The sequence below is a fragment of the Acipenser ruthenus genome, chromosome 3 (assembly GCF_902713425.1).
Source record: "Acipenser ruthenus chromosome 3, fAciRut3.2 maternal haplotype, whole genome shotgun sequence".
Lineage (NCBI taxonomy): Eukaryota > Metazoa > Chordata > Actinopteri > Acipenseriformes > Acipenseridae > Acipenser > Acipenser ruthenus.
This window is the reverse complement of record NC_081191.1, coordinates 55,357,233-55,498,022: the sequence shown is the minus strand read 5'-3', so window position 1 is coordinate 55,498,022 and position 140,790 is coordinate 55,357,233. Positions and strand designations below refer to the sequence as shown.

Here is a 140,790-nt window from a genome sequence, read left to right as displayed (position 1 = left end):
GACAAACCCAGTATCTGTAGCAAACGGGGGTAACAGCCTGTGACAGGAGTGAAAGGAGTCCCTCTTGTAATTTGCTCTCCCGACTACTGGCAGCGCTGTGCAGGAAGGACCGAGACACAGGAGAATGGCTGAGTCATGGTTGGGGCAGAAGCCACAGTGGGGGCGGCCATCTTAACTTGGGGCAGGACCTCATGGTTGATCCCCATTATTGCAATCAGCTGTGCTGCGCTCGACGATTGGCTGAGGTGGGGCAGTGCACTGATTGTAGGGGCAGGGCTCGGCACTATTTAGGCTGTGGGGTTCTGCCATTTGGTCTCCCTATCCTGGATTGAGACAGTTGTGCTGCGTGAGCTCTGTGAGTTTTGTTCTTTTGTTTGTTTTACGTATATTCAGACTGAGGATTCCCAGACCGGCTGCCTTCGAGTCTGGATTTTCCCTGAGATCCTGGGAAGCTGCAGGAATTACTCGTCCTGTTGTGTTGAAGAGGGAGCCCGAGCCACCTGCTTGTTGTGGATCATTGGAAAACCCTGTGGCAGTGTTTCTCTTTTGTTTGGACTATTTGTTTTTCATTTCAAGCCTCTGCTTACCATAGCTGGTAACAGAGGCAGTTTCTTGTGGGAGTTATAAATAAAAAAACCAACCCCAACTACGTGATTCCTGTCTCCATCACTTCTGTATCACATCACTTCTTCCCATAACCCACCACACGTGGTGTCAGAAGAGGGGTAAAAAGGATGGATCCAAACGTGGTGGCCACCCTGCTGGAGGCTCAGGACCGGCGCAGGGATGGTGAGGAGCGGAGACGTGAGGAGCGGGATGCTCAGCGGGATGCTGAGCGAACAGCCCACATGGCTGCCATGATGCAGCAACTGACAGCCATGTGTACCGCGGTCCAGGGGCTGGTCACGGCGCCGACGATGGTGGGAGCTGGGCCAGCAGTACAGCCCACTCCGAAGATCAGGCTGCAGAAAATGACACCGGAGGACGACCCGGAGGCGTTCTTGACCACCTTTGAGCGCGTGGCCACGGTCTCGGGGTGGCCTAAGACGTGGTGGGCAGCACAACTGGCCCCGTGTCTGTGTGGTGAAGCCCAGGCTGCCTACCGTGCGCTTTCCAATGAGGCTGCCCTGGACTATGAGCAGGTCAAACAGGCCATTCTCCGGCGTCTCAATATAACCCCAGAGACCCACTGCCGCCGGTTCCGGCAATACCAGCGGCCAGAAGGAGTGAGACCCCGGATCGTTGCCCAGCAGCTCTGGGACCACATGACGAGATGGCTACGGCCTGCCGAGAGAGGTGCCGAGGCTGTGGCGGAGTCTGCGGCCATTAACCAGTTCTTGGCAGTGGTTGGAGCTGACACCCAGGCCTGGGTCGCCAGACACAGCCCGGAGACCATGGAGAAGGCCGTTGAGCTCGCAGAGGCCTACGAGGACTCCCTTCTGCGGGCCAGCCCAGAATCCTCCACAGTGACCCCCTCCAAACCGCGGATGACGACTCCGGCCGTGGAGGTGGTAGTAGAACAGGAACCCTCACAACTGCTAGGAAGCAGAGCACCTCTTCTGCCTCCTTCTCCACCACAGCCTTGCCACCCCTGATCTGCTTCCGGTGCCACGAGGCTGGGCATATTGCCAGGTACTGCCCGGCTGCTATGGAGTGTGACGTGGCCTCCCGTTTTACCTCAGCGGAAGCAGGTGAGTATCAGGGGAAGGGACGGGAGGGACCTTGTATTATTAATGTAAAGGTAGGCAAGATGAGCACCCATGCTTTAGTGGACTCCGGGTGTGAGCAAACTATAATTCGGCCTGCTCTCTTGGAGGGTGTGTCTTGGCGGCCACAGGGTGCTGTGGCTATCTCCTGTGTCCATGGAGAAACCAGGACATACCCGACCACTAGAATTCAGATGACTGTTGGCAGTCGAACGTGCTGCGTAGCCGTGGCCGTTGCTGGAAAGTTGCCATACCCTGTTATAGTCGGTCGGGACTGGCCTTACTATGGCGAGCTGAAGGTCATCCCGACCAAACCTCTGACCGTAAAGGGAGTGGTTGCAACGGGAGACACAATTGGACAGGTCTTCCCGTGGCACACTACTTTGTTTCCCTCCAGATTCCGGCCCCGGAAAACGAAGCGAGAGCGTAGGGCTGAGAAACTGGAGGGAACATTAATGAGACAAGGTTGGGACCTGGTGGGAGAGTCTGTGGTATCGGTCAAGCGCACGCAGAAGGGGGTGGGGGTTCAGTGTGACCAGCCGGAGCGGGTTACTGAGGTGCCTAGAGCTGAGGCTACGGAACCTCCGCTCAGCTTACCGCAATTCTGGGACCGGGATGTGGATCTAGAGTGGGAACAAGATAATCACCCTACTCTGGTGCACATCCGGGGGCGGGTTCGGTCTGTTGAGGGGAAGGAAGTTGATGGCTGTGGGCCGCTCACATTTCCCCACTTCATCGTGTCTGGGCACTTACTGTATAGGGTATCCCAAGCCCCGGGCACCGGACAGCCGGTAACACAATTATTAGTTCCAAAGTCTTTCCGCCAGGAGGTCCTGCGGCTGGCGCATGACATCCCCTTTTCTGGCCACCTGGGGCGGGAAAAGACTTTGGAACGGATTTTGGCCCGGTTTTATTGGATGGGACTGCATGATGATGTGAAGAAATATGTAGCGGAGTGCCCTGACTGCCAAAGAGTAGCGCCTGCACGAGTTTGCCCGGCCCCGCTGGTCCCACTGCCCCTGGTTTGTACCCCTTTCGAACGTATGGCAATGGATATAGTGGGTCCAGTGCTGCCTTCCGACTCCGGATATACGCACATCCTAGTGATGGTGGACTATGCGACGCGATATCCGGAGGCGGTGCCTCTGCGATCCACTAGTGCCAGTGCCATAGCCAAAGAATTAGTGCAGGTTATTGCGAGAGTAGGAATTCCCAAGGAGATTCTGACGGATCAGGGAACTAGTTTTATGTCTGACACTCTGAAGGAGGTGTATAAAATCTTGAAAATTCGCTCTATTCGAACCTCTGTGTACCATCCGCAGACAGACCATCCGCAGACAGACGGAGCGCTTCAATCAGACACTGAAGCAGATGCTGAGACGCTTTGTCGATCAAGAGCAGAAACATTGGGCTAAACTCCTCCCTTTCCTCATGTTCGCAGTGAGAGAGGTGCCGCAGAGCTCAACTGGGTTCTCTCCGTTTGAGCTTCTGTATGGCAGACAACCCCGGGGCATTCTCGATCTGGTGCGAGAGGGTTGGGAGGGACAAAATAATTCCAAAAATGTAGTCAAATATGTACTACTCTTGAGAGACCGCTTAGAATTAGTTGGTCGATTGGCACAAGAGAACTTGCGCAACACCCAGCAGCGGCAACAGCAGCAGTACAATAAAAATGCACGAATTCGGACCTTTCGACCTGGTGACAAAGTACTGCTGCTCCTTCCCTCCTCGGATTCTAAGTTGTTTGCCAAGTGGCAAGGCCCCTATGAGGTGGTTCGGGCGGTAGGGAGGGTCAATTATGAAATCAGGCAGCCTGACCACCGAAAACCACTCCAAATTTATCATGTAAATTTGTTGAAACCCTGGAGAGAAAGAGAGGCCCTGTTTGTTACTAGTGAGAGCCCCGAGGAGGATTTTGGTCCTGAGGCAGGGTCACCTGAGCAAACAACAGAGATTTCGATGGGGGAACAACTACTTCCCCGTCAGAAAAAGGAGCTGAGACAGCTAATTGAGGAGTTCAGGGATGTTTTTTCGAAGGTGCCCGGTAGAACGAATATCATTGAACATGCTATTATTACTCCGCCAGGTGTTCGAGTGAGACAAAGGCCTTACCGGATCCCAGAAAGTCGGAGGAGTGTGATGCGCCAGGAGGTAGAGGACATGCTCAAGCTTGGAGTCATTCAACCGTCCCAGAGCGAGTGGTGCAGTCCGGTGGTAATGGTTCCTAAGAAGGACGGTACCACCCGCTTCTGTGTGGATTTCCGCCGGGTGAACGCCATCTCCAAGTTTGATGCGTATCCAATGCCCCGGGTCGACGAGCTCCTCGACAGGCTGGGTAAGGCGAGGTACTTGTCGACTTTGGACCTGACGAAGGGATATTGGCAGATCCCGTTGGAGTCCAGTTCTCGTGAGAAAACCGCATTCGCTACCCCGGATGGTCTGTTTCATTTCCAGACCATGCCTTTCGGTTTGCATGGAGCTCCGGCCACTTTCCAGAGATTGATGGACAGGGTATTATCTCCCCATCATCAGTATGCATCTGCATATATTGATGACGTGGTTATTTTCAGCTCCACCTGGGAGGAGCATCTTGTTAGACTAGCGTCCGTCCTACAATCTCTGAGAGAGGCAGGTCTAACGGCCAACCTGGGTAAGTGCGCGTTTGGCCACCAAGAGACCCAATATCTCGGTTTTATTATGGGTAATGGACGTGTGAGGCCGGTGACCACCAAGGTCCAGGCCTTGGTGGATGCGCCGGTCCCACGAACCAAGGCTCAGGTGAGGTCGCTCTTGGGGCTGGCAGGCTATTATCGCCGCTTTATCCCCGAGTTTGCCACCATTGTCAGCCCCTTGACTGACCTCACCAAGAAGAGCGCCCCAAATTTGGTAAAGTGGACAGGTCAGTGTCAGGGGGCGTTTGACTTGATTAAACAGCTTCTTTCCCAGGCCCCGGCGCTGGTATCACCGGATTTCAACAGGGAATTCATCCTCCAGACTGATGCTTCCGATGTTGGTCTGGGGGCTGTCTTGTCTCAGGAGGTAGATGGCGTGGAACACCCAGTGCTGTACCTTAGTAGGAAGTTGCTCCCTAGGGAGCGGAACTACGCGGTCATAGAGAAGGAGTGCTTAGCCATTAAATGGGCTGTGGACTCTCTTCGTTATTACCTCCTGGGTCGGCCTTTCACTCTTGTCACGGACCATGCTCCTCTGAAGTGGTTGCACACGATGAGGGACACAAACGCGCGGATCACTCGGTGGAGTCTGGCGCTGCAACCCTTCAACTTTGTTGTGAAACATCGTGCGGGTAAGGAACATCTAAACGCTGATTTTTTCTCTAGGGAGGGGGGTCAATTAGGGAACTTAGGGTTGGCCGAGTGTGCCTACGGCTCCACTCTTAGGGGGGGGATGTGTGACAGGAGTGAAAGGAGTCCCTCTTGTAATTTGCCCTCCCGACTACTGGCAGCGCTGTGCAGGAAGGACCGAGACACAGGAGAATGGCTGAGTCATGGTTGGGGCAGAAGCCACAGTGGGGGCGGCCATCTTAACTTGGGGCAGGACCTCATGGTTGATCCCCATTATTGCAATCAGCTGTGCTGCGCTCGACGATTGGCTGAGGTGGGGCAGTGCACTGATTGTAGGGGCAGGGCTCGGCACTATTTAGGCTGTGGGGTTCTGCCATTTGGTCTCCCTATCCTGGATTGAGACAGTTGTGCTGCGTGAGCTCTGTGAGTTTTGTTCTTTTGTTTGTTTTACGTATATTCAGACTGAGGATTCCCAGACCGGCTGCCTTCGAGTCTGGATTTTCCCTGAGATCCTGGGAAGCTGCAGGAATTACTCGTCCTGTTGTGTTGAAGAGGGAGCCCGAGCCACCTGCTTGTTGTGGATCATTGGAAAACCCTGTGGCAGTGTTTCTCTTTTGTTTGGACTATTTGTTTTTCATTTCAAGCCTCTGCTTACCATAGCTGGTAACAGAGGCAGTTTCTTGTGGGAGTTATAAATAAAAAAACCAACCCCAACTACGTGATTCCTGTCTCCATCACTTCTGTATCACATCACTTCTTCCCATAACCCACCACACAGCCCATGTTTATTTAGAATAATGATAGTGGGGGGAAAGAGCACAGGGTAGGCAGAAGAATGAGGGGAGGGATTGAACACACACACGCACACACACACTGCTCTCCTGATGCAGCTCCTCTGGCTCGTCACTCGGACTCCTGTCTGGCTTCAATTCTCCTTCTCCCAGTCGCTCCGTTGGCTCGACTGGTTGTCCATCCTCTATCTCTCGCCCTCTTCCTTCCTTCCTTCCACAAGGTTCCCCGCGGCTGGCCGTATTAACGGTAGATCGTGGTGGTCTCTTTTTCTCTATTCTTACTTGTCAGTTCGCTTGTCATCTCCTTTTCCCCCGTTGTATCAAGCCCGCTGCCCTTTTATACTGCCCCACCGCATTCCTGAGAATCAGTTTGGAGGAAACCTCCTGGTAGTCTCCGCCTCCCGTCCAATCAGCACTCCTGTCACCTGTACATCACACAGGTCCTCCAAGGATCTTAAAGGGGGACCCCAGCTCTTGTGGTTGATACACTGCCCCCTCTAAACAGTGAGCCGTCCCGGTCACTGCCACACCTTCTCCAAGAACCTCCGGGGGGGGGTTGGCACGCCCTTGTACCTCTCCGGGGATCCCTCACTGGATCCATTGCAGACGATGGCTGCCCAGACAGCAGACTGGTTACCCTGCCTGGTATGATTGGCCTCCCGGCCCCTTCTTTCGTGGAGTCCTCCTACAGTGGGACCTAGCCACCGTGGCGGGGCCCTGTGTCTGTATCTGTTCAGTGCCCCTAGGTGGCTCAGTGCGTCCCCGTGACTCTCCTTCGTGGGGCTCCCCTAACCCAGTCCCTCCTTCTTCTGGACCCGTGGTTACCCCTAGTCGATAGGGCGCCCGCCGCCCTTTGTGTCGCACCTGGACCTGGTACACCACGTCAGAGAACCGTACCAACACCTTACATGGTCCCCCACAGTGGCTATCCAGTTTGGGGCTCCTCCTTTTCTTCCTCGTACGGGAGTGCACCCGCCTCAAGGACAGGCCATCAAGCGACCCCAGAACGAGCCAACATCGTCATTGTAGTCCAGGTGCCACTACAGGAAGTACCAGCCAATGAACTGCGACAGCTGCAAGCAGCTGACCCAGAACTGGGCACCGTCATGGCTAGACTGATTGAGGGCTGTCGACTGACATGGGAGGAGGTGGCATCCCTTTCCAAGGAGGTAAAGGGCCTTGTAGGAAAGTGGGACAAACTAAGCCTGCATGGCAGGACCCTCTGCCGTCTGTGGCGCCAACCGGCCTCATCTGCGGACCACTGGCAGGTGGTGGTCCCCACAGTCCTGAGGGAGCGGGTGTTACAGGCCGTGCATGGAGCACCAGCACACTTCGTGGTGACCAAGACCTTGCAGAAGCTGAGGGCTTTCTGCTATTGGGGCCACTGCCGCAGGGACGTACATCCGTAGGTGTGATGCCTGCACTGCCCGGAAAGACCCGTCCGAACAGTCACCAGCCTCCCTCCAGCGCTATTAAGTGTGTGCGCCACTGGAGCAGGTGGCTATCCACGTGTTGGGCCCCTTTCCCAAGTCCACTCTACCTCTCGTCCTCTTCCTTCCTTCGACAAGGTTCCCAAGTGGGGGGGGTGGGGGTAATGGCACAACAGTGGTCGGGGTCCGTCTCGCGCTGGCTGTATTACAGGTGGAAGTTCTCTCTCTTTCTTTCTATTCTTACTTGTCAGTTTGCTTGCCGTCTCCTCCTCCCCATTGTATCAAGCCCGCTGCCCTTTTATACTGCCACACCCCCTCTCGTTCCTCAGAATCCGTTTGAAGGAAACCTCCTGGTAGCCTCCGTCACCTGTCCATCGCACAGGTCATTCAATGAACTTAAAGGGGGACCCCAGCTCTCTTGAGGTTATTATTATTATTATTATTATTTTACAAAAGGATTTCATAGTTTAGTCGCAAGTTCATACAAAACGTTATTCTGTTACTCCTATGTGAAAGGCCAGAGAAAAACAATTAGGACCTTGCTTGTACTCCCTGTGTTGCAGATCCTGAAATATGTCATTCTAATTATATATGGAAATACACATGTTTTTTGTACATGGTTGTTGCAAACTGGTTAACAGTGTGCAGGTGCAGGTGTTCAATAAACAGACAGATGATTATAATCCAGGTGCAATGTTGTTTAATGGTTTGTAATCCAATTGTCTGATAGAGTAACAGCAGTAAATAATACACAATGTTAACAGGCAATACTGTGGCGTGTATTGCTCTGTTTAAATTCATGGTTGTTTCCCAAATAATAAATAGCCCCGTTTTATTCACCCACACACCTTTAAAAAATTCTCTTAGCAACAATATCAACATGTATTACAATGCACTTCGCCTTATTCATGAACTGAATGCTGATGTTTATGATTTTATGAAGATTACCAAAAGCAAGAAATGGTCTTTACTGAAAAATGTAAAGCAACATACACTTTCTAACTCTGATCAGAACATCACAACTAAAACACAACTAAATAAAGTAGTTACTATTCCTGAAAACTTGCCACTCACCAGTGCTGAACAATCAGTTTTGTCCAAGGGACTATGATTTGTACCAACAAAAAAAGTAGCTGATGAATTCACAACCATTAATGACATGCAATTCCCCCCCCCCCCGACATCTGCATCTACATGTCCATTTCACAGAAACTGATCCTAATACCTCATCTACTTCCCTTACTAGTTCCATGCATCCCGATATTTTTCATCAATACAAACAAACTAAATCAACCTGGACACCCCCTTCAGGTGAATTTCAAGCACTAGATGCTGAAATGACTGAAACAGCATAACTTATCTAAAGAGGAAAACATTGCACTGCGGAACATACAAAACCGTGATGACATTGTAATAAAACCTGCTGACAAAGGAGGAGCAGTCGTTGCCTGGAGTAAAGACCTCTATATGAAAGAAGTAATCTAACAGTGGAAAACCCCTGTTGCAGTTGTTTTTACTTACTTCCGAAAATCCACAAACCAAACAATCCAGGCCCAATTTTATCAGCCTGTTCCTGTCCAAAGAAATGATCTCCAAATTTCTTGACGAAATCTTCAAACCCCTGCCCTTCCATGTTAAAGACTACACATTTTCTAAAACAACTGGATAATTTCAAAGAACAGCACCCTTGTGATAATATTATTCTTTTTACAATGGACATTAAAAGCCTCTACACTGTTATACCAAATAACGAAGGAATAAAACAGTTTCTTCATGAACAGACAGTGAAAGAACCTCCAATAGATATCCTTCTGAGACTGGCTGAACTTGTGCTCACTTGAATTTTTTTTTCTTTGATGGTAATTTTTACATTCAAGTAAGGGGTGTTAGCATGGGAACTAAAATGGGACCATCCTATGCTTGCCTTTTTGTGGAATCAGTTGAAAACACATTTTTACAACAATACAATGGAAACACATCTAAACTAGATATCTTAGGTACACTGACGACATCTTTGGAATTTCTAACAACTCCAGTGAGTCAGTAGCACATTTCCACCCAGCCCTGGATTTCACATGGAACACATCAGAAATGGGCAATAGTATATCTTTCTTAGACATTTCCATCACTGTTTTGAATTCCACCATTAACACCACTGTCTACTACAAACCAACTGATTCTCATTCATATCTGCAGTATGACTCCTCACACCCTAAGGCTTGCTGTGACTCGATTCCCTATTCTCAACTGGTAAGACTCAAACGTATTTGCAGCGACAATCAAGACTTCTTTGCCAAAAGTGAGAAAATGATCATCACTAAAGCTAAATCCCGCATTTCAAATATAAGTAGAAGAATGCTGTATATAATAACAATATACAACATACAGATGATAGAATCCCTCTGGTCCTCACTTACCACCCTACCAACAGAAAGATACAGACTGTGCAAAGAAACTTTACAATTTTACAACAAGACCCATCTACAGCACCTATTTTCAAGACTCCCCCTTGATGTCATATAGAAGAGACAAGAATATAAGAGAATAGGTACACAGTGATATTCGTCCTTCTGGGGAACCTTTGAAAGGCACATATCCATGTAATAGACCACAATGTAATACCTGTAAATACATTCATTCTGAAACAGAGATTAGAGGCATTAAATCTTCATTCAACATTCATGAACATTTTACATGTACCTCTAAAGGAATAGTCTACTGTATTATCTGTAAGAAATGCAACAAATTGTATATTGGGGAGATTAGACAATAGCAAGTTCTATAGAAAACTAGAGAGTGATCCAATGATACTCTTTAAAAAAAAAAGTACTTATTTGGAAACCGCTAAAGAAAATCTTTGGATTACCAAGGCAGAGTTTGAATATTTATGCTGTGTATACCCCTTTTGACACGTATTTTATACTCTTCCTAAAATACATAAAAGAGGATGCCTGATCCACCTGGGAGACCAATTGTGGCATGCATAGGCTCTCTTCTATATCTAATTTTGCAGATTTTTTGATAAAACCGTTTGTCCAGACTATGTCTTCATACATCAGAGATTACAGATAATTAAAATATGCTATATGATATACTACTGTGACAGGATGGCGCAAGGGATGAGGCCCAGAGACAGACTGCAGTTCAAACCAAAGACTTTTAATAAATAAAAAACACAAAATAAACAGGCACGAGGTCCAAACAAATGTTTTTAAAACACAAACAGTAAAACTTACAAAAATAGAAACAGACATAAGGCTTCCAGGCTGAGCTTTGCCTTCACTGCACTGCAAAATTACAAAAAAAAAACAGCGCACAAATAAAAACAGTGCAGTGTGCAGGGATTTTTCTATTACTTCTATATTGGGGAAACTAAAAGGTGTTTAGCAGAGCGATTTGTAGAACACTTAAGAAGCATTCGCATTAACACCACTGCATTTCCATTAGCCCGTCACTTCAACAGTGATGATCACACTGGTGAAGACATCAGAGTCTGTGTGATCAATCAGTGCTATGGAACAAATGTTGCTCTTAAACAAAAGGAATGGGAGTTTATCTTCAAACTGGAACCTCTGCGAATGAACATTCTATTCTAATAATCATTACATCATCCACAGATTTTTTGTATAATTACAAATCTTGAATAACAACAAGTTTACTGCACTGTGTTTACTTTTCTTTTTAAACAGTTGAAGAAGGGCTTTTGCCCGAAATGTCTTGAAAGTAAAAGATTTTTTAATCTTTTAAACCTTTTGTGTACATTTTTTAAAAAACTTCTCTTTCATATGCCTATATATATATATATATATATATATATATATATATATATATATATATATATATATATACACACACACATACACATACACTACCGGTCAAAAGTTTTAGAACACCTCAATTTTTCCAGTTTTTATTGAAATTTATGCAGTTTAATGTCTCAATATACTCTGAAATTAAAGCATAGAACAAATAAAAGAAATCATGGAATCGTTTTGTTTAACAAAATTTAATCTAAATTTTTGACTCATCAAAGTAGCCACCTTTTGCAGATATAACAGCCGAACACACTCGTGGCATTCTTTCTACAATGGAAATCAAATATTGTTCAGAAAGTTCTTCCCAACACTGTTGCAGAAGTTCCCACAAATGTGTTGCACTTGTAGGTTGCTTTGCTTTCACCCTTCTGTCCAGTTCATCCCAAACCAGCTCGATGGGGTTTAAGTCTGGAGACTGTGCTGGCCATTCCATGATTTGAAGCCTACCGTCTTGTTCTTTTCTTCTAAGGTAGTTCTGACATAGCCTGGAGGTATGTTTTGGGTCATTATCTTGCTGTAGGATGAACCCCTGACCAACTAGGCGTGTACCAGAGAGTATTGCATGGTGCTGAAAAATGCTGTGGTAGCAGTTTTGGTTCAGGGTGCCACTCACTCTGTGCAAGTCCAGCAAAAGAGCCCCAGACCATCACGCTTCCTCCTCCATGTTTGACAGTTGGTGTCACACACCGAGGAACCATCCTTTCACCTACTCGACGGCGTACAAAAACCCTGCGTGATGAACCGAAGATTTCAAATTTTGATTCATCAGTCCATAAGACCTTCTTCCAGTCTTCAGTAGTCCACTGGCGGTGCTTCATGGCTCAGGCAAGCCTCTTTTTCTTATTTTGCCACCTTAGCAATGGCTATCTTACTGCCACTCGACCTGTCAAACCTGCAGCTCGAAGTCTTCTCTTCACAATTGAAACTGAGACTTGCTTACTTCGACCAGTGTTAAGCTGTGCTTGAAGCTGTTGTCCTGTGAGCCGCCTATCACGCAAGCTGTTGACTCTCAGAAACTTGTCTTCTGATTCTGTTGTGGCTTTGGGTCTGCCAGACCTCTTCTTGTCAGAGTTTCCTCCAGTTTCCAAGTGCCTTTTGATGGTGTAGGAAACTGTACTCATTGACACCTTGGCTTTCTTTGCAATTTCTCTAAAGGAAAGAATTACACTTTTAAGGGTTATAATGGTCTCTCTGTCTTCCTTTGTTAATTGCCTTTTTCTCGCCATTATGAGAGCAATATACTACTTCCTGCAGTACAATACTGTCCAAATAATGCTTAAGAGGGTGTAGTAACACAGTCTGTTCCAACACTGCTTTTATACAGACAGAGGGTTTGTAAGTAATCAACAAAAGTTGGGACACCTGTAGGAATTGTTAGCATCAACTTTCAAGGCTTAATTTACTTCCATTGCTGCAGAACAGCTGTAAGTTGTTAACCCATTACTTGTTCCCTGAAAAAGGTATTTTTGTATAACTCTGAAATGTACATTATTTTTCAGTTTTTGGTAACCTAAACTATTTTTTTTAACCTCTGGCAGTTTATCGCTTACCTTTGTACCATTTCAGGTTATTCACTGGACTTGAACTGCTTAGATTTCAATAAAAACTGGAAAAATGGGGGTGTTCTAAAACTTTTGACCGGTAGTGTGTGTGTGTATATATATATATATATATATATATATATATATATATATATATATATATATATATATATATATATATATATATTAGGCTTGTAACGATAACGATAATAATCAAATTATTTATCGATTGGGACCCCACGATAAGAAATTGATAATATTTTAATGAAATCAAATATTTCATGAAATTAAAAACGTGTCTTGTATATATTAACTTACTGTCAAGAACATAATCTGTGTTGTTGCTTTTAAAAGTTACTGAAAATATGTGTCTGTGAATAAATACAGGATTGTGATGCAGAGATCAACAGTAACCTGCTTTGTTAATGTATTTTATACATATTATTTTGTTTTAAATCAGTCCGAACTGTATCCGTCTGTCTTGAGCGAACCTAATAATATTTAACATTAGCGCGTTGTCACGTGCCGCTGTTTCAGATTTTTTTTTTTTACCTTTTCGTTTTGACGCATGCACTATCCAGAACCTTTTTCGTTTTTGATTGCTGTCCGAGTCTAAATGGTGCTGGATCGTAGCTCGACGTATGTGATCCAATGAAACATTGCAGGTTGTACAAAATAGTATGCCACCAGTAGAATGCAAAATTATTGTACACGATCTGCTGCAGTAAATATTTTAGTTTTTTATTTATTTATTTATTTTGAACACACGCAAAATGTTCACTCGCTTAACAATATCAGTTGAGATCTACTAGGATACTAAACCCGCCCCGGATGCCTATATCTACCAATCAGTGAGTGGAGCCCAGAGTGGTTATTGGTTGCTGTTAAGTGTCAATCAGTAAATCCTGTCCAGTTTTCTTTTTGAAATTGAAACAAGCTTATAATCACATCAGGAACCTGGACCGATACACATAACTTAATTGGATTTAAGTGCAGGGCAAAAGCACGCAAAATAGACAGTTTTCACGGTGAAGAATGAATTTCACGCTTCGTGTCACGTTTTTCACGGCTGTGAAATAGGTATGGCCTTAGTAATGTACTGTGTAAGTGTAAGCGAATCTACGTGGGTGAAACACTTCTCTGAGCACTCCAGTATGTGACGCAACATGGTATGTAGTTTGATTAGACCTATACATGTATAAAACAGATATTCTACATATTCAAGTATGGAGAATGTATTATTTGTAGTGTGTGTATATATGTATGTGTGTGTGTGTATATATATATATATATATATATATATATATATATATATATATATATATATATATATATATATAATGTATGTATATATATATGTATGTATATACTGCAGTTAGCAAATACATGGAACTCCAGGGTTGTGTCTGTGGCTGGAGCAAGGTGACAACGGTCAGGGGTTTGAAGATTCATCAAGGGAGAATGAAATGCTTGAGGGAGAAGGGACAAGGGCCTCGCATTGATCAGTACTTCTTACGAAGTCAGTCAAGTTAGTCGAATGAAATCCAGCAACAGGAAGCAAACTACAGTTCGCAGGATATCAGCACCCCTGTCATAGACGTGAGGAGACAGCTGAGGAAGCAATGCAGAAGAGCAGAACAAAGTCAGAAGGAGGGACTCAATCTCTTACAAAGGGTCATAAAAGACAAGCTTGCAACATTGCGCAGAGATGAGCGCCTACGGAAAAAGGACAAAAAGAAGGAGCGTGCAAGAAGTAACTTTTATAAAGACCCATTCAAATGTGTAAAGAAGTTATTAACCAGTGAGAAGAATGGCACACTAAAAGCATCTAAGTTTGAGCTGGAGAGATATTTGGAAGAAACACATACAGATTCAAAAAGGCAGGAGCCTATGTCAGTTCCTTCAGACATCCCACCTATCAATCCACCAGAATGCCAAATTGTTGACTGTGCACTTAAGTGGAAAGAAGTAGAGCAAGCTGTGAAAAAAGCAAGGGCTTCATCATCTCCTGGGCCTAATGGAGTTCCGTATAGAGTGTACAAGAGTGCTTCAGGAGTTCTACGAATCCTGTGGAAATTGATGAAAGTGGCATGGGAAAAACAGGTTGTACCAAGAGCATGGCGCCGAGCAGGTGGAGTCTTTATACCTAAAGAAAAAGATTCTACAAGCATCAGTCAGTTTCTCCCTATTTCCCTGTTAAACTTAGAAGGCAAGGTTTTCTTCAGCATTATTGCTCAGAGATTGTCAACTTACCTATTAAAGAACTGCTTCATTGACACTTCAGTACAAAAAGCGGGCATTCCAGGTTTCCCAGGATGCGTAGAACACATCAATGTGATCTGGCAACAAATTCAATCAGCTAGAAAGGAGAGGAAGGAGCTCCATGTGACATTCCTGGATTTGACTAATGCATATGGTTCAGTGCCACATGAACTTCTTTGGGCAGCATTTGATTTTTTCAGTGTACCGATGACAATAACAAATTTATTGAAAGCCTATTTTGGAGATTCGCAATTTAGTTTTTCAACTTCAGAATTCAGCACTACATGGCAATGCCTAGAGGTTGGAATAATGGCAGGATGCACCATTTCTCCACTGACTTTTACCATGGCAATGGAAGTAATCATTAGGGCATCAAAATGGGTAGTAGGAGGAGAGTGATTGGCTACTGGAATGCGACTACCACCAATTTGAGCGTACATGGATGACATGACAACCATGACTACAACAGTAACTTGCACTAATCGGTTATTGGGCAAATTAACCAATAACATTGAATGGGCACGAATGCAATTCAAGCCCACTAAATCAAGGAGCATCTCTATAATTAAAGGTAAAGTAGTCGATAAAATGTTCTACATTAATGGTGAGGCAATACCAACAGTGTCTGAGAAGCCAGTGAAAAGTGAGATGGTACGACGGGGATCTAAAGGACACAGTTCGTGTGGGAGAAGTTAGACAACAAGCAGTGGAAGGGTTGAAGAGCATAGACAGCAGCGCTTTACCAGGCAAACTAAAACTCTGGCGCTATCAGTTTGGTCTACTGCCGAGGTTGCTGTGGCCACTGACTGTGTACGAGGTTTCTTTGACAACAGTAGAGAAGCTGGAAGCTTTAATCAGTTCATACATCAGGAAATTGTTGGGAGTTCCACGCTGCCTCAGCAGAGTGGGACTTTATGGTAAAGGAATACTGCAGCTACCAGTCTCTGCTCTAACCGAGGAGTTTAAGTGTGCCAAGGTCAGACTGGAAATGACATTAGTAGAGTCACGCGATAAATGCGTAAGGGAGGCAGCACCTGTGTTGAAAACTGGAAGAAAGTGGGCGGCAAAGAAAGCTGTGGAAGATGCAAAGGCTGCCCTTCGAATTGGTGATATCATGGGGCAAGTTCAGCATGGAAGAGGGGGTCTTGGTCTCAGTTCAGCTCCTCCTACATGGCACAAGGCAGCCCCAGCTCAAAGGAGGAAGCTGGTAGTCAACGAGGTGCAAAAGCAGGAGGAGAGGATGAGGTGTATAAAGGCCATTTCCCAGGCCAAGCAGGGAGAATGGATGAGATGGGAGAGTGTGGAACAACGCAAGATTGGCTGGCAAGACCTATGGTCAATGGAACAGAGCAGGATCAGTTTCCTCATCAGGTCAACATATGATGTTCTCCCATCACCACAGAACCTAAACCTCTGGGTAGGAGAGGATCCCTCATGTCCTTTGTGTTCATCACCTGCAACGTTAAGGCACATTTTGACAGGATGTAAGGTGGCTCTTAGCCAAGGACGGTTTACTTGGCGCCATGACCAGGTGCTGCGATGTTTGGAAATTGGCATTGGAAGACAAGCGTAACATGACCAATAAGTTGTCACCTGTTCCATCAAAACATTACACACAAAAGACAACATTCCTCCGCCCAGGAGAGCAACCACCAAGAAAAGGTGTTAAAACCAATCCTCGCCCAGGACAACTGGAAGCTGCTAGAGACTGGAAAATGCTGGCAGATGTTGGTCAACGGCTTATTTTTCCACCTGAGATTGCCACCACTAACCTTCGACCAGATATTGTCTTGTGGTCTGGATCAGCACGCCTTGTTCACCTGGTAGAGTTAACAGTGCCATGGGAGGATGCTGTAGATGAGGCGTATGAGAGGAACAAACTCTGGTATGCTCAACTAGCCGCTGAAGCGGAACAGCGAGGATGGAGAGTCCGGGTTTACCCAGTGGATGTGGGTTGTCGATTTGTGGCACACTCTACAACCCGGTTTCTCAGAGACGTCGGATTCAGTGGCCAAGAGTTGCATCGCACAGTGAAGAACTTATCTGAAGCAGCAGAGAGGAGCAGCAACTGGCTGTGGTTGAGACGGAAAGATTCTGGCTGGGGATCTCAAGCACAATAGAAAGAAAGAAACGCTGATGTACAGGTAAGTAAGCTGGGCTGAGTTGAGTGGGGGACGGAGGGGGGTGATGTTGGGACACCAGAATCACCGTCGAGCCCTCTTGAGGTGTCGTGGGCTAGTCGATGAAACACTGAGGATGGAACGTGCCCACATGAAGACCCCAGAGATGTACCCTACTTAGCTCAATCCAGACGGTTTTTTTCTTGAACTGCAACTTGAGAGAGACCATAGGCACCTAACCCATAGGGCATAGGGGAGACAAATTATACATTTTGCCCATCTACTTTCTTTTACCAACATCAGCGAAATTTAGTCCTGTGCAAACTGTCCATTTCTTTTTATCCCAGATAATTTTTTCAGAGGTGCTCCCATGTTTTTTACAGGACACCAGGACCTTCTATAAAATTTCAAACTCAGGCGTCCTGTGTCTTTTTACTCCCATGCGTATTGACCATGTCAGAATTGTCTTAGATTGGATACAGCATTTCCAGGGTATAGCATCTCAAAACAACACCAGCCTTTACAATAATCCTTACTATATATTAAAATTAGTACGATATGTCCTGAGATTCTACAGTTCAGTAAAACGCAACGATTAGGCATTACCAAACTTGGGATCGAGCAAAAACACAAAACATAATTGGCGACTGTGGCAAAGTGGTTGCTGATTATGTACAGGTGCAGAGGTGATGCAGTGCAGGAATAAACAGACAGATTTGTAATCCGTTATGAAAAATATGGTGACCAAATAATAAACTCCAGTTATACACAGCGCTGCGTAAAACACTTAGAACAGTAACAGGGATTGCAGCCCTAAACAATAAACACAGTATCTCTCCCACAATATGCAACCACGGTCACCAGTCCTGGGTGCGTGCTGTAGTGCTCATGGTGGGTGATACAGTTTAAAGAGTGACAAATAGTGCAGTGCTGTTCCGGGTTCAGTACTGGCTCTTAACGACAGCTCCAAAACGTGTTAGCCATCTATAAACATACAAGTAACAATTATAGACAAGACAAACAAAACAAACACTCACGATACTTTTACTACACAGTGCACAGGTATTTCCAAACCAAAAGCAAAGGAAAAGATTTACAATTCTCCGGCCACTTTTATGCGATTATGCATGACCCCTTGGTAAACGATTTCAGCTGACTCTATTGCCTGCAGCTGCTACCTCGTTTACCTTCCAGGTCAATACGTTCCCGCACCGGAGTCTCACCTTCTTCCAGGCTGACTGACTTCCTGACCCAGGGAATGAACTGTCAGGCCAACCTGTCCAAAGCCTTTCCCTTTCACTACTTAGTACCCTCACAGGTCGAGAGGGAGATTTACAACCAGAACTCATTATATTTCCTTCACAGCGACTCTTAAAAAATGGATGTTTAAATGGTAACATTTCAAAAACTATGTTTGTTAAGCCTCATGTTTGATTTATTGGGTTAATCCATCTGGTAAAATGACAAGTTGTAAGAAGATTTCTGGATTTCTTTTTCTACAAAGTCAAGTTGAAATTTGCTTCTGAAAGTAGTTCAAAATGGCTCAGAATGCATCTGAGAGCATATACAACCCCAGAGCTTCAGGGGGGCCTAGGCGGCCCCCAGACCCCCAGCCAAAAGAATGGTTTTGCACCAGGAGTTTCAGTCAAAATTATCATTGGCCACTTTCACCCATGTTGCTCCACATCAGTGGTTCCCAGCCCTGGTCCTGGAAGACCACATTTATCTGTTGGTTTTTGTTCCAACTGAATTGTCAGTTACTTAACCGAACACTTATCTGAACGATCTCCATCTATTTTAGAGTTGGAAACCATTGAAAAGGTCTAAATAAGCCAATTATTAGTTCAATTTAGGGTTCAATTAAGTAATCGTGGTATTTCTATTTGCATTACATTTCCAATACTTCAGCTGTAAGGTGTCTGCGCAAAAAAAGCCATAAACAATAAAAGAGCATCATATAACTCATAGTACATGCTATTCAGTGAGAAGATGGAATGCATTACTTCTTAAATAAAGTATGATGAAATAATATAACCTGAGATAATTACACTTGTTACAGAGTGATTCTGACTTACCTGGCAGAGTAGGAAAAGACCAGCGGCACAACAAAATTGATATTCTCAAACTGAGAATGAAAGAGTAAAGAAAGAAAACATTCATCTGAAAACAAAAGTGGAAAGTCTGACCAACTCAATTGCCCTGATGGAGAGTAAGTGTACATATTCTTTAAACATTTGCTTTATGTATCACATGAAAAAAGTTTCAAGTTTCAATTTATATTTCTTACGTATTTATTATTTACACTCCCCCCCCCCTAAAAAATACACTATATATATATATATATATATATATATATATATATATAGTAATGATTCCACCTCGCTTGGGTTCGTTGCCCCTTTAAAAATAGACCCAACACGACAAAAATTGATTTTTTTAAGCGCTGGTGCGCTATGTTTAATAAACAAAAAAAAATAAACAAAATACAAAACAAACGCCTAGCTCTGTACGAGCATTAACTAACACACAGGAACTCCCTGACTAACACGGGACAGCTACGCTGTTTCCCCGTCCTCACAAAAACACACTGGTTTGAAACAGCACTTTACCTCACGACTGCCAGGAAGCAGAGCACCCCTTTCTGCCTCCTTCTCCTCAGCAGCCTCGAGCAGACTGCCTGCTCTCCTTTTAAACCCCACACCTGGGTCTAATTCCCCAATAACGCCCAGGTGCGGATGATCATTAATAAAACAATTAAACAATTAAATTTAAACAATAAACCAAAAAGTGCATTCTCACATGTTTCTTTTGCAGGGAGGTTTTAACCCCCTCCCTGCTGTCTCACTCAACCTGCTTCCTTACAATATATATATATAGCTCTGGAAAAAATTAAGAGACCACTGCAAAATTATCAGTTTCTCTGGTTTTACTATTTATAGGTATGTGTTTGGGTAAAATGAACATTTTTGTTTTATTCTATAAACTACTGACAACATTTCTCCCAAATTCCAAATAAAAATATTGTCATTTAGAGCATTTATTTGCAAAAAATGACAACTGGGTCAATCAAGGTGTGGATGGAGGACCACCAGATCAAGACCCTGTCATGGCCAGCCCAATCTCCAGACCTGAACCCCATTGAAAACCTCTGGAATGTGATCAAGAGGAAGATGGATGGTCACAAGCCATCAAACAAAGCCGAGCTGCTTGAATTTTTGCGCCAGGAGTGGCATAAAGTCACCCAACATCAATGTGAAAGACTGGTGGAGAGCATGCCAAGACGCATGAAAGCTGTGATTGAAAATCAGGGTTATTCCACCAAATATTGATTTCTGAACTCTTCCTAAGTTAAAACATTAGTATTGTGTTGTTTAAAAATGAATATGAACTTATTTTTTTTGCATTATTCGAGGTCTGACAACACTGCATCTTTTTTGTTATTTTGACCAGTTGTCATTTTCTGCAAATAAATGCTCTAAATGACAATATTTTTATTTGGAATTTGGGAGAAATGTTGTCAGTAGTTTATAGAATAAAACAAAAATGTTCATTTTACCCAAACACATACCTATAAATAGTAAAACCAGAGAAACTGATAATTTTGCAGTGGTCTCTTAATTTTTTCCAGAGCTGTATATTAAGGGTTAATGCGTTTCTCACTGATAATTTACCCTTTCTCAGTCAATGCAGCAAGTTTCTCAGTATCTGAAAAGCTTATTTATTATTTATTTCTTAGCAGACACCCTTATCCAGCTTAGAGGGAATGCTGGTTGGAACGGTCTCCCTGGGCACTGGTGAGCTGGGGCTCCACGTCCAGCGTTTCCCAGTCCTTGCTGACGGCCCCATGCCACAGAGGCCTGGAGGCGGTGCCTCAGGTCGCCCCATGGCGCCATAGGGATTAGAATAGTGGAAGGTTACCGTAGTAACTGCCGGGCGCCATCGCCTCCCCCTTCCCCGTGCCGGGGCATGGGAGGGGAGCATTACAGCCACCTGTCGGGACGCCTCTCATCCTCTGTGAGAACATTGTAGGATCTCCTCTACCGCTGGTCCAAAAGTATGGCCAGGGGAGATAGGCGCATCCAGTAAAGCGGACTTGTCTGCATCTGGGACCCTCGCCTGAGACAGACACAGCTGTCTGCGCGCCACCACTAAGCCTGCTAGGCTTCTGCCCAGGGCTTGCTCTTGGAAACCTGAAATCTGTAACAAAGTGCCCGAGACCGTGTGTATCTCTGATGCTAGTGGCTCGAGAAGGGTAACAGAGTGCAGCATGTCGTCCAGGTAGGCCGTCAAGAGGTCTCCTGTGTTGGCAAGGCACGTCACCTGCGCTTCAGCCGCGTAAGCCTTTTTCAGGTGGGCTACCGTGATCCTGCATTGGCTGTTAGGCCATATAGGATCCTTGGATAGACCTCCTACCTGAGTCCACCGGAGGGAACTGTGCTAGCCCTACTGCCTCTGCACCTTCCATGCAGGCAAGTGTGGCTGTGCTCTTGGAAACACTGGGTGCTAAGGCCAGGTGTTGTCAGGAGGATTTGACCTCCTCCAGAAAGTCTGGGAACACCGGAAAAGGCTGGGGGGTCGAAGTCTGCGCTGGTCTGAATAGACCTACGCTGTTCAGAGACAGGGAACCTGGAGGAAGTTGGCGGGTCTTTCCATAAGTGCCCGAACCGAGCTCGAGGGCGCTGGAACCTCAGGCTGTGAGGCAAGCTCAGAGCTGGGGACCGTTACTTGGGTCAGGTCTGGATCTTGAGTCTGTCCTCGTAGGAAGGACTCCTCATCCCAGGAAGCCGCTATAGAAAGCATGTCCTGCTCTGAAATGTCTGGAGCGACCACCTGCTCTTGGGCAGGCGCTGGTGGTAGAGCTGGGGCAAGCTCGGGGGGGTGGGGGGGTGGGGGAGCCTGCTGTCTGGTCAAGTGCTCGAGTATTTGGGCCATCTGGCCCGTTTCCTTGGATCTGGCGCAAATAGTGCAGAACATCCTATCTGCCAAAGCAGCAAAGGTGTGCTCTATGCCCAGGTACTTGACACACGAAGTGTGTTTGTCCTGTGGGGGCAGATTTCACCTGCAGGACATGCACAGGTGAAAGTCTGACATTGAGGCCGATAAATGCCGAAGCGTTGACGCTCTGGAGTGTCGATGGAGCCGAAGCACCAAGGGTTCGAGGCTATGAGCACGAGGCACCGAAAACCTTGAGGGGATCGAGTGCGCTGGCGCAACAAGTGATTTAGGACCAAGGGTGTCGATGCACCGAGGCGTCGAGGTCCTGGAACACTGAGGGTGTTGAAGCACCAAGGCTCCACGGTACTGGAGGTCGAGGGTACTGAAAGGACAAAGGACACCGCTGCAGGGAGCTGTGAAGCACCGCAGGTGTCACAGTGCTGAGGCGACGAGTCCTCGAGGCACTGAGGGTGTCAAAACACTGAGGCACCGAGGCTATGGAGCACCAGGGGCCCGAGAATCTTGAAGGTACTGGCACACAAAGCTTATAGGCCTTGAAGCATCGAAGCACTGAGGCGTATAGTCCTTGAGGCTGATGGTGTCAAAGCACCGAGGTACTGAGGCTATGGGGCTTTGGGGCACCGAGGGCACAGATGCGCAGAGCTTACAAGCCTCGAAGACGTTGAAGCGCTGAGGTGTTAAGTCCTCAAGGCACCAAGGGTGTCGAAGCACCAAGGTACCGAGGCTCTGGGGCAGCGTGGCATATTTTTTTTTTTTTACTGTAAGCAGTAATGAAAAAACAATAGTATGTAACAACCTATAGGGGTACTAGGCCGTGAACAGCAAGTGGGCGTGCTGAGGTCGCCCAAAGTCCTCGAGTCTACAGCGGCGCAGAGCGGAGCTGGTCTTGCTGGAGGATCACGTTCTCTTTTCTCAATTTTTTTTTTTTTTTTTAACAGCTGCAAAAAGCAGAGAAAAATTATAGAAAACACATGCAGCAAGCTGCAAGGTTAGTAAAGCAGACTATGATCGCTATATTTTATATATATTTTAACAGGAAATGTAGTTGGGATTTTGAACGCAGTAGGGATTCAAGGAAATGCATGCACATGGATTAGGGAGAGGTTAACATGTAGAAAACAGAAAGTACTGATTAGAGGAGAAACCTCAAAATGGAGCGAGGTAACCAGTGGTGTACCACAGGGATCAGTATTAGGTCCTCTGCTATTCCTAATCTACATTAATGATTTAGATTCTGGTATAGTAAGCAAACTTGTTAAATTTGCGGACGACACAAAAATAGGAGGAGTGGCAAACACTGTTGTAGCAGCAAAGGTCAGTCAAAATGATCTAGACAGCATTCAGAACTGGGCAGACGCATGGCAAATGACATTTAATATAGAAAAGTGTAAAGTACTGCACGCAGGCAATAAAAATGTGCATTATAAATATCATATGGGAGATACTGAAATTGAAGAAGGAATCTATGAAAAATATCTAGGAGTTTATGTTGACTCAGAAATGTCTTCATCTTGACAATGAGGGGAAGCTATAAAAAAGGCCAACAAGATGCTTGGATATATTGTGAAAAGTGTTGAATTTAAATCAAGGGAAGTAATTTTAAAACTTTACAATGCATTGGTAAGACCTCATCTAGACTATTGTGTTCAGTTCTGGTCACCTCGTTACAGAAAGGATATTGCTGATCTAGAAAGAGTGCAAAGAAGAGCAACCAGAATTATCCCGGGTTTAAAAGGCATGTCGTATGCAGACAGGCTAAAATAATTGAATCTATTCAGTCTTGAACAAAGAAGACTACGCTGTGATCTGATTCAAACATTCAAAATCCTAAAAGGTATAGACAATGTCGACCCAGGGGACTTTTTTGACCTGAAAAAAAGACCAGGACCAGGGGTCACAAATGGAGATTAGATAAAGGGGCATTCAGAACAGAAAATAGGAGGCACTTTTTTACACAGAGAATTGTGAGGGTCTGGAACCAACTCCCCAGTAATGTTGTTGAAGCCGACACCCTGGGATCCTTCAAGAAGCTGCTTGATGAGATTCTGGGATCAATAAGCTACTAACAACCAAACGAGCAAGATGGGCTGAATGGCCTCCTCTCGTTTGTAAACTTTCTTATGTTCTTGTGTTGTTATGTTCTTAAGCTCAGCCTTCAGCTGCCGAGTTTCTGATTCCGGGGAAGTGGCAAGCCGACTTCCAGCAAAAAACTTGCACGGTAACAACAGAAGAACTCGAGAGAAAGAGCACTTAAGAGTCAATCACACAACTGGAAGAGGTTAGTTTTTATACTCACCCTACCTACCTGTTCGTGAAAGGCAAAAGAGACCGAGGTCTCCGTGCAGTGACTATTTATTACCTCAGCTCGGCAGCTTTGATATAAAATGCTCAGTAAATACCTGACAAGCTGGCATATCCCAAAAGTATTGTTTTGGCGGTCATCTTCGAATTCAAGGGGAACTATCTTGCTGGCCCTGTTTACTTTTCAGTAAATGTGGTAGGTCACAAACATGGATAAAATATGGCTTTAATGATTTTAAAAATCTAGATACAAATCTATAAAACGTCACAGCATATCTAGCTCAGCAGGAGCACTCCGAAGTCACAACGAAATGCTAGATTAATTTAACAGGGGAAATTACATGGAAATAATTGCTCGCTATGACAAATTACTTGCTACTCACATTGAACAAGCAATCATATTTACTATTCTATACAGAATGACTTGATTGGGGTAAAACGTTAAGAAGATTCTACTGCTGCTGGGGGCTTAAGTGGCCCACCATATATATATATATATATATGTGTGTGACATGCGGGTGTTTTGTCTTTGACATATTTACTTTCCAATTAAGTATTGACACAACACAAGAACAATATTGTTGGTGAATAAAATAAGAAGTAGACTACAGTAAAAAAGAAAATTTTGCACAACAGCCCTCATTTCATAAACTCCTTTCGTGTGGAATCATTAACAGTGGCAATATATAACCACCAGCCCTGTAGAGGGCGGTCTTCTTTTCCCCGTCTGGGTGTACAGTAGTCGCTTTGGTGGTGTTAGTTCACAGAGGAGGAGGCTTGTAGTATAAACTGGAAAGATGGCGACGAAACGGCGTGGTGGACTTGGTGCAAGAAGGAAAGGGAATATGGAAGTGAAGGCAGTTGTGGACTTGGGAGCTGATTCCAGCGACGATGATGTTCCCGAAGAAGTTACTTTTGAAAAAGCTAAAGCGGATGCTGTACGGAGCATGAGGAACGCCCTGGAGACGGTTAAGAGGTAGTGAATCAGTCAAATCTGTGGAAAATGCTCTCTGATACAAATCATTATACAATACTTTATTAATGTACATGTTGTGTTAATTTGCCGGTATCACAACAAAGTAGACTGGGAAACAATTGGCGAGTATTGACTATCATTTTTTTTTCTGTGGTAACGGTACATTATTTACAGGATAAGTGAGGTAACTTACAACAGGAAAAGGGGGAAAAAAAACAAACAAAACCTGACTAGTCGAATGTCTCTTACTAAAATATAAACTACTTAAAACACTTGGACTTTCTTAACGTAATTTACACGAAAATCATATATTTCAACTACACTTACGATCTATAGTGTAATTTAATATATATATATATATATGAATATATATGAATATATATATATATATATATATATATATATATATATATATATATATATATGAATAGGCTTTTCTGGAATTGATATTGAATGATCGTTTGTGGTATACTGTTTTTGTTCGTCGCAGGAGGATATCCCAGTAAATATACTGTATATTATAAAATAAATAGAAATAAAATGTAACTTTTTATAATAAATAAATTAAGAGATTACTTTAGTGGGGGACCTTTTATTTTCAGCAGACACTAATTTCGAACCCTGTTTATATCCTTTGCATCCGTCTTTTTTAGATAGAAGCTTTTGAAGAGCTGAGTCTACATGAAGTGTACATGAAGGGGTTACACGTGTCTTATCCGAACAGAATGTATGCAGGTCAGTAACTGCATACCCTTCAACATTTGAGGGATGAAAATAGGTACACTTGTGTGGTGTGGCATTAATGGAGCACGCGGCTCATAGTGAGCTACTGAGTGACCTGCTTCCACGGGGGTCTAAATGTTCACTTTAAAATATTTCCTGCAACCTAGAATCCACATTTTTACATTTGGATACAACAAAAATCTGTATGTTTCATTGTCTCTCAAAATGTTATTAACAAATTCCATTGTGCTGATGAGCCTGCCCTGTCTTAACCCTGTGGTCAGTTTCCTGTCCTGAAATCCTATCGTGCTGAAGAGCCATTCCTGTCTTCTTAACCCTGTGCTCAGTTTCCTGTCCTGAAATCCCATCGTGCTGAAGAGCCTGCCCTGTCTTCTTAACCCTGTGCTCAGTGCCCTGTCCTGGCCCACACTTGATTTGTTTTTAAAGCAGGTGGTAAGCTGACTTGCTCCAAAAGTATCCTTTTTTAATTAAGAACTTCTCTTACCCAAGTGCACAAATACTACAGAAGGAATATACATTTATGTGCCTGCATGATATACTATATAAATATTTGTATATTCATATAAAAATACATATTCAATAGAGAGAAGAAATGACAGATACCATTGGTATTTTTGTTGTTGTTGGGATACATAGTATGAGATGTGAATTGTGGTAGGACTACAGCAGTACTGAAAATGGGTAGCCTGCTGAGTAGGTTACCAATTTGTAATATAGCTCCTTAATCTGTAGAGTTGGCATGTGATGTGACTTTCACTTAGTATAACCAGAGAATAGGTACACTTTGTTTTAATGTTGGGTCATTGCATTCCTCTTTATTACCAGTAGTGATTTGCCAGCTGCCATTACATTTTCCAATAAGCATATTTGTTCTGTAACACAAACACTGTCATTTGGCTACAGTTAAATAACTGAACTTCATTTTAGTATGTAAATGTATGTATCGGTATACAGCAATTTTTTAAAATTAGTTCTATGATGTGTAATGCATCAAAGAAAAGCCTAAAACAACTTAGAAACCTATTATAAATCATTAAGCATTGCATGAATTGAAAATCTGTGGTCTTAAAAAAAATTAATTAATGGGGAATTTTCCTGGCTGATCAGTCATAGGGTGCAGGAATTAAATGTCATTACTTTAAAACTAACTCGGGGATAATTATGGATCTAAATGAGTGAGGAAGACAATGACTGGCTAAACTGCCTTAATATAAATAAAGGTGAATTAAAATTAGTATTATTACAATCAGGTGTAGGGGTAAGGGATAAATTAGCTGGGTTATGAAATCTAAAAGTGGATTAAGAAATCTAGAAGTTTCAATACCGGGTGCAAGCAAGAGTTTCAGCCTCACAAAAACACCCTACAAATATTTTTATTAATCTGTTCAGTTTTTAATCTCCAGCACTCAACCCTCTGTGTAATAATGTTAGGAATTCTTACCTTGCATATTCTTCCGAGCAGTAGTGGAACGAGCCATGAACATGGTTCTGACTGCTACTGCTCCTACTCGGAAATGAACCAAACAAATTATATAATTACAGAATATCTTTGAATGTACTGTAACGATCTGTCTAGCAGGCAGCACTATGGGGATGTGATGCTTGCACCTGCAGGCTTCTAGTGGCCTGGCAGGGCTGTGCAGGGAAAAAAGTTTCAGATTAAGCTTGTTCAAGGAAATTGGGGTCCCAAATCAAAACAATAGGAATCTGGTATTTCAGACATTTAATTTTTTTTTTTTTTTTTAATTAATTAATTTATTTTTTAAAACAAAAGTGCAGCTCCTTCCTGAATTTCAGAAGTACACCACTTGATTGGTATGAAAGCAAAGACATATTCAAAAGCTTATTATCCCATGAATGTTATTCCATTTGTTATCCCACTTAAGTGGAATAACAAACATGTATACCACATTTTAACAGAATATTAATACAAATCAACACGAATATTGAACATATTAAGTTTCTCATGCTTTGGCTGCATAGTTTTCTCATATGCAACTGTTGAGTAATTTAATATTTATGAACTATGGTTCTTTCATATGATTTACCAAAAACATTTATTAGGTTTTCATTATTCTGTCTTACATTTGGGTTACAGAGACAAGGAGCTGTTGAAGGAAAAGAGAAGAAAGAGACAGGAGCTATTTCAACAGCAAAAGGTACAGTAAGGGTTTTGGTCCCTTATTAGAAAAGTGTCACTGAAATTCTGACCAGGATAATTGTCATCCAAATGTTATCACTTGATGATTTATTATATACGGTTAGTTTTATTGCATTTGGTTATCCAACTGTGGTAGTAAAATGTTTTTATATAATTATATTTATAAATTGGGTTCCTTTTCATTTTAGTTAATCACAATACTTGTAGTGCTCATTAACAATTGGTAAGGTGCATAGTTAAAAAACGGATACATTAACAAAATAAAGGTTGCGCGCACTTATACAAAGTCCAGAAATGTGTTTAATCATTTCAACTTTTACCATAGTAAAATGTGCCGCAACCGGATACTGAATATATTTGCCATATTATGCTTTTATGCTTGCTAATTCTTTGTTTTAGCTGTCATAATGTTTTTATTAAGCAAGTCTACATGGGCATTTTATCATGTATTTATCAACTAGCCACACCTGCGTGAAGGTTTTATTCTGTTTAGCCTTATTTTTGTTGATTTGAGAAACCATGAGCCAGATTGCAGCAGGGATGAAGAAACATTTGGTCTAATCAACATTTGGGCAGACGGTTCAATCCAGGAAAGCTTGGATGGAAGCGTCAGTAACAAGCTGCTTCCGGGGCACTGATACGCGGCATTCTGTACTTACGTCTGTCACCCAGGTCAACCCTGCTTTATCAAAAGAAGTGTGAAATCGTGTAGCCAACCCGCATGACACAGGGTCCCGACCGAGGTAGGTTTTGACCCGGGTAGAGCATGGCAGTGTGAAAGGGGCTTAAGTAACACATACTAATTGTTTATAAAAGGTCATCCTTTCTTAACCCTTTAAGGACTGGGATTGTGTTAACATGATCAGGACCGTGATCATGTAAACACGATAAAAAAACACTTTGTTTTGATGACTTAAAGGGCAACTGTACTTTGCAGTACAGGCTTGAAACACATATCCGTGGATAGGGGAGGGACTGACATTCACTTTCTGATCATTTTTGTGACGTCACTGAGAGGGGCATTTAGTGTCTGAAGGGCGGAGACAGCTTACAACAGCTGTCAGACAAAAGCAGAAACAAAACATCACAGTAACTTGTTTAGAGCTAATAAAAAAAAGGGGGAAACGCTGTAAATCTGATGTATTTGACTTAATTAGAACACGTATTGTTGTGTGTGTATATGTGTGTGTGTATATATATATATATATATATATATATATATATATATATATATATATATATATATATATATATATATATATATATATATATATATATATAACCATATATATATGGTTTAAAAACAAGAACCTGAATGTCTTAGAATGGCCCAGTAAAAGCCCAGACCTCAATCCGATTGAGAATCTGTGGCAAGACTTGAAAATTGCAGTTCACCAACGGACCCCATCCAGCTTGACAGAGCTTGAGCAATTTTGCCAAAAAGAATGGGCAAAAATTGCAGGATCCAGATGTGCAAAGCTGGTAGAGACTTACCTCACAGCTGTAATTGCTGCCAAAGGTGCAGTTACCAAGTATTGACTCAGGGGGGTGAATACTTATGCAACCAACAAATGTCTTTTTTTTGTTTAATTAACTTTTGTGTCACAATAAAAAATATTTTGCACCTTCAAAGTGTTAATATGTTGTGTAAATCAAATGGTAAAAATCCCAATTAAATCCATTTTAATTCCAGGTTGTAACACTACAAAATGTGGAAAAGTCCAAGGGGGGTGAATACTTATGCAAGCACTGTATATAAGAATCTTGATTGGTACCATGAATGTTTTAAACTTTAGAATTGGTCTTGTTTTTTTGTTTTCTTTGTATAAAATGCAAAAGAAAAAATGGAATACATGAAAATATTAAAAACAAAACAGAGCTTATGGCTTACCTTTTCTGTATTCAAATTTACTACCAATTATTTCTGTCTTTTAATTTAGAAATTGCTTCACATTTCTCTTCTAGCTCACTTGGCGGTGTCTCTGACATTTGTTTGTTTTTGTGCCTGAAATATAATTTCTCTGTTTTATTGGTGTCTAGTTCTGTCTTTCTTTCACCACTTTTTTTCTGCGTAACAAATTACTGCAAAGCTGAACAGTTTGCTTAAATATGTGGAATTTTACTGTGTGTTAAGACAAATTGCATTTTAAAACATAATTTTGTAATTTACTTTTCATAGACACAAGTAGCATTTACTTTTAAATCTCTTAAATGTGGATGCCTAAAATCATAAGAAATTAAGTTATACACTTGTATTATACACTTATTATGAATTTTGGGTCCCCTGTTAGGCACATATTTAGGCCCAGGGTATGCAGTTTTAGATCCCTGCAAAACCCTGAAGTTCGTATTCGGTGGGGGGCATTGCCCCCTGCACCCACGCTGGGGGAGGACCCCCATATGCCTCTGCCTTTTATACTTAGGATTTCTAGCCTCCTACTTTTAATGAAAATGAAAAGACTGTATTGTATGTAAACTGCTGACGTGCTGAGGCGCTTTTGCTACTTGTAATGCAACGTGGCCGAGGGCAATGTAAATGATCAGGCTGGGGTCTTGATTTACAGTTTTAAACCGGTGTTGGTTTTATTTTTCTTAGTGTGGTGGGGAAACAACTGCTAGTAAAACAAACAAACAAAGTAAAACTAGCTTTCAGTTGGCACTAACTAAACAAGTGCATACATGTGGGAACACATGACATCTAGTGGTCAACCCATTACACTGCATTACAATCATTCTCAAACCAACCTACTAATTCTAAAGCACTTCAACCACAGTAATCATATCGGTCCGCTTTTAGAATCAACCGTTTATAAGAATCAAATTGTGTGTGTGTGTATGTATGTATGTATCTACCTATCTATCTGTATGTATCTATGTATCTTGGGCAACAGTGTGGAGTAGTGGTTAGGGCTCTGGACTCTTGACCGGAGGGTCGTGGGTTCAATCCCTGGTAGGGGACACTGCTGCTGTACCCTTGAGCAAGGTACTTTACCTAGATTGCTCCAGTAAAAACCCAACTGTATAAATGGGTAATTGTATGTAAAAAATAATGTGATATGTTGTAACAATTGTAAGTCGCCCTGGATAAGGGTGTCTGCTAAGAAATAAATAATAATAATAATAATATGAGTAGATACAAGCAGATACTATTTCATGAAGTAAATGTATTGTATGTTTTTTTTTCCCCTTATTACTGATGATAATGGAATGAATAACTATTTTATAAATGTTTATTTTGATAAGATAATCGAGAGTAGTGTTCATATTGTAAGGTCCCTCAAGTCATAGAATAACGTGTGTTTATACATGTATCTCAAAGCAGAATACATAATAAAAAATACTTAACTTGAAAAATGAAAAGTTTGTATGGTTTCTGACATACTTTATAATGTTTCCCAGAGTGTTCAGAAAAAACGACACCATTTCCAAGATGCTACTGTAAATGATTTTTAGTGAATTTATAGGAAGTCAACTACAGCCAAAAAATGCCTGGTCCTGGGGGAGCATCCCACGGAAATGCTTGGTCTTGAAAGGGTTAAAGCTCGATCAAATGACCCGATTAACCCGTTTTTGAGTTATCCTCTTTCCAAAAGTTGTATAGTTAGCTTGTCCCAAAAAATCGTCATCTGTTTGACATATCCTATGTAATTTAAGAAGTTGACCAGATGGTATTTGCTGAAAGCAAATTACTGTTTCCTTACAATACAGTACACAATTTTTTTTTTACCAACCTTGGATATTGTTGCGACCAAAAACATCTGCTTTGGATTACGAAGCTTTGAATTTAAGAAAGGGTATAAAACCATTTAAATATTAAATTGAAATTGCTTTAATTAAATTTCAGTACCCATTCAAATCATATACGTTATCATTGTATGTCTTCCATAAATGTTCTTGATAATCATTGCATGTTTCATTGTAAGTGAAGTAAAATTCAAATTTACCAACAAATAGGCTACATTTAATTAATTTGAGGGGAAAATAAAGATATTTATTTAAAGAATCAAGTTAGATTTTGGGGCCAGTTACCTTTTATTAAAGGTGAGGAAGTTCATGTTTATGGCCGTAGTATCTGTTTTTTGCTCCATGGGGGTAGCAAAGCATGTACTTGAATCACTATAATGGTGAAAATACAGCAACTACAATAGTCCTAGTGCCGCTCAAATGACATTTTGCATTGGATTGGTCGACATTCATAATTTTGTGTTTTAACTCTGTAAATCTGTTTACAGAAAAGAAAGCTACTCTCTGAAGATATGCTGGTAGAGATTGAATCGGCATATACCAAGTAAGTGATTTAACATTTGCCATTATATATATGTATGGAGGCTGTGTGGTCCAGTGGTTAAAGAAAAGGGCTTGTTCAAATCCCACATCAGCCACTGACTCATTGTGTGACCCTGAGCAAGTCACTTAACCTCCTTGTGTTCCGTCTTTCGGGTGAGACGTAATTGTAAGTGACTCTGCAGCTGATGCATAGTTCATACACCCTAGTCTGTAAGTCGTCTTGGATAAAGGCGTCTGCTAAATAAACAAATAATAATAAGATAGATGGATAGAAAAATTATGATACCAAAATCCTACGATACCTAATATCAGGGTAAAAGAAACATCGAAGTATTGCAATTTTTTTTTTTTTTTTTTTTTTTTTTTTTAGCTTTTAAAACAAAACTCTGTAATTATGTGACTTTAAAAACAATATGAACTAAGCTTACTCATTTCCGGTTAGCAGAAGTGACCAACTACCCTGCGTGCTCTGGGAATATTAAACTACTGCAGCAGTCATGGCGAATGCCGTAGAGAAGCTTGGTGTGGAACTATTTTGGTTTTCAGGCAGATGACAACGGCAATCTGGTTGAACGCGGACAGCCAAAATGTCAAAAGTGTTTTAAAGAAGTGAAAAGCGAGAGGAAACGCCACTAATTTATTGAAACAGCTTTCAGATCGCCACCCTGATCTCTTTGCCAAAGTTCACTTAACTTTTTTCTTTGACTGTAGTTTATTCAGTTCTTTTAGTTTTAAGTATTACTTATAAAAAAGGCACAGCAAAGATAACAAATAAAACAGGAGTGCATTAGAAAGATTATCAAAAGGCAGTTTAAAATGTGCAAAAATACTTGTCATTAAAACTACTGCATGTCAAAAATGTTAGCGATGTTTTTATTTGGATTTTGTGGTAATCTGTATATAATGTGATAGCTGTTTTTTTTTTCTTTCTTATATTTTTATATGCATGAGTGGTGGAAAGACAGATGCATACAGACTTAATTGCTAGCATATCAGCTTCCCTACAGATAATAGGATCCATATGAAGCTTCACCTGCAGAGTAAAGCACAGGACCTTTAGAAGCTTTCGAGTCACAATGCAGACGGCTGCAAGTTCAGCATGAAAGCAATAAAAAACACTTAGTTTATTATAGTAGCCAGAGTGGTTGTCTTTTGTCTAATTTACTTTATTTGCAAGATTAACAACCAAACGAGTATGATTGGCCAAATGTCCTCCTGTCGCTAGTAAATGTCTTATGTTCTTATTTAAGGTGCACTGGGACAGAGTTCTCGTTTTATATGCAAGTGTGGCAAAGTGGTTAATAGTATGCAGGTGATCAAAGAACAGACAGACAATTGTAATCCAGGTGCAAAGGTTTGTCTTTATTTCTTATGTCCAGTGCCTGACGGCAAAACAAACAGTAAATAATAATGCTGGTAAGTAATACAGTAGCGTGTATTACTTCCGTTATAATCCCCTGGTTTGTCCCGAAATAGTCCCGTTGTTGTATCCCCACGTTAACCCTTAGCGGTCAATTTATTCAGTGCCTCTCAGGCGGGTCATGTCCAATTTATTTTCACACATGCTGTTTATTTTACACGTGCTGTTTTAAGTTTTTTTTTTTTTTCCCCCACAGTAAAACAGGTTTAAAAGGCACTGCATATCAACAGGACACTGTATCAGTACTGCATCTCCAGCCCCGCCCCACCCCTTGTTCGCTGTATTTTTCACATGCCTCTTCATAGTCGTGCATACTGATAAATCATCTCCTGATCACTCGTTTTATCACCAAACTCCTCAATAATGCGATCTAAGTAATTATTGTATTACTAGAACATCTCAAAAAGCTTTGCAAATCCCAGCTATCTTGTTTATGTCCGTGTTATCTCTGTGGTGCCGGGGCTATCTGTATTGCTCAGATACGCCTTTTTTTTTCCCCCGGCTCCTATCGGTCACACTCGGCCATTGAATGGTTTTCTCTGCTTTTTCCGGCAAAAAAACGACTAGAGACCTGTGTTTTTTTGATGTTGGACAGGGTCCGACATCGGACCGGAAAGAGAAAATTGTAATGTCGGACCTGGTCCAACATAGGACCGCAAAGGGTTAAACACAAAACATACACAAGTCCGTTTAGTGCGTGAATTAGTGATTGTGGTACAAATACAGTTTATTGTAATACGACTGAAGTGCTGTTCCTGGTTTGTGCTGGCCTCTGGTGACAGCTACGGAACGTGTTCGCTATCTAGTGATTACAAGCAACAAATAGACAAAACAAACACTCACGATACTGATTCACAAAAACCCAGGTCGTTCTGGGTCACTTTTCATTAACCAAAATGAAGGAACAGATTACGTCGCTTCAACCCCTATTTATACCATCACTCATGACTCCTTGGTAAATGATTCCAGCCGCTCCTCCAATCTGCGACCCATTGACATCACCAAACTCTTGGTATCGTCCTTTGAGATGCTTTGCCAAGCCTTTACTGCAGCCATTTTTTAGCTGTTGCTTGTTTTGGGGAGTTTCTGACTTCAGTCTCCTCTTCAGCAAGTGAAATGCATGTTCAATCAGATTTAAATCAGGAGATTGGCTTGGCCAGTCTAAAATTTCCCAGTTTTTTCCCCTGATTAACTCCGTGGTTGCTTTGGCAGTGTGTTTTGGGTCATTGTCCTGTTGCATTGTGAAGCGCCGCCCAATGAGTCTGGTGGCATCTTCTTGTACATTGGTAGCCAAGATGCTTCTGTACACTTCTGAAGTCATTCTGCTGCTGCCATCAGATGAGTGAGCCTGTTCCAGAGGCAGTCGTGCATACCCATGCGATGACACTACCTCCACCATGCTTCACAGATGAGGTGGTATGCTTTAGATCATCTGCAGTTCCTTTTTTTCTCCACACTTTTGCCTTCCCATCACTTTGATAAAAGTTACTCTTCATCTCACCTGTCCATAAAACTCTACTGGCTCATCTCTGTACTTTTTAGCAAATTCGAATCTGGCCTTTCTGTTTTTGGTGCTGATCAGAGGTTTGCATCTTGCAGTGTAGCCTTTGTAATTCTGCTGCCGAAGTCTTCTGCGAACAGTAGATTGTGACACTTTCACCCCAGCATTCTGGAGGTTGTTGGTGATTTCACCGACGCTTATTTTAGGGTTGTTATTCACAGCTCTGGTCATTTTTCTGTCATCATCAGGTGTTGTTTTCCTTGGCCGACCTGGTCATTGCCGATTTGCTGAAGACACCAGTGGTTTCTTTCTTTTTCAGGACATTCCAAACTGTTGATTTGGCTATGCCCAACTTTTGTGCTATGGTTCTAATTGAGTTCCTCTTTTCTTTTAGCATCCAAATCGCTTGCTTTTCTTTCATAGACAGCTCCCTAGTCTTCATGTTGGATTATACCTACTGACACCACACGAAGACTCCAAAGGCCAAAGCAAAGGATAGAACTGAGACTACACATTCACAGCTCTTTTATGTGTGAACAATCAATGCAACAGGAAACACCTGATCAATTAGAAACACCTGTGAGCCAAATGCCCCAATACTTATGCTCACATAAAATGGGGGGATGGAACTCTGAAAGTGCTGTTATTCTTAGTTGGTAAAACATATATGTGTTGAAACAACCAGAAATAAAAGATGACATTCTGTACTTTTGCCTCATTCATCTTTTAATCGTATTTTCATATCGCTTGAGTGTACAGCAAAAATAGCAATTTTGACTTCTGTCCCAATACTAATGGAGGGCACTGTGCGTGCGTGCGTACACACACACAGATTATATATATATATATATATATATATATATATATATATATATATATATATATATATATATATGTATATATATATGTATATATATATATATATGTATGTATATATATATATATATGTATATATATATATATATGTATGTATATATATATATATATGTATGTATATATATATATGTATGTATGTATATATATATATATATATATGTATATATATATATGTATATTGTTACACATATGTATATGTATATATACACATATATATATATACATATATATATGTGTGTGTGTGTGTGTGTATATATATATATATGTATATATATATATATGTATATATATGTATGTGTATATATATATATATATATATATATATATATATATATATATATAAACACGAGTTGCAAGCAACTTTACGGCTTCCAAGCAGTTATCGTGAAATTTAAGCGCATTGGTTATTATAAATGAAGCGTTATCACACTGTGCTAACTGTGTCGATTTTGACACACATAATGGAATTATTGCTTAGTAGGCAATTTAAATTTTATTTGGATGCACACAAAATTCTAAATAGTATGCAGTCCTATAGACTTTGAAAATAATGCATATAAGAGACTAACATGGTTCTAAATTCTAGATGACTTTGTTTGAGTTTGTGCGTGTGTGTGTCTGGCTGAATCAAAAACATCATATTGCACACTTGATAAACTCATTATAGTTTGCACATAAATAGTAATTATTGCACATCAATAGTAGCCCAGTTATATTGCACACCTTAATCATGTATATTACACATAAGCTAGTTATATTGCACACCTTGGTTAATCGTGTATATTGTGATCACTGAAAACAAAAAACAAACAAACAACTCATACGTCTTTTAAATACACTGGCTGCTTCGTTGCCACCTATTGAGGATTTGCAATTGTGGTTTTTATCAGTTTAGGTCTTAATTATAACTATGAAATGTAGTTATGAAATAGACAACAGATGCCATATCAGTATTTTTGTCAGTACAGTATACCCATTCACTTGAATTCCGTATGTAGATACTACTGAATCAGAGCCGATTTATCTGTAAACACAGCCCTATTAATACACCTTAATATAATTAAAATAAACGGTAGAACGTAACTGACATCTGTCACGTATTAACAATGTGCTGAAATTATAATCATGGTAGCTTTAATAAAACAAATTTGTTAAGTTTTACAAACTGCATATAACTTCTCGAGACTTTGAATTTTCCCATTGATTTGTCAACACATTGTGGTGGTAGGTTTATTCTAGAAACACATACAAAAAAAACAAACAGGCAGTATTGCAGGCAAAAGACGCGGCGTGCTAGTTTTTTAAATAATAAAATAAAAGGTTAAACAAACACTTTGCTCACAGAACGAAAATCAAATATAAACAAAACAAATCACGAACACAATACACCACAGGTCCCTTAAGATCAGGCTGGGCAGTAGCTTTGACGGTTCCTTTTTAAGTTTAGTTTTTGTTGTCTTTCTTTTATTTCTACTCTCCATTGTCGCTGTCGTTCCTTCTCTGAACACCCCAGCACAAACTGGATGTACTGGAGGTTATTATACAGGTGACCATTTCCCGATTAGCAACAATGTAAACAATTAACTAACTCGGGAGATGGCCACCTTCTGCACAAGGTTTTTAAGTACTCCTGGCAGCGGAATTCGTGTGACTTGTAAAGCTCATGTATTATTTATACATGTTATTGGTTCGATTGGTTGTGGTTTAAAATAGTGCCGTTTTATTTCTGTTGTTGAAGTGCAGTAGCATTGAAATATAAATAAATAAATAAATTGGTTTACAGTACATTTGTGTACAATCCGAGAAGTCATTTTTTCTAATACTGTGTGTGTGTGTGTCTCTCTGAATAACCGTGCAATTTTTTTTTTTGGCTTCTGTTGTTTAGGTACAGCAGCAATTAAAAATAAATAAATAAATCGGTTTACAGTTCATTCACGCATGTTTCCCTCTGGTTGCCTGGCTATACTTGCATGTCCATGAGGTTATTTTAGTAAACAAACAACATTACAGCAGAACAAGCTGATCAGCTCCTATTATACTAAAATGTCCGCTGTTTTGGGGAGGGATTCTCTGTGAATAACCACGCGATCTTCATCCTTACAATTGTATTTAATAGAGCAAGCGATTCTGAACAGTTCTGTCTATACCACTCTTTACCTAACATAACTAGTTAATGAAAGATACGCTTGCAAATTTGCCCCCCCCCCCCAATTGTGTTCTGTTTTAAAAATAGTGCCGTTTTTTTTTTGCCTTCTGTTCAGTTACACAGCATTTAAAAAAAAAAAAAAAAAATCTAATTACAAAACATTCCAATACAGCACGAGATCACAGCATTTTTTTTCAAATAATTAGTGTGTTTCGGTATGTCTACAGTTCTGTATATGCCTGCATGTCCACAAGGTTATTTTAAATAAACAAACAACATTAGCGCAGAGATTAGTCATTTTTCTAATATTTTGTGTGTGTGTGTGTGTGTGTTCGTGTGCGTGTGGTGCATTTTTTTTCCCAGCGTTGATGCAGCTGCAGCAGTTCTTCAAAAAATGTTTTCTTAGTTTACAATATGTGTCTTTTTATACTGTAGTGTGTGTAAAATATCAGGCCAGTGTATTTACTGTGATTTAAGTTACACCAGTTAGTGAAACTGATCTGCTAGACACCAGGAAAACATGGCTGCTTTTAAAACTATTTTTTCCAAGACTGTACTCACGTTTCCATGTTAATAGCTGCCCCTAGTGGTGTGAATGTGTCATTTCAGGGCAAAATCTGGGCAAATTGGCATATCACCCATATTGATTGGCTCATGGTGGTCATGTTTGTTGATGTAGGAACTTTTCCTGACTCATTTTTTTTAGAGGACAATACAAAGATAACGTATAACCAAGATTCACATCAGTCGGCGTTGTTTAAGTGTTTCACGCAAAATCCAACGTAGCTGCCACACCATGTGACCGTTCCATTTTTCCTTAAGTAGAATCAATCGTGGACATGAGCGCACTATGTACAAAATGTCACAGCTGTACTATTTACCGTTCATGAGAAGACTTTTGAATATTGTCCAAACTTTTCATTAAATCCAAGATGGCTGCCACACCATGTGACCAAAGGCCGCCATATTGACCACGACACAACATCACATAGTCCTCAACATTCGTTTCAATTTTTGTGAGTTTTGGTGCAGCTGATAAGAAGTTATAGGCAGTTTTATAGCCAGTTGCGTATGTTGATGATGTCATGCAGCGTGGACGCCATGATTTTCACAGTAGCAACTTCCCTTGAACAAGCATAACAGATGACCATACTGAGATGTTTTATTTCAAATTTTGTTTCAATCGGATAAGCGGTTTCAGAGAAGATGATGTTTGAATTTTGATGATTTTACATTTTTATGGTAATGTTATGACATTAATCAATGTGGTTGCCAAACCACAGAACCAATCAGCTTCATATTAACAACAGTTAATCATGGACTATCCCTCAACATTGCATAGCAATTTTCAGAACTCTGCAGTAAGCGGTTTCCGATACATAGGCGTTTTAACAAATTCCGCAAAATCCAATATGGCTGCCGAACCATGTGACTTGCGCAAATTTGCTGAATATCACCGACTATCATCCATAGGCATCTACCAGTGTGCCGAATTTCGTGAGTTTTTGAGAATGTTTTGGCAGAAAAATAATAATAATAATCCTAACAAAAACAATAGGCTTCCCCAGCCTACGACTTGGAAGCCTAATTAATTCCATACATATACACACACACCAGAGGATCAACACAGCGGCTCTTGTGCCTTTTAAGTTTTAAACAGCAAAAAGTAAACAAACCAGGTTATGCGCATGTAAGCATAGTACTCTTTATAGAAAGCTATCTGGATCAAAAAAGCATGCTGCTTTAGCTCAAAAATCTCATGACAGAAAAAAGGCAAGCAAGTCATTCTGAAATGCCTTGCTTACAATGCCCAACTTACTTTAAATGTTGCATAGTGATTTTTATATAGATTGTATATTATATATTTTTTGTTGCGTATGTAAAACGAGAACCAAAATGGGGAGTCTTTTTCCCCTTCATTTTACAACGCCGTTTCCACGTTTTGCTAAGTGTTTAAAGTTACATTTCAGTTTGTTTGGTTTTGTTCAGCTACAATAATGCACAAGTAAACCATGGTATTACTTTATAAAATGTGTCCATGGCCACTGTTTACTGTGAAGAAATGGCAATGGCAAGGAACAAAAATAATGAAAAAGCGGCACAGGTCGCGCTAGCCTTTTAAAATGTGCAGAATTCCACCATGCTGTATCATTCTTCACGGTGTATTAGCCTCTTGTGCACTTGCAAAAAAAGGAATTTGACAGCCATGTAATGGACATAAGATCCAAAGTATCATGATACTGTGCATGTTATCATATCGAGGCTTCCTAAATGAGGTATCAGTTGGTGCTTTTTGTCTTGTGTTTGTGTTAAGACGCATTACTGTGAAATCACTATGTTAACATTATTATGGCCTTTTAAGCAGTTCAGTGGTTGATAGTTCCAATAATATCACCCGGTCATCTGTCTTGAGATGATTCGTATAATCTTTGAACCTTCACAGTCTATAATGAAAGCTTGTATCCTTAATGTTCTCAATGGCCAATTATAAACAGGTGATGCTTCCACTTGTGTTGAATTCACATTGAATGGCCCGCTTGGAACCAGATTGGTCTTTTAGTAGCCCCACTTTGGCGTAATGCTGGATGTAAAATTCAGTTTCTTTTGAATGAGGTGCAAGGAGGTGGCATGAGCGTCGTGTCCGGTTTATACTTGCCGTAACACATACATTTTGTTAATAACAAATGTATGATTGTGGTTGGGTTAAATAGCCAAGATAGTTTAATTCATGTAAGCTCAAGTTATGGTATGTCCATTTTATTTTTTAAATCGCTGCACCCCCACCCTTCAAATTTCCAGAAGTTTTAGAGTCTGTGCCCTGAAGATTTTGGATGTTCTGCTACCCTGTCTTGAATCATCTGGTCACTTAGATATGGACAAACTTGCATGGTGTGGCTGACCAGTTTGGTAACTGCTATTGTGTAGTTTTAGTAGCCTTTGTTATACTGAACTGTACCACTGTTTTCTTCTCATTTGCAGTGCTAACTTTGTTTTTGTTTGTCTTTGCCCTTAGAAAAGGCAAGCCTTTGGATTCAGAAGAACAAGGTATGAATAGTGTCCAAGGTTTTGTATTGCATTGGATGCCGGCTAACTTTGTGGAAGGGTGATGTTGGTTCATGTGCAACTTTTCTACACACAATCCATAGTGGACAAAGTACTACTCACTTAACAAGATGGTGTGAAATTAATAGGGCAGTGTGTTAAAAGAACCTTATGCAGCAGCTTCACATGACAGATTTTCCTCTGTGGAAAGAAGTTGCCTTTTTCTGTAGATCGGTCAAAGAATTTTAGACATTACTCAATTTATATAATTCATGAGAAATAAAAGAATAAACCAGATTTCCAAAGTCATTCTTGAAGGAATTGCTTTTAATGTTTGGGACAGCAATGTGGTTGAGGTAACTTCTTGTGATGTGTTACATACAGAAAAAGAAGAGAGTGAAGAGGACTCAGAAGAGGAGGTGGTTAATGCCAGGTAATGAAGTGTGTGTGTATGTGAGAGAGAGAGTAATACCAGGTACCAGGTTAGGGATGAAATTGACTGGGTGTGATTTCTTTTAACACAATGTTTTTTTTGGTAATGACAACTTCCGAGACTTAACATGATCACATTTATACACACGCACAAATGTTTTAATTTCTACAATTGTCCTTGTACTACAGGCTAAAGGAAAGCTATAAGGCTGTAAGACTCAAGGATCAAATTGATGCAAATACCAGACAAGAAAGCGCAAGTGATTTTATAAGATCTCGTCTCTATGGACCAGGAACCAACAGAACCACAAGTAAATAAAAATAATGATAATGAAGTTGAAGTTTCTTTCATTTTGAAAACTCATTTTAAATCACACGCCTTTTTTTTTCTTTCAGCAAACCAAATGCTCTCACTTAAAAACAAAACCGGGAACAACAAAACAGCAGCTGTACAGTTTGTCAACAAAAATTGGGGTAAGCAGATTCTTTGTATTTAAGATCAACATCTATCAAGGGTGAAATGTATAAGCTGAAACATGCAGTCCATAATTTTAATGTATTTCTTAAGTTAATTTTAACTTGCATTTACCTGAAAATATGAAAGCTTGGTCTTATCTCAGAAGCCAAGCAAGGCTGGGTCTGGTACATACTTGATGGGTGATTTGCTTAGAAAATCTGAAGAAAGCGATGGCATTTTAAAATAGTTTTTATGTACAGTATTTAGTAATGTTGTCATCAGCACAACAAAATCGTAGACGCTTACAGCTGCAGGACTTAAATTTCAGCGTGGGATTGCGGGAATCGCGCATTTTCCAAGTTTCTCCCGCATATCTGCAACTTTCAGTGCGGGAAAATCCCACAGAGAGATTAAGACACCAAGCTACTGTATTTTTCACCCAATTTAGAATGCCTGAAACGCTACAACAACCTCTAAGGAAGTGGGTGTCAGTGACGAAAGCACTATGAGCCGCATTCTGAGTAGTTCTGGTTAAAATAAATAAATAAAAGTAGTGCTGGATATTTTAAGTGCCGCAAGTCTTTAATAATTTACATGCAGTGTATGTACCTTAAAAATGGTCCTGGTTTGTCAGCTGTTTGTTTTTAACTTGCCTACATGTTAAACAATCAAACTATTGTTTTTTTTTAAATACATATTTCAGTTCGTTGTGTAGATTTCAATAGACCCTAACTTACTCTATTTAGTACAACGTCTTTAAATGTATTAGTGAATGTAAAATAATTTGACATCTGGTTGCCAACGTGTTGTTGCTAATCGTGCTGTTTGTTCAGTTTTCATTGTGTTCATAAAGTTTATTCAAAGTCTGCTGTTGTATAATGAACTACTGAAATCAAGTTGCTCAATATCAGCTTCCATTTGTTTTATTTTTACGACTTGTTATTAAAACCAGAGTAGCTGCTATTGCTGCTGATTGCAAACACTTAGATTCTTTTTGTTTCATATTTCACATTGACAGCGTTCATAGGATGTGTGCAAAACAGAGATTTACTTTCACATAACAGAAAGGTAAATTACACAAGCATATTCATGTTGTATTTAATTATTTTTTTTGTAACAGTGATTAAACAAGAATATATTCGGGCTGGCTTTACAGTGGATTAAGGCACACATATTGCCCAAGGGGGGTGTCAAACAGTGACGCATTTTAAAAGCTAGGAGCCAGATGCCCATAACGATTTTGGCCAACTTTGAGCCCTGTCGATGTGTGAGCAGAAGTTCCGAGAATATTGTACAATCTATGAAATCGGCCTGTATAATTAGTTCAAATAAACAATAATCTCCAATTTGCACAGTAACAGTTTTATTACAACAGCAAAAGCCATTGTGTGCTTGTATATGAACCTTGTTAATTGCAAATTTCACAAAGTTTACAATTAACCACATGGTATGTGCAAACAGGTCAGTGTATGTTTGTAATACAACCCCATCGGCTTGGGGTTAAATTACTTTTTTAGATGGCTGAAATCGTGTGGTGTTCGTTGTCTTGCGTTTTCATCACTTCATGTAAAAGTGAGACTGAATTATTCTCCAGTGAAATACATAAAAAAAATTAAAACCCCCGTTTGCTGTAAAAAATATTTTGAGGACCTTTTTTTCCCCCCAAGTGTGAATGTGTCAATTATGGTTATCAAATGTATTTGACAGAAATGAATGTTTTAATAATCAGTTTTACTAAAAACATAATAGTACACGCTGCAACCGGATCCCTGATATTTGTATCCAGTTCGTCGGTTCCAAAGCAGGAAATGGGTCCCGATTTTCAAAGGAACCAGTTTGCATGTCTCTATTGCTATGCAAGCAGAGAAGATATGTTGGCAATATTCCATAATAGTAAACATTTTATGAATGGATCTACATGTTGAGTATACCAGTGACTGGGGTTTAATTTTTTTTGTTTTATGAATTCTCTGTAATTCTCGTAACTAGTGGAATTAAATAGAGGACTATATATATAGTATATACAGACGTGCTCAAATTTGTTGGTACCCCTCCACAAAAAATGAAGAATGCACAATTTTCTCTGAAATAACTTGAAACTGACAAAAGTAATTGGCATCCACCATTGTTTATTCCATATTTAATAGAAATCAGACTTTGCTTTTGATTTTTTTATTCAACATAATATTGTAAATAATAAAACAAATGAAAATGGCATGGACAAAAATGATGGGACCGCTAACCTAATATTTTGTTGCACAACCTTTAGAGGCAATCCCTGCAATCAAACGTTTTCTGTAGCTCACAATGAGACTTCTGCACCTGTTAACAGGTAGTTTGGCCCACTCTTCCTGAGCAAACTGCTCCAGCTGTCTCAGGTTTGATGGGTGCCTTCTCCAGACTGCAAGTTTCAGCTCTTTCCATAGATGTTCGATAGGATTCAGATCAGGACTCATAGAAGGCCACTTCAGAATAGTCCAATGTTTTGTTCTTATCCATTCTTGGGTGCTTTTAGCTGTGTGTTTTGGGTCATTATCCTGTTGGAGGACCCATGACCTGCGACTGAGACAGAGCTTTCTGACACTGGGCAGTACGTTTCGCTCCAGAATGCCTTGATAGTCTTGTTTTCGTTGTGCCCTGCACAGATTCAAGGCACTCTGTGCCAGGCGCAGCAAAGCAGCCCCAAAACATAACCGAGCCTCCTCCATGTTTCACTGTAGGTATGATGTTCTTTTCTTTGAAAGCTTCATTTTTTCATCTGTGAACATAGAGCTGATGTGACTTGCCAAAAAGCTCCAGTTTTGACTCATCTGTCCAAAGGACATTCTCCCAGAAGGATTGTGGCTTGTCAATATGCATTTTAGCAAATTCCAGTCTGGCTTTTTTATGTTTTTCTTTCAAAAGTGGAGTCCTCCTGGGTCTTCTTCCATGGAGCCCACTTTCGCTCAAAAAGCGATGGATGGTGCGATCAGAAACTGACGTACCTTCATCTTGGAGCTTGTATCTCTTTGGCAGTTATCCTTGGTTCTTTTTCTACCATTCGCACTATCCTTCTGTTCACTCTGGGGTCGATTTTCCTCTTGCGGCCGCGCCCAGGGAGGTTGGCTACAGTTCCATGGACCTTAAACTTCTTAATAATATTTGCAACTGTTGTCACAGGAACATCAAGCTGCTTGGAGATGGTCTTGTAGCCTTTACCTTTACCATGCTTGTCTATTATTTTCTTTCTGATCTCCTCAGACAACTCTCTCCTTTGCTTTCTCTGGTCCATGTTCAGTGTGGTGCACACAATGATACCAAACAGCACAGTGACTACTTTTCTCCATTTAAATAGGCTGAATGACTGATTACAAGATTGGAGACATGTATAAGAAACTAATTAGTTTGAAATATCACTATAATCCAATTATTTATTATCTTTTCTAAGGGGTACCAACAAATGTGTCCAGGCCATTTTAGAATATCTTTGTAGAATAAGCAATAATTCATCTCTTTTCACAGCTTCTTTGCTTTATTCTATGACATACCAAAGGCATGCAAATATACATGATAAAATAGCTTTTAATTTCATCACTTTTCAGGAGGAATGAAGCATTATTTCAATGAGCTGTAAGGGTACCAACAAATTTGAGCACGTCTGTATATATCGATTATTGCGACTTTTATGTGGAATGTAAAAAGAGAACCAAAATGGTGAGTTTTTTTCCCCCTTTGTATTACAATGCCATTTCCACATTGTTTTATTTGAAGTGTTTAAAGTTACATTTGTGTGTTCTTGTTCAGCTATAAAAAGGCACAAGTAAGCCTCATGTTACTTAATGAAAACATGTCTGACCACTGTTTACTGTGAAGAAACGGCAATGGCAAGGAATGTAAAGTACAAAATAAATAAAAGTGGTTTCAACTTTATGTACTATGTTTTGGAAATAAACAAAACGTTTAACCCTTTGCGGTCCATGTATTCAGTGCCTATCAGGCATGTCGGGTCTAATTTATTTTCACATGAGCTGTTTATTTTACATGCGCTGTTTAAAAGTAATTTTTATTCACAGTAAAACAGGTTTAAAGCAATGTGTATCAAAAGGACACTCAGTACTGCATCTCCAGCCCTGCCCCACAACTTGTTCGCTGTATTTATCACATCTCTTCATACTAGTGTATACTGATAAATTATCATCAAACTCCTCAGTAATGGTATCCAAGTCATTATTTTTTTACTATAACATCTCAAAAAGCTTGGCAAATGTCCGACTTTTCTTTGAGCGCTGGAGGCGGAAGCAGCTATCTTGTTTGTTTATGTCTGTGGTGAAGTGACTATACATATTGCTCAGATCTGCCTCATTTTTTTTTCGGCTTCTATCTGCCTCTCTCGGAACATTGAAAGCTTTTCCTGCTTTTTCCAGAGAAAAACGACTAGGGACCTGTGTGTGATGCCTTTTTGATGATGTCAGACAGGGTCCAATATTGGACCGGACTGGAAAGGAAAAATTGTAATGTTGGATCTGGTCCGACATAGGACTGCAAAGGGTTAAATTGAACTGCTGTTTGGCATCCTTTTGTTCTGTTGTTAATTCAGTGGGGTAAAATAAGGCCTACACAACTTATTATTTACCTCTGGGATATTCCTCTACTTTAACATGTTATATATTGTAAAATTTTGCCTCTCTCTCTCTCTCTCTCTCTCTCTCTCTCTCTCTCTCTCTCTCTCTCTCTCTCTCTCTCTCTCTCTCTCTCTCTCTCTCTCTCTCTCTCTCTCTCTCTCTCTCTCTCTCTCTCTCTCTCTCTCTCTCTCTCTCTCTCTCTCTCTCTCTCTCTCTCTCTCTTACCTTGTTTTTTTCCTTCCATAACTGACAAACCAAACACTATCTGACAACTTGATGAAACTGCACACAACAGACACTGCCTTCCTCATCGATCCTGCGTTCCTAGCAAGATCTTTCAATTTGCTGAACATTTGAGCTTATAATACAAAGCAAAAGTTGTTTTAATATCCTATCAGTGTTTACATACATACATATTGTCATTTTTATTTGTGATCTGCTATTTTGTCATGTATTTTTTCCTTTTTTTAATTGTATGCATTTTATTGCTTGTTTCTTATTTATGTGATGTCTGTTTTCTTTATTGTAAAATAACTTTGGGATACTTTATTGTATGTAATAAGGGCACAAGTGTTAGGCTAATTGACTTTTTTATGCTTTTGTCTTTATTTGCACCCTACAGTTTCATGGTAGTGTGTGTTTTTTTTTTGTTTTTTTACAGCTTAACTATTAGTGTGTAGGCTATATTTTGTGGTAATTTTGAGGACTTGTCTTATTTGAATGAACATAAGAAAGTTTACAAACGAGAGGAGGCCATTTGGCCCATCTTGCTCCTTTGGTTATTAGTAGCTTATTGATCCCAAAATCTCATCAAGCAGCTTCTTGAAGGATCCCAGGGTGTCAGCTTCAACAGCATTACTGGGGACTTGGTTCTAGACCCTCAATTCTGTGTAAAAAAAAGTGCCTTCTTTTTTCTGTTCTGAATACCCCTTTATCTAATCTCCATTTGTGACCCTAGTCCTTGTTTATTTTTTCAGGGCGAAAAAGTCCTCTGGGTCGACATTGTCAATACCTTTTAGAATTTTAAGTGCTTGAATCAGATCACCGTGTAGTCGTCTTTGTTCAAGACTGAACAGATTCAGTTCTTTGAGCCTGTCTGCATACTATATGCCTTTTAAACCCGGGATAATTCTGGTCATCTTTGCACTCTTTCTAGAACAGCAATATCCTTTTTGTAACGACGTGACCTGAACTGAACACAATATTCTAGATGAGGTCTTACTAATGCATTGTAAAGTTTTAACATTACTTCCCTTGATTTAAATTCAACACTTTTCACAATATATCCAAGCATCTTGTTGGCCTTTTTTTTAAGCTTCCCCACATTTGTCTAGTTGAAGACATTTCTGAGTCAACATAAAAGCCTAGGTCTTTTTCATAGATTCCTTCTTCAATTTCAGTACTTCCCATATGATATTTATAGTGCACATTTTTTAGTACCTTACACTTTTCTCTATTAAATGTCATTTGCCATGTGTCTGCCCAGTTTTGAATGCTGTCTAGATCATTTTGAATGACCTTTGCTGCTGCAACAGTGTTTGCCACTCCTCCTATTTTTGTGTTGTCTGCAAATTTAACAAGTTTGCTTACTATACAGAATCTAAATCATTAATGTAGATTAGGAATAGCAGAGGACCTAATACTGGTCCCTGTGGTACACCACTGGTTACCTCGCTCCATTTAGAGGTTTCCGCTCTAATCAGTACTTTCTGTTTTCTACATGTTAACCACTCCCTAATCCATGTGCATGCATTTCCTTGAATCCCTACTGCGTTCAGTTTGAGAATTAATCTTTTATTCTGGACTTTGTCAAAAGCTTTTTGGAAATCTAAATAAACCATGTCGTATGCTTTGCAATTATCCATTGTCGATGATCTCTACTTTTCCTAAAACTATGCTGACTGACTGTCTCCCAGGATACTGTTACCATATAGGTAATTTTCCATTTTGGATCGTATTATAGTTTCCATATAATAGAAATCAGGCTTGTTGGTCTGTAGATACCTGGTTCGGTTTTGTTTCTCTTTTTGTGGCTCGTATTACGTTTGCAATTCTCTAGTCTGTCGGTACAACCCCTGTGTCAAGAGACTGTTGCATCATCTTGGTTAGCGGTTTGTAAATAACTTTAATTTCTTTGAGTACTATTGGGACGATGTCACCTGGTCCAGGGGATTTGTTTATTTTAAGAGCTCCTAGTCCCTTTAACACTTCTGCCTCTGTTATGCTAAAGTTATTTAAAACTGGATAGGAACAGGTTGACATGTGGTACATGTTGTCCGTATCCTCCTTTTGTGAAAAGTAGTAATTTAATATTTGCTATTTTTTTTTGTCTATGATTTTGCCATTTTTATCTCTTAGACTTTTAACCTCCTCTTTGAATGTTCTCTTGCTGTTATATTGGAAAAACATTTTGGAATTGGTTTTAGCCCCCTTAACAATCTTCATTTCTATCTCTCTTAGCGTTTCTAACTTCCTTTTTCACTTGTGTTTGCAGTTCCAAGTACTCTTTCTGTGTACTTTTGTTTTTGGTCCCTTTTAAACGCTCTGTAAAGTGCCTTTTTTTTTTGCTGAAATATTTTTTTTTTTTAAATTGATCTATTAAACCATTATGGTCATTTTGTTTTAGATTTAGATTGGTCTACTTTTGGGATGTAATTGTTTGAATGAACAGAGTTCCTTTGCTATATTGTATTGTGACTGACTGTGCTGTGTCAAAGGATAGTGTGTCATTTTGATAGATGTCTTGCAGTGTTGACAACAAGCTTTTTCTATTTGTGCACCGAATATCCTCCAGTTTTAAATAATCATCTAATCCTAAACATTATATCGGACATTTAGTGTATGTGTAAAATCTTTTTTTTTTTTTTTTTAAAAGGCTTAAACATTTTTTTGGGACCAGTTTAGGAGTGAATAGTTGCTTTCCAATTGGTTTCATGTGGGTACATCCGGCATTAACATTTTTGAAAATCCAGTATTGCACCGAATATAGCCTTGCAGCCAAATAGTATTTCTCAAGAACAGGCATGGATAGCCCTCCTAATTTAGACAGCAAGTCTCATTTTCTTTATTCTGAGCTGGGAACCTTCCAGAGAAAATCTACCCAACAGAGATTGGCCGCATTTTCCAGTTCAGCATCTACTATTATGCTTCCAAGCCATAGGCTAGAGAAGCCTATTGGTTTTTGTTAGGATTATTTTATTTATTTTTTTTCTGCCAACATGTATTTTAAATACTGAACACAGCAAAACATCGCAATCCAAACGTCTAGGGGAGCAGTGTCTTCGAAAACAGGAAGAGTTTAAGTTTATTAAATACCAGCAACAAAAGTTAGTTCAGCCTGCAACAGATGTGTTTTGCAGAATGCTTTAATTCAGCTTGGCAGGCAGTATTCTGCAGCACCCAGTACTGTGCTGGGAAATATCGGGGGTATCAACTTATTGATTTTCAGATTTGCAATGTTTTACTGCATATGAATACTAGTTCAGTTTGACCTGGTTAATCCGACGTTTTTCATTTGTCAGAATTGAAATATAACAGATTTGAGAAATTAATGTTACTTGCAAACGCAACATTGCAAAACATGTTTGTATAACATGAACAAGGGTGCACTCTTTAAACAAAAACTGTTTAGTGTCTAATAATAATAATAATAATCCGGGGTTAATAACAGAAAACTGGTACAGATGTTAAGACATGCAGTTTAATGTTAATTTTGAAAATGCACAAAACTACTTGCGTAGTTTTAAAGCTAAAACTCTGACTTGTGACAATGAAATAACAAAGTGAAACATCTGTTAAGTTATTTTCTATATTCCATCAAGATTAAAATTATTGCAGATATTTCTTTTTTCCCTCTACTACAAAAATGACATTTACAGCATAAATATAAATATCTACCCTATTTATTTTTGTAATCAAAAAACAACATACAATGAGTTTTAACACGTTTTGGCTTTTTTTTGTTTGTTTCAGGATCAGAGAACAAAGGAAAAGCTGAGAAGTTTAAAAAGAGGTGGGTTCACAGCCTGACTGTGGTTGCCAATTGAGTGAAGATGGAAGAATGAGAACCGCCCTGGGGAGACTTACTTTACCACTGTGCATATACTGCTGCACTGAACATTTTTTTGTTAATTTGCTTATTGGTTCACAAGCTTTTTCAACAAGTGATTTTTTAATTTTATAGGATTTTTTCTTCTTTGTTCTATTCTTTTCATGCTACAAAATAAAGCAAAACATTACAACAGCTGATGAAAGCACTAGCTGAAATGTTTGTCTACCTGACTGCTCAAGTTTTACCTTGGATGTTTAATGACTTCTGCAACAAGGATCATCTCAGCATTTTCTTATTTTATTTATTTATATTTTGACATGTAACACATCACAGACAGCTGTTACAACTATTGTAGAAAACCTCCCACTTTTGAGTTGGTTAATTTCTGTCACTGGCAGTATCCCTATAATCATTGCATGCTTTGAAGGAGTAGAGTGTTATGTGATTACTTTCTGCAGTTTCCTATTGAGTGCTGCACTAAGCCAGATTTGTCCTATGCATCTTCCCCCCACAAACCAACCTTCTATTCAACTATTTATGGAAAAACATGGTAGCTCACAAAAGTAAGTTTTCATTAAAAAAAAAAAATGTAATGGAAAAAATAACTTCTTGTGTGTACCATATGAAACAAAGAAATGTAAATGTACAAATACACCTCTGATGTATACTAAACACTGGTACTGTTATCCAGAGGGCCGTTTACTGATAACAGTAATACATACTACTTTATTCTATATTAAGGTGCAGGTGATTCCCAAAACTCTTAGATTTGAGCTTAAGTACCCTTAAAGGTGTGATTTGTATTTCCCCAATGTAGTCTTGGCTATCTAAGGGGCAATGTGTCACTTTTTATATTAGTGTGATATTGATGAAGATTCAAGTAGACTATTAATTGTAAAGCAGCCATGCATGAACATTGGGACAACATACACCCAGAGAATTGGAGTGTACTCCAGGGTAGTTCAAATCAGGTTGCCAAATGCGATCTTTAATTTTAATATGGCCACTAGATTTTAACAAAGTCACCATGTTGGCAACTAAGCATTTACAGTATAGACAACTGAAGTTCGGTTGTGTAATAAAGGCTTTCTGCTTAACTGTCAGAATCTGCACCACCCTGTTGATCTTGCAGAGCCAATCCTTTCATGGAACCAGCCCCCATTTTCTTGTTTCCATAGTAATGTGTACCAGCCAGTCAAATTATGACAGAACAGCAGAAATTATCATTCCGAATTCATTCTGCGTTGTCTGCAGTTTGGAAGAGACAGTTATTGCCAACTTAAAGAAACTAAAAAACTTTAAAAGCAAGTTTACTTTTACTTTAAAAGCAAGTAGATTCCCCTCACTCCAACAACAACAAGGTACGAAAGGAGTGTTGAGGTGTCTGTGGTTTAAAATAACTACACAGCTTTTAAAAAATTCTCGGTGTTTCAGAAGTGCTGCAGCGCTACAGGCCATTGAGTTTCCTTGTCCACTTGGTTGATCAGCATAGCGGGCAGGGGAAATAAAAATAAATAAAATAAAAAAAGTTCTCTCAAAATCTCTTACTTACCCTAACTAAAACGTTAAAGAAACTGAAGCAACAGTCAAGTCTATTGCATTTGGTTTTGGAAAGTATACATCTGGCCAACGCCATAAAAATGAAAATGTAACTAAAAATGAGGAGGAGGAGGAGGAGCTAACAGTGTTGGTATTTTAGCAAGTAACTGAAAAATAAAGAAATGTGTTTATTTCCCTGAATCTTTTTGTATAGTTGTCTTCCCTGACATTTGATTCATCTAGTTCTATTGCCTGGCATTTATTGTATACAGTTCCCTGGAATTTTATGGAGTTAGTTCTCTGGCACATTGCTTTTATATACAATTCCCCCTCCCACAATTTAAAAGACAATAAAAAACACCCATTACATGAAAACAAAGCATGCAAAAGCAACGTGTGTGCAACATGTACATGTCTCCTCATATTGTCCCCATTTGAAAATGTTGGCCACCAGGTTTCAAAAGCTAGTGGCCAAATGGCCACCAGCGTACAAAATGATTAGTCCCATCCTGACTCTATAAGCGGAGCATTTACAATAGGAAAAATCAGTTTCACCACAAGGGTGTTCTCTTAGGAGGTGTTCCTATACACGGAGACTACTGTACCAGTGTGGATGCTTTTCCTGATCATGGGCTACTTCATTCCTCAAGAGATGAAGTGATTTACCAGGTTGTTCCTAGGTGAGACAGGAATCTTCATTTTAACCCAACCATTTCACTCAATCATAGCACACATTTTGCCTGCTATATGTCACAACACATCACAAAGAAACCCCATTCATGACATCCACTGTACCATATTAAGTTTCTACTGATGTAATCTGCTTTTAATTCTTTTTTACCTAAGACACCCCAGTTAAAAAAGGGTGACAATCAGCCACCTACCTCAATCACTTAAATGTATTCTCTTCATCAGTGTTTCCCTCTTTTCAATTAAAGTAACAGTGGACAAAATCAAGTTGGTCATGCGTAGAAAACATGTATCTGGATTTTTTTAAACCTGCAAGGCCTATTCAACTCACCACACCATGACACACATACACAAAAAAAACTAATTTTGATACGAACCATTCACACTGCCCGTGAAGTGACGGGGCAACACTGAAATGAAAAAAATAGGATTGGTGTCTTTTTGCAATTTTGTCATGTGCGCCTTTTTTCCGTAAACGATAGTGGAAGAAAAGTTCATTCTTACAGTATCAAAATACCTGGAACTGTATAACAAAGGACACAACAATTACAAAAACTTGACGATGAGGGAACATCTGGGAGTTTATTTCCAGTGAACTGGATATAGCTGCTTTACTGAAACAAGTATTCTGCAAAAAGTAGTGATGGTAAAAGTGAAGCCTCGTGAATCACTGAGCCCTTTGAACCATTGCTTCGCCAAAAGGTTCACTGATCCGAATCGCATGCAGCGCTTCTGGCTCTTTAGTGCCATCAAATGTAGATCTGCACAACCCACTGTCTTTAAAGTCAAGGCAGTTGTAAAATGTAACGGAACTATCTAAACTAAAGTTTACAGAAAAGGCAATGACTTAATATATTCATGATACACACTATCAAGCAATTGTGATTGTTCAAGTTATACCGATATGTAGATTTTCAGTTTGTATATTTCAGTGCAGTAATGTCACCATAATAAATTGAGAAATGCATAATTCATGTATTTCCCATAGGAATCACCTGAAGCCCAAGTCAAACACCGAACCATTTGAATTGCCTACAGCTTTATCTATCACTGAACCAGTTGAATCGCAAGCATTTCATTTCATACCCTCAGATGCTTGCCATTCTTTAACCCCATGCTAAAAACACTGACGCTATTTATGCCTTCATTTCAGCTCCGATTTTAATTTTACATTCATTATACCTAACCTGCCACCAAATCCTCTAAGACTGTTTAAGAAACTGACCATTTATATAGATCCAAATTATGAATGTTTGTTTAAATTGTATATTTTAATAGCGGATTAATGTTTCATACTTTTATTGCAGTATAGAACTCATTCAAGTACTTTTAAAAATGCAGGGTGTACTAAAGTTTAAATTAAGACACTATAGATGTTCATTTCCTGACTAAATATTTGGTTTTAATATAAATAAGTTCATTACCACACAGTGTTAACAAATACTTAATACTGTTATTTTACAACAGCAAGTGTACAATGTAACGGTCTGCAGGTTTGAATCAGGTGGAAAAAATAAAGCTACTGGGATAACAGGCATGGCAAAAGAGCAGTGGTGATGGATGTTTGCAATCAGCTCCTGAGTAATTCAAGTTTACAGGACAAGCTTTGGGGAAGAAAAAAAAAACACTGTCAATCAAAGCCATATTTCAAACTTGTATCAGGTGCTTGAGCTTATTGTATGAAATAATGCAAGATGGAAATTGTCCAATTTTATAAACTGATGTCACCCACATGCTAGCAAAACATAGAACACATATACAGATTGTTTTTCCACAAAAGAAACATGTTTTTATAGTAAAAAGGAGGTTCTCTTTTTTTTGGTTTTCTTCATTTTGGTAGCTAAATATGACTTGCTATTTTTATAATTAGTTTGATTTTTTTTTTATATATATATATATATAAATATATATAAAATATATATAAATTGTTCTCAGAGACTTTTATTCCTAACAGGGATGTCAATGCTGGGTTTAAATATTTTAGTATATATTATACTGCTATATTTCCAAATGGGAACAAATGGGAACAAATCAAGTTTGCATATAAGTTAGGGGGGAAAAATAAATGATTTGCACCATGCCTTGTAAAACTAGGAAGCAGCACCTGTCCCCAGTAGGTTACTAATTAGAAAAAATACATTTCTTCTCATATAGAGAGATTTTTCTCTCTCTTTTTAAATGTTCCGAATGTTGGATCACCCATGATAACGGAGCGTGCCAGTGAGGTGGTCCAGGATGCATAGCTAGTGCAAATAGTCTTCTACTGCAGCAAAAGCACATGAGCCACTCCCTGATCGAGCCATCAGCCCCAAACACTGTGTGGCCTGTCCCATTGCCTGAGCCAGAGGAGGTTGCTTTGGCAGGTTGTGAATCTCTGAAAGCACAACACAATAACACTCATTAGTACCTAGTATGCCTCTCTATGCAGCGTTTCTGCTAGGAAAAACTGCTGCCAGTCAGTGACTAGTCACTAAATATTTTACCAGTCATAACACAAAATGTCATCGTCATTCACCTGACACTTGTCCACTCAAAGTGATACACATAGTTATGGAGAAAGAATAGGCCTGTGTGAAAAATGAAAACTTTCTTCTTTTTTTTATAACAATCTGTTTTCAAAAGATGTTGAAATACTTTTTGAAATACTATTTTTCAACATTCACATTTCACTTCAGAATTTCAAATTGAAATATTTTACAAAATAGTTCTTGGTGTAACTTAAAACTACAGGTATAATATCAGCACGAATGAAAGCATTTTGTACTGAAGATAGGAGGGTAAGCAAATTTACAGAAGACTAGACTGTAGAAGTAAAGCTTCATGCATCACGGTATGCAACCCGTCAAAGCAGAGCAAGAACCTGTTGACTTTCTTAATAATCACACCCACTGAAAGTCTTGACACTTTTGGGCTGATATAAGTGGTTCACTCAGCTTTATGGCTGTAAATCCCATGGTATATAAAAACAAGCAATGCAATCAAAGTAATACAAATCCCATAGAGGCCTACCTAATATTGCACTATTGAGTGCTGAGCAGACTGGTTCTCTCTGTATTGAGTCAAGCTGATATCCAACTGGGCTGTTCCAAGGGTCTGAGTAGGCGAGTAAACTAAAAGCGTCCTGCAAAAAGAGCCAAAGTAATAAATACTTCATACTTGCATCTCTCCAAACCCTACAAGGAGAGCTTAAAAGTTAGAATAAATATTTTTTTTCAAGTTACATGGGGGTAGATGGGAGTCTTCCTCAGAAAAGAGATCTGGATCTTAACCATTTTGTAAAACAGACAGAACCTTTGTTCTACGTCACAGCAGAAGTACAGGGCTAGCATAAAGTCGCTTGGGGCATATCCACACATGCGGTGGCTTATCTTGAAGACAGAGTGCTGAATAGGGTGCTGGTACTGACAGAACAAGCCATGAAAAACACAATGACAATAAGGAAATGCACAAATGGATGCTGTTGAAGCCCACATAACAGAGTTAATTAAACTAGTGATATGTACAAAACCAGCACCCCCGATGTGCATTTTTATTGCATCACTATGTTCCCCATGGCTTGTTCTGTGCCAGTACTCAAATTCAGCATTCCACATTGGCTAGACAAGCCACAGCATGTTTGGATATACCCCAAGCCAACTTCTATATAATAAATAAATAAAAAGATCACAAATACAACTTGCAATTTGCAGGATTAGAACCAGAAACTGAATGTCGGTCTCCTTTTCTTTTTCCGAGAGAGAGAAAGACGGGGCGAGGGGATGTCAAATACTTAAAGAACCATATTAGAAGGTAATAGAGTGTTTGCCCGACAGCTGCACCAGCATGCATCAAATAAATTCCATGTTGGTGCAGTCACCAAGTGCCAACCTTCAACATCTTTTTATTGGTGGAGTTTTTGCCGCATTCTCTCCTCAGCTGCTCGCTCATGGCCTGCAGCTCTCGTCCAAAGTGGATCATTCTCTCGATGGCAGCCTGGCTGCCTCCGCACAGCTGGCGACGCAACTGAGTGGAATCTATTTCTGTGGGCAACAAAACAGCAAGCAATTAGCTTCACTTGTGTAAATGAATGTTTCAAAATACCATGTAATTGCAATGACATGAATTGTAGCATGGAAACCCCTGGCCACACAACAATTTATATTTGAAATCTCTGAGTGAAGGTTCTCTAATGTACAATAATTTAAAGAAGAAAATAAATAAAGTCCATATTTGGTATGTTCTGAACACCATTAACCACTTCAACACCATGACGTACGCACGTACATCAAAGGAAAACAAGCTTACAGTACCATGCCGTACCTGCGTACGTCAAGTTTCCCAAGATTCTATGATCGGTTTTTCAGTCTAGCGTTTCAGGTTTCATTCTCTAAGGCAGTGCTAGTACTGTGGAATGTGCAATGAAAGTCAGGGGAGCGTCAGGTGACATTTGTATCCAATTGTGTGTCATGTAGCAATTTCAATCTAGCTGTGGGCGTTTAGAAGATATATTGCAGGAAGACATTCAACTTTTACAAATATATATATATATATATATATATATATATATATATATATATATATATATATATATATATATATATATAGGGTTTTAAATTATTTTTTTTGTTTTATTATTAGTTTTACTTGTTTAGTTGTAGTTTATATAGTTTTTAGCGAAAGCTAAACATGGCAACGTACGCGGTCTTTCTATGTTGAGCAACGGGAGTAAAGTTGGTTCAGAGGATTTCGATACGCGCGACAGTGATGCTAACTTATCTATCACTCAGCGATGATGATGATGAAGAGGATGTGGAGCCAAGAACAGTACAAACTGTACAAATAAAAGAGCATGCAGCTATTTTGCAGGTAAGCCAGCTGCAAACGGGAAGCTGTTTGGTTTGAAATGGCAGTGCTGTTACGAAATACTATCAAAACACAGCACTGGGTACAGGCAATGCGGCAGCCAAATCCATCACAATGCTGTGTACACGCATTTGTGACTATCCCTCCAACACAAGGGCAGCAAACACCATAAAAAAGGTACAGGGTCTGCTACGAAAATGAAATGTGCAGTGGTTGCGAAGGCAATCCCGGGTTCTGTTGTATTGAACATTTCAATAAATGGCACAGAGCAAGTGGATAATGGCACACGTTTTGATATTGTTTGATTTTTATTTGATACTTACTGTTTACTGATTATTATTAGCTTTTTGAGTTTTTGTTTTCATTGTTTAAAAAATATATATATTGAATATGGGTATGCAGTACACCGGAGCATAAAGGGTTAATGAAAAACACAGTTTAGGTCATTTATTTGTGTTTTATTCATCATTTGTTAACATTTTATAACAATTACAGGTTTGAAAACATTATTATTATTATTTTCAATAATCTGGTACCTGGGAAGGGGTTTCATTTTTACATCTGGAGTTGAAGTGGTTAAGAATAACAGCAAATTGGAAGGGCGGTTATGGTCTTTATTTAATTCAGGCTTTGGTCTATAGTGGCCACATGCAAAGAGACCATTAGATAAGCAGTTCTTGAGATACATGGAAAAATGTAAGTGTGACATACTGATGGATCCCCATATAACCCTAGGATCTAATACTCTCAACACCTCATGCTAAATGGTGTTAATACCAAGCTTCATGACAATTGGAGAAGCAGCTCCAGATGCATGGACATAAAGTTGGCACGACCGCCTCCACTATATCCCGGTGGGGAATAAAAATGCCAGTGTGCTGACCGAAATATCAGTTCTTGTTTTAGGTCTTTGTTTATTTCTTCCAAGCATACCGATTAAAAACAAACAAACAAACAAACAGACAAATCTGGTTTCAAGAGACACCTCCAATCACGCTTTGTCAAGAGAGTAAAAAAAACATCCAATATGTCATGAACTGTTTCATAATGTCAAAACAATAAGGAGTCAGGTTCAACTCTCACTCATTGCCAGTGTTTGTATATATTTCTTTTTTCAATACAACGAATCTCTTCGTACCCATTTCAGCTTCACATTCCTCCATTTCATGATCATGCTTGGAGCTGCCATTCAAGAAGCCATTGGATGATAATTCTGACACTCCGTTGCTACACCGATCTGTCTCCATGTCAACATCATTGCTAGAACTAATAAAAAGATCAGACTTGAGAAAGAGACTTAGGTTTCGGTCATCATTTCAATGGCCAAGGTTAATTAAAAAACAAACAAACAAATAAATAAATAAATAAATAAATAAATAAATAAAAAACCACAAAAAAAATGAACATGCTACATGTTACAATTTCCAACATTAGGGAACAGAGGACGTTCTCAAAATGTCTGTTAATCTAAAACAAATGTTATTTTCAAGTATTTCAAGTGTATTGTATAAAAGGTCTGCATCTTCAACATAAGGAATAATAAGACAATAAACAAGCCAGGAGAGCTGTGTTTAACTGTTAAAATGAGCAGTAGCCAGGAGCCTTGTTTACAATTTCAAATTGTGTTTGGCTGTCCAGTCAGGTCGTAACTGTGATGTCCATACCTTCGACATTCTACTGTACTAAAACCTCCTCCTGAAGCTGCACCGCTTGGGTCATGACTTAAATGAGGTCCTTAATTTATTTACTTCAACAGTTAACATCCTTGGTTACCATCTCATTATCTAATTTCAGCACAAGTGTAGCATCAGGCAGAAGGAAAAAAAAAAAAAAAACATTCAAAAGGTCATCTCTTCAAACGCAATGCAATAACCATATCGCACTCTTTGTATAATCAAAGTGAACAGACAGCTAGCCAGAGACAAGGCTAGGTATAAGGTTTCAAATTCTGGAATGTTAGATGCTCCTCCTATCATTTAAAACCAAGCTCTATTTAAAAGTCATAGACAACACCCTGTCTCCTGCCATTTGTAATTCTATACTGCTTTGGAGCGAGATCTCTTTAGGTTTGATGGCATCCATCTCATACTATCCTCTTGCATAGCTTACCTGGTGTAGCTGTTGGGTTGCTGGGATCTTGTATTGTTTATGCTGTTTAGGTCTGGTGTTGTTAAGCTGGAGGGCTGGTGTTTGTGACAGTGCGACTGATGTGGTGCATTGTTGGACATCACTCCATTACTGCAGTTGCTGTCAAAACCTGGCAAAGGCAAGAGAAGAAATGCATCACTAAACAGCACAGCTGATGGTGTGTTTAAAAGTAGTACAGCTCAAAGTTAAGGACAGACTATTAGAAAAGGGTTTTCACATAAGTTTCCTTGAAGCTGGTTACTTTATTCATTAGAAATTCTGGTTTCCCTGGGGTAAATAACATCTCGGATTGAATAGTAGCAAAATAAATGTATTATATGGCCACAAGTCATAACAGGGTTTTTTTTTTTTTTGAACTGGAACTGCAAATATCATAGAATACAATTGTACTAAATATCAAGGCAGGGCAAGAAACTAACACAATTGTGGTATTAGTCCTAAGGACTAGTACCTTTTGAAACTTACACGTCCTTATGTGATGTTCCTGAGTCTAAATCAACAACAGCTGTTTGGGGTCCCTAAAATATTAAGCTTCAATTTTATTTTCCTAAAAAAATGAACACTTATAATTATTGTATTAAAAAAAACCAAAAAAAAAACCAGATACCACAAACACTAATGCTCATTCCCAGATACATTGATTGGGTTTCTGTATCTGCCTTCCCTCACATTCCGTCTGTGTGGACAACACCGTTGACAGCATACTTCACGTAGCATATCACTGCCTCAGTAATGGAACGATCTGTAGAACCGTCTGAGATACCCGACAAATACTTAGCAGTTGCCATTCTGGTTAACTGGGCTGGACGCTGGGTCCTCGCAATAGCGTGTATACACTCCAGTGCCTGTTTAGAATTGCTATAGGTTTACCCCACATTTAATCCTTTTGCCTCATCCAGGTCACACATCCATTCAAAATCTGAATACGGTCGTGCATGCTTTGCAAGGGCGTGAGCTGTCTTAAAAGCACTTTTAGCTTAATTTATTATATTACTTTTAGAAAAAAAAAAAATCGGTTTTACAGGTTTGTATGTACCAGTTTACACAATAGTGTTCAATGGAACTGCGTCTGTGTTTACAACACAGCTCCTGGATGCAGGCACAGTCAGCTGGCAGACGCGTACGCTCCTCCATAGAGTACAATGCAGCCGCCATAGCGGAAGTAGTGTTATATTTTCTTTTTATGTAGTATTAGAAACAATGATTTCGGTTTTATAGTTTTGTATGTACATATATATGTACACACCCGTTTCTTTTGAAATGTATATTTTATTTTTTCACTGTTTGTAGTCGTGCTGTATATGTGCTCATTTTGAAAATAAAGCCTTTTAGTTTAATTTTCCATTTAAATAGTGTTTCTGCAATGCAAATGTTAGAGATGATGTTCATGAATAAAACTTTTGAGCTCTTTCTGATAGTATGTCTTTCATTTTCATAACGAAGCAGTTTCAAAATGTACGGGTCAAAATGACCCATGTGGCGCTTTGAAAATCCGGCAGTTCTAGTGTTAAATACTTTGATATTTTACACTGACTAAAGATTGACCTACCAAATAAGTGTGCCGTGTTAAAGCAATTAGGCTTTAAAAAGAAAAAAACATAATGAAAAAAGAAACGTAATGTGAGGAAATGTCCGTTTTTATACTGTTCTGTATAAAAAGTACATTTTGTTTATACCGAAAGTTCACAGTTAAACCACGGCGATGGATAAATGAATAGCGTAAGTAAATCACATGGACAAAATTCAATGAACCGCTGACCATTTGCATAATGCAAAATTCGGCATTACATGGGGAGATGAAGGGAGGTTTCAGTTCTGAGTGACTGTTTGGTAAGCATTATGAATGTTTGTTCACCACTGCTATACTCCGTTAGAAAATTGGCTTTTCTTGCATTTTTTTTTTTTTTTTTTTTTTTAAATGCAAGCCTGTGAACGTGGAAGTATATCTGTATACTTTCTTTTTAGGCATTCGCCCACAGCATTACTAAGACACACACATCAACTAGTCCTCATCAGTTTTAATTTGCATCAGAGGAACGGCTGAGGTTTAGTTTCTAACCCTGATCAAGGTCACAAACATCTTTAGTAAGTTTATATTTGCATGGATATACAAAACAATTAATGTTATTCTATTTCAAATGGTCACATATCAAGTTATCTATGGATTTAATAAGCTTTCTTCCTGGGTACACTTAAAAGTAAATACGAAATACAAAACCATTTACACACATTGAGCAGCCAGTTACTTTTGGAATAAAAATGTCTTCTCAGGGGAACGTTGGATGGGTTTAAGTTAAAAAAGCATAAATGGAAATGTTGGTATCCCTACACATGAAGCAAAACACATTGGATACAAATGTTTTAGTTTAAATAGGAAATGCCATGACTTCTGAAGTCATCAATTTGCTATACATTTCATGGGAGGAATTGCACAGTACTGGAGTGTTTCAGGTTATCTTCAGGGCATAAGAGCCACATCTAATTCATGTATAAATGCAAAATGAACATGAAGCACTGTTTCTGAATTCAAAGAATGTTACCAATGAAATGCCATAAGATTTGTGGACAAGAAACCTCTAGTATCAGGGAACAAACACAGTGTAACCTTTAACAGCCAGACCATGATACAGTACACTGTCATAACATGCTTTTGCATGCCAGGCTTCTTATTCCAGCAGTTTTGAAGGAACTCTGTAAACATTTCTACCATTTATAGAATCAAATTCTTGTTCCAATGTACAGCCTTGTATAATCTTTTCATATAAAAATAAATAAATAAATAAATAAATAAATAATGACAGCGACCAAGCATTTGTTAATAGCTTGAAAACAAAACTTCTTCACAACTGCTTCACAACCTAGAAAATTACCATGCTTGCATGTGCAAAATTTGAAACGTGAATGTTCACAATTCTGAGGTAAAACCCACTAGTTTGTCAACTTGACATATACACTTCACTGACCGATACACTTATCTATAATTTTAGTTTAATCAATCCGCTTAGGTCATGTAACCTGTTTTTAATTAACTGAAATGTCAAGAAGAAAAACAGTGCTGTAACATTGCTGATGTCAGACCCCATACCATTCACTAATGGAGGAAGCTGTTGAAACTCAGTTAAGTAAAAGGCAGTGGACCATTTAGGCATAACAACACAGCTAGTCTCTTCTCTGAGTAATGGTGTAATCCTTTTATAACATTTATCCAATAATAAAACAGTCAAAATAATAAGAGTCAAAATGATATACCCCCATTATGAAGTACCAGCTTTTGGTTACCTGCTAGGTGACCATGTGAGCCGCTGGACTTGACCAAGGTCAGGCTGTGGATGTTTGCACTGTGACTAGGGCTCATACTGGGGCTGCTGAATGTCCGTGGGCTGCCCGGGTAGCTGTCTTGGGATTTAGGACTATGGCCCCCTAGGCACCGCACTTCACTATCAGTCCCATTCACCATTTCTATAAACTGACGCACCCTGTTTGAAAAAGAAAAAAGTTTCTGGTAATATCTGATGCCAGAGTATGTTCTATTAAAACTGCTCATTCAAGCAGAATACTTGTTAGAAATTAAAGTAAAATCATTATAAATCAGTAATCAAAAAAAGCTAAACATCTAGCTCTTGATGCAAGAGTCTGTTCAACTGCTCAAAAGAAGAACACTGGATTAAATTCTGGCACACCGTAATTAATAAGTCACTAAAACGAATGACCTCAGTTGCTGAGATAAACTGTCTAAGAAGCTAAGGTGAAGCAGACAAATGTTTCAGCCAACGCCAACACTGACTTTAAGGCTACAAAGCAGTGGACATCGCCAATCAACATTTTGTTTAAACATTTAACTGCCAGAAAATACTGTATTTACTAGAATTTAAGTCGCACTTTTGGATTCAAGGTTTTTAGTTAGGGTACCAATTTAAATTTGTGCATGTCAATTATTCTGGTGCACTTGAACAAGACCAACTGTACACAGTACTGCACACTACAGATATTACTCTCGGTATAGTACCGGTATAGCATTTTAAAATGGCTGAACAGTGAAGTTCATGAACATTTTTTTGATGCAGCTTTTAAAAGAAAAGTCATTTTGTTTGCTGAAGAAAAGAGAAACTGTGGTATCCGAGATGTGTCAGAAGATGGAGACGCAATCAAAAGGCTATGCAATACTATAATATTACCAGTATAGTACTTGTTGAAATGATCAACGTGGGTCCGGCTTCAAAATGAACAATCATTTATTTATATATCTTTCTTTCTCTATCTGGAGGAGCACAAGAAACAGGAACACTAAGGTATATACTGCTTCATGGCGGATTCTCCATCGCTCTCCGATTCTCTAATTTACACACTGTTATTGTGGTCTGTGCCTGGTTTAACTACGGGAACCCCACTAGTGTAAATTCTAGTCCTAACTCAAACCTAAAATGAACAACACATTTCTGTCTTGCACTAATTTTGCTTGCAAACATGACAGTGTCACGTTGGCCAAATTAAACAAACGAGGACAATAAAGCAGACTGAAATAAAGTTCAAGGTAATTTACCCTTTCCCAGCTACCATAAACTGCAATGGACTGTCATTCAATACTGAAAGTACTCTACTGTACATATTTTCTTTTTCCATTTGCATTTGTAATATAGTAGGTGACGTACTCTGATGCTTTAATGTACAGTAATAGTGTTCCCTGCTGGCACCTATAAATTAAAGTAATTTAACTGTCAATTTTTTTTTTTCATTAAGAATTAAATGTGACTTGCATTCAGGGTCTTTTTTTTTTTTTTGGTGTCCGTATTTGGGGGTGCGACTTGAATTCAGGGGCAACTTAAATTCGAGTAAACACGGTAGAATTCACCTTAAAATCTAACAGAACAAAAGACCATGTTCTAACAGAAATCAATCCCACAAAAGAAATGGCGCTCCAAGAATGAACTTACTTTAACATGAATACAAGGTTTGGATTTCTTTCTACTAAACTTGGATACAGTTGCTGTGTTGTTTCGATTGCTTCACCCATCCTTCCTGCCAACACCAACTTCTGTATTTCTGTTAAATAATAAAAAAGGAGAATAACTCAGTGGCAAAACCCTTGAATGTTTATTAGGCATTGCATAACTGTTTATTGTCTTCATGAACACATTTGTACATTTTTTGACGAGCCCTTATATTCTAGACAGCTTACTTTGTCTGTTTTTGATGGAGGCTAGTTCCTCATGTACTGCCTGGTCTGTTGATTTGGCGAATGCTTCTGCTGTAGCACAGTAACCATGATGAACTAGGTAGGATGAAACCATTCTGGAAAACAAAGAAGAGAATAAGTGGTGTTAATTATAATTCCACATGCTGACTATTAAACGTGTAGGTGTTAAGTTTTGTTCATATGAGAAGAACATTTTAAAAGATTATGTTATTACCATAACCCTGGTTCCCTGAAATAGAAATGTAAACATTAACGAATGGGTATTTACCTCCTAAAGACCCAAATCCTGAATAATTTATACCAAAGCTGCTCTTTGAGATCTCAGCGTCATTTTCCCTTCAAGCCTGCTGCAAATAATGGATGCAGCGACCTTGAAGGGTAATGGTTACATTTCTATTTCAGGGAACCAGGGTTATGATAATAACCTAACGTTCCATTTAAGTATGAAATGTAACCATTACCGAATGGGTGAGTATACCCAAGATGTCACAAGAGTATGATTGCAGAACAAATAGAATGCTACAAGGCTGCCGAGAGGCTGCCTTGTGCGTTACCATTCAGTACCCCAGTAACAAGTAACTAGGATGAAAACACTGAGGGAGAATTTCACCTCTATGCCTGTGTTGAAAGGGTTGACTGGGAAGCCACCCTTAACACTAGTTCCAAAACCAGGGTTTTGAGGATCAATCAGATTTAGCCTGTAGAACCTAGTGAAGGTATGGGGAGTAGCCCACACTAGTCCTGCATCAGGTCGGGTTCGGGTCGGGATATCAATGTTTTCGGGGTTTGCGGTTTGGGTCAGAAAATGTCATGCTTCTTGTCTGTCCTTTCAGCGTACTCGTCTGTAACCCATTCCCAAATAACGTATTAGAAAGTAAATTTATTTTCTGCACCAAAGCAGGAGGCGATTAGGGAGGAGTCAGCTGTGTTCTCAGTTTGTTTTGCTGCTTGTTTGATACGTCGCAAGATCCTTTTATCACGCCTGCTTGGTGATATTAAAAATGCCTGTGGATGAGGTGAAACAAAAGACAACGCAGGGTTTAGATCAAGTAGTGGATAACAGTTCGAGATGTAAATCAGAAGTATGGAATTCTTTCATAATCACGGCTTGTAAAACCTGTCATCATGTTTTTGTGTACGACAGCCACAAAACTGGTACATCATCTCTGCGAAAGCACAGGTGTAGCTCCCTTTCAGCTGGTGGCACGAAAGAAAAAGACATGTATTTTATAATAAAGTAAGTAGAGATAGTTAATATGTTACTATGTTAAAATGTATCTAGACTACTACAGGGAGCTACCACACTGTATAGCCTATTGTATAAACGCAACCTGGTAGAGATATCTCTGTGTGAATGTGAGTGTGAGAGTCAGTCGACACAGGCAGTAGGGAAAGGACAAACACTTGCGGGTTGGGGTCGGGTTGCAGGTTTTATTAAAACGGGTTGGGTCACGTGTAAGAGGATGGTGTTGCAGCAGGTTGCAACACCATCGTATTGCATAGGTCCATGACAGATGCACCCTGGAATAAAGCCCACAAAGTTGCAAATTTTCTGGTGGAATAGGCAGTGAGCTTTTCTGGTGGTGGCAAGTTGGCCAGCTCATAGGTAGTCCGTGTCTGCTATCCACTTGGATAGCCGCTGTTTAGACAGTGCTTGGCCACAGGACTTTACCCCATAGCAGAAAAAAAATTGTTCAGACTGCCTCCAACTTTTTGTACAATTAACATAATACTACAGGGCCTCAACTGGGCAGAGCGTATGGAGCTGTCGTTCCGTCAGACTGGAAAGGAGGTGGATGGAAAGCCAAGAGAGTCTTCGGCAAGGCAGGATTGGTACGAAGCGTGACCTTTCTCCTGGCCTCTGTATATAAAAAAAAAGGGAAAGCAGGCTTTCATAGAGAATGCCTGAATCACACTCACCCAACTTTGCGGAGGTGATAGCAAGCAAGAAAGCCGCTTTAAACGACAGCAATTGGTGTTTCATGAGTGCATTTAGCCTCCAGTGAGGGATAATGTCCTTCGTAGGCAGACTAAGCCATTGAACCCTTTTCAAAAATTGCCCTGACAGATAGACCTAACGTGGAGAGGCAAAAAAGTCCTGCAAAAATTGCAGTATAACTGCCATAGGACAAGTCGTGGGGTCGAACCCACGAGGCAGACGGCCCACTTGTACCCGTACTGGGAACGTGTGGCATGCTGTAGGGTGTCAATTTCCCTGTTGGAAAGTCCCAGATGGCTCAAATGCAGCTGTCAGGGGCCAGACCCAGAGCTGCAGGCTCGATTGATTGGGATGCCATAAGGTCCACTCCAAGCTGCTGGGGACTCCCCTTGAGAGGACGTCTGCCGCCTTGTTCGTCACTCCAGGCAGATGAAATACACACAGTGAGAGGAGGTTCTCGTGCGCCCACAGCAAAAGTTTGTGGGCCACATTATGGAGACTGGGCAACCGCAGGCCACCCTGGTGGATGATGTAGGCCACCACTGTTGTTTTGTCTGTACGTATAAGCACATGTCTCCCTTGAACCTTGTGTAAAAAAATCTGCAAGGCCAGGTAAACTGCCTGCAGCTCTAAAACGTTGATGCGACGACCCCTCCATGGGGGGGGGGTTCCACACACTTTGCACACCACGGCCATTCCACACAGTACCCCAGCTCATGTTGGACACGTCCGTGGTGATGACCTCCCTTCTGGTGGGCCTGATAGATAGGCCGGCTGTTTCCACCAAGAGAGTGGGACACTGTCAATAGGAAGTCACGGTTCAATGCTGGCTGGAAGCAGGCCTGCTGAGGGCGCATGTGCAGGAGACCCAATGGAAGGGCCTGGGAAGCTGCTGCCAGCAGGCCCAGAAGTTTCTGGTACATTACCACCGTGAGTGCTCTGTTGAGCAGAAAGAGCTCCAAATAGGCAGCTACTCTGTACACTCTGCCATCTGAGAGTGGCCAGCATGAGGCCGGAGTCCAGGCACACTCTGAAATAGGAAGCTGTCTGGGAAGGCGTGAGCTGGCTCTTTGAATGATTCACCATAAGGCCAAACTGTCGAAGGTGGCCGGTGACAAGTTCCGTGTGGGCCTTTGCCTGTGCTGGAGACTCGGCACAAATTAACCAGTCGTCCAGATAGCTGAGTACTCTGATACCTTTGGCTCAGATACAGGTTGACCTGTCTGAGGACGAGTATCGGTCTGAGACCACCATCCCACTTTGGCACTAGGAAGAACCTGGAGTATAACCCTTCCTCCAACTGGAGGCGGTCTATCATGCGAATAGCCCGTTTTTGCAGCACAGCTGTCACCTTCTGAGACACCACATTGGCACACGTATGCCCTGGAGTGCCCAGGGCGTTCAACAACAGTGCTTTGTCCCCGTCAGGCACCCGTGGCTAATCTGTGCTTGCAGTTCCGTGGAGCCCCAAGGGGACAGACGGGGCAGGTGGTGCCGAGCGTTCCCGCAGCAATTCAGTAAGAACAGTTCCCTGGTGGGACACAGCCGCCCAGCTTTTCTCCATCTGCTCAGAGTATGCCTAATCGCCTTGGAACGATTCTCCTCCTCCCCGGGGGAAGGGAAGGAGAGGTAGAGCTCGAGGAGGACGAAGAAGGCCGTGAAGACAGTTTCCTGCCAGGGCTACTTTCCCAGGTGCGCCGTCCGCTCTACCTTGGCGCAGATTCATTGGGTGAGTATGCAGCAACCTCTTCACAAGAGGGTGATGGGGGAGAGCTGAGCAGGAGTAAGGAGCGTGCGCTTGAAGAAAAGGGCACAACATTTTCAGAAGCTGCAATTTACCAGTGCCTCCTTGGCATGCTCTGTCCCCAGGCAGGATTAGCACCTGCCATGCTTGTCCTCAATAGGCAGACCGGCATTGCATGTCTCACAGGGATAGAACCCGGGCATGATGCAAGCAATGCAATGTACAATAAAGGGTTGTACAGCTGTTACCTCAATCTGCTTATATAAAATTGTCTGGGTGTGTCAAGACCTGAGCGGGACCGGTTTGGTGATCTCTGGACCAGGTCAGTACCGGTCAGTTCGTTACCTGTGCAGTAAACTCGGTACAGGTTCGGTACGGGTCCACCGGGTCACAGTCACTGCAGGTGGCAAAGTACAGGGATGCCCACCTGTAAGCGCCACTGGCAAAACCACTCAGTCAGTACCAACACGAGACTGAGGGAGTAGGCTTAAATAGTACTACACAACAATGTACTACAATTTTCCTTACAATGAGTAAATCAAACATAAAAAATATGTGCTTTACTTATAACCAATTCTAAAGACCGCTTGTTCGCTTTTTAATATGTACCAGTAGCCAGTTTCAAAGCCACGATTCTGCCTCAGTCCGTCAGAAATATGCAGTTGCTAAATCAGTGTGTTATAAAAGCTGCATGAAGTATGCACATAAATCATACAAGTGCGCTCTGTAGCACTGGAACTAGTAATAAAGTTGTCAGTAAGCGGCGTGCAGTTGCTAATTTCAGAATTCCATTAACATTAAAGTCTATGGGATGGGATTGGTTCCTGGGAAAATGTTGTTAATAACTGAAAGTTGTTTTTATCAGGGTTGCTAATAACTGGCATCTACTGTATATAGATATAAGCAACAATGTACTTATCTGAAAAAGGCTCTCAGATCAGGTCAATCTTGAAAGGAGGCGACAAGGTCTGTGACTGCAGTACTTCTGATCCCTCGGGGGCGGGGTCACGGCTGCGTCACAAGCTCAAAGAGCAGCTTTGGTAGAAAGTATTCAGGATTCAAGTATTTAGGAGGTAAATACCCATTCAGTAATGGTTACATTTTGTATTTGAAAGGGAATGAGAGAGTTAGCTGCCAATAACAGCTGACCACTCAGAGTGATTTCTGACAGTAAACTGATCTGCGATCCAACTGGTTCAGTCAACTTGTGCCAAAACAAGGTTGGCCCAAGCACTGTTAGACCAAAGTCAAATCTGACGTAAGTCATGTCAGACCTGAGTCAACTTGGACATAAGCAAACTGGGATTACGGTGAAATCAGAGGTAAGTGCAGTCAGACCATTGATGAATAATAATCACAAATCACTAACCTTTACAATGACAGCAAGCAAACTAAAAGTGAAACAACTGCATAATTCAAAACTACTACTACTACTAATAATAACAATAATAACAATAATAAATAATAATGCCTCCTTTGTCTGAGCAAGAAATCACAATTATGAAATTTGCCATTTGCTGTATTCTGTACATAAACCAATGGAAATGTCGTAACTACCACAAAAGTTATTCAGCTCCATGTCGTTAAGGAGCTGTGATATCAACAGAAAATATCTTTAATTTCACAAACACAAATATAAAACTCAGAATTCTTACTACATTGTACATGGAAAGTTAACATAAAATCTAGTACATAACAATGCAAACGATTTGTCGACACATACCTGTGATTCAATATAAAGTCCCATTAGGCATAAAAAAAATAGTTCTGTCTGTGTCAAATAAACAAAATGCACAAAGAACATTTAAGAAGTGATACATATTTTCTACGTGTTTCCTAGCTCTAATACTACTTTTTTAATTTGCAGTGGCTGAAATTCAAGTAGTATCATACTGCCGCTTTACCCCTACATATTAAAAAAATAAAATACAACCCTTTAAGTTAAAAAACACTTCAAATCAAGTTGCATTAATTGTTAACCTAATTCAAATTAAGCAAGAAAAACATTGACTTCCTGTTGATATTGATTTGATCATACCAACAATGTGTTATATTTATGATATGTTTGGGCATTCCCGCTAAACCATATTTTTACCATATATTACAATTATCGATATTTTGATCGATATTACAGTAGGTACACTTTGAAAAGGGACGTTCTGAATTTTGCGGTTGCACTTTGTTTTAATTCTGATAATAAAAAAGTTTAATCCATCATATTGTCCTTGTTTGTGCTCTGTGGGAAAGACTATCATGACCTTATTAGGTTGGTGACCTATTCAAATAAGCAAATATTTTTCACAGGTCTTCTCTGAACAAAAGCTGTATGTGTCTGCTAAGTGTACATGTGAAGTAAAGGCGTTTTCTAATTGGGTGTCATTACAATTCTTCTTTTCCTAATACTGGGGCCAATTGCGCTTTGATTACTTTCTTTGAACAAATACATGCATTAAAAAGTCATGCTTGTGGGGCTCCCGAGTGGCGCATCCAGTAAAAGCACTCGCTAGAGTGCAGGATGCGCTCTATAGCCTGGACGTCGCGAGTTCGAGTCCAGGCTATTCCACAGCCGACCGTGGACGGGAGCTTCCAGGGGGCGGCCCTCAATTGTCCGAGCGTCGCCCGGGAGGAGGCAGGGTTAGGTTGGCCAGGGTGTCCTCGGCTCACCGCGCACCAGCGACCCCTGTAGTCTGGCCGGGCGCCTGCGGGCTTGCCTGTAAGCTGCCCAGAGCTGCGTTGTCCTCCGACACTGTAGCTCTGAGGCGGCTGCACGGTGAGTTCGCAGTGTGTAAAGAAGCGAGCGGCTGACGGCACACGCTTCAGAGGACAGCGTGTGTTCATCTTCGCCCCCCCCCCCCCCCCCCCCCCCCGAGTCAGCGCAGGGGTGGTAGCGGTGAGCTGAGCATAATAAAATAATTGGGCATTTCAAATTGGGAATAAAATAATAAAAACTAATTGGCAACGACTAAATTATTAGAAAAAAAAAAAAAAGTCATGCTTGTGCAAGATATTGGCAATTGAAAGTTTAGTCCTGTTACTGTATTGTGTACATTTGCATTTGAATGGTTAAATATTAACAAGTACTTATTCTTGACTGCCGTTTTATGTTACTTTTTTCCCCCCCACGTAATTCTACTCTCAGGTATAAAAACATAAACATTATGATAGATATGCAAGGTATAAACCACAACAAGCTGTGCAGTTTCCATGAAATATATGCACGCCTGGGTGGTGATTAGGCTCGCGGCGAAGCCAAGGGCCTTTAACCACCCAGAAGTGCATATATTTCATGGAAACCGCACAGCCCGAAGTGGTTTATACCGCTTATAAAATGGGTAATTTCAAAGTTAATTGTTGTTTGGGTGTTCGAAAAATAATTAAAACACTTTTTAAATAAAAAAAAAAAACACAACACACGTTTATTAAAACATTTAGTTTGTATTCAATAATTTGTTTTAAGGTTTTTTTTGTTAAAAATAAACTGCACATTTCCATTGTGAATTTCTGCCTTGAAAGCAGCATCTCATAAGTAGAGGGCAGAGTACAAGCTGATGAAGTGTTTTTTTCTGGGCGGAGTTTCTGAAACTAAGGAAGGAAGTAGCACTGCTGCAATGAAGGCTGGAATCGGATTAGAGGCGAGTTTGAGGAGAAAATGTAACTTTGCTGTTATCTGCAGTGTTGGAGTCCAGTAGCTTAGCAAACTGCTTTCAGATTAATGTCCAGTTACAGAGACATTTCCCTTCATGCCAGGCCGGCTTCTGAAAGTGGGAAGTGTATTCCCATCGGTTCACGGGAGTACCGTCAGTAGGGTCTAGTGTTCAGGATTTGCTGAGGGCTACTACATTACATTAAGTCACTTAGGTTGTCTAGTGTGATTCCACCTTATGAGACACTTCATCTCTTATCTTACAATTATGCATCACAGATTTCAAAAACTATGTAGCTATAAACTATCAACATTGTTTTCCTATTTTGCTAGAATTACTGAGTTTCCACTCTTTGCATTAACATGTCTAATAAAATGCAGCAGTGATGTATGGAACACCTCCACAGAAGTGGTGTAGTTTATGATGAAAATAAAAACAAACTGTCTCCTCAAAAAGCAAGGAAAGTCATTGCAAAAAACTACGTTAATGCAGCAGTTAGGGTTGAGCTCATCGCCACAAAACTAAGGAACTGTGGCGTTAGAGTTGTAACCCTAACTCGCCATTCCCACCCCCACACAAGCAGCCAAAGGAACCAGACAACACAAGCAACCGCAGACTACCATCATCAGGTAAGACATAGAACATGCAACTCTTTCCGGATGACACAAGAGACATCCATCATCATGGTCCACCGGTGTTGTAGCAATGGATATACATGTACACTTCAAGACATATACGCCCACTTCAGGCTGCAGAATCAACTTTACAAAAATAGAACTATATTTGCAGCCCACGCCTGGTATGAAGAGATGGTTGCCAAGTGCACTTTGAGCATCATCAACCGTAGGCCCGACTGGGAGGGACCAAAGGTAATCCAGGATGCTCACCACTGGGCAGGACAGGGGGTCTAGCTCCGTGCCCTGACACCAAATGGAAAATCTCTTCAATTTGAAGGCGTAGCACTGGTGGGTCAACTGCTTCGGAGAGGCCTGAACGACATGCAGATAATATTCTTTTCCCCTTTAATTCTGGCTGGAAGGTCTTTAGCCTTGTTCCTCCTACCCACCCGGGTGGTATCCTCCTCGGCACAGGCCTGTGACGTCAGACCTTACAAGCTGGAAGCAAGAATCAATGTGCCATATGCCAGGGGAGGTTGTGGGTTGTTTGATGTGCATCATATACCACTCTTAGAACTACGGTTACATGTGAGTAATCCTCATTTCTAGGGACATGGATAAAGTACACCATCCACACTTATGGCAGACTCCTTGGAAGTTCTCTGAGAGGAGGGGTAAAAGCGCACACCCCCTATTTAGGGAAAAGACAAGCATCCCAGAGTAACTCAAGGTCAATATGGTAATGTGAAGTACAGGTGTGTGCTGACTTGCAGGTAGCAGCCCTGCAGATTCCTGGATAGGAATGTCCCTGGAAGCAGCCATTGAGGTAACAGTATATCTGGTGGAATGAGCCTTAAGCCCCATAGCAGGCTCCCTAGCAGCCAACCTATATGGTTATTTGAATGCAGGAGTGTATATGACATCAGTATCAATGACAATTTGTTAACACAACTACACTGCTGTTAGGGAAATTACTCTCTTTTAATACTGTGGTAGTCTGTAAAAAGGCTGATGGGTTTTAAGCATTACAACTCCAATTACTGTTTATACTGTGGTGGTCTTCACTTCAGTATAAACTACTGTATAAACTACCAACATCTGCAATAAACTTGGAACAAATGAAAATGATTGTTGTAATGAATGTGTACAACAGAGCAGTTTTCTACTTAAAATAAGAAACATGTTAATTATGAAATATGTTTAAGTGTTTTTGCTACATCAAATGGAAATTTAATTATTTCTACTTTTAGAAAAGTGTATGCTCATTCACCTACGCTAAGTGCAACTACCCAGTAACCATGTAATGATTTACAATATCATGTATCTACAGTATAGGAGGTTTTGAGTTAAATGTATGGCATAAATTAAGTAGATTTTAGAACCATTCAGCTTCGCAGACTGGGAATAATTTTGTTTCTCACTAGCCATCCCATCATGTTTTCAAAAAGAAAAAAAGGGTTAAATCTTACAGAGGACACCTCTATAAAACTAGTCTATGCTGTAAATGAAAAATATCTACTACTGGCACTTATTTAACAGGAGAGTTATACTTTAAGATTTTGGTATTTTTGGAATATATACTTTGATTGAATTCGGTTCGTCATTTATTCAAATGCACAACAATTAACATCAGTATGGTCAAGCATGAGTGAGTAATAAACACTTACGGACCAATGCACAGCAGACCCAAATGAAAACAAATTAAGCTCACAGAACTCAGATTTTGCATCGTTCACTTCGCCTGCGCTCTTCATTCATTCATATAAAATCAGTACATGTATTTATTTATTTAATTATTGATTTATTACTCACACCGGTGTGCAATGACCCTAGTCATAGTGTTTTATCCCTGTTCTGGTAAGTCAGTTACCCTATTTTAAATCTATATTATAAAGTTATAATTATAGCATATTGTAGCTTGCTAAAATTAAACAAGCATTCACAGCAATTGATAGTATTGAGATAAAATGCAAAACCTGCAAGTGAGGCTTGTCTGAGCTGCTGGACAACGCTTTTACTTTAGGATCAGAATTCAACCACTGTAAAAGATTGGAGTGAATCATTTGACAAACCCAAGTGGCGCTGCATCGATGTTCTCACAGTGGCCAAATAGCGCCTACTCTCAAACAAAATAAACAAGTACCATTAAAAAAAAAAATCGAAAGTTATATTGCATCATTGTCGTTAGTAGTAATGGATTTCACTCCTGTAGAATCCCACTGATTATCAATAGGGTTATTAATAAACTAAACAAAAAACAAAGCATCTCCAGATTCTTAAAATCTCTTAAGAGATTTTACTTCAAATGTATAGGTCAGGGGTTCTCAAACTTTTTTTGCTGGGCCCCCTTTGGAAATGTTTCAGGCTGTGATTAAGGATTAAGTGTATATGTGTTGCAATGTAATGCTAGATCTTAAGTAGCGCTTCATTTTTCGGTACTTACTTTGACCTATATTCGAGTTTTATGTAAAAAAAAAAATTGTCAGGGCTTTCGCTTTGTATATTCTGTATCAAATTATTGTTTTTGGTTACGTTCCAAAATACTTGGGTGTCAATAGTAGTAACTCAACAGTACTTGCACACTTAGTTGTACCATCTTTCCTTTGCTGTCTTCCACAACAAAATCCTCATGGTCACGGGCACATTCTTCTGGGGTTTTTGTGTGTCAAGACATTTTTTTACATTTCACCACAATTTGTAATTCTGTTTTAAATTGTCACTGTCTAACTGTAATATATACCTTTAAATCCCGCGAACAAGCCTACTGTAATGTAATTTCGTTTTAAATCTCGCAAGCAGTCTCCAATAGAAATGCAGAATTTGTTGCCACCCAGTGGTTGGGGTGGTTTAAAGTATTCAGAACAAATCAATGCTAGATACGAGTCCGGAAGGAGGGACATTGACCAGCTGCACTAGGAAAGGTGACTTTGTTTTAGTTTTTTGTAGTACGGTGTTTTTTTTTTCCTAATGGGAAATAAATGAAGTCCACGTGAATTGCGTAACCATTCCCATTGTTTCCATTTTTGTATTGGGTGTATTAACAGTTAAAACCGAAAATCAGAAGCCTTAATCTTAAGGTTATGTCAGTATATTTTGTGAAAACATGACCCCCTTTTGGGGGTCACTAAAGCCTGGTACCTTTTACTGATGCTACTTAAGGCTAGTGTACAATGATACAGACTATTGCTGATGATCAAACAAAAGATAACAAAAGTGTAAAGGCTGAAAAAAAATATCTTTCTGTGCTTTGCAAAGTCCTTTGTTATTTATTTATTTATATATACCATTGCAAAGGGCTATATATATTTTTGAATTTGTAGTAGCTTCAGTAGTCTTTATAACCTTGCTTATAAAAACTGAACTTATAAAGCACCATTATTTTGACATTGAATAAACAGTGTCACAAACAAAAAAAAATGCTGAATGACGAGGTCTTTACACCCTTGTACTGCCTGCTTTTTTCTTCCTTATTTGGTCAAAGAAGCTTGCCAGGGCTACTTCCAGCAGATCTCAGTTGTTAAAGAACTGCTTGGTACAGCCTTCAGTTACAGTAGAAACCCACCCCTTTTAGCCGTACCATGTTTTGGCAGCGCACTTCCAATAGCGTGAGGAATGTGCGTGCTACATAACGTTCTCACGACCATAGAGAGAGAATTTTGAGTTTCTAAACTGCATGGAAACTCCTTGTGACAAGGATGACAGAGGTTGAGACTCAGAGACAGTTTAGAAAGTTCAAAATAAAGCTTTTTAATAAACAAAAATACAAAACAAACAGGCACAAGGGCCAAACAAAAAGGTTTTAAAACACAAAATACAAACAAAATGAAACTTACAAAAGAATAAAGCTTCCATGCTAGGCGTTGCCTTCACTGGATTCAAAACCGAACAAAACAGAAAAACAGCACACACAGACAAACACTCTCTTCCTCTCTTTCTAGAACTCTCTCTCTCCAAATGGGAGGCTGAGGCCTCCTTTTATGTCAGGTGGCTGGTGACTAATTGAATAATTAATGGGGTTGATTGCTCCCACCTGACACAATCAACCTGGGCAGGGAGGAGAATTTAACTCCTTCCCTTCCAGAATTTCTAAGGGCAGAGCCCTGCTCTGCCACACTCCTCCATTGATATGACCATAGACGCAGTCACTGGACAGGTCACAGGTAATGGAACTTAAATTGAAAAAACATATAATACAGTGGTGTACCAAATATGAAGACACTATCTGAAAGCATGTGGACTGCAACATTGATTGGAATCAGTCATGTAAGGGAGTTTATATGCTCTTATGCTACCCATTAATATTTTATATCATATTAAAAATATACAACAAAACTGCTTTGACTTACTTCTGAATCATCATCTGCCACTCGCCTTCGCGGTCTCCTGTGGGGAATCCGTCAATCTGGGTCTGGATTTTTGATTGCCACTCACGCCTGTAGTCTTCGATATCAAACACAAATGAATGCTGGCCAAAATTGGCATCCACTACCTCTCCAGGTGTCTGAAGGCCCACTGTAGGGTATAAATTGGGCTACACAAGGACAAATGATTAAAACAAGATGTTTATACAAAGCCATTCACTCTTGTAATGAAAAAGGTTTATATCACTCCTTCAACGCTGGGAAACATGTGCTATCATGGGAACTAAAACCTTATTCAAACCTGTTATTATACAGTGTACCAAGTGAGTATATTCAACATTTATTCAGGGAAGAATAAATTTATCATTATGCAGTCATAGATGGCAATTATGTGTTAACTATAATGAAACCAACCTGTCCAGGATGCAGAAAATAGATTTTCTCTCATAAATAAACAGTAAAACACATTCACACCGACTAAAACTATCAGACAGTGCATATCTGATGCTGTTTGGCAGACCACAAGAGGAGATAGAGATTAAAGTAATCAGTAATGTAGGAAAATATGAAGGAGGCACTCTGTCTCAGTTATCAGAAAGCTCCCCAAAGTTCATCAAACTGAAACAGTTTACAATTCAAAACACTAAGGGACAGACTTATTCCCAAAATGCAAAAAAACCCAATAATGTTGCTTCTTTAATCTTACGCTACACTAACTGGCCCGGAAAGTAGAGAAGGGCCTTAATAAAGGGTATGCTAATAAAGGGCAGGCTAATGTAGCCCCTGGAGCAGTGTTTGCATGTTGATCATTTCTACGATTTGGGCCACTGTAGTTCCAGAAACTCCAGTGAGAATGTCTTGAGGGACACATCAGTCAATGCAGCCACTGTGTTGAGGGATGAGCCAGTTGCACAAGCACCCTCTAAGCAAGCAATAAGACACGACAGGGGGGAAGCACAAAGACACTTATGAAGCTGCTGATTGAGTATTGTTCAACTGCTTTCCAGTCAATGAGAACATTTTTTGTGTTGCCCAATTATTAAAAACTGAGGCAGTCCAAACGGTTAACTTTTTTGTATTTAGTTCTTCCTTGTTGGCTTCTATTCTGTCAGTATCAGTGGCACTTAGGGAGAGGTGTCTTGTACTCATTATTTCCGTTTTTTCTTTTTTTTTGTAAGTGGTTCTGGTATTGAACTGTAGCTGTCTTCGGCTTCCACGAATGCATTAATGCTGGAGTCAGCAAATACACTGAAATTTACTTGGGGGAAGTCTAACATTTTTTGTTGATGCAGAGAAAAAGAAATGGCTACCAGTTACATTTTTTAATTCTAAAATTCTAAATTGTTTGCACAGCTATCTGTTGGTGTGGCAGGGTGCCCACCCCGTTGTGTATTTATTTGTTTATTTGTATTGTTATGATATCTGTTAATATATATGACAGCAGAAAGCCATGTTTGGTATTTTATTATTGTACAGCAGGACGAGCAAGGTGCCGTCCGCCAGGTTATTGTTTTGTGTTTATTTAATTACCTTGTGAAGATGCATGGCTGATAAGTAGCTACTAAGTATACACCAACACGATATTTGTTTTGTTCCATCTGTTTGTTTCTTTTGGCCCTCGTGCCTTTTTTTTTTTTTTTTTTTTTAATATAAAGTGTTTGGTTTAAATCATTTATTTGTTTTTATTAATAAAAAGCATAGCGCCTCAGTTTAAACCCCCGTCTGCTGTGTTGTGCTGCAATTACTTCCTGGTCTGACGTCACCACACACGTCATCCTACTCACAGTTGGTAATGAGGCTTAGTTGCTGGGACTTGTTCTGAACCCATTTTATAATGTGCCAAATGTAACTGAGATCCTTCTGTTTCCTGATACCTGAATACACAACTCGAACACAGCATATACTGGTCTGTAAATTTGAGGATTTTCAAATTCTACATACAATCAATTTTGGGCAAGTCTATGTAGTTCTGTAGTGCTAACAGTGTATTTATCATTTAATTCATAATCTTCTTAGGTTAGTAACTCTTATCATGCAGAAAAGGGTTCAGCTTATTTTACAATTAATACATAGTGCATTATTCTGTTAAATCACAAACCGCTACAATGTTGGCAATATAAATCACGCTAGGATGCACATAGGCTTACACTTAATCTATTATTATTATTATTATTATTATTATGTATTTCTTAGCAGACGCCCTTATCCAGAGCGACTTACAGTCGTAAACAAAAATACACTTCAATAAATCACCCTAAAGCAAAATGTGATTATGTAGATGCACTTACTGGTAAATCTGTAAAAGCAATACCTGCAAGAGATTAACAAAAAAATAAAAAGGCTTTTTTTAGTACAAATATCTATTTTTCCATAGGTAATGACTTATTTTTATCATTCTTTGTCTTAATTATACAATATGAAAACCCATTTAGATAAATTATATGATATGTTTTAATATGGTACTGAATCATTTAGACAATATGAATTACAAAAAGCATTTACAACACTGTAGCTGAATATACAAGTCTATAAAAATTTAGGGTTATATTAAAAAGATTATATCCTAAAAAAAAAAAAAGCGATTCAAGTAAAACACTATTTGGTAGGAGGCAGTTTGAGCCTCTCATACATACCACAAACAAGTACTTAACTTATTTTTCTTTTAGAAGACATTATCTTTTGAATAAAGACCTTGAAAAAAGTTAAACGTGCTGTGAGGTAATAATTGTAGTGCTAATAACAAGTGCTTACTGTATTGATTAAGAAATTAAGTATACACAAATTAGTAGGCCCTAGGTGTGTGATGATACATTGTTTTTTTTTTTTTTGAGTAATTCCCTTTAATATGTTTTAAGTTGCTAGGTATTATTAAATAGAATAAAACATGTTAGTAACAACATAAAACAAAACATTCCCTCAGTTGCCCTTATTGTTATTGAGTAAAAATCCGGAACAATCTGACAGCGTGATTTAATATAGAACTTAAACCCCTCATTTTATCTGTGATTATTGTCTTGCCTTTCTTTTATCCTTTTGATATAAAATCATTTTGATTTCACTTTGTTTGTTATGTGTGTTGATATGTATATACTGGGTGTTTAATGTATTTTAAAAATATGAATTATGTATGATATATAAATTAAATGTGTAAAGAGTACGCATAGCAATTTTGCTGCACAGCTTGAGTTTCATATTATCAGGCTTCTTGTACCTCATTGGTTCTCAACGTCTCAATGGTCAATTGTGAATATACTGCATGCGGTAGCTAGAGAATGGATCATAGTGCAGTATCGGTTGGAGTTTAAAAAAAAAAAAATTAAAAAAGACATTTTTTTGTTTTGTTTTTAAAATTTTAGGGAGTGTATCTGTTGACCTGGAAAGGGAGATTTGCAGAAAACAACTATAAAAACAGTAATAGCCTATTATTAGTGGGAGGAGACTTGGTGAACACAGTAGCGAACTACAACGAGAGTAGCAACTTCCTGGACTACAGTATTATTAATATTAAGGCAGGACTAAATGGCTGTGAAAGACCTTGTTTGATTTTTTTCAGGTGGAAAATAAGGAAAGCCATGTGTACAGTATTTATTGAAAGTACTCATGACTTCAAGGTAATGTTACATTTTACTCACATAGGGGTAGATGTACTAAGATGGGCCAATAGCAACGCAAACATACTGCAATTTGCATTTTCGTTGCTACAACTCGCAAAGTATACATTTTGTTGTATATACGAAGAGAACATATGTTAATGAAAAGAGCTGCAATACACTAATTTAAATATTTAAGTCTTCTTAGCGAGATCTCTAGCATACATTGTGAGAGCCGTGCGACATTGTTCCAATAAATAGCAGGAGTTGAGTTGTGATTTGCTGCAGCAGAGGTGCCCGAAGGATAACATCTACACATGCAAGGGTACAAGAATCAAAATAGCATAGTTTCTGTTAAATGTAAAAGTCATCTATACAATGCAATATCTTCCGTCTTCATTTTACCTATTTTAATACTGTTGTATATATATAAAAAATGAAAGGCAGTTTAATCCCATCAGATTCTTTAGTGGGGCTCCCACCTTCACCCCCAAAAAGCTTTTCACAACAGCCCCTCGCTAAACCGGACATGTTTGTCCGACATAAGGAGGCAACGGGTTTAAAAACAATAAGATAAAAATCGCACACACATAGATTTATAGTTCTCGATTTATTTTAAATATAAATCATTGCACTGAAATAACACTAATGTGTTTTGGGTACGCTACACATTACATTATGTAAAAATATAAATCTGTAGGCTTATACAGTAAGTATACAGTACAGTAGTAAAATCAAATGAATACCTAGCGCACTCTTTTTACTTTAGCCTACTGGTAACACAAAATAAATCAGGCTGCTGTATTGTACACATTGGTGTACAATGAGAATAAAAGGTTATTTTAAATTTAAACTAAATTATTTTAGTTTTTTTTTATTATTATTAATTATTATTATTATTATTATTATTATTATTATTATTATTATTATTAATATAAATTTAGTCGTTGCCAATTATTTTTATTATTTTCTCCCCAATTTGGAAATGGCCAATTATTTTTAGGCTCAGCTCACCACTACCACCCCTGCGCTAACTGGGGAGGGTGAAGAGGAACACACACTGTCCTCCGAAGTGTGTGCCGTCAGCCGACCGCTTTTTTTCACACTGCGGACTCACCATGCAGCCACCCAAAAGCTACAGCGTCGGCGGACAATGCAGCTCTCGGGCAGCTTACAGGCAAGCCCGCAGGCGCCCAGCCAGACTACAGGTTTCGCTGGTGCGCAGCAAGCCGAGGACACCCTGGCCGACCTAGATCTCCCTCCCCTGGAAGCTCCCATCCTCGGTCGTCAAAGGAATAGCCTGGACTCGAACTCGCGACGTCCAGACTATAGAGCGCATCCTGCACTCCACGTGGAGCGCCTTTACTGGATGCGACACTCGGGAGTCCCCATTATTATTATTTTTAACTTGGCCTACTTAGTAGCCTAGACAATTAACACACAATAGATCATGATCCTATACAGATGCTCAGAATGAGCTGGAGGGGTTAGTGGCACATGTGTGCAGTCTACTGCTACCAACACGCTGGGAAAACCAGAAATGTCATAGAAATTTGTACAAGGCTTGCAAGTACACCTGACTTTAGTGAAAATTAGGTACTTGGGTGTTCGTCTCAAATACAGCACAACTGGCAACACAGGAGAAAAAGCTGACTGGGAAATACCAGCAACAATTGTGACTGTTTAAAACATACTTTCAAAATTGTAAGTGTTGCAATTGTTGGCAGCTTTAGTACATCTCATTATAATATTTGAGAACCCTCATTTGCACTATCCCCACCCCCTTTTGCAAATTTATGCAGAAACGCCCATAATTACATAGTCATCTAAGGTTGAAGCACAAAGAAAAACTGCTGCAGCAAAGTATTTCCTAAAAAGTCGCTAACAGCATTGCACTTGTTTAGTACTTTTCACCCGACTCGTTTGCGACTATTGCGACAGACGCAACACTTTAGTACATCTACCCCATAGTGTCTAAATTGGAGAGTAAATTACTCAATGACCTAAAACCTTATTTGGAGTGCTGACTACAAGTAATGGGTTCTCTGCATACCCCTACAAGTTAGTGCAAAGGCATTTTAGGATTACACTCAATTCCTGGCATGTTAACACAATTAAGTCAATATAAAATCTAATAATAAAAAATACAGCAAACATAATCCTTTGTTTGTAAACCCTCTTTCTTTAAATTCCCCCCTCCTGTTTTCACTTTGTTGAAAGACCTACCTAAACTGTGCCCATTTTTTGTATAGAAGCAGGTGTTGTTAATAAGGTTCACACAGCAGCCTATGACATCGCCAGTTGTAAAAGTTGGACCGTAGGGCTGGCCAGTGCCTGATGAACAGAAAGAATGGCCATCGTCTCCATGGTAACCATAGGACTGCTTGTCCCAGCCTTAAAAAGAAACAAATTTATTAGTGTCATGTCAGAAACATGCATATTAACCACCAAAGATATAAACACCACATTACTCTGACCTACATATAAAAAAGTATGTATACATATACATATACATATACATACAGTGCCTTGCGAAAGTATTCGGCCCCCTTGAACTTTGCGACCTTTTGCCACATTTCAGGCTTCAAACATAAAGATATGAAACTGTAATTTTTTGTGAAGAATCAACAACAAGTGGGACACAATCATGAAGTGGAATGAAATTTATTGGATATTTCAAACTTTTTTAACAAATAAAAAACTGAAAAATTGGGCGTGCAAAATTATTCAGCCCCTTTACTTTCAGTGCAGCAAGCTCTCTCCAGAAGTTCAGTGAGGATCTCTGAATGATCCAATGTTGACCTAAATGACTAATGATGATAAATAGAATCCACCTGTGTGTAATCAAGTCTCCGTATAAATGCACCTGCACTGTGATAGTCTCAGAGGTCCGTTTAAAGCGCAGAGAGCATCATGAAGAACAAGGAACACACCAGGCAGGTCCGAGATACTGTTGTGGAGAAGTTTAAAGCCGGATTTGGATACAAAAAGATTTCCTAAGCTTTAAACATCCCAAGGAGCACTGTGCAAGCGATAATATTGAAATGGAAGGAGTATCAGACCACTGCAAATCTACCAAGACCTGGCCGTCCCTCTAAACTTTCAGCTCATACAAGGAGAAGACTGATCAGAGATGCAGCCAAGAGGCCCATGATCACTCTGGATGAACTGCAGAGATCTACAGCTGAGGTGGGAGACTCTGTCCATAGGACAACAATCAGTCGTATACTGCACAAATCTGGCCTTTATGGAAGAGTGGCAAGAAGAAAGCCATTTCTTAAAGATATCCATAAAAAGTGTCGTTTACAGTTTGCCACCTGGGAGACACACCAAACATGTGGAAGAAGGTGCTCTGGTCAGATGAAACCAAAATCGAACTTTTTGGCAACAATGCAAAACGTTATGTTTGGCATAAAAGCAACACAGCTCATCACCCTGAACACACCATCCCCACTGTCAAACATGGTGGTGGCAGCATCATGGTTTGGGCCTGCTTTTCTTCAGCAGGGACAGGGAAGATGGTTAAAATTGATGGGAAGATGGATGGAGCCAAATACAGGACCATTCTGGAAGAAAACCTGATGGAGTCTGCAAAAGACCTGAGACTGGGACGGAGATTTGTCTTCCAACAAGACAATGATCCAAAACATAAAGCAAAATCTACAATGGAATGGTTCACAAATAAACATATCCAGGTGTTAGAATGGCCAAGTCAAAGTCCAGACCTGAATCCAATCGAGAATCTGTGGAAAGAACTGAAAACTGCTGTTCACAAATGCTCTCCATCCAACCTCACTGAGCTCGAGCTGTTTTGCAAGGAGGAATGGGCAAAAATTTCAGTCTCTCGATGTGCAAAACTGATAGAGACATACCCCAAGCGACTTACAGCTGTAATCGCAGCAAAAGGTGGCGCTACAAAGGTTTAACTTAAGGGGGCTGAATAATTTTGCACGCCCAATTTTTCAGTTTTTTATTTGTTAAAAAAGTTTGAAATATCCAATAAATTTCGTTCCACTTCATGATTGAGTCCCACTTGTTGTTGATTCTTCACAAAAAATTACAGTTTCATATCTTTATGTTTGAAGCCTGAAATGTGGCAAAAGGTCGCAAAGTTCAAGGGGGCCGAATACTTTCGCAAGGCACTGTATATATATATATATATATATATATATATATATATATATATATATATATATATATATATATATATACACACACACACACACTAAGCATCAAAAGAAACCAATCACTTATATTTGAGCATCAAAATAAACTTATCACTTATACTTGGATAAAATTCACTAGATGTGATTGGAAAATGACAAACTCTGTTTTAGAGCAGATGCAGTGACTTTTTATTGTTCCGATTAATAATTGACATCACAAAAATGCTGCAAAATGATTTGTCGATCTTGGGCAAGTGCTGTGACTCTTGGTCTCCCAGTTCATGGCCTGTCATTGACAGAGTGTGTCTGGTTATACCGTCTCGACAGGTTTGAAATTGCTGGCTGTGAGCACCCAAGACAGCAAGCCACAGTACGTTGCCCTAGTCCAGCCTCCAACATGCCGATTGCGCTGCTCTCCTGACAGATGTGGCATATTGGTTTTTTTTCTGTAATTTTCTTTATTGCTTTTATTCAAGCTTGCAATTCAACAGCTGAAATCACTCCATATCCAATCAACTGTCTCACTAATTAAGTGATTAAGAATATATGCTTCAGTCATAGTCACTCAAGCGTGTCATGGTCAAGGATGAATGATCGAGTGATTAAAAAGAAACCAAAAACATTTATATACCTTATTTCTTTTTTAAATAAATGTGTTATAATAGTGATAAGTTTCTTTTGATGCTCGGTATATATAAAAAATATGTACAGTTTTGGTGTATATTATTTGTTATAAATAATACATGGTGACATAACAGGGAAATTATAGAAGTAGCAGTGTTTATTTTTCACAATTGAAGAAAGTGTTGAGAATAACACTGGAAAACTTTAAAAAAATTGTAGAACAAGATTATTTTTTGACAATTAAACTTTAAACTTCAGTATTTTATATAAAAACATATGTAATAACTAAGAAGTAGAAAACTTGCATGACTTTTTTGGAGGGTGAAGACATTTTTCTCTGCTTTCTGAGAGCCATGTCTATACTGCCTAGCATCCTACGGAGCGCAAACTAAATATATCTTTCTAAAGGACTAAGGCAGAAAAAACTAAACGAGAATAACATGTTTTCTTTTTACGTTGTTTAAATTTGAATTCAATGCATTTCAGATGTGGTGTTGAAGACTGACAGAAGAACAAACGCATCGATAATGGAACAAATTGGAGCAATACTACCACTGAGGCCATGACTGTGAAGGAGAAATTATCTTACTTCGGCCACATGATGAAAAACGAGGGGTTGGAGAAAACAATCATGCTATGGATCAGTGAAGGCAGGAGAAGGAGATCAAAACCATAACAAGACTCTCTCTCTGATCTCCGAGATGCAGATATGAACAGAAACAGGTGGAGGGTGTTCGTCATGGAGGTCTCCAGAGGTCCTGTCCGACCTGACGGTACGAGGTGGCAAGGTGAATGTGTCATGAAAAATACTGACTTTTTAGAACTAAGCTGAAAACTAATATTTAAATTTTTGCTGTGCTTACAAAAAAATAAAAATAAACAAAAAAATAAATGCAATTCAGAATCCTGTGCACTGCACCTTGCATTTTTATTATACAGGTAGCAGAAGTACATGGTTTGGGACTTTGATTAAATCTGTTTTTATACAACAGATTCGTTTTTTTGGTAAATCAAGATTTTTTTATTTTTATTTATAAATCTTTCAAGTGTGTGTGTGTAAAGTCTCTGTACAGCAAAGACCTGGTAAAACTACTATTCCCAGATTCCCCTCACATTTATGTTGAATGAAAAAAAAGTAAGGGAGGGCCTTACTTTCTAGTCTGCTGTAGAAAACATTTCTACACACGTATTGTGTGACCATAACATATGCTTACTGTGTGACAGACATATAGAAATGTATGTTTAAAGTGAAATGTGGCATTGTGAGCAAGCATTACAGACCCCGGGGTCAACGCTTCAAAATTATATTTGATTTGAATTAAAAATATGGTTTAATTGTTTGATTTCTTCATCATACAATAAAAGTTCGCTCTCATTTTGTCGATGCTGCTGTTTTGAGGATCCACGACATTAAGTCTATAGAACCAAGTAAAGGTATATGGAGTAGCCCACACCGCTGCATTGCATATGTCCTTCACAGATGCAGGGCTTGACCATGGGACTTAGCACCATAGCACTGTCAACGTAGTACGCCAGGGCCAGTATGGGGCAGAGCGTATGGACCTGTCGCTCCCTGTCTGGAAAGGAAGTGGGTGGAAAGCCTCCAATTCCACAGACTGGTTGACATGAAATGCTTTGATCGTCTTCAGCAAAAAGGCAGGATTGATACGGAGTGTCACCTTTGTCCTGGCCTTTTGCGGAGGTGATAGCAAGCAAGAAAGCCGCTTTGACTGATAAATATTTCAGCTCAGCTGAATGCACAGGCTCAAATGGAGGCTTCATGAGTGCATTAAGCACCACGTTTAACCGCCAGCAAGGAACAATGTCCTTCATTAGGCGGCCGAAGCTGCCAAACCCCTTTCAATAATTGCCCTGGAAGTGAGCTCCTGGGGAGACCGAATCAATTTTGACATAACAAGCCGAAATGGCTGCCAGACAGACCTTTAAATGTGGAGGGGGAATTTCCCCTCGTCAAAGAAAGTTCTGCAAAACTTGCAGTATATAGCTGTGGGTTCGAACCCACGAGCAGACACCACGTCTGAAAAACACTCCACTTGTACCCGTACTGGGAACGCGTGGACGTCAATGACCCTATTAGAAAGCCTCAGACAGCTTCAGGGACCAGACCCAGAGCTGCAGTCTCGATGGGTCAGGATGCCATAAGGTCCCCCATGCGCTTGGACAATCTACACGGTTGGCTGCTCAGGAACTGCATCAGGATTGAAAACCAGTCTCCTGGACCAATAATGGGCTACCAGGAGCAACTTCTCCAGACACAGCGGGAGCAGGTCGAGCGGTGGGAAGGCATATAGCAGTTGCCTCGGCCACCGGTGTGCCAAGGCATCTACTGCCAGTAGGTCACCGCCTCCTATCATGGAGAACCAGAGGGGACAGTGGGTGGATTCCTGGGAGAGGTTCTCCTGAACCTCTCCCAAATGAGGCTCACTACCTCGAGGTGAAGCCTCCACTTTGAAGTGCTAGGAGCTCTCCTTGAGAGGAGGTCCACCGACCAGTTTGTCACCCCGGGCAGATGTACTGCCCGTAGTGAGAGGAGGCTCTCGTGTGTCCAGAACAAAAGCTTGGGGGCCACGCAATGGAGACTGTGCAGACAAGCACATGTCTCCCTCGAACCTGCAAAAAATTCTGCAAGGCCAGATAGATAAACTGCCTGCAGCTCTAAAACACTGATGTGGAGACTCTGCCAAGGGGGGTTCCACACACCTTGCGCCCCCTCTGCCATTCCACACAGCACCCCAACCTAGGCTGGACGCGTCTGTGGTGACTACCTCTCTTCTGGTGACACTGCCCAGTGCTACGCCGAGGCGTAGACAGGCAGGCTGTTTCCACCAAGAGAGTTCCTTAGGCAGTGACGAGACACTGTCAATAGGTGGTCGCAGTTCAACGCAGGCTGAAAAACCCTGCTGTTGAACCAGGCCTGCAGAGGGTGCATGCGCAAAAGACCCAATGGAAGTCTGGGAAGCTGCTGCCATCAAACTACCGTGAGCGACACAGCAGACAGCTTGGACCGGGAGTCCACGCACACTCATAGATAGGAGGCTGTCTGTGAAGGCATTCTGTCTGAGATCGGTTCTGAACACCACCTCTGGCAGCAGGTACAACTGGCTGTGCCGGTCTTTAAGGCTGCTAGGGCCTAGGGCACAAGTTTGCCGCTGGTTTGTGCAGTTGATGTGGTCACTTGGGAAGCAGGTGAACCAGCTCCTTCATGGATTCCTGCTCATGGTGAGAGTGCTGCACCATCTCATCCACTGTGGGACCAAAAGTATGCCCTGGTGTAATAGGGTTACTCAACAGAGGTGCTTTGTCCCCATCAGGCACATGTGCCTGGGAAAGCCAGAGCTGCCTAAGTGCAGCTATCAGCGCAGCCAGGTTCCTACCTACTGCCTGCCCGTTGAGTTTTGACACACGGCGCAGGTTCTTATTAGCCAGGCGCAGCTCATCCAGCTGGTGTGGTGAGGGCCTGTGACTGTCAGAAAGGGACCTCAGCAAATAGGACTGGTAGGCTACCAGAATACTATTATTATTATTTGTTTATTTAGCAGACTCCTTTATCCAAAGCGACTTACAGAGACTAGGGTGTGTGAACAAGGAGAACAAGGAGGTTAAGTGACTTGCTCAGGGTCACACAATGAGTCAGTGGCTGAGGTGGGATTTGAACCGGGGACCTCCTGGTTACAAGCCCTTTTCTTTAACCACTGGACCACCTCTAAGACCCGACACTGCTTGTTGGGGCAAATAGCGTCCTTGGACAGGAGCGTTAAATCAGGCACCTGTACCAAGGCGGCGACTGAAGCCTCCATCGGCGGAAAATGGGCTAGGCCCAGCTTCTCCGTATCAAGCACTGCCTTGTCTCGCCTTCTGTAGGCCAGGGAAGCTGCAAGATACCAGTGGCCCTCTTGATAAGTGGTAGAAGCTCTGCCGACAAGGACGGAAATGCCAGGTCCTGTTCACCCACCTCATCAGAGGCGGCGATGGACAGTATGTCCTCCTGCACAAGCACAAGAGATGAGGAAGACCGTGACGACAGTTTCCTGCGTGGACTTCTCTCCTGGCTGCGTCATCTGGTCTCCCTTGGCACAGAGCCATGAGGTGAGGATGCAGTCACCTCTCTAACAGAGGGTGATGGGGAAGAGCGCTGTGCAGGAGTGAGGGACGCAGAGTGCTCTGTAGAGCTACAGGAGAGACATTTCTCCCGCGTGCGCTTAGAGAAAGGTGCACAAAACTTGCAGAAACTGTGGTTCACCAGTGCCGTCTTGGCGTGCTCTGGTCCCAGGCAGGAAGAGCATCTGTCATGTCTGTCCTCAACAGGCAGACTGGCCTTGCATATCTCCCAGGGATAAAACCTGTGCATGATGCAAGCAGCAAGCAATGCAGTGTAAAATATACAGATGTACAGGTGCTGCCTCAATCTTCTTATAGACAGCAACCAGGCGGGTCAAGACCCGAACAAGACCGGTTTGGCACCGGACCGGGGACGTGAGCATCGGTCGGTAGCGGGCGGTGTATGACCAGGTAGAAATCGAGACGGTACTGAGTCAGTTCAGTACCAGGTCAGTTTGGTACCGGTTTGGTGACTTTAGCACCGGGTCAGTACATTACCGGCACCAGTGTGGTAACCTCGGTCCTAGTAAGGTTCCGGGTCAGGAACGGTGATCTCGGTATCGTATGGTGCGGGTCCACCGGTTCGCAGTTACAGTGGGTAGCAATGTACAGGGATGCCTACCTGTACAAGCCACTCGCAAAACCACTCACTACATATGCTCTCTCACTACACATGTGCCATAGCACCACCTTGCAAACAGGCCTGCGCTTAGTCTCTGTAAAAACAGAAAAAACACAATGAGAAAAAAAAAACTTCAACAAAATACGTAATTAACAATTACATAAATAATAAAAAATGTCTCGGAATTTTAGCCAAAGCCAAAACGAGAAATAAATAACTCCAGCTGGAGCTATTGCAGCGTTGGGGGAGCGCCTGCATCACCCTTTCACTTACGCACTGCCACTCATACGTTCACAGTACTGTGTCTGGTTTTCATTTTTAAAATAATTGTTTGACTGGTGTGTAATGTGAAGAAGTTCACTATCAGAGAGATTTGTCAACTCATCAACATGTAAAACATTTTTTTTCTTCTTTTGGGTCGGTAAGCATTCTTGATTATGTAAAGCAATTTAGTATGCGCTCCGATAATGCTGTGCTTTAAAATCATGGTATATATGGTAATCGAAACTGAAACCTAAGATACGGAAATGCTGCACCTCGTAATAGGAATCTCTATTGGCCTGGTGTGTGAAGTCTGACTTGCCATGTATAATGCACAAAAATTAGATGGGCTCAGTTTTGGCAAGTATGTTCTCTTCAAGTACGTTTTCTTCATCTGATTTCATGAAGCAAGCATTATTATTAACCACTAATCGATTGTTTATTGTTTAATAAAATCAAGAGTCTAAAAGTTATATTCTATTTGTGTGTGTGTGTTTTGTGGGACGGTGAGGAGGCAAGTAGATTTTTCTAGCATTTTGTCCCACTCCTGTAAGCCATTTCTGCCAATGGTCAATGGGAATTTGGTCTTTTTAAAAGCATTCTTATTATTATTTTTATTTTAGTAAAGGTAACACATTTTCACAGAACATCGGTTGTTTACATAGCTACGTACTTGGCTTCCTTGTACTTCTGAATCTAGCAGAACCTGAGGCACCGAAGAGATTAAGCCATTGATAATCTTGTTACAGGTACCCGAGAATAGTGTGGCTATTGACAAGTGATTGCTTAAAATGCTGTCGTAGTCAAAAATCAGAGAAAGTAATTCCACATAATTACCTCTATTTGAAGAACTGGTGCCTTCAGATATTTCTGGTGTACACCTCCATTTTTTCTGAGAAAGTTCATTGAAAACTGATTTGTCTCCGTTGTCTTATGATTTTTTTTTTTTTAATTTGTAAAAAGCAATTAAAAATATTACTTCAATATAATTCTCCATAACTGTCTTTATAATAAGCAATATCGCGCAAAATTTAGCTATGTATACACCCTATCCTAACATATTTATGTCCCGCCTCTGCTCAGTAATGATTGGACAGCTGTAAAACCAGGGCAAATTTTTTTTACATTTTCCCATTGGTTAAACTCCCAATTATGTCCCACCTCTGCTCAGTAATGATTGGACAACTGTATAACAAAGGGCAGATTTTTGACTCTCCCATTGGTTAAACCTACTAAAAACCTTCAACTGTTTGTCCCGCCGCCGCTCACTTATGATTGGACTCCATTTTCTGTGCTGCAGATGTTCTATTGGTTGATTTTATTTTATATACAAAAATAGAACTGCACGATTAAATAAAAAAAATAATAATAATAATCTGTGATGAACTCTTGATTAAATCGGTCCGATTAATCTATTAATCACAGCAGCCCTAATTAGTATATATTGAACATTTTATGCTGAATTACATGCCCACTTTTTGTGTTTACTATTACTATAACAGTAACTTGAGCCACAGATTGAACAACAAAACTGAAGTTGCCTTGGCATTGCAGAGCTTCAAAGACCTGTGCAGACACCCAGCCCTACAAAAACATGTTTCCCCAACAACGCTCGGCAGAAGTCCCACCACTGTGTATAATGAGAATGTAAAACACTGAAGTTTATAGGGAAATTATTGTTCACAATGTATAATAATAATTTCAACAACTGGATTTGTCAAAGCCATTACAGTAGACCAGAAATAGGAAAAGGCTGTTCTAAAAATTGTTTGATGCCTTCTGGTTATGATGAAAAGAATGGGCACTATATGTGACTTGTTAAATATTGGATGAAATGTGTACCTGGTAGTCTATTCATGTTGACACCCTGAGCAGAAAGACCTATCCCCATATACCTGTAAAAAAAAAAATATATATATATTTAGTCATAATTTACAGTATGTAGTATAGTTTCTGCAGACTGAAACCAACAGTAATCACAAAATTCTTCAATGTTTGTTTTCAATTCACAAACGTTTACTCTATTAAATAGATGTACAACCTACATTTAAATCATTACCACAAAGATTGTGAATCAAATTACTCAGTAACATTTTTAAGTCAAGTATAATAACCTGCAGGTGAAAACAGAGCAATTTGACTTTAGTGTGAACAAAGTAATTTTTACTGACCAATACAATCTCCAAAAGGCTGGACACAAGCTGTACAGTGATTTAAGGTACATAATTTTACTTTGTAAAATTATAAACTACAGTACATTTATCATTAAAATGTAACTACTGTACTTGTATCATGATTTGCTGGTACTGAAGGACATTTGGTATACCAGATGATTCTTAGACCATCAGAAAGTGGTGTTGTCAAAGTGAAAAAACAAAGTAAAATAATAAGGCATGCGTGATAAAGTTGTACTAATGACAGATTCTGATACTTTAAATTTCATCATATATGGATAAGCTGTGCCCTCATATTTTATAGAAATACAATCATCCATATGGTTTTTACGTTTTCTTGTGTTGGGGGCATACACTAAAGTACTACATAACATGGGTCTGTCAAGATAATCATTACATTGAGAAAGCAACAGTGCCATCTGCTGGTCACTGTATAAGTTGGAATTACCATAATGTCTGGTCACTGGTTATCTCTACTGTAGTTCTAATATATATTAGGGATGCGGACCGGACCAGGTTCCGTGAGTGGTCCGATACAACACAACAAACATGTGGATTTTATATATTGTCATGTAATAAACCAGCCATATGATCTTTTAAATTCTCTTTCCCATGCGACATGGAACAGTGTTTACCCTCAAGCAATTATCTTTTTAAATGATACAATATTTTAATGAGTTGTTCTCTATCAAGAAAATGAACAGGATAGAATAACATTCAAAATAGCAGAACATTAATACATCAGTAAACAGAAAGCCATAGACTAAGATATTGTCAGCTGTCTAATTTGGTATCCCGTGTTTCTCACTGTAAATACATCCAATATCACTCAAACCATTTGTGTGTGATAATGGAGCACAGATAGACACAATGTGCAAGTTTGACATTTCTAGGAGCCCCACTGTGAAATGCACAGGGGATACCAAATAATACAGCCATAGACCAAGATATTGTCAGCTGTCTAATTTGGTATCCCCTGTGTTTCTCACTGTCAATACCAATCTTGTGTGTGTAAACAATAACGTTATATTTAATACATTATGCATTTTTAATATCATTTACCCGACTCGTGTTTATTCCAGACATAACAGCACAAGCCACAGAGCAACAACATACACGAAAACTTTTGTGATCATTTACTTTCAGTAAGTTTTGAAATAGAAAAAATATCTAAAAAATAGGCTGCTTTGAAATGGGCACAATCGTTTATAAACAGGTAGGTCGCATAGTTAATACATTAAGCATGCGTTATTTAAAGATTGTTTTAGCTGCGCATGTCAAAGACGTATTTAATGAAAACAAACCATAACTGGTTATACACATCACAAAGAAATCATGCCGTCCTGTCGAAAAAGTAAATGATTGCAAATTGCAGCCGACAATTGCTGCGCATGCACATCACTCGTATTTTACCTCAGACACGAGCAAAAGAAAAATGAGGACGTGCCTGTGGGACGATCTCATTTTAGACATGTGCAATGCGCCAGGGGATACAGATTTCTGAGGGGGTACTGAATTGATTACAACATCAGCAGTGTCACAGACACCTGAAGCCTCTTTTTAGACTGATAAACAGAGTCCCGAGCCATTAAATCAGCTCTGGAAGCCTGATCTGGGATTTACGGCCGCGCTGACCCTTCAGTAGAGAAAAATTGGTATGGACCGCTGATGTTGAAGTCCAATCCGATTTTTTGACTCTCCAATGGCGGTACGGTATGTACCACAGTACAGGGCTGAACCGGATAGCAGACCGGTTTTTGCGGTCCAATATGCATCCCTAATTATATATATGATATTTAAATGTAATGCATAAAGAATATGCATAGTAATCTTGCTGCACAGCTTGAGTTAGCATGTTATCAAGCTTTTTGTAATTCGTTGGTTCTTGGCACCTTAATGGTCTATTGAGCCTGTCTCAGAATTGCCAGAAATCCGTCATTGTACATAAACAAAAGTATTTCATTATCTGTCAAAAGCTATAAGCCTGTTTTATCTATCTATCTTGCATTTATACAGCGCCCCTTCATGTGTTCACATCATATCATTGTTAGATAGCCACGATGTAATTAAGAAATGGAGATGGTTTAACAATGCTAATTACAGATGTAAAGGCAGGTATAAAGGACAGAAATAAATGCTGAAAAGTACAAAGCCTACTTATATAAGTATACTTTTTATCCTAGAAGAGAGACTGAATTAACAATTAAGTGTTGTAGTTTGAACTGGAAACAAACATGCAAATCTATACTACAGACGATCCCTTAACAATACGATGTCTATACACTTTAGGTAGTTATCGACACGTAATGAAATAGGCCTACTTCTGTGTATGTACCATGAAAAATAATATTACAGTATTGTACTTTTGTGTGCTTTCACCCGTTTAGAAAATACAGTAGTGAATGGAAGTCTGGTAACCCTAAATGTAGCCTAAAGGCCTAATGATACAATAATGTTAACGTAGTAGGATTTAGGTGTTGTATGCATTGTAAAGCACTTTGATAAAAGCGCTATATATAAACTAATAAATACATAAATAAATCTGTGATGTACAGTGCCTTGCAAAAGTATTCAGACCCTTGACCAATTCTCTCATATTACTGAATTACAAATGGCACATTGAAATTTCGTTCTGTTTGATATTTTATTTTAAAACACTGAAACTCAAAATCAATTATTGTAAGGTAACATTGGTTTTATGTTGGGAAATATGTTTAAGAAAAATAAAAAACTGAAATATCTTGCTTGCATAAGTATTCAACCCCCACACATTAATATTTGGTAGAGCCACCTTTCGCTGCAATAACAGCTTTAAGTCTTTTGGGGTAAGTATGTACCAGCTTTGCATAGTGTCGGAGTGATTTTGGCCCATTCTTCTTGGTAGATTTGCTCCAGGTTGTTCAGGTTGGTTGGACGACACTTGTGGACCGCAATTTTCAAACAGTGCCACAGATTCTCAATGGGATTGAGATCAGGACTTTGACTGGGCCACTGTAGGACATTCACCTTTTTGTTCTTGAGCCACTCCAATGTTGCTTTGGCCTTGTGCGTGGGATCATTGTCCTGCTGAAAGGTGAATTTCCTCCCAAGCTTCATTTTTTTAGCGGACTGAAGCAGGTTCAGTATTTCCCTGTATTTTGCTCCATCCATTCTTCAATTTTAACAAGATGCCCAGTCCCTGCTGATGAGAAGCATCCCCACAGCATGATGCTGCCACCACCATACTTCACTGTAGGGATGGTGTGTCTTGAGGCATGGGCAGTGTTAGGTTTGCGCCACACATAGCGCTTTGAGTTTTGGCCAAAAAGCTCTATCTTGGTCTCATCTGACCACAAAACCTTTTCCCACATCGCAGCTGGGTCACTCTCATGCTTTCTGGCAAACTCCAGACGTGCTTTCAGATGGTACTTTTTAAGTAACAGCTTCTTTCTTGCCACCCTCCCATACAGGCCAGTGTTATGCAGAGCTCTTGATATGGTTGACTGGTGCACCATTACTCCACTCCCAGCCACTGAACTCTGTAGCTCCTTCAAAGTGATTGTTGGCCTCTCTGTGGCTTCTCTCACAAGTCTCCTTGTTTGAGCGCTGAGTTTTGAGGGACGACCTTTTCTTGGCAGTGCCTGGGTGGTGTGACGCAGCTTCCACTTCCTGATTATTGATCCAACTGTGCTCACTGGGATATCCAAACACTTGGATATTATTTTGTACCCTTTCCCTAATCTATGCATTTGTATTACTTTATCTCTAACTTCAGTAGAATGCTCTTTGGTCTTCATTTTCCTTCAGATTCATAGCCTGACCAATGATCCTTCAACAGTGGGGTTTTTATCCAGAAAATGTGACAGCAACTTTAATGGTTCACAGGTGGAGGCCAATGGTAATGTAATTGTCTCCTCGTTAGGGCAATTTCTTTCATCGGTGTAAACTGGGAGCTTCCACAGCACAGGGGTTGAATACTTATGCAAGCAAGATATTTCAGTTTTTTATTTTTCTTAAAGATATTTCCCAACATAAAACCAATGTCACCTTACAATATTTGATTTTGAGTTTCAGTGTTTTAAAATAAAATATCAAACAGAACGAAATTTCAATGTACCATTTGTAATTCAGTAATATGAGAGAATTGGTCAGGGGTCTGAATACTTTTGCAAGGCACTGTATATCATACATGTGTGACCTGCACTTTAAAATATATTTCTAATCAGAAATATAAACTTATTTTGGGTAGCGAGTTGCTTTTTTAAAATATTATTTGTGCTATAAATATATTGATTATGAATTGTGTATGTCTGTGTTGTTATTTATATCAGTTGTAACCTTGCCACTTCAAATCCATTCCACAGCAGGACTTTGTTTCAACCTGACCTGTCATTTAAATAAGGAATTTTAACTGAAACCTTCTTAATTTCTGTCCCTGCCAACTACCATAGGTGTGACCATTCCCCCAGTTAGGCAATGGAGTGCTAATTGGGGAGTGGCTACCTGTATAAAAGGAAACAAAATCCTTTTTGTGGTGGAGTGAGTTTGGGGAGTGTTTCCACCAAGTTCTTGTACGGTTTTGTAACTTTGTAGTGAAGGCTAATGCCCAGCCTACAAGTGATTTGTTCTTTTGTTTGAACCTTTATTTTGGCCCTCGTTGCATGTTTTTTTTTTTCCCTGTTTGTTTTTGTTAATTGAAGTGTGCTTTGCTCGTAAAACTGCAGCATTCTGTCTCTGGGTCGGTAACCAGCCTGGGCCGTGACGCTACCCTGTCACAACATAATGATTTCCATTACACGAGAGTAGATGTTAAAACTTCATGCTGATTTGAACTCGGCTCTCGCCAAGATAAGCACCAACTAAGACGTAGCTTTACAGTAAACTAATGTGATCCATATGTGTCTCCATCCATTTACGTTTCCTTCCATATGATGATGTAGATATCCTTCTGTCTGGTGTTAATGGCTGAAGTGTAATGCTGGCTCCAGGGATCAGCTTATTTTGCCTCCCTGGCGCATCAGCACACACGACGGCTGCGATGCTGGCTCCGGGGATCAACCAAAGTGCGGCCTCCCCAGCGCATCAGCATGACAACCGTCTGGATTGAGCTAAGTAGGGTACATCTCTGGGGTTTTCAAGTGGGCACCTACCATCCTCAGTGTTTCGTCGACTAGCCCACGACACCTCAAGAGGGCTCGACGGTGATTCTGGCGTCCCAGCATCACCCCCCTCCGTCCCCCACTCAACTCAGCCCAGCTTACTTACCTGTCCCCAGCCAGAATCTTTCCGTCTCAACCACAGCCAGTTGCTGCTCCTCTCTGCTGCTTCAGATAAGTTCTTCACTGTGCGACGCAACTCTTGGCCACTGAATCCGACGTCTCTGAGAAACCGGGTTGTAGAGTGTGCCACAAATCCTCGACAACCCACTTCCACTGGGTAAACCCGAACTCTCCATCCTCGCTGTTCCGCTTCAGTGGCTAGTTGAGCATACCGCAGTTTCTTCCTCTCATACGCCTCATCTACAGCGTCCTCCCATGGCACTGTTAACTCTACCAGGTGAACAAGGCGTGCTGATCCAGACCACAAGACAATATCTGGTCGAAGGTTAGTGGTGGCAATCTCAGGTGGAAAAATAAGCCGTTGACCAACATCTGCCAGCATATTCCAGTCTCTAGCAGCTTCCAGTTGTCCTGGGCGAGGATTGGTTTTAACACCTTTTCTTGGTGGTTGCTCTCCTGGGTGGAGGAATGTTGTCTTTTGTGTGTAATGTTTTGATGGAACAGGTGGCAACTTATTGGTCATGTTACGCTTGTCTTCCAATGCTAAGGCCAAACATCGCAGCACCTGGTCATGGCGCCAAGTAAACCGTCCTTGGCTAAGAGCCACCTTACATCCTGTCAAAATGTGCCTTAATGTTGCAGGTGATGAACACAAAGGACATGAGGGATCCTCTCCTACCCAGAGGTTTAGGTTCTGTGGTGATGGGAGAACATCATATGTTGACCTGATGAGGAAACTGATCCTGCTCTGTTCCATTGACCATAGGTCTTGCCAGCCAATCTTGCGTTGTTCCACACTCTCCCATCTCATCCATTCTCCCTGTTTGGCCTGGGAAATGGCCTTTATACACCTCATCCTCTCCTCCTGCTTTTGCACCTCGTTGACTACCAGCTTCCTTCTTTGAGCTGGGGCCGCCTTGTGCCATGTAGGAGGAGTTGAACTGAAACCAAGACCCCCTCTTCCATGCTGAACTTGCCCCATGATATCACCAATTCGAAGGGCAGCCTTTGCATCTTCCACAGCTTTCTTTGCCGCCCACTTTCTTCCAGTTTTCAACACAGGTGCTGCCTCCCTTACGCATTTATCGCGTGACTCTACTAATGTCATTTCCAGTCTGACCTTGGCGCACTTAAACTCCTCGGTTAGAGCAGAGACTGGTAGCTGCAGTATTCCTTTACCATAAAGTCCCACTCTGCTGAGGCAGCGTGGAACTCCCAACCATTTCCTGATGTATGAACTGATTAAAGCTTCCAGCTTCTCTACTGTTGTCAAAGAAACCTCGTACACAGTCAGTGGCCACAGCAACCTCGGCAGTAGACCAAACTGAAAGCACCAGAGTTTTAGTTTACCTGGTAGTGCGCAGCTGTCTATGCTCTTCAACCCTTCCACTGCTTGTTGTCTAACTTCTCCCACACGAACTGTGTCCTTTAGATCCCCGTCGTACCATCTCCCAAGACTCTTCACTGGCTTCTGAGACACTGTTGGTATTGCCTCACCATTAATGAAGAATGTTTTATCTACTACTTTGCCTTTAATTATAGAGATGCTCCTTGATTTAGTGGGCTTGAATTGCATTCGTGCCCATTCAATGTTATTGGTTAATTTGCCCAATAATCGATTAGTGCAGGCTACTGTTGTAGTCATGGTTGTCATGTCATCCATGTATGCTCGAATTGGTGGTAGTCGCATTCCAGAAGCCAAGCGCTCTCCTCCTACTACCCATTTTGATGCCCTAATGATTACTTCCATTGCCATGGTAAAAGCCAGTGGAGAAATGGTGCATCCTGCCATTATTCCAACCTCTAGGCATTGCCATGTAGTGCTGAATTCTGAAGTTGAAAAACTGAATTGCAAATCTCCAAAATAGGCTTTCACTAAATTTGTTATTGTCATCGGTACACTGAAAAAATCAAATGCTGCCCAAAGTAGTTCATGTGGCACTGAACCATATGCATTAGCCAAATCCAGGAATGTCACATGGAGCTCCTTCCTCTCCTTTTTAGCTGATTGAATTTGTTGCCAGATCACATTGATGTGTTCTAAGCAACCTGGGAAACCTGGAATGCCCGCTTTTTGTATTGAAGTGTCAATGAAGCAGTTCTTTAATAGGTAAGCTGACAATCTCTGAGCAATAATGCTGAAGAAAATCTTGCCTTCTACATTTAATAGGGAAATGGGACGAAACTGACTGATGCTTGTAGAATCTTTTTCTTTAGGTATAAAGACTCCACCTGCTCGGCGCCATGCTCTTGGTACAACCTGTTTTTCCCATGCCACTTTCATCAATTTCCACAGAATTCGTAGAACTCCTGAAGCACTCTTGTACACTCTGTACGGAACTCCATTAGGCCCTGGAGATGATGAAGCCCTTGCTTTTTTCACAGCTTGCTCTATTTCTTTCCACTTAGGTGCACAGTCCTCCATTTGGTATTCTGGTGGATTGATAGGTGGGATGTCTGACGGAATTGACATAGGCTCCTGCCTTTTTGAATCTGTATGTGTTTCCTCCAAATATCTCTCCAGCTCAACCTTAGATGCTTTTAGTGTGCCATTCTTCTCACTGGTGAATAACTTCTTTACAAATTTGAATGGGTCTTTATAAAAGTTAGCTCTCGCACGCTCCTTCTTTTTGTAGCGTTTCCGTAGGCGCTCAGCTCTGCGCAATGTTGCAAGCTTATCTTTTATGACCCTTTGTAAGAGATTGAGTCCCTCCTTCTGACTTTGTTCTGCTCTTCTCCATTGGTTCCTCAGCTGTCTCCTTTCTCTAACTAAGCGTTCAATCTCCTGCTGCCGTCTAGACTTTCCAGGAATAGTTTGTACTTTTTCCTTCCTTTTTTCAACTCCAAACCTCTCACTTCCATATGCGTAGATGATGTCCCCAAATTTATCCAGCTTCTTTTCAACTGTTCCACTTAATCTTTCCAATGCAACGCAGAGATCTGTGTTTACTGTGTCCCATGCAGTTTTCTCACAAGCTCTTGGCCATTTAACTCCAGGCTTGTGCCCGTTGAGGTTCTTTTCTCTCTTATGCTGGTTTGTTTGACCGGGTTCACAAGGATCATTAGGTTCATCACTAACTGTGTCCATGCAAGTCCTCCTCACATCTATGACAGGGGTGCTGATATCCTGCGAACTGTGGTTTGCTTCCTGTCGCTGGATTTCATTCGACTGACTTGACTGACTTCGTAAGAAGTACTGATCAATGCGAGGCCCTTGTCCCTTCTTCCTCAAGCATTTCATTCTCCCTTGATGAATCTTCAAACCCCTGACCGTTGTCGCCTTGCTCCAGCCGCAGACACAAACCTGGAGTTCTATGTCTTTGTTAACTGCAGATCTTGAACTAGTCTTTTGTGAAGTACTCTCCATACTCCATATAACACACTGACAGCCTCCATGTACCCCCAAATTATAATACACTTCAGAACTTTTGCTAATTAACGTTTCATTAGAATCTCAAGACATATGAAAAAACGTTAGTGTGACATGCATACAGACAGATAGTCAGACAGAGACAGACAAATGAACTGTATGTTTATCCCCAGATTTTAACACATTGAATAATTTGTGCTGAAGAAGGTCCTTACAAACTGTTCTGTAAATAAAGAAAGATTCTATATGGTGTCCTCTCCTATAGAAACCTTTGCTATATCACCAGGGATATGCATCCCTACCAGGGGAATAATACATTTCCTGGAAATAAGATACTAGCACCCCTGTATACCAAATGTTTATTTTTTCTTTTGTATTAATGTGCCTGTAGCAGGGTAGCGTTGCAGTCAAGGCTGGTCAGTGGCAGGAAAGCAGACCCAGTCAGAAGCTGCAGTTTAAGCACTGTTCCACACTTTTATTCACAAAACAAACAAATAAACAGTTCAAACAAAAACAGATATTACTGAATAGGCTGGGTGGTGGCCTTCACTAGACAGTGTAAACAAAAGTATAAAAACACTCACCAAAACTCCTCCTAAACTCTCTCAAACAAAGAATTTTGTCCTCTCTTTATAGCATGTGGCTGGGCTTAATTGATCCTCAATTAATCAATTAAGCCCCAGCCACATTCTGCACAAGGTTTTGGCAGAGATGAGATTTTAACCCCATCCCTTAAATAAAAAACACACCCCCACACTATTTATACCAGCAGGGCTTCTGCCCTGCCATAGTGCCCAATAAATTTTTTTACCCCCAATTTTCTCCCCAATTTGGAATGTCCAATTATTTTTCCCCTCACCGCTGCGATTCCCCACACAGCTCAAGAGAACTGAAGGTTCAGTGGGCGTCCTCTGATCTCATGACCAAGCCAGCTTCCTCTTGCACCTTGGAACACAAGAGCGGATCGTCAACGAGCTACCAGCGCCACAGCCAACGCAACGCTCCCTTCTGAATCCCCAGCGAAGACTGACGACTTGTATACCAAATGTTTGTCCACAGAAATATTTGGTAAATGTAATTTACACAATGGTGCAAGGCCCCGGCTCATTTATGAAAGAGTCTTCCATAGATAATCAATTAAGTTGGCATCTTACCCATCTCTTCCTTTACTGACTATCTTCACTTCAAAGTAGTAGATGCCACAGGCTGCCGGGATGGGGTGGGAGGCTCGAACAGATGCTGCATCTTTAGGGGTCTTCCCATGGCCTGAGGAGGGAGGAATAGACATGTTATTTCAACCTACAATACTTGCTGAGGGTATGCTGACCTACAATACTTGCTGAGGGTATGCAAATATCAAGTCATGCTGACTTGATATTTGCAAAGAAAAACGGGAGAAAACCTAACCTTAACCAAAGTAAACTAACTCTCCAGTTATCCATTCTTCCATATTTGGGATATTTTTTTGTTTGCTTACATCTATAGTTCTAGATCAATACATAAAGGCAGCTTATTTGTGTGTGACTTTAAATAGCAAAGATACTCACCTGACATCACGAACTACAAAAGATCAAGAACTGGTTTGGTATGAGGAGTATCCAAACCAGTCTGTACTCTCTAGTTTTCCTCTCTGTTGGGTATCATTGCTTGTACATACTGTTAAGATCAGACAGATTGCAGCAAATGATGTCTGTGTGATTGTATTGGTTGTTTATGTGCCAATAAACAAAACTGTGGTCACAGAAGATGACGGCAGTACAGATCTCCCCTGGCAAGTGAACCATTGCACATGAAGTTGCAACAGGCAGCTCAGTAATACGTAGCTATGTATTAGGATGCATGACAGACTTAAATGAATATATATCCGGTCACCACACATTTGTTATGATGTGATCCCAGACGACGGGTGTTTTAGTAGGCTGCTTATCTCACAAAATCTACAGAGGCAGTTTCAGCTGTGACTGCCAAGCGTAAGCTGGGTACCTGAGCACTTACCAGTGGAGATACGAGCACTAAGCAGATGAATTAATATATAGTTAATTACACTTCATATCTGAGCAATGGTCTTAAATACAACACTGCACTATAGCATTCTAGTTTATGCTGCAAAGAAAAAAATACTATGCTGACTTGTTAACAGTAATGTACTGTAAATGATTGTTTCCCCAACTGATTTTAACCAGAAAACTCAAATTATATGAACATATTGTCTTTGATGGTCATGGGAGAAGCAGCAACTATAAGTCCATGCATAACAGAGGGGACAACAAATATAGTGACACTAATCTATCTTATACAAATAATAATGAAAACTATCATTTTTAGAAATGTGCAATATGTTATTATGTTTTCCCAAAACATGTATATGTGGAGCTATTTCTCAGTAATTTTGTAATTAATAAAAAAAACAGAGAGTACATTAGCTTATGACCTCTAATTCAAAAAGGTAATCAGATATTATGCACACTGGAATAAAGTAAACCTTCTAATGCCATAACTTTAAAAAAAAAGTTTGTACATATGTTGAAATATAAATTTGTGTCTAATAAATGGAGGACATTCTATGTTCGAGTGGAAATTTGGGTTTCAAGTCATCTATTCTTGAAAATACCACTAGATTGTGGAAAGTGATGCAGAAGTAGAATATCCACCTTGTCAATGTCTCTTCCATCATATCTGAAGGATTACAGCGGTTCTCCGACTACAGTAAATAGGAGACACGTATTAACCACAGCAACCAGCACTGGTATCTCTGCAGAGGCTAACAGAGGCCTACTCCTCAGAGTAACTGTCCTGGTCGAGCCAGAAATGTAACAGAGGGGATACGATTTAAACTCTGAAGGTGTTCATAGAATCCCTATTCCACCTTGCTTTAACCATGATAGATAGAGAGATAGACAGACATACTGTGAAATCAGGAATTTCACAAAATGCCTAAGACTTTCACGAAATGCCTGAAAATAGTAGTCTAACTTCATTATACCGAATCCCCCTGGGACCTAGAGAAATGTTTGTTATATCAGGGTGTTCACTATAATAGGGTTTGGCAATTTGCTGTATCTGAATAATGATGAAAACGCCCAAACTGAATATATCCCTGAATAAGATTTCAGTTTGAAACATACACAATTTACAAAGAGTGCAGGTGAGTGCAAAGTTATCTATAATAATGGTGTTGCACCATTTTGATGGATATTGTTTTACTGTATAAAAAAATTCAAGCAATACGATTAATCGTTGTTACGAGGCTCTCCGGATAGAATCGCCACCATAATTAAACAATTAAATACATTTACTAAACTGCTGAAGCAATTCACACTCACTTTACAGGTCGAATACACTGCAGTTTAGAGAGGCGAGTTGAAAAACCTGACCTGCCTTAAAATGTCCTGAGATTCTGGAGCCTGTTGACAACCCTGTCTGAGAGCTATGAGGAAAAAATACTGTGATAAGTGACCTGAATCTTCCTGCGAAATAAAACCCACGTTGATTTAAATGCACCGTGTGTGTAACACATATCAAATAGGCTATGAAATACTTTAAAAAAATATTTTAATAAAACACAGCAGTTCCCAAATGGTATTGGCACACTGCAATAACGTAATATGTTATTTACTAAAGCATATTGTTCCACAACGTCTTGCACATCTGACAGTTGTAAAGTTACAACAAATATATATTTCTGTGCACCGATTTTTTATTTATTTATTTTTTAAATCTCAGTATGATCTCTAGAACATGTTTGACAGACAAAGCAACAAAGCACAAAAGTCTACAACAGGTTGCCGTTACTATATATTATAGGTTTACTGCATTACTTTACTCCATGAAAAGTGTGATGTCAATGTGCTGTTGCCTTCAGCAGCTGCGTGACGTGTTTAGTGCGTGCGCCTCCACTAATTTAGGGAGTCGAGAGCTGCGACAGAGTTCATTAAACGTGTTAAATACAACAGTTACGTTCAATACCAGATTCGTGTCTTATTTAAAGAACTGCACACATTGGAGGAATGTATTAAAATGGATGTGCGTCTGGGCAGATATATAGGATTTGGTTCACCGAATCCTAAGTATTCCAAATCCAAACCCTGCTCAAAAAGTAGGTATTCTGGGCGAATCTGAAACCGAATCCTGGATTCTGTGCATCCCTACTTTATACAGTCTACAGCAGTTCTTTCAAGACAACTTCACATTGATCAAGATTTAAACTGTATATTTAAAAGAAAACAGTAAACAAATGAAAAAAATAAAAAAGTACACTTACATGCTGAATACAGTAATTACGTGCCCTTTCTCTTGAAAAACATATCCAGCGTAGATTGCTTCATATTTTTGGGGCTTTTCTCAATGCATGCTGTTTCAATCTTGTTACCGCCTCACGCCTGTTGCCATGGTTGCAGTTTGTGTGAAGATGGCAACAGTTGCATACGTCACACATGATTCACACTACAATAGGTTATCTATGAATCAGCCTTATCTTCGAATTAGCCTACCAAGGTCTTTGTTTTCACTGAGAGAATAAAACATTCATACTGGAGAAAGTTCAGTCACTACCAAGTGATCCGGGTAGACTTTGTAAAAGTGAGTGTTCTAATTGGACTAATTTCCATTGAAATGGTTCTTACTGCTTGGATCGTTAAAGGGGGTTCGTTATAAGAAGGGATTGTTATAGTGAAGTTAGACTATAGTTAGGCATTACGTGAAATGCCTAATCCCTGGTCATTTGGTATTAACTCAAACACGTTTGCTGCATTTAGTTGTATCCAGTATGGTGTTAAAGTTGTTCTCACATCTTCCCAATCCCAAATTTAAACATTGTACTATCTATGAAATCTATTTCCTAAAATTAAAAAAAAAAAAAAATGTAAATCACAAAAATGCTTTGTATCGGGAATAAAAAGCTTTCAAGAGAGGTTGTCTCACCAGATCAAGTTAATTTAAGTCTGAGCTGTAACTACTGTGCGAAAATATTTGGATTATTATGACGTTCTTTTGCTGAAGTTTACTGCAGTGCCTCAAAGTAAGTTCCTGTGCTGTTCATTGGTTTTAAGAGCAATTAATGATATACATAAATAAAACATTTCAGAAACTATTGTTTGTTGTCTCTGCCATTATGCAGTGCTGCTTGTGAGCGTGGGTTTTCAGATGTCAACACTTGGTGGGTCATTTCAGTAGTCCAGATCCAATAATAAACTATCATCTACTTTTGCTAACGAATAAAAAACAAATACATATAATAACAATAAATTAAACATGTCTACTGGCGCCAGAATTTAATGTCGCTCGCGCTATATAAGGTACCCTGGTACTAAAATCTAGCTCCAAATTTACACCCCTGATCCTTGACATTCCAATTGTTTGAACTGTTGGAGGAGAAGATGGAGCTAGACAGCGACTTGAATGATCATTTTGGTGAGTACCAAACCATTTCTGCTGGTACTCATGTGAGAACCGAATGATAAAAGTTATGTGAACCCCTAATTATAGTCTCTTATTATAGTCATCTTTTATTATAAACCACAAGTAAACATTCTGAAAACCTGACATTTGAAAAATTCATGTTATCAATGCTAACACAAAAATGACACTCCTCATTCTTTTAATTAACCTTTAAAATCAGACAAATAGTGTAACAGAATGCACTTAACGCCACTCATTTCATGAAATGCAATGAAACTTTTATGCATTTCATGTAATAACCGAGTGAAACAGTCATTTCACAAGATCAAGCTCTTCAGTGAATGCAAAACAATTGTAACCGTATGCATTTTGCTAGTGTGTAAATCACACAACACTAATGTAAGTCTATACAACACTGTGACAGGGAGGTTCTTGCAGATGTTTGCCTTTCTGAAAGCAGCTGGGACGCGTAACAGCAGACGCGTTGCTAGGCAACCAATTGAGCAGGAAGGCTCGCCCGGTGCTGAGTCGATCGGGGGGTCCTGATTGGCTAGGGGGCGTCCCAGGGGAGCCTGAGCACAGCTTCAGGCAATTGCACTGCCATGGCTACACAGATGGGCGCTGAGCAAGAGTGGTTTGTTTACATCGAGGAGAGCGTCCGCTCCAGAGAAAAATGACAATGGATTTAGGGGAGCTCCCTAATAAAAGCTGAAACTCAAAACAATAATTGTGTGAATAAAGTAATTGGTACAGCTGTGTATAATGGTACTTAAAACAGGATTTATTTACCGTCTTTTTACATATCCGCCCTTATTCCGGTCCCACCGCAGTCGGATACGTGATGGATTACTGTATCATGATTAAGGATACGATTGTCACGGAAATAGTGAATTTGAACAAAAGTCAGTGAAATATTGTAAATGGACGTAAAAACACATTTGGTTAGGCACTGCCTTTATTTCCTTTAAAATGCAGTATGTCATGCACTGAAAACATGACAACTATTTGAGTATCTGTAAATTGTTTGGTTGTGTGTGTACGCAGCATTTACATGTAGTTATGTAGGTCAGAAAATGAGATTTGTATTTTGTAGCTGAACAAGCATGTAAATGAACAGATCGTAAGTTACTGTAAACTCTCAGTTGTGACCTTCACATACATACAGCGCTTTCTTGAAACTTTCTCATACAATGTAGCTAGTGTACCCAAGTAGTCTGTTGAAAATAAATACTCTCTCTAAAACTAAACATTGCTAAACAAAATACTTTAGAGGTGTATCTGTTTCTGATCATTGTGATGCCCCGTTTCTTGGACACAGTGCTGCCGGTGTGATTTGACCTTTCAACTCTCAGTTGTTTTTTTTTTATTATTATTTTTATTTTTAAAGGGGTAGTGCTCTGTAGGCTACTCAAACAATCAATTTAAGTCTCTTTCTTATTATTAAAAAAAATACAGTATATACCGTTTAATTTTGAACACTGTAATAAAAACAATTTTACTCTGTGCGCTGGATGCCACAGAGTAATAGGAACACAGTTTATTTCAAACACTGTCTTTCGCTACGTGGTGTGAAACCCTGCATCATACAATATTCTTAAAAAAAAAAAGAGAGAGATTACTACATTGGTGTGAAAGGACCTTTAACTAAGTTTTGTACTCTAAAGTAACATTTAAACTTGCCTGCAGTCAAAAGCAATAGTCTTTATATTATTGTTTTTTGTGTACTATTTAAAAGCTCTTGTGTATGTTGATGTAGCTACATTATTTGGTGGCCTTTCCGTGTATTCTTTTTTTTTCCCCGCAACTCGCCAATGAAATGTACTAAAAATCACGTGACAAAATCGTATCCCTAATCATGATATAGCCCAACGTAGGTATCGATATACCATGGAATGCTATATTATTGTGGCTTCCGGTACACTTTTGCGATATCAATTTGAAGTTTCTTTGATTACATGAGCATTTACATGATGTAAAATGTAAATAATGGTCATTATAATATATACTGACATTTGGATAAAATTCACTAGATGTGATCGAAAAAATGACAAACTCTGTTTTAGAGCAGGTGCAGTGACTTTTTATTGTGCTGATTAACAACTGACATCACGAAGATGCTGCAAAAGTATCTGTCAATCTTGGGCAGGTGTTGTGAGTATTGGTCTCCCAGTTCGTGGCCTGTCATTGACAGAGTGTGTCTGGTTACACCGTCTCGTCAGGTTTGAAATTGCTGGCTGTGAGAACACAAGACGGCGAGCCACAGTATGCTGTGCCCTAGTCCAGCCTCCAACATGTCGATTGCACAAAGGCACTGCTCTCTTGACAGACGTGGCATATTGGGTTTTTTCTGTGATTTTCTTTATTGCTTTTATTCAAGCTTGCAATTCAACAGCTGAAATCACTCCATATCCAGTGTCCAATCAACTGTCTCACTAATTAGGTGATTAAGTGTATATGCTTCAGTCATAGTCACTCAAGTGTGTCATGGTCAAGGATGAATGATCGAGTGATTAAAAAGAAACCAAAAACATTTCTTCAATGTCCATCATTTATCATTTTTGGAAATAAATGTGTTATAATAGTGATAAGTTAATTTTGATGTTCGGTATAAATTAGTCTCAATCCTAAAAATTCAGGGTGATGCAAAACTTTTGGCCACAGCAGTACATGCTTTTGAAATATGGACACGATTTATAGTACATTTTTTACATCATTCTTTGTGAGAATTAGGCACAGTTTTCTCCTTCTTTATGACACCTAGAAACAAATGTTAGGGAGTTTCTTAATTACCAGTAACCTAACTTTAAAATGCTGTATTATACACATGGTTTCAGTTTAGTCTGAAAAATACTACTGTAGCTGTACTTTCCAGGGAAGCATCTGACAGTTTGACCTTAAAGTTGAATGGATGTCCTACAAACTGCTAAATAGCATCTTTAATATCTGCAAAGCAGATGACAGAAGATTCATTTAAACGTCAGGCTCTCAGAAAACACTGCAGTTCTATTGTAGAGTACAATCTGCACCAGTGCTCTTTTTTGGATCAAGAGAGCTTTCCGGGCACAAACACTTTTTTGTGGAAGACAGATACACCAGCAAGTGGTTTTCTGTCAATGTTCAGTACAGTCTATAAAATACCGTCTAAAGTAGATTTAACTTGTGTCAGAATACCAGCAAATACATGAACTTTAAATTGACAAATGATATTTTCAGGCAACAGTCACATGACATAAGCTAATGTATCGGGCTTGTTACAGTTAAATAGAATGCAAATGACAATAGAATGTTGCTTAAGACCACAAATTGGGAATAAACATCAACAGTTTAGGGCACGCAATAAATAAGAAGGTTCAGAAATCAGCACCCTTTAATTGCCCCTGGGTATTGTGGAACATGTCCCTCAAATGAACTATTTATATATATATATATATATATATATATATATATATATATATATATATATATATATATATATATATATATATATATATACACCCAGAGAGATGTGCCTCATGATTTCTATTGATACAAAATCAGGTTGGACAGGGAAAGCTATGTTCAAGCTATTGTTCAATGAGTTATGCTCTGGAAACCTTAGAAACACTATAAAAGAGCATGTTGGATGTTAGGAACATAATAGACACTGCTACAGCAAGATTCTTAAGCAATATGTATATAGAGAGATGGGCTTGTTAGGGCTGAAGGGTGTCAATTGCAGTTTGTTACAGTTACAGTTTGGATTTAATAGATTTGAAACAAGAAGGGACTTTCTTATAATCTCAGCCTCTACAGATGCTACTAGGCAGAATGAATCATCGCTTCAGGAGATGAACAGTAATTCCAGGGCTTGAATTTCATTTCTGAGTGCTGGGGGGATTTCCCCCCTATGCTGCAGCCAATGGGGGGGCCACTCCAAAATTTTAGGGGGGAATGGCAAAAAAAAAAAAAAAAAAAAAAGCACTTTTGCATATAAAAAACTGTATTTTACTGCATCATCATTCACACTTGTGTTGCTTTAAAATAGCTGCTTTCAGGAGACCTAACAGCTGTTCATCCCTGTGAGGCATCGCTCTCCTCCATCGCTTTTGCCATTGCCCGACGTGAAGTTTTTGCATGCAGCAGAAGAAAAAGCTGCTTTTCTTTTTAACCAGCTCTCCATTTCTTTTTTTAACTGTTTACACTCTATTTCCACCTGTTTTTCACTGTTTTCATTTATGTGTGTTTAACTACTGGATAGTTTGTACTGCATGCATGTAACAGATCAGATGAAAGGCCACAACATCTCCTTTCATATTATGTAAGTTGCAACAGGATCAGGCATACTATATGTGGTAGAGATGAGAAAATGTTTTAAAAAAAAAAAAAAAAAAAAAAAAAAACTTTTCCAAAAAAATCATGTTTGGTCACTGCTATATATATATATATATATAGATGGCTAAAAAAAAAACAAAACAAAAAAACACACTGCACCACTGAACCTCAATATGTGAACCTAATTATTCCTGGCAGAGGACGAGTACCCACTCTCGCCTCTGCCAGAACACATTTTAAATTAAAACAATAACAAAACCAGCGGCGCTTCGAAGTCATTTAAAATACATAACTAAACACAGAAATAATAACAGAACACACAGCGCTTCGCCTTCGTATAAATATAATAAATCATAATAAACAAATACAAAATGACACAGGGACGGAGGGGGAAACCCTGTTCTAAAAATAGATAAACAAATCAATGTACAGGGCACCTCGCCCTGTTACAGCAATGATCATGGGGGGGGATGGGGGGGGATGGGGGGGGGGGGGGGGTGACCTTCTAAGCTTTCCAACGATACCGCCCCTTTCAGTCTAGCTGCTTCAATGATGGAGCAATTGACTCAAAACCAAACCTAAGCTGTGAACTCTGTCACATGATGAGAGGCTTAACTTCAGGCAGTCGTAGTTCCGGCTAGGAGTACTGCATACACACACTGAATACATATTTGGAAAGCCCTGAGTCTGTACATTTAAACAAGCAATGAACCAGGTAGGTGGTTTTTACAGTGCCTAAGTAATATGTGCATAACCTTTGGTGCGCTGGTGCCCCAAAAGTTTTATGAGTGAAAGTCACGGCTTGCAAAACACCACCTTGATAGACTTAACTCGCTAAACAATACAGTTACTTGCTATGTTTCTTTAGTTTTTAAAGGATATTTGACTTGAGTGCACGGAGTCATGGATGTAACTGTTCAGTGTGAATATAAACGGATGGGATTTATTAAATATCTGAGGCAGAAGCGCTGCTATCCCACTATTTAAAGAACATTGTATTAATTCACTAGTTTACACACAAAACACTTCCTGTAAAACTGAAATGTACGTAACTATAGTTGATTTTTCAATTAACTACACATTTTGTATATATTTTTTTATCATTTCACAAGTCATGTATTATATCGTGTTATATACATGTATCTTACTTTATCACTTTTGTTTTCCTTTTTAACAACTTTATTCTGCAGCGGTTCCAGTGTATTTTTTTTTAAGCGCAATGACTGTTATTTAAATTTTGGTCAGCAGGCCGGTGTAGTGTTTTATGTATAGGGCAGTGGGCTAACGTTCATGTTTTTCCGAATGCAGATATAGGCATTTTACTTAGTTTTTTGTATGTGACAAAATCAAGCGGTTTTATTTAAGCGTACTATACTGTGATATGATTTGCTTTATATTAATGCAACAGGTAAACGTTCTACGGGCCTATTCATGCATTTTACTGCTGTTTTAATGGGGGGGGAGGGGGGGGGCAATGTTCTTTGTGCCCCAGGGCCCCCAAGAAGTCTTAATCCGCCTCTGTCCACAGCAATATGTAGAAATCTAAAAAAAATAAATATCACAGCAATACTTCAATAGCTGCCTTCTCTCAAGATACCTTGCAGGACATTGGAAGCATCCAGTTCGCAGACCATATAAACAAACCGAGTGCACTTGCAAACTGCACTGGAACACAAACAAACTCGGTCCTGAAAAAAAATGGAAAAGGACCAAAGAAAAAAAAAAACTTCAGCTCGCATCCAAACGAACTCGACCCCTTTGCTCGCAGATACATGTGAACAGCAAGCACATTGTTACATTGTTTCAAACGAAAAGAACCAGACTGAGTCCGTTTGAAATGGACACAGTGTGAATGCAGCCATAATAAACTAGTATAAATTCTCCACTGCAGAGGGTTACAAATTGATCCGTCCCAAAACAGAAACAAATTTGTTAGATCACTAAGCAGATCTCAGAATTAACAAAAATGTACAGAAGGCAAGTCCAAACATGGTGCAGCAATGCAGAAGCCCTGCTAAATAGTGTGTGTGTGTGGGGGGGGGGGGGGGGGGCTGTAAGGGATGGGGTTAGATCTGTCCCTGCCAGTAATCACAGGTGTGGCCATTCCCCCATTTAGGTAATTGGTGCTAATTGGGGAATGGCCACATGTATACAAGGAAGGAGGCATTCTTTGTCTGGCGGAGGGACTGTGTGTGTGCTGTGTATTTCAGGAACATAGTCAGTGAAGGTTAATGCCCTAGTGTTCTGCGATACTCATTTAGGGAGTATCGATACGATACCATGCACAGTATCATGACATTCGATACTATCTTTATTTCTTACATATAAAATGAGAACTCTGGTGTTTCAGCCAGCTTCAAATACCCCAATTACAAGGAATCTCTTAATTCTTAAAGATAACAAAATAACACAGAAATACTTGAAGCAGACTTTTTATAACTAGGCCAGGTGTTTTACATACTGGGGTATCTTAGAAGTGCCAAACAAATGTGAGCAAGGAATGAAAAAATGAAACACTTATGGAAGCTGATCTACAGGTTTACTTCAAGAAATGGCTTAATGAGGTTCTTGCTTGGATCAATAAACAACCAAATGAGCAAGATGGGCCAAATGGACCTCCTTTTGTTTGTAACATTTCTTATGTCGTTAAAAAGTCACATACAACATAACACCGCCATGAATCTATACTGTTCAAATCTTTTAGAAAGTAAAACAAGTAATGCTAAACTAGGCTAGCCTGATTTATTCATGTACACTGTAAAACATTTTTTTTAAATAAACACAGTAATTGTTTCTGTCGTAGTTTAGGATCACCAGATTTCCACAGTGAAAAACGGGAAGGTTTTTTTTTTTTTCTTCTTGATTTTACTGACGCAACAGCAACTCTGAAGATAACTCATTATTTTATTTTTATATTGTCATCTAGTCAAAACATGTTAAATGTACAAAAAGCCAGATTTAAAAACTAGATCACCTATTACCATGTAAACATATGGTATACACAATTGTAATGGTTAAACAAGTAATCCATAAAATTGTTTATTTTATTTTTGAATGGCGCCAACACACAACCTAATACATTACTCTGCTATTAACTTGCTGAGCAGGGTGATACAGTTTTGTACTTCTTGTTGGACCAATTAAAATTGTATCCAGGCTCCTATAATCTGGACGTCGCCGGTTCGAGTCCAGGCTATTTCTTTGCCGACCGAGGATGGGAGCTCCGAGGGGGCGGCGCACAATTGGCCGAGCACCGCCCGGGGGGAGGGAGGGTTAGGTCGGCCAGGGTGTCCTCGGCTCACCGTGCACAAGCGACCCCTGTAGTCTGGCCGGGCGCCTGCAGGCTTGCCTGTAAGCTGCCCAGGGCTGTGTTGTCCTCCGACGCTGTAGCTCTGGGTGGCTGCATGGTGAGTCTGCAGTGTGTAAAAAAGCGGTCGGTTGATGGCACACGCTTCAGAGGACAGTGTGTGTTCGTCTTCGCCCCTCCAGAGTCAGCACAGGAGTGGTAGCGGTGAGCTAAACTAAACAAAATAATTGGACACTACTAAATTGGGGAGAAAACAACCAAAAAAAACCTAACTGGCGACTACTAAATTAAAAAAATAATAATAATAAATTGTATCCGGGCCAGTAAAAACAGTACCTCAGTGGCCCAAGGGGCCAGTAGTAAAAAATCTAAATGTAGAGCCATGCGTAAGTATCGATATGCCGTGGAACACTAGAATGCCCAGCCTGACTATTTTGGTCACTGTGCCTCTGTTTATGTGTGCTTTGTCTATTAAAAATGTGCTAGCCTGTCACACTTCCACAGGGCAGGAGTGCCTCACGCATCAGCCACCACCAGAGCGCCTGGAGTGCCCCGGGCCGCGGCCAGCATCGCCACTGCCAGAGTGCCCTGCGCTGCTGCCAGCATCACCACCACCGGAGGGCCCAATGCAGGTGCCAGCGGCGGAACAGCCCTCTATAGAAAAGCCCCGAGTGGGGAAAAGTCACTTGGGCTTAGGGTGTGGAAAGGGAGTTAAACAGGCACCTCCTCCCAAAAGCCCAGGGGTCACCAAGGGGGTTAAACGGGCACCTCCTCACAGAAGCCCAGGGGTCACCAAGGGGGTTAAACAGGCACCTCCTCACAGAAGCCCAGGGGTCACCAAGGGGGTTAAATGGGCACCTCCTCACAGAAGCCCAGGGGTCAACAAGGGGGTTAAACGGGCACATCCTCACAGAAGCCCAGGGATCACCAAGGGGGTTAAACGGGCACCTCCTCACAGAAGCCCAGGGGTCACCAAGGGGGTTAAACAGGCACCTCCTCACAGAAGCCCAGGGGTCACCAAGGGGGTTAAATGGGCACCTCCTCACAGAAGCCCAGGGGTCAACAAGGGGGTTAAACGGGCACCTCCTCACAGAAGTCCAGGGGTCAACAAGGGGGTTAAACAGGCACCTCCTCACAGAAGCCCAGGGGTCACCAAGGGGGTTAAATGGGCACCTCCTCACAGAAGCCCAGGGGTCACCAAGGGGGTTAAATGGGCACCTCCTCACAGAAGCCCAGGGGTCAACAAGGGGGTTAAACGGGCACATCCTCACAGAAGCCCAGGGATCACCAAGGGGGTTAAACGGGCACCTCCTCACAGAAGCCCAGGGGTCACCAAGGGGGTTAAACAGGCACCTCCTCACAGAAGCCCAGGGGTCACCAAGGGGGTTAAATGGGCACCTCCTCACAGAAGCCCAGGGGTCAACAAGGGGGTTAAACGGGCACCTCCTCACAGAAGTCCAGGGGTCAACAAGGGGGTTAAACTGGCACCTCCTCACAGAAGCCCAGGGGTCACCAAGGGGGTTAAAAGGGCACCTCCTCACAGAAGGCCCAGGTATATGGCAGGTCAAGTCCTGCTGCTGTAAATAGTGTTTGTGTGTTGGAATGTAAGATTGGCAGGGAATGGGGTTAAATCTGTCCCTGCCAGCAATCACAGGTTTGGCCATTCCCTAGTTAGGTAACTGATGCCAATTGGGGTGTGGCAACATGTATACAAGGAAGGAGAAATTCTTAGTTAGGGTGAGTAGGTAGCTGCGTGTGAGCAGTGTATTTTGGAAACTTGGTCAGTGAAGGTGAATGCCCAGCCTGACAACAGTGTTTACTGTACTGTTTTGTTTAAACCTTTTATTTGGGCCACCGTGCCTCTGTTTATTTGTGTCTGTTTTGGTCTATTAAAAGTGTACAACAGCGCTTAAACTGCAGCTTGTTTTGTGTCTGAGTCTCATTGTTGAGTTATCAATTCAAATTATGCACCATGCATGCAACATAAAATCACCCCCATGGCAAAATTGTATGCACATGCAAATGGACAGAAGGTTTTCAATATATCCTCAGATTTAGATTCTCTCAATAACTTATGGTAAGAATGTCAAAAACAGACCTTATCACAAAAAATGTATCATGAACTTAAGTCAAGAAGTTGTATCAAGTCTTAAGTCAATAAGTTGCTGCACAATTCCAATTCCAAGAAAAAAGCAGTTTTTAATGCCAGTATTATTGCACAATTAGTCAGACTTGAGCTTTTAGTAGATTACAAGAGGCCTATGTTTTTAATAGTGAACTATCAGCAAGTTTATTTCTGTCATTGTGAATGTGGCAATTCATCCTGTGAGAAACCTGCTACAATAGACCTATACATTCTATACCTTGAAAGGGGCTCCTTAAGTTTTTGTTTTGTTTTCAGTGCTCATCTGAAAAACAACTGCTAGATCCTGAAAATAGGTTCTGGCATCTAGGCCTGAAAGCAACTGGTTCTCAAGACAATTACTTACAACTGTTTTCTCCATTGGTGTTGACAACCGACAAGCCATGTAACTGCTTATGTGCCTGAGCTGGTCTGCATAACAGTGTGTCCATCAGTCATTTCAGAGGGCTGTGCATTAATTCTCTCTTCCTGTTATTTTAAGGCCTAATATGAGTCATAAAACGATCATCTGTCTTCTGTTCACTTTGGCAGAATAAACCAACAGTAGGCTACATCTTGCTGTGTTTAGAGATGTGTAACCTGTGCTTTATATAAACACTTCATATTACTTTAGTTAAATGTAGGCTCTTTTAATTAGAGTACTAGTAGTACAATTTAGGCCAATACTGCAGATAAAAAAAAAAAAAACAACCTGACAAACAATTGTGCCTCCCCTGTTACAGTAATTCTGCTTATCAAAATGTACAAGACTCATTTGTTTATGGCATTGACATTATACCTTTATATGCGCCTCAAAATACACATTATTAATATTATTAATAATAATAATAATAATAATAATAATAATAATAATAATAATAATAATAATAATAAATAAAATTACACAGACCTGTGTAAGTGCCTGCTTTACAAACGAAATCATGTTGTGCAAAGATCTGAGAAAGCTTGGAGCCAAAATAATATTTTGCATACCTTAAATTAATGTATTTTCTAGTCATATTTGCATATTTAAAACGTTTTACTACGCAGCAGTAAGGCAGATCTACACTTTGCGACAATGCAACGCGTGTTATTTTTAACATCACTTATAATCTGTTTCACTGTCAATGTTGTTTTGTAACTAAGCCTGAAAATCTATGTTGTGCAATATTAGCCTACGTCTTGCACCAAGAATTGTCATAAGTCAAAGTAACATGATTGAGCATTCACATTTTGTGGCACATAGCAAAATAACTGAGCACAATACAGGTAACAAAACAATTATACAAAAAATATGCAATGCCTTACTCTGAACATATTGCGGATACAAAACCAAAGTTAAGAGAGAAATAAGATTAAAAACAATTATGTTAATTATTTTTGTCTGAGCATTTTTGTTCCAATACTGCAAAATAAGCTCCCGCGGGTTGTTTTTGAGCCAGTATTTCTAGTCCGGCTTGTTGTTTACCACCATTTTATAGTATCGCGACACATTTATTAATCTGGTATTTTTATTTTATTTTTTTTAAACTACTTCTTTAATTTAAAACACAACAGAGTAATCGGTGTACCTTTATAATGCACTCGAAGGTTGTTCTGGGAGAGACCGATGTAGCTAAACTTGTCCTTGGGGCTCCAGGATCGGGGCAGCGGAGTTTCCTGTTCGTTTATCGCCGGGTACAGCCGTCTAAGCCGCTGGTTGAGCTCTTTTTCCTGTTCGTTTAGTGCCGAGTCCCCGTGAACCACAACCGACATCAGGGATCCACAGCCCGAAGCCTGCCCAGACATGGCGAGCGGACTGTTTTTGTTAATTAAAATACTAATGACTACAATAACAATAAATTATATGTAATAAAAGATGCAGACAAAAATAACAACAATTAATAGAATACTAATAATCTAAAAGATACAAAGAAAACCTAGCTGAGACTGAAGGATCTTTTGTTTGTTTTTAGTACATAATCCGCAAATCTGATTGGATCGGAGACTCTAGTCAAACTAACAAACACACTTCTCTTCCCTAGGAATGACTCAGTGCACACAGTATACAGACAGAGACAATCGATACCGCATTCACTGATCCGCCTGTTTGGGGAACAAATTGTCTAGGCATGGGCAACAGATAAAAAAAATAAAAAAAACCTGTTGTGCGAGAGTGGTTAATAATAATAACAATAATAATAACAATAATAATAGGAGTTATACCACGAAAAAGCTAAATAAGACTGTATATTATTTTAGTAGAATTATAAGCCAACTAGGTAAAATTATTCCATTAACTTTAATTAATTAAATTAATTAATTATTATTATTATTATTATTATTATTATTATTATTATTATTATTATTATTATTATTATTATTATTATTAGTGTTAACGAATTAACAAACCTGGACGCCCTAATGTCCGGTTTTAAGTGGAACGCATAAGAAACACCAACCTTCCTTTTAATATTATCTTTGACATACCGTATAACGGGACATTTTGGAGTGGAGTTTTATTTTGGATCGCCAATATACTTCTACCAATCAGAGTGTGGCATAAAGTGTGCGATCCCGCCCTCTGACAGACTGGTATGTATGTAGCACCGGTTAAAGCAGCGCTGGACAAGGAAAGAATGCGTCGGATGTCGAAGTGAATATGAGAATGGCAGTGAGTGATGAAGTAAATTTGCTTAAAAAAAAAAAAAAAAAAAAAAAAGCAGACCGGACATTTCCATCAATAGATTTAGGAAATCCGGAATTTATGATGTGATCAGAAACTCAGATGCTGTGTATATATTATGAACTGCGCCTGCTACTGTGGTACCTGTAGGACTGTTCTTTTTTAGGTTAAGCAGTTTTTTTTGTTTTTTTTTTTACAAGGGGTTAATTTAGTAACAACCAACATTGTTTATGCCAGAAATGTTAGAAAGTCTGTAACAATGGTGCAAACTTGCTTTGGATTGTTATTGTCAATACGTGTAGATAATACTATTAAGACACCCACCGTGCAGGTATCGCAACGTCCCTAAACAATATGTTAAAATAAATTAGTTCTGCACCGTATACATTATTTATTTATTTATTTATTTATTTGCCAGTGCTTGCTAGTCTATTAACCAGTTTTAATTTTACAACTGGTCCAGTGGTTAAAGAAAAGGGCTTAAAACCAGGAGGTCCCCGGTTCAAATCCCACCTCAGCCACTGACTCATTGTGTGGCCCTGAGCAAGTCACTTAACCTCCTCGTGCTCCGTCTTCCAGGTGAGACGTAGTTGTAAGTGACTCTGCAGCTGATGCATAGTTCACACACCCTAGTCTCTGTAAGTCGCCTTGGATACAGGCGTGTGCTAAATAAACAAATAATAACAGGGAGTCTCAGAAGACCCCCTGCTGTGGGTCTTATGTTAAGCTGGTATGCATACGAGTGTGTTGCAGCAGGGAGTGGTTGGGGTTAGTTAGATTGTACGGCTGCAGAGGACTGCGTGTGTGCGCATGTGTGAATGGTGGAGGAGGAACGTAAAAAGCATGTGTGACAAGAAGGAGGAGTTTGCAGAGCCAGAGGATGGGCCAGAGGTGAACCGGAATGTAAATAGAGAGCAAGGCTACACTCCAACCTTGAAATATGATGGGAAGGTAAGCTGGAAATACTTTATATTATGGTTTGAAGCTATGGCAAACAACCAGGGATTAAGTGACGGCATCACATCTATTTGACTGCATAACTGACGAGGTGCTTGAAAACCTGCCATCTGACATAACAGGAATAAGCCACAATTATGCATTGCTTATGTCTGCATTGGCCATGGAGGTCGGAGGAGGCAGTTTAGATAGGCTCCGTAATGAGCACTGTGTCGTGCACAGCAGGGACAGGGATGGAAGTGCTGATGCTGAGTCGACCCAGATAGATGTGACAGCCCCAATCGCAGTGCCAACCCAGATTGCAATTCCAGCCCCAATTAGTGTGCCAAACCAGATTGAGTCACCAACCCAGATTACTGACCTGAGTGAAAATGCCAGAATGAGGGGGGCTAATGCCGCTGAAGTAAGGCCTTACCACAGCACAGTCAAAACAGGTCATTACAATGGAACTACTAACTGGGAAGCCTATTTAATAAAATCTAAAATGACTGCTCTGATTAACCACTGGAGTCCCAGCAAGACTGCAGGGCAGCTGGTGGCTGCATTAGAAGGGGAAGCCTTGCAGGCGCTATTGGATCTCAGCACGACAGAGACAGAGGACTATGAAGCCTTGCTCACAGCCCTGGACCATTGGTTCGGTAGAAGTGAACCCGCTGTAGGGTTTAGACAGCAGCTGGCTGTTAGGACACGAAGACCAGAAGAGAGACTAGGCGTCCTTGCCACAGACGTGCTGTACCTGGCCCGCAGAGGGTACCCGGACCAACCACCCGCTGTGCATCAGCACCTTGCCACGGAAGCCTTCATACACGGTTAAACCCCTTCAGCCCTGTGCCAGCAGGTCAGGATGGCCGCCCCTGCCTGTCTGGAGCAGGCTGTGTCCCAGGCAGAACAGGTCGAATCTCAACAATACTCGCTGCAGCTGCTGGGAAACGAGATGGGGCCTTGTGACAGAAATACAATGATAATTGGTTGTAAATCTCCCTCCCGACCTGTGAGGGCGCTAAGCGAGAACAGAGTTCTTTGGACGGGCTGGTCTGACAGTTCTTTCCCAGGGTCAGGAAGTCAGCCAGTCTGGATGAAGGCAAGACTCTGTTGCAAGAACGCATTGACCCAGAAGGGAAACGACATAGCCGCAGATTGGAGAGGCGGTTGCACTCGTTTACCAAGGGGTCATGTGTGACAACATAAAAGGGGGCGGAGAATAGCAATCTGTTCCTTAGTTTTAGTTTATGTTTATGAACCGACTGTGAGAGACCCTGTAACCACTGTTTCAGTATCGTGAGTGTTTTGTTTGTTTGTCTTTGTGTCACTTTGTCACAGGCCTGCATAGACGGGACAGCGTGGGCCCCTTGCTCCATCCCTCAGCAATACTACCCCATACCCCCAGAGAAGACCCAGCCCTGTGTCCAGGAGGGTGGGGCTCCGCTCTCCAGACCAGCAGCCAGTGACGCACGTGGACCAGAGACTTCTGTCATGTGCCAGTCAAGATAGAGGAGGTCCCCTGCACTGCATTTATCGACACTGGGTCCACTGTGACCCAGGTTCGCCCGGATGTCGTGCTGGAGAGGGTCCGCCTGGAGGCAACCACCGTACAGCTAAGGACGGTGATCGACGAACTGGCACCGATGCACAGCAAGGCTACGATGGCAATCAAGGGCACGGGTTGCACCATTCACCATCCAGTGTGGGTTGCCACGGTCCAGGACCCCTACATCTTTGGGATGGATTTCCTGAGTTTTACGGCGGGACAGCTCGACCTGAAGACAGGGACACTTAAGCTACAAGAAGGCCCACACACGCTCCTTAACGGCTCTCCTCGGACCGCCAAGCCCAGCTCTATCAAGGAGACCACGGCCCGCCAAGCCTATGTGGACCTCTCCCTTGCAGCACTGACTCCCCGCAGCACCAGAGAGCCTCTTCCTCGTCCCTCAACCTCAACCCTTCCCAGGGCCCTCTGATCATGAGCTTCTCAGCTCTGCTCCGCAGTTGAACCTTCCACCGTCACTACACCACTAACCTCTCTCAGCTTGAAGGAGGATATCGCCGTCGCCACAGTTACTGAAGAATCGTGAGGGTCTTCAGCCAGCGCAGCAGCAGCAATTATGGACTCTTCTCTGCCACTATTATCACAGTTTTGCCAGTCAGTTTGAGGATGTGGGCTGCACGCACCTGGTCCAGCACCACATCGATATGGGAACAGCGGGGCCAGTGACGTTGAGGCCCCACCGACAGCCATTGGGCCGCCAGGAGGTGGCCGAGATGCTGGACGCATGCATAATAGAGCCATCAGAAAGTCCCTGGGCGGCACCGGTCGTCATGGTCCGGAAGAAAGACGGGAGATGGCGGTTCTGTGTCGATTACCGGCGCCTCAACGAAGTTACACTTAAAGATTCATACCCCTTGTCCTGCATCGAAGAGTCCTTGTACCTGGTTGCAGGGTCCAAGTGGTTTTCACTGCTGGATCTGTGAAGTAGGTCCTGGCAAGTCTCCCTCGCCCCAGAAGCCCGCCCCAAGACCGCCTCCTCCACTGGCCGTGGACTCTGGTTTTTCACGGTGATGACCTTCGGACTCTCCAACGCCCCTGCGACGTGCGAATGCCTTATGGAGAAGGTGCTGACCGGAGTGCCCCTGACAGAGTGCCTGGTCTACCTAGACGACCTTCTGATCCACAATGGTACATTCAGCGCCGCTCTAACATCTTTGGGCCAGGTACTCCACCGCATTACAGAGGCTGGGTTGAAGCTTCATCCAGACAAGTGTCAGTTTATCGGCAAGAGGTCAGCTTCCTGGGGCACTGCATGGGCGCTGACGTATCAAGACAGAGCCAGGCAAGATTGATGCTGTGAGGTACTGGCCAGTGCCCACCAACCCCTGACAGCTTCGAGGATCCCTGCGTCTGGTGTCCTATTACAGACAATTCGTTCCCGGGTTCACCACGATGGCGGCCCCGCTCCACAGTCTGCTAAAGAAAGAGGAACCGTTCGTCTGGGTCGAGGACCAACAGCGCACCTTCGATGACCTAAAATCAGCCCTGACCCAATCCCTCACCGAGCAGGGGAGAAACATGCGAATGCCGACATCTTGTCCAGAAGCCCCTGCGAGGCCGATGACTGTGGTCATTGTGCAAGGCAAGAGCAGAGAGAACAGGCACTTGGCACCGGGTTGGAACTGGATGGGGGATGAAGGGAACCAAGAGCCGGCACGCTGCAGTGAGCTGACCCCGGTCGCCGATGGGGACTCCAATGGCATAAGCGACGTTACGCCATTCCAGACCAGGGGCAGAGACCGTCGCGGGAGCACTGCTGGAGGGTTTCTTCAGCAGGTTCGGGATACCTCAGGAACTACACTCAGACCAGGGTTGGAACTTTGAGGACAGAGTGTTTGCAGAGATGTGCCGCCGGCTGGGCATCCGGAAGACCATAATGATGGCTGTACACCCTCAGAGCGATGGCCTTGTGGATAGGTTCAACCGGACGCTGGCAACCCAACTCGCGCTGACTACCTCTGCCCACCAACGGGACTGGGACCAACACCTGTCCTTGGTGCTCATGGCTTACATATCCGCGGTCCAGGAGTCCACCGCCTGCACCCCGGCCTGAGTTGATGTGTGGAAGGCCGCCAGATGCCCCTGATGCACCTCCAGGCCCAGAGTATGGCCGCCGACTGCAAGACCGGATGGAGACAGCTCATGACTGTCGTGGAAATTCTAATAAAGGAAGAGAGACTGCGAGTTCCAAACACACAGGCCTTTATTTCTTAAGTTTGCAAACTGAGAACACTCTCAGCACACAGGGTGCTAGATAATCATCGAGCAGTGTTCCAACATACAGAGTTAGATCAGTTTCTTATATACCTTAAAATTGTCAGCAAGGCAGAGGGTTAGCCAATGATGATTCAGGTATTAGCATATAAGAGAAAACTTATAACGATGCATACGTGGCATAAAACTAAGCAAGCAGATAAAAAGGATGGGTGGTTTGGGTATACGTGCAAAAAGACACGTCTGGCTCATCCTTTTATCTCACAGCCGCAGCTGCAGTGTAGGCATCTTGCGGTTCCTTATCTTTAGCAAAGCATACAAGGTTATGTGAGCAAGGTTATGGGAGAACAAAATGCCAGTACATTATGTCGAGTCAGTTCTATTTTCTGTAACATTTCTATAACATGACTTCGCCAGGCACCACCTCCAGACGGTGTACGACAGAAGAGGTACTATGACCAGAGGACAGGGGCACCACTTCACTGCAGGGGAGGTCGCCTGGGTGTTCAGCCCCAAGAGACAGCCCAGGAGGTGCCCGAAGCTGGACAGCAAATGGGTGGGGCTGTGTGAAGTGCTGGAATGGGTTGGGGAGGTAGTCTACAGGGTACAATTGCCACCGAGGGGCCGGAAGGTAACCATCCACAGGGACCACATGGCACCATACTTGGTGACAGGAACTGGGGATGGACCACCTGCCACACTGGACCCACCACCATTGTCATCTCCAGGTCTCAACCTGCTGCAAGAGACCCCCACAGCCCACAACCCGGATAAAGACGTAGCTGACCTGAGGAGCCCGACCCCCACAACCAGTGACACTTTGTGATTTCCACGGGGACAAGGGACTAAGGAGGGGGCTGTGCAGTGACTCGGACAACTGGGGGCTCAGAAGACCCGCTGCTGTGGGTGTTATGTGTTGTACGTGTTGTGTGTATTGTTATGTTAAGCTGGTATGCATACAAGTGTGTTTAGCCAGGATTGAATGGGGATAGTTAGATTGCACGACTGCGTGTGTGCGCATGTGTGAGTGGTGGAGGAGGAGCATAAAATGCATTTATGACAATTTGGATAGGGAGAGTCAGGACCTGCATGCAGTGTACGAGAGGACACCAGCTACAGTTCTGTTGGTAGTTTTATTAATAAAAGGATTCAACTCTGCAAAGGGATGGCACTACAATACTGTAATCATTCCACTGTGTTATGTTAGTGCACCATAGCTAAGTTTTAAAACTGAGTTAGCAAATGCCTATCGTTAAAGTGTACTGCAGTTAGTAATCCTTTCCAATTACTGATATCTTAACATTGAAGGGCCATATAAGAACTATTACTGTCATTATTGTAACTCATTTTTAGTAGGCCTGTCTTGTTCTCCTAGTTGCTGCAGCAACATTTAGATGCTATAACTAGTTACTGTAAATGAGATACTGTTTTAGCAGACACGTTTCATTAAGTAAACATGTATTTGAATGTTTTTTAAATTAAAAGTAGAAATACAAAACTGTGTGGCATTTTTTCTTTGTGAACGTGCTAGTGATACATGCCAATTCAAAAATCGTCAGAACCTACCAAGGTAGCAAATCCGTGAATTTAATACCAGCCAAAATTTCCCGTTATACGGTTGTGAAGAGGTTCCTTCCCGTTGTGGATATTATTTATTTAAATATGTATTCATTTCTGTTGTTGTTGTTGTTGCTGTTATTATTATTATTATTATTATTATTATTATTATTATTATTATTATTATTGTATTTGTGTGCGGACTGACGAAAGCCGTCCGACATTATTGTTTATTACTTGAGACCGGTGAAAAGACGGTCTTATAAAGTGTAGCTGGAGGGAATGGGGTTAAATCCCCATCCCAATAAAGCCTGTGGGAATGTGGCTGGAGCCTAAATAAGGTAATTGTTTAAATAGGTAATTATGGTTCCTGCCACAGTATAAAAGACCCACTCCGGGCTCAAAGTTTAGAAGAGTTGTGAGGAGAGTGAATGATAGTAGAGTGAAGGTGCTCGTTTTTGTAAAACGTATCATTATTGTTTGTGTTCATTTTGTTTTGGCACTTGTGCCCTTTTGTTTCATGTAAAGTCTTTTGTTGTGTTTAAATATTTATTTTGTTTATTAAAGACAAGCACAGCAGCACCGTTTTAGCCCTGTACCATCCTGTGTTTATGTTTAATTTCCTGGTCTGACGTCACCACCCACATGCACCACTCAAGCCATCAATGAGTTGTTTTTTTTTTTAAAGAAAAAGAAAAATGGGAAAGAGCTGCCGCAGAAGGCAGCAGCTGCACAGCAGCCGGAGGAACAGCAGCCCGGGTGTCTGCTGCGCTGAGCCGGGGCATTCACACGTGAACTGTCCCTGGTACGCCCTCAGACAGCCACCACAGCTATGCCAGATCTGCGGAGGTGGGCACTATGTGGCCCACTGCCCTGTCCATCAGGAGAGGGAGAAACAGGGGCTGCCTTGGTCTCCACCACCAGCAGAGGGAGGTAGACTGCTGCTCCCACCGCCCAAGCGGCTGCGGCAATGGCGGCCAGAGGAGCTGGAGAACCTATTCCCCTGATGCACCTGGTGCAGAAAGGAGGATCACCGCTGGAGGGAATGCTCCGAGGTTCCACCGGGCTGGTGCGGGCGATGTGAGGAAGGGGGACACGACTGGTTGGGGTGCCTCTATGCCAAGCCTGCAATGCTTAAGGCTGCCGAGCCCGCATCGCCTAGGGCTGCCGAGCCCGCAATGCCTAGGGCTGCCGAGCCCGCAATGCCTAGGGCTGCCGAGCCCGCAATGCCTAGGGCTGCCATGCCCACACCGCCTAGGGCTGCCGAGCCCACACCACCTAGGGCTGCCGAACTTGCACCGCCTATGGCTGCCGAGTCACCATCGCCATTGCCCAGGGATGCCATCACGACACGGCCTGGGGATGCCTGCATGTCACCGCCCGGGGGTGCCTGCACTTCACCGCCCAGGTATGCCTGCATGACACAACCCAGGGATGCCTGCACGTCGCCGCCCGGGGATGCCTGCACGACGCCACCCGGGGATGCCTGCACGACGCCGCCCGGGGATGCCTGCAAGACGCCGCCCGAGGTGGTGTTACTTCCAGCAGTAGCCTTCACACCACTGGAAAGTCTGGGGCCAGAGCCCCAGAAAAGGAAGACGTGCTCTCCTCAGCATGGACTGCTGAGGAGAGCACAGCATAAACCAGCCCAGACGCAGCTGCTGCAAAGAGGGCCAGCCCAGCCGCAGCCACGGCCAGAGTGGCCAACTCCAACCCTTGCACCATGCCTGTTCCTTATTCTTTCATCAACCAGTCCCTGACCACATTCCGGCGCCTCCTTAAGACTCACCTCTTCAAACAGCACCTGTAGAACTCCTCTGTTTGGATCCTGGGACACTATCACCCTTCATGTAAATGTGCTTTATTTTGCTCTTATCTGCCCCCTATTTTACTGCATTTAATCCTGTACTTCAGAATACTGTAATCTGCCAAGTGTTTAACCTGTAGTACTTTGTATTTAATCATATCCTGATGTAACTATCACTATTTAATCATATCCTGATGTAACTATCACTTTTATCTGCTGTATTATTGAATTGTGGTTTGTCACACTTGTACTTTGCTTGAACAAAAGTTATTGTATTTCTTGCTCTTATTGTATTACTTGTATTGTAACACTTGAAATGTATTTGCTTACGATTGTAAGTCGCCCTGGATAAGGGCGTCTGCTAAGAAATAAATAATAATAATAATAATAATAATAATAATAATAATAATAATAATAATAATAATAAAAGTGGCGTTCCTGCTGCCGCCTTACTGGCCAGGGGCTCCCCTCCTACCGTCGCCTCCTGAGGGTCCGCACCTGTCGTCACTTTAAGAGGGTCTGATGCTGCCGTCGCCTACGGAGGAACTGCTCCTGTCCTGTTCTGCTTCGCCTGGGGTCGCCAGTTCTTCGCCTGGGGTTGTCAGCTCTGCCTCGCCTGGGGTTGTCTGCTCACCGTCGCCTTGAGACCGCTGCACGCCATTGCCGGGGAAGGCCGCCTGCGTGCCATTGTCCAGGTTGCCATTTGTGGGCATTTGGAAGCCTCTGTTCCCAACCCAAAATGTGGACTTGGACTTTTGGGATTTTAAGGGGGGAGGTGGCCGTTGGGCCATGTGTGCTGTGCACAAGGGGGGCGAGTGTGATGGGGTGCCCTCCCATTGTGGATATTATTTATTTATGTATGTATTCATTTGTCTTGTTGTTGTTGTTGCTGTCGTTATTATTATTATTATTATTATTATTATTATTATTATTATTATTATTATTATTATTATTATTATTGTTGTATGTGTGTGCGGATGACATTATTGTTTATTGTTTGAGACCGGAAAGTGTAGCTGGCAGGGATGGAGTTAAATCTCCTCCCAATAAAGCCCGTGGGAATGTGGCTGGAGCCTTAATAAGGTAATTAAGGCTCCAGCCACAGTATAAAGATCCACTCCAGGCTCAAAGTCTGGAAGAGTTGTGAGGAGAGTGAATGATAGTAAGAGCGAAGGTGCTCGTTTTTGTAAAACGTATCTTTATTTTTTGTGTTTGTTTTGTTTTGGCACTTGTGCCCTTTTGTTTCATGTAAAGTCTTTTGTTGTGTTTAAATATTTATTTCGTTTATTAAAGACGAGCGCAGCAGCGCCGTTTTAGCCCTGTACCATCCTGTGTTTATGTTTCATTTCCTGGTCTAACGTCACCACCCACACGCACCACTCAAGCCATCCATGACGATACATTAATTGCTTAAAGGATTTCCATGATCCTATTAGAAATGTACTGTTTAGTACTGATCTGTACATTCTACTGTGCCCCCAGCATTTGATTAATGCTACATTACATTGATCTGTGCGTGATTAAATATATAACCTTTACAGTAAAATATGGTTTACTTACGATATACAGTTGTACTCAAAAGTTTACATACCCCAATGGAAATTTCAGTGTTTGCTCCAGGACTTACAGACTGAGGGTCAATGTGGCCCCCTCTCAAACTTTTAGGGGGACATTTTCTTCAGTGAGGGGGTCAATATGTTTGATTCAGAACCAACCACCATTTCTTATTTTTGTTTGTTTTTAAATATGCCAGCAGAGTTTACTGACCTTTTGTTTCTGAATAAAAAATAAAACTGTAAAGCTGTAGATACAACCAAAGTGTCTACAATACTCACTGTCACTTTTGGGGACAATATTGGGAAATGTGTCACAGTGATGTTGGTGTATCACTGAGTAGAGGATATTAATTGTACCAAATCACATTAGAACAGCTGGGATTGGGGGGGAGTATGCTAATTAGGGAAAACTTTAGTTGGCCAATGATCAAGCCTGGTTGGGCTATATTAGGGGGCTCAGCGCCGATGTTGTTGTTCTGTTCTGTTTTGTTGGACTTGGGGATTGAATTGATAAAGAGCAATAAACGGTACCTTTGGGTGCGTTTCAACCTCAATAAACAGTGTCTGCCTGCTTATTTTGCCGCCGTCGCTGCTGAATTAACCTCCCGCTTGGAACCCACAGCACGCTCGACGTTACTATATATATATATATATATATATATATATATATATATATATATATATATATATATATATATATATATATATATATACTTTTGGCTAAAAAAAGTCACTCAGACAGGTTTCTAGTTGTTGGAAACATCATCATTTTATTGTAAATATTAATTAATTAAAATCAACGAAGCCTCCATGCTAGCCTCAAATCACTCTGAAATAACAGAACTATTCCATGATAGCAAATGGCAATCATGTATTTTTATTGATAATAAAATTACAGAAAAGAAGGTAAAGAAAAGTTCACTGTCCACGCATCTCTACAGCTGACCTCATTACGAAAACATGGTGATTAAAATGTACAGTACTGGTGCAAATTAAAAAACAATAATAAAACGCTTACCTAGTATGTGATGGATGTCCCTGCTTGTTACCACACAAATCATGGCAGGGAAATTGGAGAGCTTCAGTCGCAAGACATTTTTGGCGTTTTTAATCTCTAACGGTATTTTGTCTTGATCGCCCTTTGCTAGTAATGTTCTAGTATTGAGCTATCAATCCATATTTTTTCACTGGACTGAAAGCTAAAACTCTTAACTCTCTCACACCAGACGTAACGCATGGCAATACTAGACCGCATGACAATACTTTGGTTTCTGATTGGCCATACATTCTGTATTTTGAAATGTAGTACTTAAGTTACAATAAACTTTAATAGGGTCATTGAAAATAATAAATATCGATTTGCAGGCACGAACGCACAGGAAATAAAATGAGTTAAAGACTAGGCTTTTAGTTTTTTAAAATATGTAATTTTTTTTTTTTATCCCAGACAGACCAACTGTTGATATGATATTTAAACAACAGGGCTTATTTAAAACGTACATATTTAATATGTAAATTAGTCGTGTGTGCACTGAACGCTCTGTCACAGCTCGTCAGTCTGGTGTTAGCGACTAAACGTTTATTACATGATAAAAGTTTGCAATAGATTGGCAAGTGGTACTAAATAAAATGCGTTGTCTGCCATTTCAGAATTTTTCTCACATACCCCCAGTTTGAAAACTGCTAGAAGAAACCACATTACTATACATTTTAATCGTAGTAGTATTTAAATGCCATTGTCCTGACTGGTATTCTTACCTTCCAGCTTCTCCTTTATTTTAATAATTTCCATATAAAAAATTGCATTTTTTTTCTTGACATTTTTCATTCTTAGCCCCCAAGTAAATATTTTGGACAGTTTTCAAAACAATTGTTGCTTTATTTTTACAACACACGTTGGTGTTGTTAATATGATAAACGTGTATATCTGCTTCAGGTACGGTACTGTATTTAATTTTTTTCAAGGTTAAACGATGGCCCATGTTACACAGAACACTAAAAATAAAATGTCAAATATACAATATATTTCGTTGGTTTTGTGGATTTGCTATATTGATATGGTTTTGAAAATGCTGCTTACCAAAACCGTGACTGCACTGTATTACATAATACTGTAATTTCCTTTATTCCGATTCCAGTGGTGTTTTCTCAGTGCAAGATGTATATGTGCTCTATAAAATCACATACACTATATATATATATATATATATATATATATATATATATATATATATATATATATATATATATAATTTCACATATTTTATAACGTTACCGTAGGCTACTTTTTTTTTTTTTGTCAATGATGCGGTTTTCGTTTCGCAAATCTACTGCACACAGTATTTTTAAGCACAAATATAATAGCCTGCATTTCAAAAGTCACTGCCGAAGCTGTTTACTTATTCTTCCAGAAGTAATGGTGGGGTTTAACAGGGATACTATTTGCGCCGGGCCACGTTGTTAAAAAGCCTGATGTCGTCCGGGCTTTACTGTGAAACTGCCTGTAACCAGGGAGGGTGTGAGCGCATTCTACTGGACTGGAGAATACAAACACGGGAGTTTAATTATGAAACGCAAGTGTAAACAAACAAGTAAAAAAGATTAGCCTGTCGTCAGACATGTCATGGTAATACAAAATGCATTCATTTACTGCGTATTGGTATTGCGTCTGGTCTGGGATGGGGGACACACGGTCGCGTTAAGAGAATTTCAGTGGGACATTTTTTATTTCAGGGGGGCATTGGCGCAATGGCGCGGCCTAGCGCGAACACTGAAATTTATAATTTCTAGAAATTTCTCGAAAACAAATAATTATAGGAAAAATCTTTTGCAGCAAAAGTTTTGCTTTTGTGGATGAGAAAAAAAGAAATAGATGTCTACAATTATTTATTTCAGCAATTTTTTTGCAAAACTCCAAAAATGCTATTTCAAAAGTATTCATACCCTGACAAGGAAAATGAAATTAATAGCTAGTTGAGGCACCTTTAGCAATAATAACCTATTTTAAAACTTTTGGCATGATTCTTTAGTGATTTTTGACCATTCTTCAATGCGAAATTGTTCCAGTTTATTCAAATTCCGAGGACTTCTCTTGTGCACAGCCGTCTTCAACTCGTACCAAAGATTCTCAATCAGATTTAGATCAGGACTTTGACAAGGCCATTCCAGAACCTTGATCTTCTTTAAACATTCTGAAGTAAATTTTGATGTGTGCTTTGGATCATTGTTCTGTTGGAACGTCCAGTTGCGCTTTAAACCAAGTTTTGTAGCAGAGGGTTTCAGATGATTGTCAATGTCTTTTGGTATGCTATGGAATCCATCTTACCGTCCAATTTACTAAATTTCCTGTGCCATTAGAGGAAAAAAAAGCCCCATAGATGGATATTACCATCTCCATGCTTGACAATAGGTATGGTGTTCTTTTCTTTGTATGCCTCACCAGACTTTCTCCAAATGTAACAACTATCAGCGTGACCAAATAGCTCATTTTTTGTTTCATCACTCCACAAAACCTTTGACCAGAACTCATATCCATCATTCAAATACTGTTTTACAAACTTTTTTGTTTTACACAGCGATTGTCCTTGTGACGTTTTCCTAGGAGTGGCTTTTTCCTTGGCTTGGACCATTGAGACCTTCACCGTGCAATACTCAACCTCTGGTTGAAATGGAAAGCCCAGTCCCACTTGCAGCCAACTATTAACTTTCCTCACAATTCTTCTACTTTTTCTTGGTGAAAGAGCTTTCTTTCTTCCAGATAGAGGGAGCGTTGTGACAGTACCATGAGTCTAGTACTTCTTCTTAATAGAAACAATAGTTGAAATTGGGATACTCAAATGCTTGGAAATCTTCTTGTATCCTTCATTGTTTATTGACTTAGAGGAGTGCTAACCAAGGTTTGAAAATTCATTTTCATATTCCTGCTGAAAAACTGTTCTTCTGTTAAAGATATTTTGGTTCTTTGCTTGTAACACCACAGAGAGACAATTATCTGAACTAATTGGGACCATGTGGCAAAGTGGTTTGCAGTGCGCAGGTGTAGTGGTGATGCGGTGCTCAGGAATAATATACACAAGACAGTTCATGTTAAAAATGCTCTTTATTTGGCTGGGTTGCGTGCTGGCAAAACTTAAATAATAAGCACAGGCTCTACACAGCAATGTGTATCGCTCCATGCAAAACAATCGGTTAAATCTCGAAATAATACAACACGATATAAATCACACACACAAACACAACACAGTCACGTCCACAGTGAGTGCTCTTAGTGCAGGTGGTGAAATACAAGTAATATGCACAGTAGTGATTTGAAGTCCGGGTTTGGAAACTGGCCCCTTAGCAACAGCTCCCAGATTGTTTAGCCGTCTAACAATGACAAATACAACAATTACTAGACAGGACAAAACAAACAAAACACTCACGGTCAGTACACAGGGTTTTCCTTGTAGGTCTTTGCATAACCTTAACACAAGGAACAGATTGCTTGGCCACATCCCCTAATATACCTTCAGTCCCGCCCCCTTCGGTATCGAGTGCAATCACGTATCCTCCAATCCATGACTGACACATCGCTTACCGTATTAAGGGGATGACTTCTGTTATTGTGACTCCGCCCCCTTCTTGGATGTCTGGCTTCCGACTGACCCTGGAATGAACTGCCAAACCATCCAGTCCAGGGCACACTGTTTGTTACACAGCCGCCCTCACAGGTCGGTAGGGAGTTTGTTGACTTGAATTCATTCTCTCTCTGTCACAGACTGATACTAGTTCTCATAATCAATTTGTATGGATAATCAAATAGGTATTAATAACAATTACTGTACCTTTAATAATGTATAGAATAAAGTTAACATACACAAGTACTTAGTACACAAGTACCTACTGATGATACAGTATATAGCTAGGGCTTCTGTTTTTCGGATTTTATTTTTCGGTGCTTATTTTTAGCTATTTTTGAGTTTTATGTAAATCGATTTTTTTCAGGGCTTTCATTTTTGATATGCTGTTTAAAATTAGTGTTTTTGGTTACTTTCCAAAATGCTTGAGCGTTTTTTTTCTGTCAAAATATGTATAGTAGTAACTCAACAGTGCTTGCACACTTAAGTTGTACCTTCTTTCCATTGCTGTCTTCCACAACGAAATCCTTATGGTCACGGGCACATTCTTCTGGGTTTTTTGTGTGTAGGCATTTTTGTACATTTTGCCACAATCCTGTTTTAAATCCTCCGTATCTTAACTGTAATACAGCTTGAAATCCCACTAACAAGCCTCCATCCTGATTGTAATCTCGTTTTAAATCTTGCAAGCGGAGTCTCCAATAGAAATGTAGGAATGTGCTGTCATTCATTAACTGGGGCGGGTTTAAAGTATTGAGAATGAATCAATGATAGATGCAAGTCAGGGAGGCGGGACATTGCCCAGCAGCACTGGGAAATGTATTTATTATTATTTTTGTAGTAGGTTTTATTTTTTAATGGGAATAGGATAAAGTCACTGTGAATTGATTAACCATTTCCACAGTTTTTCCGGAGTTTATTAGCTAATCACCGATTTCATTTTTTTTTGTATTGGGGTGTTTTATCAGGTTTTATCCGTTAAAACTGAAAAATCAGAAGCCCTATATATAGCCTAGCTAGTAACCTATTCTATCACATTAAGCATACAAAATGACAAAGCTTTACAAATCATTGAATTAATGCAATTCTGTAAAACTTTAACACCTACAGTTAAGGTAATGAAATACTGTAATTAAACATACCATATACCAAACGTTCAGAATCAAAGAATACAATTCAGTACAACTTTGATACATTACATAACTTTAGGAATTATTAAACTTCAAAAATTCAGTAAAATGTTTCTATACATTGATACTTGCTATTAAGGCATTGTAATAATGTGCAATTGAAATGAATACAATAAAAATTCTAGCTGCTCAATAACATAACAGGATCTCTAGCCCTTACTGACAAAATACAAGAAAAATCAAGAACGAGGTGACTGTTTTAATTGGCTTAACTGCAACAATTTAAAACACACAATGCGCCATATAAGGTTTTGGTGGTCTGAATAATTCTGTAATTTTCATTTGCCTCAGTCTACTGGTCCTTTTTTTGGCAGCTAAATCTCATAGCCGTTTTAGCAGCAGAAGCTGTGTGCGTAACACACCACACAAAATTCATCACGTGATTACAGGTGTGTTCGGGTGATTAGACAATATGGTTGATCAAAGATGGGATAATTGAGACTACTCTAGATGGAAAGTTTCTGCAGCTCCTTACCTTATCACATCAGTTGTTGTACTGTAGTTCAAGCTCTCTCCCGTAGTCTAGCTGGAATCAGACCATGTGACATACAGCAAGGATACTGCACTTTTTTTAGCATTGTATTTGAAATATTTCCATATCCACAATTATAAATAAATAAATAAATAAATAAATAACATTAAAAGGAGGACTAGTAATATTGTTAAACAAAGCTAAAAAGAGGTGGGGGGAAAAAATGAATGAAGCACTCCTTTGAAGATGCCCACAGATCTTCAGTTTGTTTAATGAATTTACCCAGTGTTACAAACTGTAAAACAAAAAATATATACATAAAAATGGTCAAACCCATGATTTCTTTTTGTTCAAAAAATGAATAAATTATATAATAAAAGTAAATAATGTTTTTAAACAGAGAAGATGGTTAGCATGACAAGATTTCAAGCACATCTTACTGCTTAACATTTATTCTGAAATAAAACTGTAGGCTTATTTATCAACATTCTACAACTTTCAAAACAGACCTTTTAAGCATTTTTTTTAAGTTCATCATAAAAACAAAGTGTGAAAATAGTTTAAAAAAATACAAAATTAGAGCTATCAGTAACATAGAAATGTAGATGTTGAAAACAAGCATAGACAGGATACCTCCATGAAGCCCCAGATCTGGATAATCTTAATAAATTGTACCAAAGAATGTCCTTATCACAATGTTTTATCACAATTGGACCACCGGTTCTCTATATGACATACAGAATGTGGTCAATCAGACAGACAGCCTCCTTTGCCTTCAGACTATGATAGTACCAGAAATAAATATGTTTTTTTGCAGCATAATAAAAAGTACTGATATCTTGTGCTTTGGTTGCTGACTATTTTCAATTTTTAGCTTAATTTATTTGACCACTTATGGTGCACAGTATCATGGTAGTTTTTGTCAATGTGTACCTGAAAGCCCTATCATACTCAAACACAGCAAATTCAGATATCTTGTGGGGTTGTTGCTATGCTAATAATGAAATAATGGTTCCACATCACAAGTATCACAATGAAATAGATCCAGAGCACGAAACAATGACATGACCAGGTGGAAGAGACTTTAGAAACGTGTTGTAGACAGTAAACATGGTCACATGTTGTACTAATGGGTACTGTGGTTGTTTCATGACAGAGTAAAAAAGAAAAAAAAGTTTCATACTGTGATACAGTATCACCAGCTTTGAGTATCAAACTACCTACTGTAGTTCAAGATCTGCCATGTCCAAAGGACATTTCACACAATCAGAATTGCAATGCAGATTGTAATATGCAAGATTTAAGGTCAAGCTGGCAAGTGCAAATGAAATGCTATAATTAGTATTGGATTCAGGGACTTTCCCTTATTTATTAAATATATCTATTAATATAATGTGATATCTTGTAACAATTAAGTCGCCCTGGATAAGGGCGTCTGCTAAGAAATAAATAACAATTAATGTCTGTCACTATGTATCACGCCTAAAAGCATTCAGCAACTGCTGGGGTGGAGGTTTCCAGCTAGAGTTGGGTGTTGGAATACATATTTTTGTAATAGGTTTCCTTACGTACAAACCAACTGGTTATCCTTATACCTTGTTAGCATGACAACATTCATCCTTATCATTTTGCTGTAGATCTAGTTTTTCATTAATTTTAATTAATGTATCCTACCACCACAAATCTACATTCCCTTCCTTTGTAGCAGTTATTATTTGGGCTCTAATATCTAAGTTAGTCTCAATATGGTTAAATTTAAACAAATTGAAGGAGACGGAGCTTGTCTGGAACATCCATATATGCTTTAAAGCAAATTAGAAAAAAAAACAACTTGTTCTAAAACAAAAAACAACTCAAGACTACTGAAAAGTTCCTAAGTTAAAAGTCACTGTTGTTCACAGTATATCTGGTTTGGTGACTATTGTGTGTTTCTCCTTTCTAAAAAAAAAAAAAAAAGTGCAAATGATGATTTGGAGTAAATAGCTTTTAGAATTTAACCCCCTGTCTTAAATACCTCCTTTTCTGTCACTAACCAACCGTTTCCTAGCAACGCATCTTAACTGTTTTCGTGTTGTTTGGATTAACTTTGTCTCATTTTCTGTTTGTCATACATCCTGGTGACCTATTAATACACCTCTGTGGACTCAACAGAGCTCTCAGAATCATATCTAACCTCAACTGATACATCTGGTACAACAAAGTGTAACCATGAACCTCCTGCAACACTGGTCCAAATGAATGCAAGTAATATATCTGTAAAATACCAAATGTAATAATTCTTACATCCACTAGAGGCAGAGTGTAACAATGGGACAGGTTCATGGTTATTGTATTTGTAGGATAGGACATGTTTCTGAGAGCATTAATGAGGACATTCTTTTAACTTCTTTTAAAGCGTCACCATGATGTGATGACTGAAACAGAAATTGATACAGAGTGAATCTAAACAAAAAGAAGACTCTGATCCTGATTAAGCCATTTTAGACTGTAGCCAAGAGTAGTGTAATCAGGGTCTGTGAAACCAGCTATACATTATTTAAGATAACATTGATATGTCATATCCAATACCCATACCATGTTAGTCTTTAAAAAGCATCCTGGTATGTGTGTGAAATATCAGTTATGTTAGGATAACACATAGGTTTTTCATACCCATACCAAATTACACAGCAAAATTTAGTTTAAAACCAGTGCAGTGCTGGCCAAGCTGGAACTCCCATCAGAGATTAAATACTATAGTACACAAGGATAATAAATGAGTGCTAACTAACTAAGACGGATGATGCCACAATCTGTCTTCAGCAAAGAATCATTTTCATTTGTTCTCTTTCCTCTTGGGTAAGAGTGATTTCAGACTGGCCAAGAGGTAGAGGTAATAAATGATGGGCATATATTTAATTCAAAGGAAAAGCCTTGCAGTGCATTTTTTTAGTATTTATTTGTTTCTCTGAGCTTCAGTTGGGGGCTCAGTTGGCAGGTGCTTCTGCATCCAAGACCACACAAATTGATGGAACCACATTATACTGGCAGTGTTATGGTCCAAATTCTGAAAATATTAAAATGAAACAGAAGTGATTTTAAAGGCTTAATTTTCAAACTACACTACCATTACTTAGAGAAAGTAATGGTAGTGTAACAAATGGCATTAATATGTTATAGCATCATAAAGGACGGTGTGGTACTATGACAGGGTAAATATTCAGCAGCTGTTCAACAGTGCAGAACTCTATTTAATCAGTGTAAAGTAGATAAAAAAGAAATTTAGCTTGCTTTAGAACAGTACTAATTCCCTCAACATGACTGTACATGGAAATAGAACATTTTGGGCATACATGTACATATTTAGCTCATATTGCTACTGTTACTTATAAACTATACGGGATGGACATTCACCTGTCTTGCAAATAGTGCCTCAAAGCCAAATCATTAATAAAAAAAAATAAAAAAAACATGTTAGCAGTAAATGAAGTATTAGCAAAACATTTCAAACTCTTCCTTTCCATTTAGCCCCCCCCCACCCCCCCAAAAAAAATAAAAAAAAATAAAAATGAAATATCTACATAGAGTATCTACATAAAGGATTCTTGTTGGAAGCACTCAAAAATATGAATAATGTATCTTTAACTAATAATAAATAAATGAAGGATACCTATAAACATATCAATACAGCAATACATTTCCAGCAGGGATAATAAATAGAATGTTTCTGAAACCATTCTTGAGGTTTAGTCTCTGGCCTGTATAAGTGTATTCTCTCTGACTGGTGTCCTCATATGTGATTATATTGTTATACTGTGTTCATACAGCTAAAGCAATTTGGCAGGGCTTTCCATGGAAATGTTTATGTTTTGCAGCCCTAAGGCTTTGACATCTTCCATTAGAGACACTTAGGGAGAATCTGGTGGTGAAGTCACATTTTCAATCGTGTGACACTTGCTTCTTTTGTAGAGTTTGCAAATCAGTCATGGTCAGGCTTTTGTAAGGAATCGCTGTAAATTTGGTTGCAAGAATTCTGTATTAATAAATAATACACTATTAAATAAAACAAATCACCACTTGGGTAGACTGTGTAAAATAATGTATATTATGCATACTGAAGATATATTTAAGCGCCTATATTGTGGGTTTTGTAGGGACATAAATTAGTGTACAGAAATAAAGTTAAAAAACACTGTTAAAAAATCCCTATTAAAACAGTGGCTGAATCCAAAGAGTTCTGTAGAATGGACAGCAATGGATTCCTTATGAGGAAACAATTACCCTTATGTACCGACCTGTGAGGACGCCAAGTACAGGGAACAGAGTACCCTGGACCAGATAGCCTGACAATTCATTCCCAGGGTTAAAAGGAAGTTGGTTATCTAGAAAGCGGGCGGCGCTCCGGTGCATTAACTCATCGACCCGGAAGGGAAACGATGTGGCAACTGTGGATTGGAGGAGCGGCTGCAATCGTTTACCTAAGGGTCATGAGTGACGGTACAAATAGGGGACGGAGCGACGTGATCTGTTTCTTCTTTTATGGTTAAGGAAACGACCCGGAAGGACCTGTGTTAAAAATACCGTACGTGAGTGTTTTGTTTGTTTTGTCTCGTCTCTAAATGTTACTTGTTGTTATAAGTAGAAGGCTAACATGTTCCGGAGCTGTCGCCAGAGGCCAGCACGAACCCAGACATCACTACACCTGTGTCACGATAATAACTGTATTAGCACCACGAGCACTGCAGCCCTCACCCAGGACTGGTGATAGTGTTTGTATATTGTGTGTGTAACTGGACTGTGTTTATTATTTGGGACTTCAGACCCTTTATTTTGAACAGTGCAATACACATTGCTGTGTATTGCCTGGGATTATTGTTTTAGGTCACCAGATCTGGATTACAACATTAAAGCCTTTCTAATTGGATTATCACTGTCTTGTCTCCTGATTAAGCACTGCATCGCTTCTGCACCTGTACACTTAACCACTTTGCCACACCTAGCCACTGCAAATAATACTGTCTGACAGATGACAAAGCACGTGGGACCCCATGTCACCCTGCTGTTCAGGCCGATAGAATACCAAATACTGGATAGTTCACGGGGTAGGACTTGCATAGTGATGCCAGGATTCCTCCTTTAACAGAACATTACATTTCCTTGATGACGACAGTCTTAAGAACTCTGTTTAACCGAATATTATCCCAAACAATGCCTTTTGACTTTCACTCATGCACACTGTGCTGTAAAAGTCTGTTCATTTATAAAAGTAGTTTT

General features: G+C 40.4%; 2 protein-coding genes across 2 annotated transcripts; one reads left to right on the top strand and one right to left on the bottom strand.

Moving 5' to 3' along the window:
• Positions 1–24,957: 24,957 nt before the first annotated feature.
• On the top strand, positions 24,958–51,148 carry LOC117435405 (nucleolar protein 7-like). Its single transcript, XM_034058523.3, has 8 exons — positions 24,958–25,200; positions 28,043–28,103; positions 32,338–32,393; positions 41,349–41,380; positions 41,762–41,810; positions 41,999–42,120; positions 42,206–42,283; positions 50,840–51,148. The coding sequence occupies exons 1-8, from the start codon at positions 25,022–25,024 to the stop codon at positions 50,911–50,913; spliced, it is 651 nt and encodes a 216-aa protein (XP_033914414.1). The 5' UTR covers positions 24,958–25,021; the 3' UTR covers positions 50,914–51,148.
• A 3,379-nt stretch (positions 51,149–54,527) lies between these two features.
• On the bottom strand, positions 54,528–119,035 carry LOC117435403 (ran-binding protein 9-like). The gene is made up of 14 exons (XM_034058522.3): positions 118,529–119,035; positions 102,975–103,086; positions 92,861–92,913; positions 83,453–83,620; positions 79,925–79,947; positions 77,622–77,806; positions 65,314–65,426; positions 65,069–65,177; positions 63,417–63,613; positions 60,099–60,246; positions 59,128–59,255; positions 57,015–57,166; positions 56,157–56,268; positions 54,528–55,521 (listed from the first exon to the last, which is right to left on the bottom strand). Exons 1-14 carry the CDS (start codon positions 118,743–118,745, stop codon positions 55,391–55,393), a joined length of 1,848 nt encoding a protein of 615 aa, XP_033914413.1. The 5' UTR covers positions 118,746–119,035; the 3' UTR covers positions 54,528–55,390.
• Positions 119,036–140,790: the final 21,755 nt, after the last annotated feature.

Excerpts from the sequence above, each read along its gene's own strand:
- LOC117435405 (XM_034058523.3), top strand. The coding sequence starts at position 25,022 with ATGGCGACGAAACGGCGTGGTGGACTTGGTGCAAGAAGGAAAGGGAAT. Across the intron at positions 28,104-32,337 it reads AGCTATTTCAACAGCAAAAG|AAAAGAAAGCTACTCTCTGA; the intron begins GTACAGTAAGGG and ends ATCTGTTTACAG. Across the intron at positions 42,284-50,839 it reads GTTTGTCAACAAAAATTGGG|GATCAGAGAACAAAGGAAAA; the intron begins GTAAGCAGATTC and ends TGTTTGTTTCAG.
- LOC117435403 (XM_034058522.3), bottom strand. The coding sequence starts at position 118,745 with ATGTCTGGGCAGGCTTCGGGCTGTGGATCCCTGATGTCGGTTGTGGTT. Across the intron at positions 103,087-118,528 it reads CCTTCGAGTGCATTATAAAG|GCCATGGGAAGACCCCTAAA; the intron begins GTACACCGATTA and ends CTCCCTCCTCAG. Across the intron at positions 56,269-57,014 it reads CCAATAAAAAGATGTTGAAG|GACGCTTTTAGTTTACTCGC; the intron begins GTTGGCACTTGG and ends CTCTTTTTGCAG.